The sequence below is a fragment of the Ixodes scapularis genome, unplaced genomic scaffold (assembly GCF_016920785.2).
Source record: "Ixodes scapularis isolate PalLabHiFi unplaced genomic scaffold, ASM1692078v2 PGA_scaffold2__306_contigs__length_199485367, whole genome shotgun sequence".
NCBI lineage: Eukaryota > Metazoa > Arthropoda > Arachnida > Ixodida > Ixodidae > Ixodes > Ixodes scapularis.
Genome location: NW_024609857.1, coordinates 195,002,248 through 195,113,974, shown reverse-complemented (window position 1 = coordinate 195,113,974; position 111,727 = coordinate 195,002,248). Strand labels below are relative to the sequence as shown.

Below are 111,727 nucleotides of genomic sequence, written 5' to 3'. Positions count from 1 at the left end.
AACTTCGACTCCAGATGAGGAAGCAACAAGAGAAACCCTGTGCGAATTTCTCTCAGCCCTCCAAGCATTAGCCGCGCTGGCGAACTTCGGCAGCGACACCGAGGTCGCCATTCGACGCCAGTTTAATGGTGGAGGCAGCATCAACAGATATCTAAAAACACCTGTTTCTAGATTCCGCGCTTCCGTTCAGCGCCGCCTTGCAGCGAGTGATCAATATGGAACGCGCGCGCCGTGAAGTTCGAGAATGGGCCAATGCGACCTCTGCCGCGCCGTCAATGGCGTCTGGAGAGGACGTGACCTGCCTCGTGACAGAGCGTGAAAGAGGAACATGGCGGTCGTCCGCATCGAGTCAACCAACGTGCCATCAACCTCCACCGATGACGTCATCCACGCACGAGCCGTGGCGCTCGCGCCGTGAGTCACCTGCGCTATCACCAACGCGGCTTTCCTCAGGCCGGTCAGGGAACGCACGCGCTCCGAGCTCGTCTGCCCAAAGAAGATCCGTAACCTGCGGTTGCAGCGGAGACGTCGGTTTCGACCGTAGCAATCACCAGCGCAGCTCTATATGTTCGGAATTTCGTCGTTCGGTGCGTTTCAAATCCCCCACGGTGGCAGCCAAATCCAGGGTGCAACGGCTACGGCAGAACCTGTGCCAACTGCGGTTACGATCTGGAACGCTGCAAGGGCTATGGTGTCTGCCCAGCCAGAGGTCGGCACTGCGCCAACTGTGGCCGTCGGGGGCATTTTTCACGCGTTTGTAGAGGTTTTAAACGATCTCTCGAACGCCGCCTGAATGATGAGGTTGAGGAGATTGTGATCCTTTGTCGATGCAGACACGGGTCATCCCTGACACCTCCGCAAACAAAGCTCTTGGCGATGCGATCTACGTCTGAGGTAGAGATCGATTCTGCTGCCCGTGGGCAAGACGAGCAAGCATACCACTGCGCCATCACGCTCGCTAACTCTTTTTCGAAGTAACTGCGAGAGCGAGTGCAACAGAGGCAACAGCTTAAAAAGGAGCCCGCCGACTGGCGTCGAGAGGCAAAGTCACCCCGATTTAGGGTTGGAGACTGGGTTATAGTGAAGAAACCCAGAAATGTATACCCGAAAGAAAGTCGACCCTTGGTCCACCTTTACGGATTGTGAAGCGTGTTGGTCGGTGCACATTCCGGTTGGAGAATGGTCGAGTGTGGAATGCCTGGAAACTCGAAGGTGCTCCCGAGGTACCTCCTGAAAGCCATCAACGGAGGATACCGGCTGCTGTTCAAAGGGACCAGCCCGTAAGCCACGCTGCTACTTAGGGTGACACGTTCCACAGGCATCATAATTGGTAGCCACAAGAGTCAAGTTCGGCCATGGAGCAGCTGCCTCGATCACGGACGCCTGAGTTCAGACCCGCCTTTTCAGTTCCCTGTGCAAGTGTTCCCTGTGCAAGTGTTTCCAAGGCGCACGGAGCGCAACCGTTTACCACGTGTGCTGTACGGAGACAATGTTGCACAAAGAACTCAGGACTATTTCTTTTTTCTTTTTCTGGCTAGTGGTGAACTATGTGGGTGTTTCTCTTTAAAGCGTACTAAATATGCCCTTTTTTCTGTTGTAACCGGGCGCATAATGTATAGTGTCCATGAACTCGTGATTTGACGGAAGTCCTAATTTTATTTTAAAAGCTTTGAATTTTCTTTGTCGGGATTGTTTATGTTAAAAAAAATTATTTGATGGGGTTCATGTCTACGGAAATGATGTAAAAACGCAGGGCGAAATGTTATGTTTGTCCTTCAATGGTTCAAACCACAACTGTTGGATGTACTCGCCGCGAACCAAAAAGGCCATATTACCATTTGAATCGGCGCATTCTAAATTAGTCAAAAGGGGTATCGCCAACCTATGCCTCCGCAGCGGGCTCCGCTCGGCCTTACAAAAGTCCTGTGCCCGCGCCGTACGCGAGAGCTTCGACCTTCAGATATATTGCCTGGAACTTTCGGTTTTCCCCCTTTTTCTGGTGAGAGAAGTTGCCAAATCTCTGCTTAAGAAGATGAAAAATCCTGACACGGCAACTAGGAAAAGGCCAAACAAGTTCGAAGTGCTACCCTACGTTCACAGGACCTCGCACAATCTGAAACGTGTAGGAGCAAATTTCAACGTCAACGTCGTCCTCACGGCACCCTGCAAATTTTTCAAACTCTGCGCAATGTCAAGCGGGACCGAACCTAGAAACGAGCCTTGTGACATGGGGCATGCCAAGCAGTTTGTGCCTTGTGTCAAGGAAGTCGCCTACAAGATCCATCTCAGCTGTCGTACAGTCTACTTGGGACAGACTGGTCGCTGCTTGAACGATAGGCTGCGTGAGCACGCGGCCTCGCTCGGCACTGGTCATGGTTCGCATCTACCTATACACTGCAGGGATTGTGGGTGTTCCACTGCGTTGGACAACACAAAGGTGGTGGGACGCATGAGGGGCAAGTTGGAGAGAGAGATCATGGAAGCGCGAACTCTCTCTCCAACTTGGAATATTGTGGGTGTTTCCCTGTGGACCAGATCACAGCATCAGTGTCACGTCAGTGCATCTGACAAACAGAGATCTCACCGTCCTTGGTATACTGTCACACGCGATCTGCAAAGGTATACTTTGTGTCCTGAACGCGGTGTGCATGTGGTGTGGACGTCAGTTGTACGCAGCGCATGATCTTATCGTTTTCTCGTGCCGCCGTCAGAATTTTTTATTATTTAGTTTGGTCACGCGCTTTGCAAGTGCCGCTGTAGGAGTTTCTTTTCCTTCTCTTCTCACATTTTTTTTTTAAGTTTCTTTCTTTATTAGCCTTTATCTCTTTTAAAAGAGAAAGAAGAGCATGTGCTTGCGCGTGCCACTGTGCCCGCGTGGAAGTTGTAGTAAACTTTTGGTTGTTAGCATATATCCTGTGTCCTTCTACTACTTTGTGTCCCGTCCTGTTTGCGCTGCTTGTCAATGCCTCTCCATTTCCAGTGGAGCGCTAACCAGGGGTTAGACGCCAGTAGAGCAAACGGGTTTTATCAGCCGCCACCAGTCTAACACCAACAAGCATGAAATGCTTGCATTTTAAGTTTATGATTAAATTGCAATTAAATGCAAAGGTGCGAGCGAGCCACTGGAAATGGAGAGGTCCCGGGTTCCATACCCGGACCAGGCGGATTATTTCGGTCGCGCACCTGTCACCTAGCTGTGTTTGGAGATTTGTGTTTGTCCTTTGTCCCTCCTGTTCCCCTTCTCCAGGGATTATTTTCGCCATTCCTGTCCAGCTCGCTCGCACCTTTGCATTGAATTGCAATGTAATCATAATTGCATAATAAGTCCTGTTTTACCCCACATAACAAATAAGATGCTCGAGTCCGACGATTTTGCCGATGAATTAAAGAAAGCTAAAGTAATCCCTGTGTGCAAAGGTAGGGGAGTAACCAAAATTAATAATTATGGGCCAATATCAGTCCTACCGGTATTCTCAAAGATTTTCAAGTGCATCGTCAATGATAGGCTAAGTATTTTTAGGTGCAGCTCTTAGGCGCCCGTTTCCGGCTCGAGCGGCGTCGCCGTCGCCGTCGCCGTCGGCGTAATTGCGCGGAGCGCTATGGGTAAATTTTCCCGAAGAAACCCGAGGTCCTCCCGAGGACCTCGGGTTCCTTCGGGAGGACCTCGGGTACCTTCTGTGACTCCGGGGAGGGGGGTCACGTGAACCCTCCGAAGTCACGTGACCCCCCCCTTCCCCGAGGTCACGTGACCCCCCCCCCCCCCGAGGTCACATGACCCCACCCTCAGTACCCTTCCCTTCTCCTTCTCAAGAGCTGCGCTCTAATTCGGCGTTACAGAGTTGTAAACAGCTTTCACTTTTTTTCAAAAGTACAATATCATAACTTATGCTCGATATGAATTTCAAAAGGGGAAGTCTGCAGAACTAGCACTAATCAACATAAAAGATAAAATTATTGAGAATATTGATAGAAAACTCATCACACTTGGTTTATCTTAGATCTCAGAAAAGCATTGGATACCGTACACCATGATACTTTACTTAAAAAGCTTGAAATAAACAGAGTACGCGGTGTAGCTTTACAATCTAGCTAGATGAAAATTCACCATGGCGTTTCCCAAGGTTTTGTTTTAGGACCCCTGCTATTTCCTGCTTTTTTCCGTTACATCATTTATATATACAAGTAAATATAAATGATGTAACGGAAATACCTGGCTGCCAGGAACTAACAATGTACGCCGACGACACAAATGTTTTCTTTTCTGGTGTGACAAAAAAAAAGTGTAGAGACACTATAATGAAGATCTGTTGAAGCTATTCAAATGATTAGAACTCAATCGCTTATATTATAGTACAAATAAAACAAAGTATTAATTTTTAAGCCGGTAAGTAAACGAGATGACAGCACTGCCCACATAACATTTCAAGGCACGGTACTGGAGCAAGTGACAGATCAAAAATGTTTGGGGTGTTTGGTTCGGTGAGGACCTTTCATGGAACACACCTATCAATAGACTCAAAGCTGACTGATCCCGAGTAACTGGGTGTATTTTTGAAATAGGAAATTTGCTGCCTGCTAGGCTTAAACATATTTTGTACAACACACTTTTCGACTCTAAAATGAGCTATGGCATTATGGTCTGGGGAACGACTGATACCACAATAAGTTGATCCTACTACAGAAGATATTACGTATATGCGAAAATTATAAAGGGAATAGAATGGATCTACGCCCACAGTCACTCGTTATCAAATATAACATGCTGAAGGCACACCAGATCTATTATTTCAAATTCTTGCAATGGATACAGATAAACAAACTTCACACCACACCAACAAATAGTTTGAATCCATACACATTACGAGATCCAAAGCGAAATATGCCAGCCATAAGGACGAATTACGGTCGCACAAGCCTTAACTTATCAGATAACTAGAGGGGGATCGGTGGCCGAGTGGAGAAAGAAGAAGACGCCGTTTCGAACGGTCGTGCTTTCATGTTCTCCGTTGAAAATCAACAATCGGCCTCAGGCCGAGGAAACCCATCTACCTCTGCTTCTTATACTGGTAACGAAAATCACAAGATGTACTTGGAGAACACTGCAGCGGCACCCGTGACCCCAAGAAACGTTCCTGTTCCGGCAACCGGCCAAGATGAGTATAAGATTATACTTCCACGTTTTCCACCTGGAGCCTTGTGCGTAAACTCGGTCTTCCTCCACGCTGACCTCACGGGTCGGCCCTACCGTGCTGTTGACTTTCGCGATGGACTCAGAGGAGTCGTCGATCTGAACGAAGTGGTATCTCTTGGACAGTTTCAGATGAGCCATGTGTGGATGGCGACGCTGGCTAGTCCAGAAGCCACAGAAAAGTTAAAAACCGCGAAAGAACTCAGCGTGAAAGGGAAAAAGTGTTTAATTATCGATCCGAACTCAAAGGATGTGAAGCTCAAGCTACTCTGGCTGCCGTCATACTTGGAAGAAAAAAAAATCGTCGACGCCTTAGCACCGTTCGGCACGGTTCGAAGCATCGCGCGAGAAAAGTGGCGCGTGCCAGGAATGGAGAACATGGAGACGCTGAATAGGGAGGTCTGCCTAACACTGCACGACACCGTGACGTCCGAAGACGTCCCTCACCTACTGAAGGTTTATGGCATACAATCCCTTCTGGTAATGTCAGGACGACCGCCCTTGTGCCTACGTTGTAAGAAGGTTGGTCATATTCGACGACAGTGCCGTACACCGAAATGCGCTCGTTGTAATAGATTTGGGCATGAAAGTGACGAGTGCTTTTCAAGTTATGCAACCGTACTACGAGGCTCTGGCAACGACCCTGACGCCAACCCGGAACTTTTGATGGACATCTCCGAGGTCGTGGACGCTAGCGGAGATGTTCTCTCCACTCAAGCGCAGCCCAGAGAGACACTGCCTCAGAGTTCCGGTGAGAGCAAAACACAAGATGAAAAGGAAGCTTCGGATATACTCCAAGACACAGCACCGACAGAAGCCGTGAAAGCAGCTCCCCAGGAAGAACCGATCAATGACATCTCTTCAACGCCGGAAACGGAAGTACCGAAACAGTCAGCGGTGCCTGCAGACGGACTTGCAACGTTCGACAACAAAAGTGACCCGTCAGCAATGGACTTGAGCCCTAGCACGTGCAAGGACAGTAGTGACACCAAGAGGAAAAAACACCCGCCTGACACCATCGCGAGTAAGCGAAAACCCTCCCCTGCACACTAGGGTATACATGAACAAACCCCACCCTACCCCCTCCCCTCGCCCTTCCTCCTCCCTCCCCTCTACCCTATCCTCATTCCTCTCCTCTTTCATTACCTTTAACTGATAGCCTTCGTATTGTTACCCTAAATGTAAGAGGATTTAACTCCCGAAAGAAGCAATATCATTTGAAACGTTTACTTGAAGACAAAGAGGTAGACTTTCTAGCCGTACAGGAAACAAAACTGTCAACGGTAGAACAGGTAGAACAGGCCATACAATATTTCCTGTCTGACTACGAGGTATGCGTTAGCCATGCTGTAGGTCTTTCCGCAGGATGTTTATTGTTTATTAGAAAGTCTTTTCATTTGTCTGATTTAGTAATCACGACAGACCTTTGCGGGCGCTTCATTATGTGCGACTTCCGAGTTTCCGACATAATGTGGAGAGTGTTATGCGTTTATGCGCCGAATGAGGTGAATGCCAGAGTAACTTTTTTTAATCAACTGCGACCTTATTTACTTTGCGATAGAATGGTAGTTCTGCTTGGAGACTTTAACTGCGTTTGCGACGGAGCAGACAGAGCACCATATAAATTTCGAATTGACAAAAGTGAACGACTGCTACAGGACATTGTGGACGAGTCGAATATTTTTGATGTTGCATCTTTTCAGCTAAAGGAAAAACACTTACCATATACCCATTTTCAAAACACATCACACGCAAGACTTGATAGAATTTACTGCTCAGTAGACCTTACTGACAATTTAAACGGTTATGCCGTAGATCCAGTTTTTTTCACAGACCATTGCATGGTATCAATAACAATTGGAAGGAAACGAAGAAAAAAGAGTATAAACTGGAAACTATGGAAACTTAATAACCAACTGTTAAAAGATGAAAACTTTGTCGCAACTGTAACCGATCTTTTTGAGCAAATAGGGAAAACAACTGAACATATATCTGTTAAATGGGAGCTTTTTAAACAAGAGTTATAACAAGCTGCAATTGAGAGAGCTAGTGTTATAAAATTCCAAAAGTCTGAGACCGAGAGGACGTTGATAATAATTTGCGAGCCTTAGTTCAACTTGAATGTCAAAACTCTGGACAGGGTTTGGAAGATATTATCCGCACAAAAGCTGAGCTCGATAAATTTTATCAAGAGCGTTATCAAGGCGCTGTTATACGTTCTCGTGCTGTAAAATATTTTTTGGGAGAACAGCCGACAAAAAATGGTTATGGGGGAGGAGAAAAGGTATGCGATGACTAAAGAAATTCAAGAGATAAAGCAAAACAACATGATTATTAGAGATAGCGACGCTATAGCCGAAGTCTTCTTTGAACATTACAAAAAAATATTCGGCACAAAGATTGCCGCCACAGATAAAGATCACCTAAAGGAACTTGTAACGTTGCTTCCCCAGTTAGAAAAAGATCAAACAAAAGAATTGGAAGAATCGATCAGTTTAGCTGAGGTAGAAAACGCTGTGGATGCACTTCCAACAAACAAAACCCCAGGACCGGATGGTATTACTTCAGAATTTTATAAACTTCGCAAAAACACCTTATGCCCTATCTTGCAGGAGATTTTTCAAGAGGCATACAAAAACAAAAGTCTACCGTCCTCCTTTCTGCATACACACACTATTCTTATTCCAAAGACAGATGACAAAAACAAACTTTCACAAGTGACTGGCTATCGACCAATCACATTATGCAACGTGGACTATAAAATATTTGCAAAAATACTGACTAATAGATTGCAGCGCGTCATTTGCGATTTAGTAGGGGATCACCAGACGTGTGGGATTCGTGGAAGGTCCATTCAGACAAATATTCATATTGCGAGGAGCGTATTAGAGTGTGTTACCAACAGCAGTTCTCAGGTAGCGATGCTTCAAGTTGATCTCGCAAAGGCATTCGACCGTGTAAGTCATAATGTTCTTTTTATGATTTTGTCGCACTTTGGCGTTGGTGATATTATACTCCATGGCGTTAAAATGTCATACACAAACTGTTGTACACGCTTAATCATAAATAACAAAGTTACAGGAAGCATCCCAATTTGTTCTTCAGTTCGACAGGGCTGTCCGTTATCTCCATTACTTTTCACTCTTTATCTAGAACCGTTGTGCCAAAGCATAATAAGAAGTAAAAAAATACAAGGCTTTATTTTGAGCAACACTGAAATTAAAGTCCTAGCATATGCCGACGATGTCGCATATTTTTGTAAAGACAAGAAAAGCGTTACCAATGCCATGGATCTCACTCGCAGCTTTTGTGAGGCCACTGGAGCCTCAGTAAATCTAGACAAGTGTCTAGGTTTCTGGCATGGAGCATGGGCGACGACGCCCAAGCAATACGAAAGCATAGATTGGAGCTGCACGCCATGTAACTACCTAGGAGTGTCATTGAAGCACTACCGAAACAGCACGTCCTACTGGTCCGGAGCTGCGACTGAATTGAAACGACGAGCCAACAACTGGTCACAAAAAAATTTGTCAGTGTTTGCACTTTCGACCATCTGTAATTTATTTTTGGCGGCTAAAGTATGGTATGTCTTGCAGGTACTGCCCTGTACACGGACAAGTATTCAAAAATTGCACAGGGTTTTTGCCGTTTTAGTATGGAAGTCCACTTGGGAACCCATGCGTCGCGACAATCTGTTCCGTCGTGTATCAGATGGTGGACTCGGCCTTCCCCATTTATTTATACGTCAGTTGGTTTCACGTTTTCTTTTCCTAAGAGACCAGGAGCACCCTTTCCTTCGTGAAGTCATTCAGAACAGACTGGCATGTTCTCTACCTGACTTTATCGTATCCTCCGTGGCAGACCAAACCTGTGTGTTAGTAGGGTATCTTAGAGAAGTAGTTGATGCTTTTCAGTTTTTATCAGTAAGGTTTTCAAAAGAATATTTAATGTCTGTTTCACGTAAAACGTTGACTAGATATCTTGTGAATATCCTATTTCCAATTCCAATTTACCGCTCAGTGTTCAGCGACGCGTCCCAACACGATATACTGCGCCGGGTAAAGAAGATGTGTGTCCCCCCTTCAGCGAAAACATTCTTTTTCAAATTACATTGTTCAGTGTTACCCACCAAAGTGTGGCTACGAGAAAAAGGAACATTCGTCCCGTGGTCAACACACTGTACATTATGTAAAACACCTGAAACAATTGAACATATTTTTATTCACTGTTGGGATGCCATTTTTTTCTGGGATGTTCTGCAGCGCACTCTAAAAAAGGATATTGATATTACACCCTATTCAATTCGTTTCCTACCTGTATCATCTAGAGATAACTTCCCGTATGACACTGTAATGCTCCTAGCATTGTATAGCATGTGGAAGTCCCGCCTCGACATAAGGAATGAGAATTTGCACCCTAAAACTGTACGCCTACATTTCATTGAGCTTGTAATCCGCGTCAAAAGCGTGTATGATATTCAAACAGTAGTTCCAGACTGGCTGCCTCTGTTTAACAGTCTCCAGAACATCAAAGAGTTTTAACGTGTCTACCATGATTGTGTAGAGTTGAACCTGAACGACCACGTTGTGAGCCTATCGTTTCTTCTTCCATGTAATTTCTCTGCAAGAGCTTGCACTCTTGCAGAGAAAAAGAAAAAAAAAAAGGATCGGTGGCCGAGTGGTCTAGCGTACACCAGCTCGGAGCACGTGGAGCGAAAGCTCGCGCTGCAGAACCCAGGGATCCTGGGTTTGAGCCCCACCCCTGCCCGTTTCGATCTGGATGAGCATCGTACCGGCGTGCGGTCGTGTATCACTACTGCGTGATGCACGTTAAAGACCCCAGGCTAGCGGTTGTACCGCACTGGCTAAATTGCTCATCTACAGCTGGGAGACTCGGCGCCCCTGTGAGGCAGACCAAGTTCTAGGCTGTATAAACACACACACAACCCAATTTTTTTTTCAGATAACTAGAACTTTAAACAGAACAGACAGAGACATAGATTTTGACCAAGGATTATATACTTTCAAAAAACATTGCAGAAAGATGCTGGTGTGAAATGACATTAATTTTCAATTGTATAATGTGCTATCCAGTTTAGGATGTGTCTACCACATAGCTTACTCGAACGAATGTCCTTTTCGTAAACTGTTCATTTTGGTCATTTCTTCTTTTTTTCTGGTAAAATATACCTTTTTTTTAAAGTGATGCCTAGAGAGCTTGATCGCAAAGATTTTGTGCATTTTGTTATATCTCGTAACAGTGGCGTGACTGGTGTTCTCTATGCGTGGTGGTGCTCCATATGTTTTATGGTTGTTCCAGAGCCATTTCATATGTGTTCGATAGTTGTTTTATATTTGTTCAATAGTTGTTCCTTATTTTGTAGACTGTATATGTGTTGATGAACTGTAAAGGGGGGGGGGGGGGGGGGGGGGGCGAGCAGAGGCTCCGTCAGGCATCATGCCTTTATCTCTGCCCCCCCCTCCCCCGTTTTACGCAGAAAAGATCCGAAAAAAAAAACTAAAGGAAAAGGAAAAAATCTATGACGGGTATTACGTAGCCACTGATGTGACCTATCTTGACTATAAAAAATGCCGTTTGGTTGGCGCGTGTGAGGTATCTATTTTGTCTGATAAAGATCTTCGTTTTCTTTCTTCCTTTTTTGTGTATTAAACTAGCGCTGTCCTGTCGTGTGCGTTTCTTTACCCTTGTCCAAGTTTTCTGCCGCTGCTCCCCCCTTCCCAAGATGTTCACTTCCAACCAGCTAACCCAATACGTCACATTACTGCTTATATTTAAAGCGCAAATGCCTATTGGGAGCGGCCAGTTACATAGTGTCGCCTCTTTATTTTTTTTTTTTCGTCTTGGTGTTATAGAAGAATGTCTATCTCACCCTACATACCAGCATTTAGAAGAGTTTGAGTATATGATATGCAATGCTTTCCTCTCAACTTTAGTGCCAAGCTCTGTTTATTATTTTTCGGGGCAACTACATTTTGCAGACCTATGCCTCGTGTTTTTTTTTTTTTGTTGTTTTTTTTTCTTGTGTTAATACTTTTTTTTTTTTTTTGTATAGCATAAATTAATGAAAGTGAGCTTTTCTTAACTCCTGCATTCTCAGCCAAAGCTTATTGACCAAGAAATGTCTGAATTGATTTCATGTAGTGAGCACGCATTCTATGAAAATAAACAAAAAGGCTGACAATATAAATGGAGAAACTTCAACTGGTGTCTTTATTGAAGAGCCATCCCACATCGAGAACTCTGATTCCTCTGACATGTCACACATTATTCTTAGACTTTATTTTTCTTTCTTCATCGGTTTTTTTTTTTTTTTTTTTTTTTCCTTGGAATCAAAAGATTCCGATTCGCGAATATAGAAGCGTCGCTCGGCGTCCGAAACAAGGTGTGTTTCTCTTTGCATGTGTTGTAGCCCACGTTGCACTCTTGCACAAAACAGCAGCGCGCCGTCTTTTTCTTTGCCATATTTGACATCGTTGTGCCCCTTGTCCTTTTGGAGCAGGTCTGGGAGCAGCAAAGATGCCGCTCTGGAGCAGTAAAAGTTCTGCTTTGGAGCAGCTCAGGAGCAACAAAAGTCGAGTTTCATAGCAATATGAGCAACTCTTGGAGCTGGTCACGCAGTAACAAAAAAGCACCTCCATGTGACGTTCCACAACCATTTTCAAAGATAACACAAACATGAACATGACCATGAGCTTATAGCATAAAACATATTTGAATGGCAGCTATTGAGAACTGTCCTGGCAGAGGGTTGTTTCCTCTCATGGATTTACAATAGATGGCATAGTCGAAAAAAAGAAGCACAACTTAAGCCTCATGAGACCACAACGTTGTGCCTATTTAACAACCTAAATCGCATGTTCCATAAGTTGAAAACAAAACCATTGATCCATAAGAAAAGGCGACTAAGCCTGCCTCTGGGAAGATCAGAGATACAATAGTAAGGGTGCAGGCGAGCTGGTGGATGTTAACCATGTTGAATATACCTGAGAATATACCTGTTTCTTCGACTTTTATGTTCTTTTCTACCCCAGTCTCAGGTATATTCAACATGGTTAAAACCATTGATAGATGCAATAGATAGATGTATGAAATATAGTCCAATAATGAATACAGCTTTCATTATTAGGAAATGCAAATACTTCAAGTCCCTGTTTACCAAGCAAAACTATTCCAATACACACATAATTTCACACCACCTATACCATCCCTGTTCATACATACACGCTTAATTCACCCTTACTAAAACAGGCATGACTGATCTAAAAAAGAAAGCTTGTCTCGGAGTTTAATAAAAAAAAAAAGTGACTGACAAAACTAGCAAGACCATAAAACGGAAGGTTTCCCTCACAAGTCAATGCGGAGCGCAAGTTCGTCTGCTTCTTGCACAAAGGTCGCGTGACGTCAGAACACCGAGCTCATGGGGGCTGATTGAAAAAAAAAAAAAATAGTGGGTAGACCTCAAGGCGCCTAACGTTGAGGTCTGCCCACTATCGTTTCAATCAAAGCGAATCAGAGCTCGGCGCCGTTCCGAACTCACCGCATCTCCTGTTTAAGAAGCAGACGACGTGCTCTCCGCATTGCTTGGCTGCGTTCTAGCTCAACGGTTTAGCATCTGCTTCGCTCAGCAGGGCATTCCCGCTGTTCCTTTCGTCCTTCCGCCGGCTTGCTCTTAATGTGCCAGCGCCTGCATTCGCCACGTACGTCATTTACAAGAAAGTCGACGGATGATCGAGGCGACCAATTATCGCTTTTATATGTTACGTTTACGACACGACTGAGGAGCGCGGAAGCGGTCTCAGCAAATGCACACACCCTAAGCACGCCAAAAAGAAAATATGCCAAGTGTTCGTTTACTTTTGTAGAGTAGTTATCGCTTTTCCCAGAGATTAGATGATAGGTAAACACATGCCAGCAGGCTCTTATGTACGTTTATATACCGTAAGGTTCTAAAAGAACGCCCACCCAAAATGAAATGGTAAATGGTGTGAGTGTGTCCGGGGGGGGGGGGGGGGGGGGGGGGGGGGGGGGGCACGGTGTATTAAAAGGTACGGGAAATGGGAACTCTACGATTTCAAAGTTTCCCCATTTTTCCCTCACCACAGTCTCGGGTTCTAAACATCATGATTAACTATCACCAGATCGCCTGCACACTCACTGTCTTTTCATTAACGATACGTATCGCAGACACGGCGAACTCGCGTGTGGGACAAGTAAGCGGGAATTCGCAAGGAACTCCACTGTTACGGGTATGACAGCAGAACGCGGACGCAGCGCATTCGCGCTTCACAGTGCGATATACATGCAAGAACCCGCCGCTACAAACTCGGGTGTCACGGGAACCAATATCGCGTGCTAAAATCAAAAACAAAAAATAAAAAAATAAAAATGTTGGGAACGAGTTAGGAATTTGCATGTTATGAGAAGGGATACTCCGGATATTGCGGATGCTGTAGATTCGCATGTCACGGTGCGATAAGCACGAAGGAACCGGGGGCTAGCACGTTTGTCACGTACCGATACCGCAGATCACGCGGTAATGCGATTAAAAAAACGGGATGTGCGATTTTCCAGAGGCGGGCGTTCGTACGAAACTTTACGGTATACGAGATTTAATGCCGTGTGTGTGGTATTTCGAATACACGCAGCCAGCCATCCTCGGTGTCAGTGTGCGAAAAAAAAAGTAAGCAAACAACGAAACGATGCCTCGAGGTATCGTTTCGTCATTTGCCAGAGAACTGATGAGTACTCTGACAAAGCGACTAGGCATGGGCGAATAGAGGATGTTGGGTCCGATTCGAATTCAAAGCGAGCGAATAGTGATTTTGGCCGAATAATTTCGAATCGAATAGCTGGAATGGTACAAGCAACAAATACCACAAGATATGTTTAAACTATAGTTTCATATCTGCCCTTATTTGGTATTAGAAGTACTGTAATTGTTAATTTTAAGTGTATGAATTCGGGAGCACGAAATGGTCAGAAATCAAAGCCAGAGTAAGTCAAACCCGTTTATATCGAACTCGCAAAAAAACGTCTACCAGTTCGATATAGCGGGTAATTCGATATAAAAGTTTTAATAAATTTGACTCTCAAGAATCCACTTTCTGCTGAAATATTACACAATGAAGTAGTCTTGCATCTTCTGCTGCCTTTTGTTCATTGCATCCGCGATAACGATATTTTTCTACGCTATCGACATTCTCCAAATCGCTGAGGCCGCTGCCTTCTATATTCGCGCATTAGCGCCGAACTGTGCCGAAAGCACGGAGTACGTCCGAGTAGGAGCACCTTCTCCTGCACATCGTCGTTTTGCTTTGTAAGTTGGCTTTTGGAACCAAGCTGGCTTCTTTCCTTTTTTTTTTTTTTCTTCTTTTTTTTTCGGGCCGCCGCGTCAACCGCTTGGAAGAAAAAATAATATTCTCTTTTGCGGACGGAGCGGGAAGAGGGAGCACGGAGCGCCCTCTCTCCGCTCACTTCGCAAGATATTTTTTTCCTCCAAAATAATCGACGCAACCGCCCAATAAAAAAAAAAAAAAAAAAAAAAAAAAAAAAAAGCTAGCGTGCTTTGCAAGCTGGCCTTCCCCCAATGCGGCCGCTCGCGTGGGGGGGAAAGCCAGCTTGCAGAGCAAAACGGCGCTCTTGGCAGTTCGATATATCGGTAGCGGTTCGATATAGTCGGGTTTTACGTATTTAGAAAGGCTGAATAATTCTATATTGTCGAATAGTTCAATAATGTTGAATAATTCGAGTAGAGTAGATTGTTAGGCTAATTGGTTTTGGAACTTGGAATTAGAGCTCAAAAAACAAGGACAAAGAGGCGAGAAACAGACAGCACAGTGCGCTACTAACAACTGATTTTATTACATGAAACGACACTTTCATACCATCCGAGTTTCTGATTTCGCTCCACCACTAGCCAACCCGATGCCAGGCCACGTCATTGAGGAACGCACGCTCCTTATCCAGTAGATCCATTGAGGCCACGCCCTCAAAAAATCATGCCACCATGTGATGTCAGAAGGCCTGGGCACGCAGTATAGGCGGTTGTTGGCAGCTGGCTTCCCGAAGAATGTAGTGGTGTCAGTTGCAGGGATCGTATTAAAAAGATTGCGTAGTGAAGATTGCCCTCGCCCAATGGTTCTCAGAGATAAACAAAAGGTCGCGGTGATACCGTACATTCACAAAACGGCGCATGGCTTGAAAAAGGTGGCCAATAGATCAAACGTGAAAGTAGTGTTTTCCGCACCAAACAAACTTAGTAGATTATGTAGGATGACAGATCTTTTTCGTAAGGCCCCTTCTGGCTGCGCAGTGAAACACAGGGATCCCTTCGTTGAATGTGCGGAGGGAGTAGTATATCAGATCCCCTTATCATGCGGAAACAAGTATATAGGTCAGACCGGTAGGTGTGTTAAAGATAGGCTGAGGGAACACAAACTTAAAGTAGGAAATTATCGGGACGGTCATCTGTCTGATCATTGTCAAAACTGCAAATGTGTGCCGTTGTTTTCCGAGAGCAAGATTCTGGCACGGCACAAGGAAAAAACTGTGAGGGAGATAGTCGAGGCAGATGAGATTAAGAAGAGTGGTGCAGCATGTGTCAGCGTGGCCTCAATGGATCTACTGGACAAGGAGCGTGCGTTCCTCAATGACGCGGCCAGGCATCGGGTTGGCCAGTGATGGGGCGAAATCAGAAACTCGGATGGTATAAAAGTGTCGTTTCATGAAATAAAATCAGTTGTTAGTAGCGCACTGTGCTGTCTGTTTCTCGCCTCTTTGTCCTTGTTGTTTGAGCGCTAAAATGTATTCCAAGAATAATTCGATATTGTCGAATACTTAAATTCGATTCGATGCAAACGCCGAATAGTACAGAATTCGATTGGCTATTCGTAATAACCAAAAATTCGCCCATCCCTAAAAGCGACCAATGCACGTCCCATTTTCCGAGATCAGACCCACACGCCGCGTTGACACGAACACGTCGGTATGGTCGTTTCATAACAATAGACCCATCTGGCTCCCTACGGACGCCAGAGTTGCGCGTTCATCCCCGTAACTCAGTCTTTCACGCACAGCATGTTGATCCTGCTCCTCCAACACCACCTGTTGGCTCCTCACGAGACTCAATTCGGCGAATAGCGGTGCCGCGCGTTCGAGGCGCGCTCAAAAGCAGGGGAACGTAAGCCGGGGCGCGTGCAACGTCTACTTTCCTGCATGACATCTGACCCTGCTCCTCATGTGATCGGATCTCGACGAATAGCGGTGCGGCGGCACGTGAAAAACAGACGCGCAGCTCTCCAAAAAACGCTCCTAGGCCGCCACCATGTTGCTGATGCTGATGCGGCTGGCATAGAGTAATATACACAAGGCCCGAGCGGCTTAGATAGACGAGTGACAAGACAAGTAGCGCTCCTAGCGGGCGGCATTAAAGGGACACTGACACCCCCGAAATTTTTGTTCCTTTTGTCGTGCGATTTATTATGGTGTCGGAATACTACCCAATTAATATTTTGCTACAGAGTCACGTATTTTTTTAATAAAGCCAAAAAACGCAACTGCTCGAAACCGAAAGTCCCGCCCCCCACGGAGAAGTGGAGAAGATAGAGTGGGAGTGGCCGAAGTCACGTAACTACATCCAACCGTGTGGGGTTTTTTGTTTTTTTTCTCCGCACGTAGCAGACGAATTGCGTTCGTTCGCCGTGCGATTCGTTTGCACTTATGTTTGTTCCTCTCACTGTTCTGTACGTGGTTTTGTACATTCAAGTGTTAGCAATTAGTATAGTGCCCGTGGGGAATTCCCGTGATCGGCTCCGAATAGAATACTTCCAACATGTTGCGTGAAGAGCTGCCTCAAATGTCCTGCATCTGCAAGTGGCATTGTACGGCAGAGTGCACAAATTTCCGAAAGATCAACGGGTCGGGACCAATGGCTGGCTGCAATTCCTGTAGAACAGTTACGCGAAGCTCGGAAAGCGACCGCCACCCGATTCATATGCTCCTTGCATTTTGTGGAAAGTTCCTACATCGAGTTCGCAGGTGACAAAAATGGAATCCCATACCATTTAGTTTAGCGACGTATAGTCCACAACAATTGTTGTTGTTTTTTTTTAGTGATAATTGTAAAAAAAGAAATGTAAACATCGAAAAATTGCCTGACAAAAAAAAAAAAAAAAAAGAGGGTACACCCACACCAGGGATGGAACTCGTGCCCTCTGGGTGTGAAGCGGACGTCTCTCCACTGAGCTGCTGAAGGAACTCTCCCATGTGTAGTAATGAAGCAGGTCGACTGCATGTTGGAAAGTTTGCTGCCGATTTCCCTCCGGTACCTGCACTCCCGGCTTGAAGTCGGCCAGCACCACGCATAGGCCACATTCGCACCTCGTAAAGAAACTGTATGCGTGCGTATTCAACCCGAAGTACGCAATTCGTGCTTGACGTTTGAGCGAGCGATGTCTTTAGCCACGAGACTCGGCGACGTCTTCGTGCAATCGGCTTGCTGGTTGGGCATGTCATACGGGATGAATATCAGTTCTTTTGATCGGTCCGAAATTTCTTTCGAAGGAAGACAGAATTCGCCGGTACCGTGAACGACAGTTCCGAAGTAGAGGTCCAACGTCCGTCGTCCGCTGCCATCCGCTAGTCCCACGATACGCGAAACGACGCCATGTTGAGCACAGAATGCTTCCGGTTGTCTGTGCTACCTTTTTTTTCCATCAACGTATTGCAGCTTTTTGGAAGCCACAAAAAAATTGGTTTCATATTTTGTTCTATTCTTAATATTGACTGTGTGCCTTCAATGACCCACGACTTTCCTTAAATTTGGTGGCCGCGTCGAAACCTTAGAAAACGACCCGTGACCAAGGAAAAGAGAGTGAGCGCGACTCAAACCGGCCAGTTCTCAATCGGCGGTTTTTGGGTGGAAAGAAACCGAATTTCGAGCCGCAAATACTGTTCTGGGTAGTTGCGCTCTCATATGTCACGTACAACTAAAAACCTCGGCGAGCATAAATAGCCTGTCCTTTAAGCATAATCTAGTTCTAGTTCTGGTTCCGGTTAAGTTAGTTTCGGTTTCGGTTTGGATGTTTCTGCTCCGGTTTTCCGGTACCCCTCTCCTTCTCTTTCCCCCCGTTTCCTTCTCGCGTCGCTCCTCGCTAGGCTCTCGGGAGCTCTTCAGCTATCGGAACCGCTGTTTTTCTTTTTTTTTTTTTTTGACGCAGTTTTATTTCAATTTTTACGATAGAATTCGTGCAAAATGTGTAAAAAAATTTTCTACTTTACAAAACAGATGCGTATATCTTGTTTGTTTTTTCTACTGTAAATCATTGAAGTTACACAATCTCCACATTGACTCCTGACTGGTGGAGCATTTTGGGGTCAACAGAAAGTGGTTCGAAAATATTTTATTGGGCCACATTCGTATATACATTATTAACTTCAGACGCTCTGTATGTTTTATAAGGAACAGATACTAATACTTACAAAAATAAATAAATATGAAGGAGTTCGGCATATCGTACACTTCGTAAGGTTCTTAGCAGAACCAAGTTAACAAACTTTTTCTACAGGGAACATGCTGAATAATCCATTCGCTTTCACGCCGACTCGAGCACGGGAAGTACAAGCAGAAATAAATAAGACATCGCTAACATTACCAGTCATAAGAGTATAATAAGAGTGCAAAGTACACAGCGAAGAGTGCAAATTCCCAATTTCCGGCTAATATAAAACATACGAATTGGCATAGCCTGAAACTCACTGCGGGCGAGCCCTCACCAAACAATGAGAACTATTCGGAATCTGACAAGATTCAACGTCCCTAAACATTCCTAGAAATACATTTGATCAGAACGAAAGTATGGCTTAAAGAACTATAGACAGTGGATACAAACGTGGATACATTTTCTTTCTAATAGGCATCGCATCTATACACTATTTTCTATAGAAATTCCGTAGAAAGTGGATAAATACTTTTGCAAAAGGGTTGTGATACGCATTCGTTGGAAATAAGGGAAACAAATGTTTGGAGTGCAAGCATCACCGCCCAATTAATAAGCACTTTCTGTTTCTGATTTGACAATCACCTCCGTTAATACACTATTAACAGTTAAACTTGTCTAGTTGCTTTACATCAACTGAAGAGTGCAACCAAACTTTGTCCAAGCTCCGGTTAAGAAATCGAACAAGCCAACACAAGCGCATTCTGCAAACCATTTTTAAAAACCATTTGTGGCACTCTGAGCAAAGCTAAAACTACCCAGACCTGAAAGTGTGTCATACAAGAGAGCACACACTCCTCGAGCATGCGCCACACTCTCTATTACGGCCAGAAAGTGATTTTCTAGTTGCTGAATGAAATTAAAGGCAGCCTGGGATGGTGTATTAGATTCCCGAAGAGTTTTCCAGGCACATATGTTTTAAGCACAAGAATGTACTGGTGAGGCCTGATCAAGCTGTCAGACTCTTCCCTCAGCAGCTGAGAACAACCACAGCTGTGGTTTTCAGTTCAAGGAAATGCTTGATCAAATAGCCCCCAACGCAATAAGTGAACGAGTCATCAAATATGTTAGACCTAATGTCTGATGTCAGCTCAGAAATATTCTCTAGTGGCGGGAAGTTATCAATTGGAAAACATTCCATATTGTCTGCGATTGAACTTTCATGGTGCAAAAATATTGGCAACTCCTTGAGGAGGTCAGCCTTGTCATCCTCTACGTTTCCATTGTTCGACAGTTTGAACAGTTCCTTTATCGCTACATTTTAGTCCTGAGGTGAACTGATACACTTTTGGGTTTGTATTGCAGCCCAGCATTTGTCATCTAGCTCCAAAAATGTTCTGAAGTGGGTCTTTCTGCAGGCGTCGTGTAAGTAAGAACTTACAGTCGTGGCTCTTTGAAAGCTCCTCCCAGAGGATGAGGACACCTTTTATAGTAACTTGCCACCCTATGATGGTTTGTGGTTGCCTCCTACTTTGGAACTTCTATGCTGAAATCCATCCTAGTTCCAGGTGAAGGAAATCGAGTTCCTTAAATTCTCCTTTCAGAATGGCATACAACGCAACTTCTGCCCCGTCTTCTTGAATTGTAAGCTAATTAGAAAGCTGTCCATTTTATTGTAGAAATAGGCTGTAGCCATGGCTGCTTCCGGAAGCCCCTTGGCATAAAAAAAGGAATTTGATTGCAACACAGACTGAGGATCTCATTACCTGTGCGGTACGCTTGGCTTTCATGTTACTGAAAAGGTTTTGAAAAACGTGTTTCTCAGTAAGTTTCGGAGCCAATCGCAACCTCATCTCATGGGTAGATACGATAAAGTTTAACAATATGGGACCCCTTAATGACCTCATTTCCAATGCAAAATTTGTGTGCTTGGAAATTGTTCCTGTTTGTTTTGATGAGGTCCGGAACATTAAAGATAAAGTAAACATATTCGTTGTCAGCTTCAAAAACTGGCTTACCCACAGACACACCAAGTTGGTGGGCCAAGCTTACGTTCGAAGGCCCCTGATCACAGAGCAAAGCCTTTACTGTGAAGCCAGCGGTCTTAAGCTCTTGCAATGGGAGAAATGAGGAGGCTGCGGATAACAGATGACGATATTGAAGTGTGTACAGCAGTGTAAGCAAGGGGCTGAGTCCACCTCCTGGAAATTCCAGAGAGCAAAACAACCAAAGCACTATCTGCAACACCGTTCAGCACCGTCATCTGTAAATCCATGGACAATCGTTCGCAGGGTCATAAGTCAAGTCCTCGTTCAAAAAAATCTCATCGAAAATCAAGGTGCACACAAGATTGCAGCCCGACAGCCCGACGGAAATCACAGCGCAAGAAGCTCAAGCCGCTCGGCTCCACAAACTCAGGCCGAGCATGCGAGCTCGCGGGCAGTCACGCATCATCTTGTTTGATGCAAAGCAGACCGAACACGCTGCAGCAGAAGGCAGACAGACGGCACGTCCGGACGGCGCGGACGAACGACGCACGGACGAGCAGGTGCCATGCAGAACGATGCATACCGTGGGCCTGCCCGCCTACTTGCTTGCACGCCGTCGCCTGAGCATCGTTCTGCATGGCACCTGCTCGTCCGTGCGTTGTTCGTCCGTGCCGTCCGTGCGTGCCGTCTACTAGAGCACTATATAGCTCCTACGGAGCAGAGTAGCGCAATCCTTTGAACCCCGTGTTTCGCCGACAACATGGCCGACAGAGCGGCTCGGCGCGAGTCACGTGGTACTCAGGGTTCCAGGAGGCGGCCCGCCCTATGGGAGAATACATGGAGATCGATACAACACGGCTGATTAAAAAATGAACGGCGAGTTCACACTTTTAAAAACTAGTCTGCCGTGAAGTTAGTAAAGCACTAAACACTTTATCAAAGTTTTAATAATATCGGATGCGTGTGCAAATTTTGAGAAGGCAATTTCCAAGGCAATGGCGTTTGAAGCAGACGATTTTTGCTCGCAGCGGAGATGGGCTTTTCGGGTTGGCCGGAGCGAGTCACGTGAATGGTGTGACGTCGCCGTGTCGTCTGCTGCATGATGCCGCTCAAGCAATTTTTAAAAAAAAGTAAGGTCCTTGCGGGGCACGAAACTTAGCGCAAATTATTCTAAAATGTTCCATTATTGTGTCAAAAACAATTGCCACTCCGTACACCCCCACAATACTGAAGAAACAGCGATTGTCTCACGTTCTCCATGCATTCCTGACCGCAGTTGGAACCTCCGGGCGTTCGCCGCTAGTCGCCGAGAGGCGGCGTTCTAGATTGCGCTACTCTGCTCCGAAGGAGCTATAGCAATACCACCTAGAACACAAGGCCTGCGCGTTTCCTCCTCTAAACGTCATCACTAGTAGATCCCCTCAGCGCCCCCTAGCTAGCCCGGATGAGCAACATCGTCTGCTACATCGTCTGCTCCATCGCCTGCTTCGGTGGTTTGTATAACAGATAATGAAACAGATGCTCACGAAGAGTGTCTCTTGGAAATAGCATACGATGAAGTTAGGCGTTCACGTGGAGCGTCAAATGCATGAGTGAAATTGCCTTACTGCTGCGCGAAGGGCTGAAAAGCCCTTCGTTGGATGCTGGACGCTGACACTGGACGCCATTTTCGAGGGCGCTGTTTATACCCCGGGTAGCTGCTTCGAAACGCTCTACCGCAGAACGAGCGCGCGCGCTAGAAATGCGCGTCTCAAAGCCAGGAGCTCGTGCTAGCTCGCGCTCCTGGCCGAGGGAGCGTTCGCGTGCACGTCGCAAATGCAATGGAAGCTCGCTATCAGCTCGCGCTCAGCAGTCACGCACACAGCTGCGGCCGCAAGTGAACGCGACGTAGTTGCGACGCGGCCCCTACTCTCGTCAAGCTTCGGGGTGTTCGCCGCTTGGGGCGGGTCGGGGATCTACTAACGAAACGTCATGCGCAGGCCTTGTCTTCTAGGTGGTATTGGCTATAGACCTTTGTCCGGAAGTGCTCTTTTTAGCCTCGACCGCAAGGAGCAAAAGCGAACAATAATCTCGAACCCAGACGCTCACGGGGAGGGGGGGCTGCGTCGGCCTGCGCCGCCGGTTCCCGTCGAAGGCTTCTTCGCTGGTGTGCCGACTGCCGTTTCGCCGGCATCGGTCCTGTTTACCGCGGTATGTGAGTATAGTGCCCGTAATGTGAGAGCCGTGTGTCCATACGCCACTTTGCCGTTGTTGGTTTTCATCTAGCCAAGCCAGAAAACGTCTCGCGACGAGTTGACCGCGCCGCGAGTGACGAAGAAGAAGCAAACATGGCGACGGTTTGTGCGACTGCTTTGGTGGCTCCGGTGTTGAGTGTCTTCAACGTCCTCGTGAGAGGGTTCCCCTGCCCTTCGAAGTTATTGCAAGCACCACGAAAGATGTGGAATCATCGTCTCAACTACAAATAAGCAGGCCTTCACGAGCAACAACGGTGCCGAGCAGGCGCTCGGCACATTTGTGTCAGGCTCACGCAGCCAGCGGCACAGTTGTGTTGGTTGTGTCGTCAGATGTTCAACAACGCCGAGGTATTTTCATTTATCATTTGGAATGGCTTCAAGAGTGGGAAATTAATCTATTTCGCGGATTGTTAACGCCGAGGCGAGTGCCCTCCGTTGCAGTGCCGTCGTCGCGCAAAGTGCAGAGAAAACCGGGTGGCGATGGCGGCGGTGCTCTTTGATCTTGCGCCGTCGGGTTCATGAAGTCCGGAGTAAACGTACGTACGTGCATCTGCTGGATCGGTGTTTTGGACTTCCTCAAAACTCTTTCTCACGCGCATTTTTCTTGTGAAGCTTAGTAGCTCATTACACCTCATCGTCGACTGCGCTCATTTGACTACGACGGACGAGCCTGCGTGATGTGAATTTCACTGCCTAAGATCCTTGGTGTGCTGTAACGAGGGCTAATAAAATATCACCGCGAACTTCTGAGCAAACGAGTCGAAGTTTCGTCTGCTATCATAACTGATCGCCTGTCACAATATTAATCAGTAGCGTTCCTAGATTCCGCCCCCACAGGCACCGTGCTTCGTTGCCCGATAGTAAGTGTCTCCTGGTACCTCGTAGAATTCCAGCTCCCACTTCAAGTAAGTACCATCCTTTAGAACTGGCAATTAATAATTTCGAACCCAGACGCTCGCAGTGTGTGTTTGTGTGTGTATGTGGGGGGGGACGCGTGCTAACATACTCGGAGCCCTCGTTTACGCCGCTTCGCAGCGGCAGACAAGGCGCCACATTACAAAAGAAAGCTAATTCGAGCTATCTATGTAACTAGACCCATTCGCTAGTCATTCGATGAAACGTCGTGGTCTCGTTTTCATTCGCTAAAACTGCGTTCGATCAAGTAACGCCTCCCACTTATTTCGGCTCGGCAGAGCCGCGCTGCCGCAGAAAGGCAAGCAGATCGCGAAAATCGGTCTCAAACGTGCCACGAATGTAATGTCGTATACAAGAAGCCAACAATCAAGCATTTGAAAGCTACAAGAAAGCGGTAGCGAAATATTTACTACGCAATGAACCCGGACTGAAACGCGGATGTCAAGGGTCAGCAGACACCGAGAACATCTAAGGCAAGAAAGGTTTTCCCTTATTTTCCTTGATCGAGATGGGTTCTCGAATGTTCACGACATCTTGCCTGTTGAAGAACGGGCCGCAGAGGCTTCTGGTGAAGACATCTTTCACGATGTGTCGGTGCATTCGGACAGCCTGCCGCATCCAGCTACCCAAAGCAACGCCGCCAACGCAGCCCCCCCTCCCTGCCTGCCAGTTCTTTCCGCGTGGTGGCGCGAGCGTAGATAAACATGATAACAAAAGGAAATATTCCAGATGAATGGAGGCTTAGTAGGATGAGTATGATATATAAGGGAAAGGGAGATAAGTCTGATATTAGAAATTATCGTCCTATAACCGTGACACCGGTTATTTACAGGTTGGTAATGCAGATTATAAAGAACAGACTGGAGGAATGGGTAGATTGCGAGGGCATACTGGGCGAGTTACAGAACGGGTTTCGAAAACAAAGAAGGTTGGAGGACAACTTATTTTCTCTAACACAGTGTATAGAAATAGCGCAAAAAGAAAACAGACAGCTCTGGCTGGCATTTCTGGATATCAAGGGTGCCTATGACAATGTGAACCAAAGAAACCTGTGGGACATAGTGGAGAACTTAAACCTAGATGAAGGACTAACAGCACTATTAAGGAACATTTACAAAGATAACAAGGTGATTATAACATGGGAAGGAAAGGCGACAGGAAAAATAGAGATAAGACGAGGCCTTAGGCAGGGGTGCCCGTTATCGCCTTTGCTCTTTATGTTGTATCTGAGAGGATTGGAGAATAGACTAGAGAAGAGTGGGCTTGGGTTCAACCTTTCTTACAGTAAGCTAGGCCAAAAAATTCAGCAATCCTTACCGGGATTGATGTATGCGGATGATATTGTACTAATGGCTAACAACAGGACAGAGTTGCAGGAATTAATGAGCATCTGTGGTAGGGAAGGAGAGGAATTAGGTTTAGAATTCAGTAGCGAAAAATCGGCAGTCATGATTTTTAACGAGGATGAAGTTGAGAGGCTGAATATACAGAATATTACAGTTGAGAGAGCTAGTAAATACAAGTATCTAGGAGTATGGATATGTGATGGTGCAGAATATCTCAGAGACCATGAAAAGTATATAATAGGTAAGGGCAACAGAAATGCAGCTGTAATGAAAAATAGAGCACTTTGGAATTACAACAGGTATGAGGTGGTGAGAGAGATTTGGAAAGGGGTCATGGTGCCTGGCTTGACTTTTGGAAACGCAGTGCTATGCATGAAATCCGAAGTGCATGCGAAACTAGAAATAAAACAGCGCGGAGTAGGTAGACTGGCTTTGGGGGCGCATTGCAAAACGCCAAACCAGGGAGTACAAGGAGACATGGGATGGGCATCATTTGAGAGCAGGGAAGCGGTGAGCAAGGTAGAATTTGAGGATAGGTTGAGGCTAATGGATGGGGAGCAATGGGCACGAAAGGTTTTCAGCTATTTATACATGAGGAGTGTAGACACAAAGTGGAGACAGCGCACTAGGAAATTAAGAGGAAAGTTTTTGGGCTATAGCAAAGATACGGAAGAGCAAATCTCAGTTAAGAAGAAAGTTAAGGCCACAGAAAGAGATCGGTGGCTAGAGGGAATGCAGACAAAGACTGCTCTGGAAAGCTATAGATTAAACAAAAGAGTTATTGCCAAAGAAAGCATTTATGACAATTCTAGGGGAAGCTCATTGCTGTTTGAGGCAAGAACGGGTGTTCTGCGAACCAGAACATACAGAGTGAAGTACCAGGAAATTGATACAGTGTGCATTGCTTGTGGAGAGGAGGACGAGACGGCTGAGCACTTGATACTCTACTGTAAAGGGCTTCACCCTATGCCTACCGAAGACAACATAGATTTAATAAAGTCATTGGGTTTTAGAGACAGCGAAGGGAGAGTGGATTTCAAGACTGTAGAGATTACCAAGCAAAGATTAAGTGAATGGTGGCAGAAATCGAGAGAAAACTAGGTATTTTCTTATTCACTGATGGCAAGCGGGTTTCATAGCCTCACTTTCTTTGCACTGCGGAGTGAATATAGATTTCACATTTAAATATTCTAAGCTTAAATGGTAAAACAAAATGGCTAGGTGGCGTAAGCTACCGCCCGATCCAAAGGGCTCAGCCGTATTCATCCATCCATCCATCCATCCATGGCGGCGCCCCGGAATCGGCGCGGACACTGGTCTATATAGTGCTCTACCGTCTACCACCCACGGCAGGCCATGGCAAGAGCCATTCCTCACGTGGTTTTTGTGATGTATTTGATTAAAACCATTTAGTCGTTTTAAGTACTTTAAATATTTCTACAGCATGACAATTTCAAAAATGAATACTTCTCATAGAAAGAGTTCTAATCTTAACCAAATTACAGAAAAGCGCCACGTAGCGGAGGACATTATAGCGAGTTCGTTTCACGGTACTCGTGCCCACGCGTGCCCACTCGCAGCGTGGAACGGGTTCGTTTCGGCCGGCACTCCACGAGTGGTTGCACTCTCCGAGTTCGTTTCAGCGCTGACACCCCACTCGTGCATGCACTCGCTGCACCGAGAAAATCGGGAGTGCGCCAAAATGCAATCCCGTCATGCCTCGCTCCGGCGGGGCCGGCGAGGAGCGGGAGTAGACGACGAGGGTTCGTCTGCTACGATGTGTCGCGGAACGGAAAAAAAGTAGATTTTCTGACAGAAATCGCGTCCCGCGGGCCACGAAATCAAACGCGAGCTTGAATTGTGAGCGTCTGCTATTCCCCAAAGGCAGCAATTGACAACCCGTGATTTATTTGCAGGTTTTAAATCGCTCTGTTGCCGTACAAACGCTGAAATATACCAGTGTGTAAAGGAATGCTCAGAACAAACGTAACAGCGGCCCCCGAGATATCTATCACCATCCGTGTGCGGGTGAAAAATTTAACATTTGTCGACAAAACTCCCCCAGCAGAAACCTCTGACTGCCCAATAAGCATCAAAGAAAGCTAAAGATGGTAACTTTACCCGAGGATTAGGCAACATCATCATGTTTAACATTTACCTACGTCAGCTAACTTGCCCCGTCGTATTTTGTTCAAAAATGCTCTCGTTCTCGACGCCCTCACCAAGGCTAATATCTGATCTACCTATAATGACGATCCAAATCGAAAGTCCCAGTTCTGCTGGATATTCCAACAGGCTAGTTTTAAGCCGCACCCTTTCAGTGGTTCACGCATAATACCATGCTCAAACGGATCATGCTTGTGCTCGGACAGCATCACAGTTTTCTTCAGTGTAAACGGTTTGTAGACAGCTGGTTGTGGAAATTTACGCCGTCTGTAGCTATCTCTACGGCAGCCGAGCTGCTTGAAGTCATCGCAACTATAAACTACAGGTTGCAGCGACCAACGTTTGTAGATAGACGTTGGTAGCGACTGCATTCTCGCATTCCCACGCATCACTCCGATCAGAAAGCCGCTAGTTTCGGTTTGAAGTCGGTACCTTTTGTACAACATAGATGGCGGCAGCATCAGTCTTCTGCGCTCGGTGCATTTGGCGAGTTCGTTTGAGTTAGAGCACTATATAGCTCCTACGGAGCAGAGTAGCGCAATCCTTTGATCCGCGCGTGTTTCGCCGACAACATGGCCGACAGAGCAGCTCGGCGCGAGTCACGTGGTACTCAGGGTTCCAGGAGGCGGCCCGCCCTATGGGAGAATACATACAGATCGACACAACACGGCTGATTAAAAAATGAACGGCGAGTTCACACTTTTCAAAACTAGTCTGTCGTGAAGTTAGTAAAGCACTAAACACTTTATCAAACTTTTAATAATATCGGATGCGTGTGCAAATTTTAAGAAGGCAATTTCCAAGGCAATGGCGTTTGAAGCAGACAATTTTTACTCGCAGCGGAGATGGGCTTTTCGGGTTGGCCGGAGCGGGTCACGTGAATGGTGTGACGTCGCCGTGTCGTCTGCTGCATGATGCCGCTCAGGCAATTTTTTTAAAAAAGTCAGGTCCTTGCGGGGCACAAAACTTAGCGCAAATTATTCTAAAGTGTTCGATTATTATGTCAAAAATGATTGCGATTCCGTACATTCCCACAATACTGGAGAAACAACGATTTTCTCACGTTCTCCATGCATTTCTGACCGCAGTTGGAACCTCCGGGAGTTCGCCGCTAGTCGCCGAGAGGCGGCGTTCTAGATTGCGCTACTCCCGCTACTCTGCTCCGAAGGAGCTATATAGTGCTCTAGTTTGAGTCCAGTTTTCCGTGCAACACTCTGAGAGTGCGATGCATTCTGGGAGAGAACTCCAACGGTGCCAGTGCGTGTGAAACGAACTCGCTAGGCAGTTTTCGTACACTGTTTTCGCCATTCCGCAACGCCCTCCGCAGCCCGCTACGATATCTGGAACTCATAGTCAAGGCTATCGGCGCGCAGGCGCAGTAGCAACTTTTTCGTTGCAGAGGGCTTAGCGGAGGGGAAACGCGGTCTACGAAAACTCCCTATTAAAGGCACTATCTGGGCCGCGAATCGGCTTCTGTGCCCCCTCTTTACGTTTACTATATTATAGCGAGTTCGTTTCACGCCACTCGTGCCCACGCGTGCCCATTCGCAGCGCAGAGCGAGTTCGTTTCGGCCGGCACTCCACGAGTTGTTGCACTCTCCGAGTTCGTTTCAGCGCCGACACCCCACTTTAACCCCACGCGTGCATTGCACTTTCTGCACTGCGAAAATCGAACGTGCGCCCAAATACAATCTCGTCATGCCCCGCTCCGGCGAGGAGTGGGAGCAGACGACAAGGGGTCGTCTGCTAGGATGTGTCATTCGTACAGCGGAACCGAAAGGAAAAAAAAGTAGATTTTCTGATAGAAATTGCGTCCCGCAGACAACAGAATCAAACGCGAGCTTGAATTGTGAGCGTCTGCTATTTCATGAAGGAAGGGATTGACAACCCATGCTTTATTTGCAGTGTTTAAATCGCTCTGTTGCACTGCAGACGCTGAAATATACCAGAGATGTTTATCACCATCCGTGTGCGGGTGAATAATTGAACATTTGTCGACAAAACTCCCCCAGCAGAAACCTGTGACTGCACAATGAGCATCAGAGAAAGCTAAACATAGTGACTTTACCCGGGCTTGGGCAGCATCATCAAGTTTAACAATTACCTACGTCAGCTAACTTGCCCCTAGTATTTTGTTCGAGAAAGCTCTCGTTCTCGAAGTCCCACGAAAAGTTTTGCTGGATATTCCAACAGACTATATGTCCGCTTCATACTTAATATGCAACGCTGCCAAAGCTACTGGCGCGAGCGCGTGGCTTTGTCTATGGGTTCGTTCGCGCAAGCACGCGTACAAATGATCAGCGATATCAAGCCTCATGCTTGCGCCAGTAGCTTTGACAGAGTACAGTTTTAAGCCGTACCCTTTCAGTGGCTCAAACGGATCAAGTTTTTGCTCGCAAATCACCATCAGTTTGAAAAATCGCAACCAGCTGCTTTGAGCTGCAGGTTGCAGAAATTTATGCCGTCTGTATCTATCTCTACGACAGCCGAGCCACAAATTCTGTTCTGGGTAGTTGGGCTCTCATATGTCACGTACGACTAACAACCTCCGTGAGCATAAGAACCCCGACGAATATGTACAGTGTCCCTTTAAGGTACAGTGGCCCAAGTTCTTAATATTATCAAGCAAGCGTCGACCACCGGGCCAGCCAGTGCCGTGCTGCGGCGATACGGGAGATTAGGCGCGTGCGCACAAAGGTCTTTCCAGTGCAAGCGTCGTCTGCAAGACTATTCCGTTGCACGCACACAACCCCTGCTCCTTATCTGCTGGCAGAGCTAGCCGCCTTTAAGCAAAGGTCTGAACAGCGCTTGCTAGCATGATACTGCTCAGGTGTAGCATAAACCACGCGTCATTGCGCCACTCTTTAAGCCGCGTAAGACAAGTATCACACCAGTGCATGCTCTGCAGAGATCTGTTGTACCAATTGATAAGAGAAGCAGAGAAAGAGAGAGGTGGTGGGCATTGGATAAACCATGTCAATCAGCGCCCTGTGCTCCTTCGCTACAAAGCAGGGTCCGTGTGCAATCAACGGAATAGCCTAACAGATGACGCTCGCACCGGAACGAGCTTTTTGCACACGCGCCTAATCTCTCTCGTATCGCTGGACGCCACCGCAGCACGGCGCTGGCCGGCCCGGCGGTCTAGAGTTGTACAGGAACTCTACGGCGGTCGACGCTCGCTTGATATTAAAAACTTGGGCCACTGTACATATTCGTAAATGTACTCTTTATTGGTTGACAGGCGCCGGTCGGGTGGGGATATTCAGCAGCATAGCAGCGCAGACGTTTGCCTGCTCCAGTGCAAGAACAGAACACGAGCCGGTCCCACCCAACTTGTCCCACCCAGTTTGGTGTTTTAATGCGACAGCATTAACTGTCCCATGGATTGAACCGGCATTCTCAGCTCTTGAAGCTGCGCGCCAAATGGGACCTAAATTCCAGTCCCAATGGGGCGAAGCCTGTAGTCTGCGACAGTGATGCGGCATAGTTTCAAGAAACGCCACTCCATGGTGCTGCGGGCTCCCGCCGACGGAAGGAACACGGTTAACACGATGGCGTGCTCTCCTTGTTTGACTCCTTGTATGCACGTTTGCAAGTCCGGCTTCAGGGCGCTGCCATCTTGCTCGGCTGAGGTGCACTTGGAGGTGTCATAATACGATTATAAAGCCTTGCTAAGGCATTGCGATCGGATTAAGGCCGTGCCCAAGCGCACCCCACTGAGCCAAATGACGGCGCCCCGAGAGCGGACTTGCAAACATGCATATAAAGGTACCTCAAATATCTCTATATACTCCGCCGACTGCTCTTTCGTGCAATGTGTAAGTTTATATTATGCATTGTTTTTCGTTGCTTTTGCTGGAGTCAACACACAAAACGAGAAATGGGCATTTGGAGCAGAAAGCGCAGCTTACCTCGACTGGATGTTATATTTTACACTTAAAATTTTTCGAGGTCGATAAAGCAAACTGGCCTCCAAAATAAATCTCAATTTTAGCCAAAATTGACACGCTCAACATCGACTCCATCGGGCCCTCCCAATAAAAATGTGCAAGACACCCATATTAACCCCCCTCCAGTAGACTCATTAATTCATAGTCAGAAATTCATCTAAATATGATACTAGACAACATTACGATGTTACATGGATAGTTACACATACAAAGCAGATTTGTGCATTTCCTCTACATAGGCCTAATTATAAGTACAGGCGTAACATATTAGTGAAAGAACTGTGACGTTAAGTTTATTCATCCGGCAAAAAAGTTGTCGATTGTGGACCGTTTCGTCAGCAGACGAGATCTCAAAACAAAATTTCCAATACCAGCCAACGCAAGTAGCTCTTTACTGGACTCTTCCTTTCCAGACAGAAACTTTTGGAGCTGAGCGATGTGCTCAAAAGCCTGTGGCTGTGACAGTCGGGTAGTGGGTCATCCGTTTCTTCATCGAAATCTTCACTCTCACTGGTGCACAGTGCTGGCATTACTTCCTGTACTATGTCCTCTAATGAGTCATCATGACAAACACACACATCGTCAAGATTAGCATATTCCGCCAGCTTGACGTTCACATTATGTGCTTCGAGGCCAGAAAGCAGCATGATGCCAGTGGGCTGTTCCTCATCCTCGATGTCGTCTTGGTGATCATTGCTAGGCTTGAAGGGCATAATGTGAACGCCGATTTCCGCTAATGTGTGCCTGCTCGAGCCCCGTTGAGTGCGCTTCTTTCCGAACACCGGTGCACAGCGGAGAAGCAACATTCGCAAAAGCAAGCTCCGCGGGTATTGCTTTTCTGCGGTGCACCGGTGCTCGGAAAGAAGCGCACTCAACGGGGCCGCGAAAGCAAAAAAGTATGAATTAAAGACCGGAAACCAGTTCACGCTTTCCACCCTTTTCCCTCTTCCTCCTCCCCCCTTCTACCCTGTCCACCGTTGCCTGTTTCCTCCTCTCCCATAGTGAGGAGGTTTTTCTGCCTTGCAGAATCTCGAATCTGACCGTCAGCCATTAAGTGAAAACAATGTTTGAATTAAGTGGCTTTAAATACATTAAAAACATGGCGGGACAACCAAAATTTTCAAAACTGTTTAAATTAACCGGCAGTATGAAGTATCCGAGTTTGAATTGCTGCGAGCCTACTGTAGGTACATTACCTTTTTACTTCGTAACTAAGCAAATCTGATCAAAGTAAGTTTTGTCTTAAACGAGAACAAAAGTTTTGAATCTGAGCACAGGCCAGTAACAGAGGACGTTCCATGACCAAGGGCGGCAAGTATGCCTGAACCCTCTATCCATCGGTCAGGTAACAATTGAGAGCAAAAGACACTGCATGATGAACTGTGGCTTTGCTTTTATTTCTACCAGTGAGGTAGAACTTAAACGGAGAAGCATCTTGGTTGTCTGTCACAGCACAAATTGAGCTGTTTCAAATAAGCACCAACACAACCGTTCAGGAACAGATCATAATTTTATTCCCCTCAAACACAAATTTGCCGCGATATTGACAACTTTTTCTCTCTAGGCTATCACTAATCGTAGAATAAAAGATTTCCTGCGCCAAAATACTCCACAGATATGAAAAGATGAAATTAAGGTGGGCGAGTTTCAAAGTGAAACTAACAAAGTGGTTCTAAAATGTTCGTAACTGAAGGTTTATGAAATTTAGTAGAATTGTTATCAATACTACAATATTCTTTTTTGCCTATGTACTTCCTCTGCACCATGCAGTTTTTTTATATAAATGTTTGAACAGTTGTATTTATAGCTCAAACTTGAATGGAACTACTCAATTGTCTATTTTGTTCAGTGGAATTTTATAGTGCTATAGTCTGTGACAAGAGTAAAGTGAAAGCTCCTCCCACCTCTTTCCACTTAAAGGCCAACCAACAAGCAGAAAGGAGGATACTTTCCCGCCATTCCTCTTTTCCATTCGAGCAAGAGCTCCCTCCTCCCTGCGAGAAGTAACTCAAACCCTTGTGTGGAGGAGGAGGAGTGCAAAAAAGGGAGAGAAGGAAACCGGGAGCCGTTTTCTGCCCGGCAGAAGAGGATTTTGTAGGTCGGCCTTTAGGCAGAGCGAATGCTCGAGAGGAGGCAACCTTCTCTCCAGCATTTGCTCTGCTAAAGTGGAAAGAGGTAGGAGGAACTTCCACTTTACACTTGACTTGTCACCGCCTATACACGTTTGCAAGTCCGGCTTCAGGGCACGCCATCTTGCTCGGATGGGGTACGCTTGGACGCGTCATAATCCTATTACAAAGCCTTACTAAGACGGCGTAATCATATTATGGCTGCGCCCAAGTGCACCCCACTGAGCAAGATGGTAGTGCCCACAGACCGGACCTGTAAAAAAAAGTCATAAATTATTTTATGAACTGTTTTAGTACCAGGAATGCAGATTAGGAAAAACACTGCCTAGCATAATTGACAACTCTGCAACGAGCTTTTAGGAAAATAATGGACGGAAAAAAAAATTTAAATACTTAAGATTTTTTATTTTCATGTATCTACCAATCCACCCTATTAGTGTTTGTTTTGCATCTTGTTAGATATGTTAGATATTCTGTAACACTTCGCTTACTTTTCTTGTAATGACTAAGTCTCCTACTATGATTAAATCGTTTTCTTTCTTTATTTTCCTTTTCATTGCTTTTGTGTGTTGCAGAAGAGGAAGAAAATGAATTTGTGAGCAAGCACTGTTTGTGTCTTTTGTCTACTTCTCCTTGCGTCTTTTTTACGCTGTTTTCTCCCATTACCACTCTATTAGTTTCCCTTTTAAACCCCCCTCCCTTTAATGTCCCAGTGCACATAGTACCCTTTATTTACAAGGGGGACAAAAACAATGACACAAAAGAGAAGTGAACCTGGACGCAACAGCCCCTCAAAAAAACGCAGTTGCTTCGCAACGTCAACAGACACGAGACTGTCAGCCCACCGTTCCGGTCCAGACACGCTCCGTCGAAAGCTAAACGAAGTCTAAGCCAGGAATGCGAGGTGGGTTTGCACCCCAGAGACTCCGCGTCTCCGGCATAGGGGAGCCTCCGTCTCGCCAGGGAGACCTCGGCCCTCCCGGAGCGGGGCCCCTGTCCCGGTCGTGCAGATCCGTTCCGTACGGCCTCTCGGGATGTCCCGTCAACTCGTCGCGTCCCCACGCGGGGGCGGCCCGTTCTCCCTGCCAGTCCGCAGGGGCGTTCTGGCCCCCGGAGTCGAAATCTCTCGAACACGCCCTCTCGGGAAACGCGACGGGAGTGCCAAGAAGGGGAATGGAGTTCTCGTTGCTCCAGGAAGAGTAACGCGACGTGCCTGTTGACCGTTCTTCTCCGTGTCGGAACAAACCGTCCCCGGCGGAAGCCGGTGGTTCAAGGTAACGAGCGGGACCGACCGGTCGCGCCGCGTCAGAAATCCGACTTTCGGTCCCGAATACGGGATTTTTCTCGACGATCCGCCGCTCGGGATGATTCTCCGGGGGCGCTTCGAGAAGCTGCTCCGAACGGCTCGACGGCCGACAGGAGCCGAACCTGAGAGGGACCGTCGAAATGGACATCCGTGCCCCACCGGAGACCTCCTGGAACCCGCGGTCTGGACATCCGTGCCGCGGGGGGGAATAGCCACCCCCCCTTTTCCCGCCGATTCGGAACCGCTCGTCCTCTTCCGAGTAACCGCCCCGAGAAGACGCACCTTCGTCGCTATTCCCAAAGTAGGTCTCGCGAACGGGCTCGCGCTCGCTCCAAACCCTACTGCCACCGCCCAAGTAATTATTTTCGATGGCGGTGCGGTCATCGTAAGCGTCACGAAAACCGCCGGCTTTGTCGCCAAACGGAACCTGTGGCGGCCCCTCGACAAACGAAACATCGCCCGCGCCGGGTCGATTACTTTCCCACCCTCTCCGGTCCCCGCTCCGACCCCGCAACCCGACTCGATCGACGGGAGAACCCCGGCCACCCTCCCAGTCGTCCGGCTTCGGCAACAGCGCCCTCCGCGCCCTCCCCCGATGCCAGGCGTCCATCTCAGAGCCTCCGAACTCCCCGCCCGCGGCCCCGCGCGGCCCAGTTTGATTGTCGTCGTAACCTTCCTCCACGTCCCGCGGAGGGCTGTGGTTCCAGAAACCAGTTCCGCGGTCGCTGCGCGGGCTCTCCCGCCGCGCGTGGCCCCTCGCCGCCTCCTGGCGCGCCTCCCTACGCTGCCTCTCCTCCAGCAGTTGGCGGCACTCGTCGATCATGCGCTTGAGCACCATCTTCTCTTCCTCCTCCTCGTGGCGCCTGCGCAGCTCCTCCACGAGCGCCCTCTGCTCTTCAATCTCCCGCTTGCGCTTGGCTAGCTCCGCCTGCAGCTCCTTGCGCTCCAGGGCCAGGGCGGCCAGCAGGGGGAGCTCCTCTCGTCCCTCCGGCCGCTGCTGCCTCCTTTTGTGTGGCCGCGGGTCGCCGTCCCAGTTCTCCTCCGGCATCCGCTTGACCCGCTGCTGCGGATGGAGTGGAGCCGCTCCCTGCTGCGCGGGCTCCCACCTGGAGTGCCTCGCTCCGGGCGCAGCCGGAGCCGGGCCCGGACCGGGCTGCTCGCTCCGGCCTCCGGGAGGCTGCAAGCATCGGCGTTCCAGTCACTCTCCGTGCTCTCAATCTCGGATACGAAAGCCCGTTTCTGCGGAAGCCCCCTTCACTCTCGCTTATTGGGCTATCTGAAGAGTACAAAGGGGGGATGCCCCATTTACATCCCCACAAGCTTCCGGCCAAATGCGAAGACAAACAATTCCCCCACCATAGTGGGGCTTCTAGCTTTCGTAAAGTATTTTTTTATCAGTTTTCCAGTCCCAGGAATTTTGACATGAATGGGTTCGGAAAGCCTGGCGAAACGGAGCGACCAGAACTCTCTAGGGAGTCAAGAGACAATTTGTGTTTGTAAACGAAAAGAGGGTCTACAAGACCGAAGCGGCGGTACTAGCGATGTTACGGCATCTCCTCGGAGAAAAACCAGCGTGTAACACCTCTACGACTGCGTACAAAGAGATAATCGCTAGGACAACCGAGGTCTAGACAACGGATTGTAGTGGAAAGCAAGAAGTAGTAATGCAGTTGGTCACACTTGACGGTGGATACCTGACCCTGCCCTAATCCTGGCAGGATCTGTGAATACCCAATTAAAAAATCACGAGAGCTAATGAAAGTTCTTGCCATAACTAGGGAAGATGCTGACTTCCAAAGATGCCCAGACAGAAAATTGTGGCACAAGTGGCCTTTCTATGCAAAATGCCAGGAAGCATAAGTAGAGCTAAGGACTGTATTTATCATCTACTAAAGGGAAAAAAGTCTCTCCTGAGAGAGAGTTGTAAGTTGGGGGAGTTGGTATGATGACATAGTGAACAGAACAGCTCACAAAAGAGACAAGGACAGAGAAAAGGAACAGTGCTTGTGTGTTCTGCATGTTCCTTCTCTCTGTCCTTGTCTTTTTGTGCACTGCTCCGTTGACTATGTCTCTTGAGGGAATTTACCCGACACCTCCAACACCCTGCGGTCGAAGTTCACTTGCCTTAAGTTCCACCAGAAACTTGTGCTTCTTGCTTTTGACATGCTGCAAATAAATAACCACAAAGTAAGCGACAGACTAATAATAGAGACACGTCATGGATGACGTCCCTTAAAGGGCACTGCAAAGAAATTATTTACACCATTATTAGACGCAATTTAGGTGGAGGTCACAGCCTGTTCTAAGCCCCCTCCACAGATCAGTGACCCCGCCCATTACTACTGGAATGAAAAGTCATCAAAGTCAAATATTTTACGTACTGCGAGCAAGTACGGTATGCTTTCTTAAAACTCATCCCACCAAAATTGTTAAGGTACTTCCCCAGCTTCCATCCGCTGCTCCTGTCGATGTAGTTATAATTCACCCACACCTATACAAAAGTGACAGCTAAACAAAAGAGTTGGCCTAAAAAAATAAACCTACAGAAGAGGGCATATAAATATTCTAGCAATACCGAAGTATCCTCGCTAAATCTCAAATTGGAAAAAGGTGCCACCAGCCAGGCTATTGCAGCCTATGATATCTATGAGCCGAAGTTGTATTCAAAAACTGTCGTGTCTCGCTCTGAAAGTCTGCTTTCCCCTTAGCACGTGGGTGCACCGTGGTGAAGAGAGACTCGCAAAATTGGGATGCCTACTCCGCGGTAGTCGTTTCTGTGCAGTACACTAGTGCATGGCGAGATTCCACGAAACCAACCCGCCAGAACAGACCATGAACATGAGAATGATTGCGAAACTTCACAGGTTCAGAGTACTGTCAGTCTTTGGTAAGAAATGCGATCAAATAGTACATCATTTAAGGCGATAATCAAAGGTTCCGAAAGCTCACACAAGCTTGTAAATATATGAGCTTGAACTTTCGAATTAAAGCTTGTGGCGGGTTAGTTTAAAAAACAATATTTTATAGGAATTCTTGGTAAATGCTTTGTATATTTTTGTATAAGTGTAAATATCGGGGATGATTTTTATTAGTGGAATAGGGTAATTTATATAATAGGTTTATCATGCTCTACTTGGGACTATAAATGAAGGAGCAAACGCGCAAGGAAGAAGTTTACACTAAAACATTGTTGGTAGTCAGCTGAGCGTCCTATCCTGTCCTTTCTTTCTTTGTGTTCTAGTTTAATTCTAAAGTTCAAGCTGATATATTTACAAGTATGTACCAACAAGCTCAACTCTTAACCGTTACTCAGACAAGCGTATTGTAACGATCTGGTGAGGTAGTGAGGCTCGAGCTATTATAGTTTCAGTATTATTAAAGTAAGTTTTGGCGCAATGTTGGTGCATATTTCTCTCATTTTGGTAAAATGTAGCAGAATGTAAGTACTTTGGCGTGATTTGGCACACACGGCACAGCAATCGCATCACTCCACTGCAGCTAACCTATAGAAAACTTGCGTTGTCCAAAAAAAAAAAAGTCCGAAGGAACACCCTTTTTAAACGCGGTTTAAAAAATGCATTTGAAATATTTCGCTGCAATACTTTGTGGTTTAATGAATAAGAGCAAATTACAATCCGCAGATAATTTTCTTTTCGTGACCCCATTAACGCACCACAGCTTGGAGCGTGTAGGCGGCGAAAGCCTGCACCGCAGAACCTGCTCACTTCCATCCACGTTAGAGATCCCAGGCTGGCGGATATACCGCCCCCCAAAAATTTCTCATTTCCAGCAGACGAGCGTTAGAGCCGAGTAACTTATCCTCAATTTCTCATCCACGGCGGACACCGAAGCGAGGAACTGAGGGCAGGCGAGATGCAACAGGGAACCGGGCTCCTTGCGGTTGCCCTAAATGCTGCACCTTGTTTTCGTATCGCACCCTGCCTCAATCGTTTTCCTTCTTTTCTAACGCTAACCACCCTCCTTTCTGTCGCTCGCCGAGTCATTGTTCCCAATCCCTCACCCTCATCTCTAGAGTAAGGTCGTTTTAAGACAGTTGAGCCGACTGGGAGACTTACTTCCGACATCATGCCCTCAGACTCCAGTTCTATCTGGCACACATCGCAGTAGGGTTTCACTGGAAAAAAAAACAAACATGCTCTCACATTTGACAAGACGCCAAAGTTTCTCGACGAACTAAAAGAATAAAAACGTCCCGTTCATAACTCACCTTTTGGGGCAGCAGCCTGCACATTCCCTGTTCGGCTCTCCGCCCGTGAACCCTAGGAGACAAGATTAAAGGCCGATGCAAATCAAATGTTGAAGAAACATATTGTGCCCTAAAGACTCATATGTGAAAAAAGGGCAGTGCACCGTAAACCCGCAGGAAACTGCCCACCTAAAGTAAACACAAGGTGAAAACTACTTAGGGTAATTAACCTCTTCCCAGTAAGCCTCCGCGCATGTGTGCACCTTCTCTCGACCCCCAATTCCCGCTGTCGACATTTTTGGCTGGCATCGTCCCATACAACCCCTACCTTTGGGCATATTTCGTCTTTTTTTCATCTTTTATTACGCATCTATGTACAATAAATTTTTATTGTTTTGCCTTATATTGCCTAATAAATGCTTAATAATAATGATAATGCAAAATTAATACTATAAATATTAATAAATAAATAAAATAAAAAATGATTAAAAATAATAATGTTCAATAAAAATTAATTTTTATTGAGCTTGCAACATACAACTGCATGTAGCATGAAAAGCAATGAAAACTACAACACGGTGCCAATGTGGTCCGACAAATCGAGAAACGTGCTGCCCTTTGTAGTCTGCAAAAAACAACCCAGATGGAGCTCCTTACTCGAGAAAAGTTCATAAGCTATCTTTCGATGCAAGACAGAAAAGCACTGGAACAAGTTAGCATTTATGAATGCACATAGCGTGATGCAACATGCAGAAGCCCTTATGTATAACGAATCATTGAAATGCGAAACCTACATTCTGCGGGGCAATTGCATGTTTCTCGGAGATTACTCGCAATTTATTGGATGGAACAATGCCCAAAATAACTCGGCATGCTTCTAAAAGAGCCACGATGTCATCCCTAGTAAAACTCTTTCCAAGCATTGCCCGTTTGGCCCAATTGTCTAGATCACAAAACTAAGAAAACCGGGTTGTCATCAAGATTAAGTAGGTACAGTATATAGTTGCCCCGCATAGACCTACCCAATTAATTTTCCACCTTCACTGTTTCACTTCACTTTTCAGTCAATGGGTGATGCTAGTTGCCACCCCAATTCAAAGCAACAAATGAATTATATTTAGGGTCCTCCATTTTCTAACACAATAAAATTAGAAAAACACTCGTCGATAAAATATCACAATTGAATTTATCCGAAAAACTCGGAAATTGAGGTCTGCCAACTGTAAAAACCTGATTGTTTGGTTTTCTTGGAATCCTAAGACAACTTTCACAATTTTCTTTCACTTTTGGAAACCTCTATTTCTACTTTTGTCTGTGCCACCATAGAATGTCCTTTGAATCCCAAAAAGAAGGCAAGCTCCCTACAGCTGCCTTTGCTCTTCCTCTTGAACAAATCTGTTCCCTAGACGTAATTTAGATTGAACCACCGTGCACACTCCCTTGCCTGCACCGACGACAGGGATTCGAGATTCGGTTTTTCAATGAGAGTGCGTGATGGGCAGAAAGCCAAAGCTCCCTGCTGATTAAGCCAAGAAATGCACTCCACTCGGATATCTCACGCATATCTTTTTACACAATTGTTTCAGCCCATATTGCCTGCAAGTAGGGTGTCGTGTTTTCGGAGTTTGTTTCTTGTGAGATTCAAAGAGTGTTTTTGGAGTTTATTTTTTGCCAAAAAAATCGGGGTTTATTAAGGTTTATTTTTGTTAGATTCCCAATTCTCTGACATTTAGTATATTTAACTGTGTTCCAAATTTTTATAATTAAAAAAAAACAAATAAAATTCGGGTACCATGACGCATTGTCCTGAGGAACTTGTCGAGTCAAAAGGGAAACCCCCCTTGTCAGTAGTTTTAAGATTTCAAAGGAAACTGAACTGGCATTTCCTCAGAACCACTGACCCTGTGCTTATATAAAGTTTATTTGTAAAACACCATCTTTTTCGTGAATTTTATTTGGTCATGGTGTTTTTAGGATAAATCTGAATCAATTGAAAATTTACTGGCGAGCATTTTTTGGGATATTTTCGGATTTATCCGAAAGCACAGAACCCTACCTGTAAGCTATGCTCCGCGCAAGTTTACCCAAAGAAAAAAGTTGCACTCTGCACTGCTAAGTACCGGAATTCGTACAGGATGTCTCTTTCTGGGTTGTACAGATTGGTTTTAAAAAAGTCATGAAAGCTACACAATGCGGTCTGTGCAGGTGAGCTAGATGCCCACGGGGACACACAATTGGTTGGACAATTAACTCAGATTTGTTCATTAGTGTTCTAGTTAATGAAAGTAAACACTTGGTTCCAATTAGAAACTTGCTGAGCGCCATCGACAGCCACTAAATTGGAGGTTTTTAGAAAGACCTCGAGCTCGCGGGAAGCGCAGTAGTGTGCTAAAGTAACCCCTCCTGCAACAGGCGCAAGGTTGGCGGTGAGGAAACGCAGTTGCTAAGGGACACAGTCTCATTGCCATGCCGGTGGCCCCGCTTCTGCTGCACCAGTAGTAATTAAGCCCTCTCCCACGCGCTCCTTGTTTCTAAAATTGACCCATTTGGTCGTTTTAAACGACGCTCAGCAAGTTTAATTGGAACCATATGTCAATCTTCACTAATTTATAGTCAATCAACATATTTTCGTTAATTCGCCAACTTATCGGGATGATTATTCCCCTACCTTATGTCACCCTGGCCGTATAACTCATCTGCACAAACTGGATTAGTGTAGCTTACGTGGCCTTTTTAAAGGAAATGTTACACTTAGAAGATACACTCAGTATGTCGGCACATACGGCTGAAAGGACCTAGTCTCCAGACAATTGAGCATATTAAATGGATTGTAGGCCCTTACTTTTAAAAAATATTAATTATTATCGTAGACCTCCGAATGTGTTGTTTATAAAAAAAAGTTTAAATATATTTGCCGACTTTTGTACCTACCTAGGCAAATGACACTCAACATAGCAAAAGCTCAAAATTTGGTAGACTTACCAACAACAGCTCCAAAAAAAATCAGAATTCAAGGTAGAAATTTAACTCCGAAATAACCAACGAATGAAAGCACCAATGAATGAAAGCATTCTATAAATAAAAGCATCCTTCGAAATTAAAAAAAAAAAAAAACATTAAATCTGGATTCTTATAATCCTATTGGCTACGCAAGCACCATCAAAGTGGTGCATGTAGGGATGTCATTGAATCGGGAATGGGAATTGCCAAAAAACGAGGGTAACTCGCTGGTGGTGCATTACTGCAATAGGCACTGACGATTTCTCAAACTGGCTTCCCCCAATAACCTCGCAAGTTATCCGAGCTCCCAAATTTCCTCGGCTGTCCTTGCCCCTAGCAAAGCAATGGTACAAGCACTACCTTAGCAGACAATCCAAAATTTTGTAGTATTTTCGTCTCGTTCCCTTTCACAGTCATCGCCATACTTGTACGAAGGCAACCAGACATTTGGTTGCCTTATTTGAACTATAAACGTTTTATTAACTATAAAATTAGCTATAAATGTTTTATTCATGCTGTATTTTGCTAGGGCTACACACAGTTTTGAAATTAGATGCTCTGCACACGTGTTACGCACGTGGTGGTCACTTTGCGTGCCAACCACTTCGGTGGTAGTAACAACTGAAGCGCCTGCTCTCACAGATTCAGACATTTCACGATTCTCAGAACTGAATTTAAAAGATGAGCGCTCATAGGCCGCTAGAGGAACTCTGCAAAGCACCTCCCGTTTGGAATCGGACAGCACCGAAATACGGCGGAAGCGGGCACACCAGAAATGAAACTAAAGAGGAGAAAGGCGACATTTTGCCCCCCATATTTCCATTTTATGCTTCCCAAACTGAACAGCCTGCAAGCACTGTACATGCTACTGCTCGATAATTTTAAAAAAAGAAGCTGGCCATTGACCTTTCTTTGAGTTATACATTCAGAAACAAAATGCAACCACTGAGAACTACCTTTGGGAAGAAAACGTGGCGGTGAAAGGGATAACGGCCCGTGTCCCTCACTCTATGCTTTAGATGCCAAACTTGAATGTACCTCAAACTATCCAACTGGTCATGGGTCCGTCTGCTCTTTCAGTGACAAGTATGTGCCTTCCGAACTAATATGTAACTACAAGCCCGACATTCCCTAGTGTGTGTGGTGTTGTTTACAAGGCCGCTTCTACAATGCTTCGTTGCACCAACGTTGAAACTGGAAGGGCTTCCTCGGCTTTCAGACATCAAATATGGGTTGACCAAAAAATTAGATCCCCGACAGACCAATAAGAGCGGCGCAAATAGGAAGAGAGTGCACCAATGCCAAAGACATGAAGTGCACCGGAAGCCCAAAATAGCCAAGCAATAACAAAAAAAGGGAGGACGTTAACAAATTTCTGTAATGCAAAATTAGAGCGCAGCTCTTGAGGGGAGGGTACAGAGAGGAGCGTTATGCCCCTCCTCCTCCGTATTCTCTCCTCCTCCTGTGTACCTTACCCTCCTCCCAGTTTCCCCATTCAATTTAGCTGAAAAATCGACGCCACGTGACCTCAACACCAATTCAGTTTCCCCACTAAATTTAGCGAGAAAAATGACGCCACATGACTTTGTGTCACGTCACCTACGAACAAATTCAATTTCTCGCGGAAAAATTGATGTCACTTGAGCTCAAACACCAATTCAATTCCCCGCTAAATCGTTGAGGTCACGTAACAAATTTTCTCGCTAAATTTAGCACGGCGACGGCGACGCCACGAAACAGGCACCCAAGAGCTGCGCTCTAAAACAGTGGCAAGTAGACGAGAGCACACACAGCACAACCAAGGGATGCTGGTACTCTTGCATGTTGAAATATCCGGCGCTTTACCCGAAATCTATGACAAGAGCATACGTGGCGAGTTCAATATTCTTATATCTAGTGATCCATTAATTTAGCAGTTGGTTTGTTAGCGGCTCGTGCCACTACCAAATCGACAAGCATCACCAGCTCTTCCGCTCTTCGGTGTGCCACAGTTGCCCATAATTTTGCTATATAATGTTTGTTTTTTTAAATTTTTTTTAGAGGAAATGCAGACACAGTTTCATTTTCAGAGGATAGAAGATGCCAAAGTATACGACTTCAGCACTGCCACCAAAGTTGTGTCTGATTGAGAAAGCTGAGAAGTTCACATGGTCAAAGACTGAACTTGCTGGACCTCAATCTTTTTGGCGAGTTTAGGTCTTTCAGGGTCACTAACCCGACATAGCAATAACTGCATATTTGCGCCATATTCTTAATTAACTGGCTTTGAACTTGCGAAACAAAATTTAGAGCTTCACTAATCATTTTCTTTTGTTTGCTAATTTACAAACCTACCTAATGAGAATATTTCATACAGTACAACAGACTTTCAGCCAGCGAGGTTATATTGTGACTATATACGTAAATTGGATAAAACCGAGCTCCATCTCTGAGCAACTGGATGCAATGATGTAACCAAAAAAAATTAAGATAAAGCCCTTTTCCCGTAAAAAGTTAGGTCATGTTTGTGAATTTCACGCTCTTGGTCGTTAAATATTGGCACCATAACCCAACGACCACAATGTTGAAAAGCGGAACTCCCACAACATAGGTTTTGATTAACACACACTACAGCACACTAGTGCAAAAGTACACTCACACTGTGCACTCACTCCTTACACATGAAAAGAAAGGAAATCAAACGAACCGCACTGACTCGCAACTCATTTTTATATACTTTGTCTTCTTCTATGCCTGGAACTATCAAACTTACCGAAAGACACGCACCTATTTCCTAGATGCCATAATAGAATAATAATTATTATTATTATTATTATTATTATTAATAGAATAATAAGAATAATAGAAGACAAAGTAATATTACTATTAAAGTAATAATAGAAGACAAAGCAATAATAAAAGAAAAAGACAAAGTACATAAAAATGAGTTGTGAGTCAGCGCGGTTCAATTTTTCCTTTCTTTTTCGTGCGTAAGGAGCGGGTGCAACGTGCGAGTGTACTTTTGCAGTAATGCGCTGTAGTGTGTGTTAATATGAGCGACCAACCAACTCGCCTAAGCTGCTACCTTAACAAGATAGATTCTGAATTATCACCCGAAGTACCAATCATCCTCAAGCTTTCATTCTAGAACGTGCACATAAAAATGCTACGTTTTGTAGGAAAGACCAACGAGCATTTCCATCAGAACTTACTGCGTAACCAACTCTCCAGCTGCCACAATGCTTACCTTCTTCAACTCTGCAAGAAACTTGTGTTTCTTGCTGTCCCGATGCTGCAGCAAAAAGGTAAGAAACCAAAGATTAGAAAATGATGCTACATTTTTTTCACACTTGTCCACACTACTGCAGCTTCCACAGATGAATATGATTTCAGTGGCGCTTTATGTCACTAAAACTGTAAGCAAAGATGAGGCCAGTCATTGCCCCATGTACCTCACCTCTTTCAGCATTTTTTCAGATTCAAGCATCAGCTGGCAGACTTCGCAGAAGAGTTCCGCTGAGAAGGCAAAAGATTACGAGGCATCAGACCCAACTGAACGTATAGCCACTGTGTGCTAAAGGCGTAGGCGGGGGGGGGGGGGGTCAAAAACTTTTTCCCCAAAATCATTGCATTTTTCTTTTGTTTTAGAGAAGACGAATATTGAATGATTACTGAATTGTTTCAGTTGACCGGGGGGTTGGGGACAGAGGATGAATTGTACAGTACATCGACTACTACATGCAAAAAAGGGGACAAAGCCCCTCCCCCGTCATGAAAGCCACAAACCGCCCCCCAAAACAAAAGAAATTCCTCGCTGCGCCACTGCTGGGTGCACAAACTACCGAAAAACTAACGTTTACCCTTGGAGGTTCAAAGCAGGAGCATGCACATCCCAAACAAATACAGGTGCTATCACTACCTTAACTCATTAAAGGGGTGCTAAACCACTTCCTGGAATAGTCTATTCATAATCATAACTCCATCTATGGGCTCAAGGCATCCCCTTTGGTGTCTGCGATAATTCCGAGATAATCCATATTTGATACCAATTTTAATTTAAAAAAAATTGGCCATGAATGAATGTTTGATTTTCTAGGATGCTCAGAGGCCACAGCCCGAGTTATGATCAGAAATACCGTAGAATACCGTGCATCCGCCCATTCCCAAAAATGGAAGATTGGAGAAAATAGGCACAGTACATTTATATGTAAAATTTATGGGTGAACAAGCACCCATCCCCAACTTTTCCACGATTATCTCTCAAGTTTAAGAGGGCAATAAGGGTTTACCCCAGTCAACTAGTTTGCAGGTATTCAGATCCTTGGATACAATGTACTCAGCACGGGTATGAAATACAGATGTGAAATTCTTAGTGGTAGCAACACCACGTGATGAACACGGACAAAAGGACAGGACACAGAGAAATAACAGTGACTATCAACTCCTTTATTCTTCTTTGTACGAAGTAGGACCAAGGTAGCTCTTTGTATGTAGTAGAACAAAGGCAAAGTAGTCACTGTAATGAAAGAAGATTTTCAGGGTATTTTTTCCGTTCTCTTTACGCCTAGGTCCTACTTCATTCAAAGAAGTAGAAGCGGGTTGATGGTCAGCACTGTGGCTGTCTTTCCACGTGTCTTCTCCTTTTGTCCGTGTTTATTACGCACAGTTGCTGCTAATATAAACTCTCCCCAACTCACCCAAGCTGCTACCTTAACGAGTGAAATCCTTATCAGGCACGAGGGTGCATGATGCTGCAGGAGAGCAGGTATCAGTGCCAACAAAGATGAACACCTCATTTGCGTTGCCTAAGCTATTTCAACAAGTACCAAGCAATCAGGTCTCGAGGGGCTTTTTTTTTCCATTGACACGAGTCTACACCGACGAAAGACTGTGCAGTCTTCGGCACCTTTATTTTGCGCATCGTGCAATTTGGCGCAAAATAAAGGCATGCGACGTGTAGCCTTAGGCAGAGTCTGTCCTAGGCAATAACACAAGTGGCAAAGATGATGTCAAGGCGTAATACTCGGAACGTAAATTCAGTGTCACGAGACATTCAAAGACTGTAGGCCAATTATGGCACTAATGCAATTTGAAAGTAAATATTAATTAGTGGAAACTCGTTGAACGCAGAAAAAAGATGGGCAGAGAGGAATCTGATGTGGGTAGAAGTGCAGCAGACAAAGATGCAATGAAAAGCAAAAACATACTAAAAGTTTACAATCGGTCATACAGTTGAAACTCGAGACTACAAAACCCAATTTTACAAAATTCCCGATTTAATGAACAAATTCTAATTTCCTGCAGATTTCCACGCTCCATGCTTTTATGAACACGAAATACTGAAATAATATTGACCGTCAACCCGATCTAACGAAGCGTGCCCGTAAAACATTAGGCAAAAAGAGGTCATTTTAAGCACTTTTTGCTTATAATGCCTTCAAGTTTGTTGCTGGCATGCCAGCAATAAGCTTGGGCAACCCTAACCAACTTTTTACGGTAAAACAAACTCGGACCTACGGGCTTTTGGTTGACTGTACCAGGTAGCGCTAGCTGTTTCATGGCTTTCCATTCATGTCACACGTGACAGATGGCACTGATGGAGTTTGCCAGCCATTCCATTTCAGTTGCATTCGGTAGTCACCTGCCTTCTTCAGTTAGGCCTAACGACGGACGCGGCGAATACGAATGGCAGAGCATCGCCAAGAGGTTTCCGGTCGTTGCACGTCCAGCATGTGTCTCATGATCTTCGAGCATGCAAGCCCAACAGCGCACGACGACGCAAGTGTATGCTGGATGCCAGGTGTCGGAAAGAAACAAAGACGCCATACTATCGGTGACTTCTGCGTCGCGGTGAAATGAAGCCCCAAAAGAAAAGGAGTGTTTGCCCTCGACAAAAATGCAGAAATCATGCGTGCTTCGATCGAAAACGAGAACTCCATCCGAGTCTCTCTGGTGAGGCATGCAATCTTTGACGCAAGCCCCAGCTGGCTCTCGCGGATTGCAGATGAAACCTGAATTTGTTTTCTTGAGCGGGTAATCTCCAGACTAAATTTACACAGATGTAAATCACATTTTCGGTGTGTGAGCATTATGGGAATGGAGCATCGCGGTAGCTCCCTGCATGCTGTTACAATAAAACTAGGTTTATCAAATTTATTGCCCCAAAAATGATGTTTTCTAATTAGTTGGGTTCTTAATTTAATGAAATAATTTGCAGCTCCCATCAGGTTTGTTTGAACTTTAACTGTATAAAAAGGTCTGAGAATGCTAGAATATACGAATGCCAAAGGGAAATGCACTCAGCTTGTAAGAGGATTGTTCGGTTTAATTGCGACATGGACACGACACAAATTCCTTTCTTTTTGAACCTCCAAGAGTGCACGTCCCCAGTGAGAACCCCAAAAAACAAATTTGCAAAGTATGTTATGAGGCAGACGTACGCTTCTTGCTCGAGTTCTTCTCATCCGTGCTTCCAGAAGCCTAACAAAAACAGATGGTCAATTCAGCAATGCTAAAAAAAATACTTAAACCTCTCCAGGCTTCATTGCAACTCACACTGTTGTCATTGCAAGCATATTCGGCAGCTTGCTTCTTGCCGGAAATAAAATTGCGCATGTTTGTCTTGTGGTCGTCGCTGTTGAGATGCTATCGATGAAGCAAAAAAAAAAAAAGAATTAAAAAAGGCACTCCAGAAAGAAACAGAAGCAGGGCCGAAATCTGCCACTCACCTCATTCAGCTCAAAAGCTGATTTCATAAACTCCTGGCAAATGTCGCACATGTAGGGCACAGGCTTCAGCTTTGGAGCTGATTGCATCCGTCCCCAGGTCGTCCATACAGAAGAAAAACGGGGCCAGGTGAGTCAAGTTTGCAACAAACGCCCCACCACAGAGCAATGCTAGCACTTGCTAAGCTTTAAAGCACCTTTAAAAACTTACAATCGCTCACTCATTTTGTTTAAGCTCCTATGTGTTAAAGCGAAGGTTCCATAAAGTCCTCCCCATCTGAACAAAATATTTCAGTAATTCTTACAACAAAAAATGTGTGGTCGGAGTAACATTACCTCTACCAAAATAGCAAAGCTCAAAACACATTACACCAAAACCCTTTGCTCCTTTGGTTAGTGTGCAAGCAGCAGCACAAAAAGAGAACCAACTCTAAATGAAGCAATGGTGAGGGTGCAGGCGAGCTGGTGTAAATTGAGCATAGTTGTAAACCCGAGACTGGGGATACGGACAAGGGACAAACACAGAATGACATGGACATGTCGTTCTGTGTTTGTCCCTTGTCCGTACCCCCTTCTCGGGTTTACAACTATGCTCAACTCTAACTGTTCGTGCAAAGCAAAACAAGTTGCATAAAACCATTTTTTTTTTGCCTGGTGAGGGATTTGAAACACAATGGACTGTCAGAGAGAAACAGCCTACTGTAAAATCCCATATGAATGCCATTCCCCAAGAGATCACCCATCCCATTTTTCTAACAGAATATCCGTAACAAAAATTCCAAAACATAACCCCCCCCCCCCATTCCCGCCACACCAACTTGTTTAGGGATGGGAATCACATCAACCGCGCAATTTGCGGCACCGGTACGTGTAACAAGTGAGTTCATGGTGGCTTCCTGCATGTTTATCGTACCGTGACGTGCGAATTTGCTGCATCCGTCATCTGCGGTACCCTTTCCTGTGACGTGCAAGTTAGTAGCGGGTCACCGCCTTTTATAGCTGCGATCTGCGCGTGCAAGAACGGTTGTGCATGATACGTGAGTTTGTAGCTATTTCCCGCGTATTCACTGCACTATGAATCAAGACTTTGCTGCATCCACAATCTGTGGCATACGTTCCAGTGACATGGGAGGTTTTGTCAGCAATTTGTGCGAGTGCTATCAGTTTCCAGGACTCCCAAGATTGCAGCGCGTTCTGTCATGTTTATCGTACCGGGAGACACTAATTTGCTGTGTCCGCGATCTGCGGTTCCGTTCCCATTTCACGTGGCTTGTAGTGGCTGCATTGCTGTTTCACTCACTTTTTTTAAACTTTTTCTGTCACTTTCTCAAAGATTGCCCAACCCATGTTTTTCACCATTTATCTTCCTTTTGTGTGGGCATACATATGGGATTTTACGGTACTCAAAGTTCACAAAGCATTACCACAGAACAAAGGCTGTAACGATTCATGTTTGCAAAGCTATGTAATTCCTTCTGCTGCCCAGTTATCAAGCTCACACTCCATGCCAAAACTAGAGACTGCATACCAAAGATGAAGAAACTGCCCATAGAGGGACAATCATAAACTCCATCAATGTAGCAAAGCTACAATCAACCTTGCCACATCTAGGCAAAGAAGTATATTCTGCTCTTGAAGGCTGCCACTGCCTAAAATGTCTACGATCTGATCTGTATGTTCTTCATTCGGTGAAATGACAGCTATCGTAAAATCCCGAACAACCGCTCAGTCCTCACCCATTGGCCATCTCGTCTGTCTGACTAAATATTTGTGGCATCAAACAGCCAAAACGTCCCCGCCCCAAGATATTTCCACAACGTCCGAACAGACTTGCTCCAGTGGTCGCGCTACCAGTAGAAATAGAATCTCCCAGGGTTCTGAACAACTTTAATGAGATAAAAATCCTGGCCATGCCTTCAAGGAGAATAAACATACGCCATATTTTCCCATCCACTGGGTGACCCAAGGAGCAGCCAGGCCCTTTAAATCGACCACAAAATTCGGTTTCTTAACCTATCGCGCTACGACTTTGTGCAGCGTTGCCCACAGATAGTGCATTTTGTTTGTAAAATTTGCAAAGAGCAAACTTACCTGAGGAAAAAGTAAAAAAAAGAAAAAGGCTTAGCTCCTATGTAAACGCAGCGAAGCCACCAGTCTTCAAACAATATGGCACCGCTTCGCACAGGAGACGAGAGGTGGCGCAAGCGGCCGCGATGCCAACTGCCGCCAACGGACGAGCATAAGCGCCGAGAGCCGGCGTCCTTAGCAGACAATATTTTAGATTCAAAAGCGGCGCGAGCTTTTCTGATATCAGTTGCCGATGCATTATTTTATCATCCTTCCTAATAAAGCATACTGAATGAACACATAATCAATTAAAAAGACGGTTTTTTGGGATTTTTTTACTGTTTTTTTTTAAGGTACTGATGTTGTCTGCTTTGCAGTTCCTTGTTGTTACCGCGCCTGTTGTTGTTTCTGCGACTGTCACCGCCTGCGGAACGTGCGCCGCTTTTGAGTCGAAAAGATTGTCTGCAAACGACGCCGGCTCTCGGCGCTGTATGCTTGTTCATTGGCGGCAGTTGGCATCGCGACCGCTTGCGCCATCTCTTGTCTCCCGTGTGAAGCGGTGCCGTATTGTTTGAAGACTGGTGGCTTCACTGCGTTTCCATAGGAGCTAAGCCTTTTTCTTTTTTTACTTTTTGCTCAGGTAAGTTTGCTCTTTGCAAATTTTACAAATGAAATGCACCATCTGTGGGGAAACGCTGTACAAAGTCGCAGCGCGATAAGTTAAGAAACCTAATTTTGTGGTCAATTTAAAGAGCCTGGCCGCTCCTTGGGTCACCCAGTATAAGTTGCACCTTCGTATAAGTTGAACTCCTTCGTACGGTCAGCGTGGAGCGCCGGCCATCGGCGGGTCTACCGTCAAGAAAACTTTGACGACCGAGGCACTCGATCGAGTTGCGCGATCAATCTGAAACCATGCGGCCGGTCACCATGTATTTGAGTTACATCCGTACGTACAAAAGTGTTTACGAAAAAATCTCTCAATACAGACGGGTGATGCACATACAGTATAGACCACTTACAACGTAACCGCTTATAGTGCAGGACCGGGTATAACGCGGTTTTTTTAAACCACCGGTTCGCCTCCCATAGAACTCCATGTAATTACATACCGCTTAAAACGCAGGCGCGCGAAGGGAAATACCGGTTAGAGTGCGGTTTCTGGCACAGCCCGCCGACCGCGCCGACGACCGGAGCAGCGAGCACGCTTCCCTGTGCGACACTAGATAACGGCGCTGACGGCGCGAGCCGCAAGCGTTGCGCAAGCGGCACTCGCGGGGCAAGGAGGTTGCTCGAAGCACTCGTGGCTCGAAGAAGCGGGAGAAGCGAAGAGAGAGGCCTCAGTTGCCCTAGCGACGGAGGGACGCACGCACGTGTCGTTCACGTGCGTGCGTCCCTCCGCTTCCTTGAAAACATCCGAAACAACCGCAACGACAGACCAATCGCAGATCGAGAAGTGTTCGCGCGCGTCGCATGCCGGTCGCGGGCCGGCTGCTTCTCCGCAAACATGGCATTGGTTGTGATCAACGTTGTGATCGTCGTCTTAGACGGCGTTCATCTCATCGTTCCGCGTAAAAGCGCTATCCTTGAATGTGAATTTTCGCTGTGTGTCGCTATGATAACCCAGCACGTACTAGAAGGGAAGGTCCACCTACTCGAGCGGCGATGTCGTGGCGGCGCCCTCAAGACGGCAGAAACGCCCGTGTCGTCGTGTTTACTTCGACTACAGTGGTGATTTCTAAGCCTTTGTGTGCTCGAACATCGCCCGGATTTCTTATTTGGCGCATTTCATGCGTGTGCTCAAGTTGAAGGTATTACTGGCGCGTACCGTGTGAAGCATGCGAATTTTCACGCGTTTTCATCTCCGGAGAAAAGTGATTAGGGTTAGCAATCCTGAACGCTCGCAACGTCCGTCCGCAACCCGCGACGCCGTTAAAAGGCTGCGCCAGGCAAAAGCCGCTAATTTCTTTTACAATGTGTGACACACTTGAGACATAACTGTACTAGTCTATTGAAATAAAGACTTTCCTCAAACTAAGCTTATTTTTTCATCTAAGATAAAATAAATTCTTTTACAAAGGTAAGTTGTCTCATGGCATGTATTTTGGCCTGAAAAATTGATGTTTTGGTTATAACGCGGTACCGCTTATAGTGCGGATTTTCGCGACTCCCGCGACATACGTTATATGCGGTCTACACTGTATAGCTTCTTCTCAAATGATGCGTGATATACTCCAGTAACCACGGTTAGTCTCAACTAGAGCTACTAAATAAGCCACACTCGAGAGTAACTACACTTCAGCCATCTTGGTGCTGACAATCATTGTTGCCAGTTGTCCGAAGCCTTACTCGAACTTGCAGCAAACGGTTTTTCGTCCTTCGAAAATGTTAAGTTAGCGGCAGGGGTTCGGACACTGTATCTGAAGCTCCGTAAGCCACATTTTTTAATTATAATGATCGCCAATCACGCCGCACCAGGCACCAAAAGAACGATGCTCAGAGAGTGCCGACATTGAGTATAGCTTCTTTAGTGGCTCCATGGTCTGTTGCGAGTTAAGAATAGCGGAACAAGCCCCTCCCACAAAGCTCTCAGTACGACTGGTGCTTTCCTCCTGCGTTCACTCCGCTAGAGTGGTAAGAGGACCTCGTGGCCGGAGCTTGTCCCACTGCGCTCAACATGCAACGGACCGCAGTCTCGACGAAATGTGGCCAAGGGCCCCAACCAAAAGAAAACCGGGCAAAAGGGAACAGAGAGAACTCCACGCACGTTTCTTGACCTTGTTCTTCCTCGAGAACTTCATCTCGTTCCGAGCGGACGGCATGTTGTGGAGGTCGTCCAGCACGTCCAGTTCGTACTTCTGTCGCATCTGCAACACGGAGCCACCCACAGACGTTCACTGCCCGCGTTCCCGGGGAGTGCTGGCCGGCACCGCACTTCGACGGGCCGCCGCACGTGCTCATTTCAGCGACTGCGCAAGTCGTCACGCGGGCTCGGATGGACTCTGGAGGCCTCTTCTCGGACAATGACTGAGGTCTGCCAAATGCAAAGGGTGATGACACGGGCTGGAGGGGGCATCTCACTCTCCCAGGAATGTATCTGTCCTAAGCTCAAACTGCAACAAGCCAGAGTATTTCTTGAATCTTAAGAGAATGCTCAGCTCTCCCCCCCTCTCTCTCTCTCTCCCTCCCCCCCTCCACTCTTCCCCCCCATTCCGAAAGAAAAATTTTAACTTTCTGGATAGGACACGTATATATCGCAAATCTAACTTTCCTCTGAATAAAAAAATTTCTAGGACAATATTTACTTCCCAAGACTCATTTCGTCTTAGGAGCAATTCCAACGCTTTTATTTTCTGACAGCAGCACCAAGATTAAACCATGTTTCGAAATAAGACAAAATAGGTCTCGCGGTGTAACTATTGCACTACATTCTTCTTTCTTTCTGGGGAAAGTTTACTGTGTCACATCCAGGTACTCTTATAAAAGAAAGAAAACAGGGGAAGTTCAGTGTTTCTTTTAGGGCACTCTCGACATGGCATGATGCAATCACGTAATAAACTGTACACTGCACCGAGTCGCAGATGTAAGCATATTTGATAAAGAAAAATGCCTACGCAGCAGGAACACACGCAGTGAAAGTTGCAGCAGGACATGTTGCTAGATGCAGTCATTTAATTATTCGTGGCCCCACCCAAGAACATAACACCGTAGCAAAGGTTACCTGTGAGAGCTATCCCCCAACTTCTGATCAGCAACTTTTTATGGACACAAGAAGGGATCTCGACACAATTTGAGGTTGGAAGACCCTACACCACAAATCATAGTATACAACTAATGCTGCTTCTGACCAAACGCTACCTTATAACTCCACAATTAGAGAAAGAAAATCTCATCACAGCTGTCATCTTTGATCACTATTAAAAGCTGAATAAACATTTTCCTCCGATATAGTTCAGAGTCACAATGAAGCCCCAGAGTTCCCAGTAAATCTTGTTGTCATAATTTTTCTTTTTTCATATTTGGGCTATTTTCGTGGTTCTACAGAGAGTAACCAACAATGAGGAACCAGTTCCATTTTCATGAGCTCCAGAAAGGGGTCTTTTGAAATACCACCTTTGGAGTAAAGAAGGAATAAACCGAGAGTGGTAAAAAGTCCTTTTGGCCTTAAATCTTCATCGAGAGCATCTCAAATTTTACCGAGATGTCTTCAAAAAAAATTTCAATGCATGAGTGCTGAAACCGTGTCTATTATTAAATGCTTGGTAAATGCTAAGGGTTTATCCTAAGCATAACCGAGACAAAGTGGTAAATTCCGTTCCCTATCCGTCTAAAGATTGCACGCAATCCATCAGAAGAGTTGCTGAGCACAAGCTGAAGGAGATTCATAATTTCAAAGTTCTGAAATGACACAAATCTGGCCCCTTGTACCTGCAAACTTGCGCGTCACACCGAAGTCAACAATTATCGACAATCAACCACGAGACTCAAACATCACAAGAATGCAAGTGTGTTAATGCTAACATTGTCTACATCAATACAAGTCTACACCCTCATCTGGATAATCCAGCTCCCCTAACAAAACCGCCGAATAAACAGGGACCAAGTAGTAGAAAGAGACGAAGCCCTCCTTACGTCTTGGTCCCTGTTCATTCGGCGCTTTTCTTCCAAGAGAATCACCAACTAGCTCATCTTCCTATCTTAAAGGGCAACTCCAGTCAATATTCTGGAATTTGGGATTACGACTGTTTTCAGCTCAGTCAGAGTCCCTGAATTACAGGGACTCTGACTGTACGGACGCGACGTCACAAGGGTGATACAGTACGAGTCGCCCAGTGTTCCATGACTAAAAGCTAAACCGCTCGCCACTTGCTAAAGAGCAGCTGGTCGCATCTTTAAAATCGGTTCTAGTGAAGTATGCACCTTCACTTTGACGTAGTATTTTGACCGTGATCACATTTCTAGCCACTAAAGCGATACCGGTCATTTAATTTCGTTTTGTTTCCGACGGGTGTTGCCCTTCTATACAGCTTCTCTCGCGTGAATGAAGGCTCAGCTAGGGCACTGAATCGGGATAAAAAAAGGACTTAATCAATGCTGCAAGTTAGCAGAAACTTCAGCAAAGTGTGTACCTTGTTGACACTCCAAGTGAGAATTCTAACAACTGAAAAAGCTCCATCCGAACACTAAAAAGCATAGGACTTTAGTCAACTAGTCCCAGGAGTAAATAATGATACAATCTATTATTCTTAATTTAAATGAAATATGACAGTCATAACACTATTTCTGTGGTCTCAACTTTTAGGAACATTAACATGTTAAGCACACAGACATCAACAAATCACCTACTTTCCACTCGCATAAAAAACAATAATGCCCGTGAATATCGATGTTAGCAGACAGGGGCTTAGAGAAACTAGAGGGTTTACAATATGCGATAGAGTAGACCATTGTTGATACGTTTTTCGGGGGACTGCAATAAAAAAGTAAGATCTGGGAAACGATCAATAACACTCTTCGGGATCTACGGTTGAGACAGGAAGCAGCTATGACACGGCGATTCCTTTCATATGGATTTTCATGGCTGCGGAGGATTACCATACTTACTTAAATACCGGTAAACATTTTTTTTCAGAATTGCAATTTAGATTAAGGGGCAACTCCAACTTTAACCAAAAATTGTCGACTGTATGAAAAATTTCGTAGCCCATTTAAGCTAACCCAATACAACCCCTCGTGAGCTGCTGTGGCTAACACGCCGGTGTAAAGCGGTAAAACACGAGTGCACACCGTGCGCGTGCCATGCGCCGTGCACTATCATGGGCTCCCAACTTCACGCAAACTAGCGAAACAGCTAGTTTCATTTTGTATGGAGTCTTGCCGGGTGTTACGTTCTGCGAAATATGTAACAGTTGGAAAGACAATATGGATGTCCCTGTGGGCACTCAATGAGGCCAGCCTTTGTGAACAGCCAAGAAAATGCATAAACCGAGAACATGTCAACGAGATTCTACAGTATCTGGAGTGTCAACACCCCAAAGTATAGAGAAAAGTTCGGAGGCTCCCACTCCCCATGAGAGTTTTCAAAGTCGCGGCAAAGAAACTGAACCGCTAGGCAGCGCCGTTCACTTTAATACAGTTAAAAACTAGGAGACTCACCACACACTGAGCTACATTGAGCAGTCTGCCATAACAAGCCTGGAAGCGAGAGTGAGTGATTCATCGGACATGAATCACCATCGAACAGGCGCCCTTTCGGAGCGTTACACATTCCAAAGACCCGAAAACTGCGAGTGGCAGAGGCTGGGGCTTGAAATGCCGAGCTCCCGGACAAACAGTCGCGGTCAACCTGCGAGAACTCTCGCAGTGCGCGCTGCAGATTTCCTGGATTAGAGGCAGCAACCGTCCTCCGACAATCCCAAAGTTTCCGTGGCCTTGCAAGGACGACCGCTCGGCAACTGGCGATTCTCCGGCTCGCAAGAGCGACGGATGTGCCTCCCTTCGGCGCAACATCTCATTCGGCAGCTTTTGCTCGGAGGTGCGGGCACGCCGAAAAAATTCGGGATCCGGGGGCGACCGCCGCATCCTGCAAGCAGGTCGATCGTCAATACTGCTTCATTGCCGAGGGATACGTAGGCAACATCAATTGCGGCCTATTGTTCTCGCTCACGCTGAACAGCTTCTGAAATCAATGAATCAATTTTCGCCGCACTCCGTTTCACTTTACGACGCCCCGCAACGGACGGCACGGGCCAAAGGAGCCGAGTCAAAGGTGGGAACGTGTCACGAGACCTTCTGGTCGGACGGAGCAATGCGACACTCCACGCACGCTACTAAGGCTGGGAGCCTTAGTAGCGTGCGTGGAGTGCCAAATTGGCCGACACGGCTCGTGGCCACGATGTAACGTATTTGCACCAATATAATGCAAGTATTTTTTCACAATTACGTGCTCCAAAACACACCTTGCGTTATATTCGGAATCGAGTTCAGCCACGAGGCGCCCGAGTCTGGAGAAAGCCAGAGGACAAAGCCATCCCTTCAGCTCAATGCAGGAGGTCGGGTGGGAAAAGAAGTGGGGGAGGTGGGGAGGGAATTTATTAGCTACTGGGCCACGTGAAGCGGCACGTGAAGCGGCGAATAGAAAACATAAAAAGCATTTTTATTGCTTTTGTCTTTGTACAAAGCGTGCCACAGAAACGCAACACGCATGCCAGTGCCATGCGGGAATGCGGGCACTGGCCAATTCAAGCCAAGCCAGGCCAAGTCAAGTCGACAAAAGCCAAGACCACCAACCGCGTTTACACAATCGTGCTTCAAATGTGCAACGCGAGGTGTTTGTTTATGCGGAAGCACCAGAACAAGAAGTGTGATTGTGTATTGGGTTCAGCAGTTTTTATTCTGCCTGCGCATCTTTTCCGTTTCTGCTCTAGGGTGGTCTGGTGTTTGTGCATTGGTGCTTCTGCTTCGTGCCTTGCTTTGCTTGCGGGCTGCCGAGGAGCTCATGCCGAAGAAAAAGGAACTACCGGACAAAAGGAGCCGTGCTAATGCTTATCTGAACAGTGGCCAAGTGGACTGTAAACGGAAGGACCTGAGCAGTGAGGATGAGTGCAGTCAAAACATAAACTGACATTTCTTCTATTTCCCTTGCCTTTTCACTTTTGCTGTGCCCCTGATTGCGGGAAATCGACACGACCTCGGCTCGCGTTATAACTGTATAGTAACATTTTTTATTCTTTTTGAGGGCATCAAAATTCTCTCGCATTATATTCGTGGTCGCGTTATATTCGTGCAAATACAACAATATGCTCTTTTGGGCGAGGACACATGTCGAGGCAAACGCCGCGACACGATGGAGCAGATAAAGTTTTATCGGCGCTCACCCGGGTAGCCCGTGCCAACAGCATCTCTACCGACCGTGTGGGGAAACTAAAGAAAAAAAATTGACCGCATCTCCACGTGGTGATTGATGTTGATTGGGGGGTTGGGGCAAAGCTCTGGTGGTGCTTGTCTGCGTAGACGCTGAGCCACAGCATGCCGAGCCTTTCGTTCGTTTTCATCCATTTCAGAAAGAGAATGGGTGGTATGGAACGTGGTTATATACGCATTTGAGCATTTGACTCCAGCGCCCTCTCGTCTATAAACGTTGAGCCAATGCATGCAAAGTTTAACGCGATTATATACGCATTTGACCACAGCGCCCTCTCCTGTATAGACGTTGAGCGGCTACATGCAATGTTTCATCCACGACATCCCCAGCTCTTGAGTTACTACCACATCTCGGAGCCCCCTATTCGTCCCGCAGTCGTGGCTGAGTGGCTAAGGAGATGGACCAGAAATCCATTGGGGTCTCCCCGCGCAGGTTCGAATCCTGTTGACTTTGTTTTTTTTCCCTACAGGAGCATGTGAGCACGGACGCCGGACGGACAAAACTAGACCCTAAGGAGCTTTGCCCCTAAAAAAGAAGTTTGTCGTTAAAACATCCTGACGCATGTGCTTTCTGCTCGGTGCGTCTGATCCGACCTCGATGGACGCTGGCTCGAACACGACGCCCGGGATCTTCCCGCTTCCATGCGTTTGTAAAATTGTTCCTGCCACAGTCGAGGCACACAACTAGGGTTGACGATGAAGTTGCGTCTAAGAAAAACATCCAGAAAAGGACTTTAAAAAGAAGCGCGCCTCCCAAAGAGATGACACCGGTCCCATGACAGGCTGCCACCAGCTGCTTATCAAAGAATCACCCGGTGACGCTGCTGGCAACCGAGGCAAGGAGAAGGCTTTATCTAGCAGCTGCGACACACGCGATGTCCACACCTTAGAAAGTGCACGTGGCGTCCGTTGCGGTACGTGGTAACATGAAACGGAGCAGGGTCCATTGCAGAGAACCGCAGCTTCCCAAGCTACCAGAGCCCCTTCAGACAATGGTGCAATGCCCGCAGAATGGACGAGAAACTGACCTCTAGTCTTCTTTGGGCGTCTTCCGGCAACAAGACGTCGCAGCAGCTCGTAGGATGCTCCAGTGCGACATCCAACTGCATCTCGGCAGCACCTCCCAACTTACCTCCGCACTCTGCGTCATCTCACGGGCTTTTCATTTTGCACCTCAGAGAAAACCTCCGGACAAGGCATGGGGGGTTCGAACCTCCGGTGCGAGAATCGCACCGCCGTCGAGGCAAGGAGCGGCTCTGCTTTGGGGACCGAGCGTCCCCAAAGCCCCCTCGGCAGTGGCGTGGACTCAATCCCAATACCTTGGCCTTCTTGGGATCCACTTCCTCTGCCTTGTCTGCTTCTGCATCCGCCTTGTCCGACGAAGGTTTCTCCTTCTCAGCATCTGAGGGCCACCGGCCGGGAAAAAAAAACAACAAGGCCAACGAAATGAGGCCCCGCTTCAAGAGCCATAAGGACACCTAGACCTTCGGAAGCACCTGCCTATTTCTGTTCCGCCAAAAGAACTAGCTTCCAAACAGGCAAACAGCTACCATTCGTATGAAGGGTTTCCCAAGTAGAGCGGAACGTGGAACTAATTAGGCGCATTGTGCCGCTCAAGCTGCCATCGGCTACATGCTGGGCAAGTACCACATTTGTGCGGAACAGGCCCACTCGCTTACGATGAAGGCTTACGGCTTGACATTGTTCCAAAGAATAAGAGGAGCCAGAATTGCAGAAACCCAGTGCAAGTTGATTTTAAAGGGGCACTGACAGGTCATAATAATTTTTTTTTCTTTATTATCCGAAACGATTGAAAACGATGCATGGACATTACCCTCAAAATTCGAAACTTGGGAACTTTGTGAAGTAAAAAAACAATTCCCAAAAAGCCAAATTTAAAATTCCCGCGCGTTTCACACCAGGGCAGTTACATCAAAGATTGAGTTGTTGTGCAACTCGAGTTTCTTTCAAGCCTCCGAACCGCCACGACCCAAACTGTCGTGTGCGTGCTATCGCTCCGTGTGTGCTACCTATCGCTGTGAGCAGGCGACGCTTCACTCTCGAGTTTGAAGTTCTTCTAGGGCCCTTTCGGCCATCTCAACTTCTTTGAAATGGCGCGAGGTTGAAGAGAACGCACGGTGGATTTTTGTGAGCAACGTGAGGGGCCACATCACGCCGGTTCTGCGTGAAAAACTGCCCCGGCAGAGTCACAAATTAAAACTTTAATACACAGACACCAAACCCAGTTGTTTTGACTGTTTGACAATTTCCTTTTCAAACTAGAGGACTCAAAAAAGTGCAAAAAGAAAACACGGACGAAGAAGAGATATATATAACACGGAAGGGTGCTAACTTTTGACTGATTTAATCCAGGCAAACCACCCAGCACACATGCGTAAACACTCTTTCCCATCTTGCCAACCCCATGTGATAAAAGCAACCCATAAACACAAACAACAGATGACAATGACTTCAAACATTCATATCATTTCAACGTGACTACACAAAACCATCTAGAAAAGAAACTTCCTCGTCATTTAGTAAAATCGAAAATGTGCTGGCAAAGTTGTCATCTGAGGCAAAGTTGTCACCTGTCACCTCTCAGTCTTCTTAGTTGCTCTTTTAATTAAATCTGTTAATTCTAACAGGGGATCACACCCGCACTGCACGCAGTGTACTGCAAGGTGTCCCCCCGCTTTCTTACAAAGTCCTCCCGCTTTGTTATGAAGTCCTAATGTGAGATCTGCACGAACACGCCTTCGATTTTACTAAATGAAGAGGAAGTTTCTTTTCTACATGGCTTTGTGTAGACACGCTGAATTGATTTACAAATGTAAATTGAATTTGAACCCTCACTTTATAATAAGAACTTTGTTTTTGTCCGTAGACAATTCTGTTCCTTTCATAATCACCATTTTTAGTGTTTGCACGGAGCGAATTGCCAAAATACCCTAATTTCTTAAAACTAAATTTTAAAAAACATCCAAATTTCTTTTATAATTCAACACCGGAAATTATGCAATGTACACATATGCAGGTTTGCCTGTACTTAGTTTATGCCGTACATATAGAAGACTTGTATCCGAAACAAATAAACTTAGATGAGAATGCAACTTCGTCTAAAAGCGAACAACAATCCTTACGACAAAGTGTAAGTTTGCGGCATTCTGAAATGAAAACTTGTAGTTACCCTCATTGTCGTCTTTCTTCTCATCCTTAGACCACTTCTTGTAAAATTTCTGTGCAAGAAAAGGGAAAAAGAATGCTCATAAATGACCAGTGTTGCGCAAAAAGTTTGGCTTGTGGTTTCCACAATGTGTAAGTGCAAGGCAGAAAGCCACAAAACACCATGCACCCCAGTAGCCAGTACACAGCAGGTGTCGAGCTGAATGTGCCCAGACAAGCCCCGTTTCCGAAGGCACAATGTTGATTCAATCGAAGAGCACCCACTAGTGGGCCACCCATGCAGCAGCCCTCGTTCCCACAGCACTCAAACTGACGCTCTGAAGAGCAATTTCAGAAAATAATTCTTTGCCAGAGCCAGCGATGACTGCATAGTGGAGCAGGTGAACTATTTGAGAGCTTGACGTTCGTTGCATCTGCTTGTACGAAGCCTCGATCCATATGTGTCGTGACAGAGGGGTGGGTCACCCGTCATTTCCCTCGAGTGCACCGTGACACCCCGACGAGTCACCCGCCAGAACTGGACTTGCTCACCATCGAGAGATGGCACAAGCGGCATTGCAGTTGGTGCTGTGCCAAGCACTTTCAGACGTGCCGAGCGCAGCACTCGCTCGTGGCATGTTTGCGCAACAATCGTCGTCAATACTCGAAAGCGGCGTAAACTGCAAATTTTTTCGAGGGATTTTGGGCCTACCTTGCTTGCCTTCTTCATCTTCTTCTCCGGGTTCAAGACCTTGCCCTCCATGCGAAGCTTGTGGTTCTTGCTCTTCATGTGCTGCCACAGAAAAGAGGGTATGCGACAATGCAACAGACTGCGGCAGAAAGCTACCAGCTCCATCACATTCTACTTTAACTGGTAGCATGGCAACTGGAAAGAATCACACTAAAAAAGTTAAGATCCGTAAAAAAAAGGGGTCGAAATTGCCGCCACTGTTACGCCTTTCTCGAAGAAATGCGCGAGCATTCCACGCAACAGTTACATATAAGGAAGCACGGCTAATGTTGCCTCTCAGCACTTTTCTGCGGGGTGAACATCTCCGAAGCAACTCTTCTCCCCGGTGCAGGCAGATTGGGTCACTTAGTGCGAGCACAAAGGACGTGCGTGCAATGCGCTGAAAATGAGAGCCATTTCATCGTTGCACGTACAGGGAAGACGACACGTTGCGCTTGTGGCCCGGTGACACAATAAGACGACTGCGCGTCAAGAATGGCGTGGCAGGTCAAAGAACGGAACCGCAGCCCGCGCGTCCATGGGTCTCCAAAGCCAACGGCGGAAACTTTTAAAGCTTCTAAAGTGTGCACCCTCGCACCGGCTGCGCCGGCCGCAAGACGCAATCGGCGGAGGGGGGTTGACACGCGCCCTGGCGACACGCCCGATGTCCCCCATCCAACGACGATCTGCAGCCGCTAGGGTCGCGACGCTGTCCCGTAGCCACGTCGCAAGCTCTAAAACGTGCCCTCCGACGACGTCCGAGGTCGGTGCACATATAAGGGCGCAACCGCTAACGTATTAATAAAGTATTAAGGGGGCACACCACCTTGAAAATTCAGATTTTTAACCAGTCACTTGATTTTTATGAAATTTGGTGGATGTCTTCACTTCTATGCCTTGTTGCATTGTACCAAATTCGACCTCCATGGGACAATTCTTTGAGGAGCTAGACGAAAAAATGTCTGCTCCTGGTTGACAGTCACCACCGTCTTTTAGGAAATCTATCATGCCAGATTGGTGCACCATATTTAGCATATCTAAGCTTGAGCCTCAATTGGAACATATGGAGCAGGGGGCTATCTATTTTTAATATTGAATACTTGACTTTTTGATAAAAAAATCTCAATTTTAAAACTATTTTGCATTTAGTTGAACTTCCGGCTTGCCAAAAACTTGTTTTATTGCCAGAAAGACTTGAACTAAACAAAAAAATAAGTAGATAGCCCCATTCCTCATTAAATTTGAGTTCAGAAACATCCTCAATGATGCACAAATCTGGTAGTGCATTAAAATGATAGATTTCCTAAAATGAAGTTTGTGTTAAAAAAGTGAAAATGAGAAAAAGCAATTTCAAGTTTCCACACCCCTGCACTTTATTGTGCTGGAGAAGGTGGCAACTAGAAGGCGCCAGGAGCGTAGGTGGTGCCTTCCACTACCAGATCCTGCTGTGCCTTGGTGATGGCCTCCATCTTCCTGCGCTTCTGGGCCTGTTTGGAGGACTGCTGTGCATTCAGTTGTGCCTTGCTGATCTTGGCGCGAGCGGCCTCGGAGGAGTGCTGCTCTTGGTGGCTCCCGGGCTTGATGTTCAGCTCTGCGAGAACCTTCTCGAAGCCCTTGGGCCCCAGGTTAAATTCCAGCACCGCCAATGCAACTGAAGTCTCCACTGTCCTTTGAGACGCAAACTCAGTTTTCGGACAGCGCTTCCAAATCAATCCATTGAAGGATTCATTTGCATTTTGCGTTTTCATTCTAGAACACCTTAGCAGCAGGTCCTTGTGTGCAAGCCGGTTGTAGACAGGCACAAGTTGCTTGGCCACCTCTCTTGAGAAGGCTGGACGGTGAGGCTTTGGCTGAGATGGCTTCCCCGCCGCCGTCAGAGCCAGGTGGCGGTTGAAGTGGCACCACGACTGCTGCCCCTTTGGGCATGCTAGATGCCTTGGTTCTTCGTCGGTCGAGTATGAGTGCATGAGGGTTGCCATCACTCCTCGTTGCATACACCGGACGTCTGGAGCATTGTCCTTGAGTGCACATGCATAGTAGTTCGTAAGTCTTTTCATAACGACGTTGGTGAGTTTGCCCCTGCCTCCCAGCCCTTTTGTTGACTTCTTTAGGGTATCCAGGGCAGAGTACATACGTTTGGCCACGTGATTCACACAATCTTCCTTCTCGATCTGTCTGTCATAAAGGTTCAGGGCAGCAACACTGGCATATGACTTGCTGTCACCGTCGCAGAGCATTTGTGTGTACTGCAGGCTGTGATGAGCGATGGAGCGACTGAAGATTTTGATTGCAGCTTGGACCTCCATGGCGTTCGCTGAGCCCCCAAAGTTTTTCTGGCATGTCAGCTGATGTTTTTCATGCCACGCCTCGTACTCGTCAGAGTCCTCTTTTGGGCCGAGGGAACAACCGTGGCAGTAATTGCTGATTACAGCGAAGTCCAGCACAAGGCCTGTCTCAAGGTCGATCACCACGCCGACACCGAAATGCGACGTATGCCCGCGCTTGTGCCATGTTCCGTCAAAGGTGACGCAAACATCTAGCAAATCTTCACTATACGCCTCGCAAGTGGGCTCATTTTCGTCTTCTGCGCATGAGAAAGGAAGTAGCGGTGACGTCAGAACGCCGAGCCCTGATTGGCTGATCGTGACCCCCTATCTCAGCGTCGTCTGCTCCTTTGCAACGTCGTCTGCTCGCAACATCGTCTGCGTTTGTCTCACCTTTCCTGCGACTTTCAGAAGTGCAGGTCTTTACATGCGAGCTCGACTTCGCCTTTCACAGAGGGCAGACGAAATAACTCGAGCGGTACGTTGTTTTTGTCTAACAACTAGCAGACGCACATCAAGGAGGGAATTCAGAGGACTCACTGGCGAGGTGTCCCGAGGCGCCGAGGTTTGTTTACTAAGAACCGGGAGGTGAGCGTGCAAGTTCCCTCCCAAATACTTTGTCCCTCCTTTCGTGTGCGGCGATACCCCCCATTCTTTAGCAGCTTCGGCGGGTTGGCGCAGTTGACGTCGTCTGCTCTACGTCTGCTAGTCAAAGCGATGGCTGCTTTACCTTTCCTGCGTCTGTCGGAGATTCACCGCTTTTTCACCGGCGAGAGTCGCCGTTGCCTCGGGAAACAAGGAGATAACAAGAGGAAGAAATTGACCTCTTAATCCAAAAGTGAGGTCAGCGATCAAAGTATAATACGGGAAGGGTTCACAAGGGTCGCGCGGGCATATTCCATTCAGCACGCCAGCCGGTCGTGGGCAGACGGTCGCCGAGTCCGGGAGTGCCTGCTAGGCCTAACTGCCGTGCTCGCTTGGTCGCGTTCGGTGGAATCATGGCCATTGGAGCTTTTCTCGGGTGTTTGTGGATCCAGCGTTCTTGTTCGTTGTGGTCTGTTTCAAGTACTTTTTACTTTTTTCTTGCTGCTTGAAGTCGGGACGCGTGAGAAGCGCACATAGAAAAATAAACGTCCGTGGGTCGTCGCGACCGCGACGCTGTCGGCCATGCTGATTGTAAGAAGTGCGTACGACAGCTTCAAAGCTGTCCTAGAATTTCGTCGTAACCTGCGCAAAACTTGCGAAAATTTCGTTTCGTGAATACAAATTTGTTCTTAAGTTATGGCTTACGCATATTTTTGGCGTAAGATTGTTTCCTGCGACTTACGAAAGTCGCAGGAAAGGTAAGACAGACGCAGACGACGTTGCGAGCCGACGACGTTGCAAAGGAGCAGACGACGCTCGGATAGGGGGGCGCGATCAGCCAATCAGGGCTCGGCGTTCTGACGTCACCGCTACCCCCTGCGCAAGAAGCAGACGAACTTGCCCTCCGCATTGGCTGCGCCGGAAGTGGTCCGCACCACTTGAGCTGCTTGCTTCATACAGGCCGTCGCCGCCAACATCGACGCGTCATGAACTTTGACGGCAAGCTCTTGATATGACTTGAGGTGCATCGGTCGCGGGATATTCATCTGCGCGAAAAAGTTAGTCAGTTTTGTGTGGCCGATACCACAATCCCGGGAACTCAGGACGATGCGTGCAGCAAGCTCGTTTTGTTTGGAGTCCTCGATCGTTGACGAGTGTGGCGAGTCCGCGATGTCCCCGCAACGCGGGCAGACCACAACGAACCGGAGGCGCACTCCCTTGTTTCGCTCCACAAGCTTGAGGTCTGCTTTGAAGCATGTTGGGCACAGAAGACTGCATATCAAGTTTTTGATCGCACACACATCGACCAAGCGATACCCATCTAGAGGATCCACAGTGACGGCAGCGTCTGCCTCCTCTCTTGCGACATCGTCGGGGTTCGTTTCCGTGAGCAGCGCGATCTTTCGCTCGATCGCCGTGAGCTCGTTTGCTTCTTCCCGAAGTTCTTCTTTCGAGGCCAAAGGTCTAGGCTCCGTCAGTGAAGATGACCGATCGGAAAGCGACGAGCCAAGTGACGGCGGCGGCGATCCACTTTGCACTGAAGAGGCCTCAGACGACGGCGCGGCTTGGGTAGCTTCGCGCGAGCGGCGTCCACCCGATCTGCCTCGCGGCTTTGCAGAGCGAGAGCGGGCTCCAAATGCCTCCGTCGATTTCCGTTTCGTTGTCGGCATGTTGACATCGGTCGCAAAACAAGCGAGAAATATGGCGCACTTTCGCTACTGGAGCAAGCATCGGGCAGTGGCGAGCGCAGCGATAAACAAGGCAAACGAACCCACGTGACTCGCCGTACGCCAATCCCCTTGCGAGTTTCGGTTTTCTGCCCAATCAGCGCGGCTAATGAGATTTCTGTGCACGTGAAAAGCTGGATTTCTACGGGGTTATTGCCCGTGTAGCGTTTCATCCCGAACGGAGGTACTTGCCGTTTCGGAACCGCGAAGAAATGCCCTTTACAGCGACGGTATGTCGATCGTTCTAGGCCTAACTGGCGCGGAACTCTGGCGATTTGAAAATGATGAACATCGGGTTCTCACGTTCGCGAAACGTCCGATTTGGCACCGTCGCCTGGTCGAAAATGTTTTATTTCTCCGTAAATATTGCAGATATAGCTATAAAACTCTAGGAGATGGCGCATTATTACTTGCTCAACCGAAATATTAAAAAATTAAAAAATCAGTTTTTTGCCAAAAAATTGCGATTTCACGCCCGTGTCCCCCCTTAAGGGGAGACACCCCCTGGGAGGGTCAATTTTTGAACCCTTGGCTTAAAATTAATGAAATTTACAGGGTAGGCTGGTGGTCATGCTAGAGGGTGCATAACAAAATTTTAGGTCTGTCGGTTAATTGGGAAGGAAATTAGGGCAGCTTCTATCAGCAACACCCCTACACTGTTTAGTTAATCTATCGTCAGAAAACTATCACAATACTAAAGATTTTTATTCGCTAGGTATGTATCAGAATGCCTAAAGGGTGCGCCTATGGAAAGGTTTTTGTAAAATGTAATTGATTTCTATCAATTTTCTCTTCTGCGAAATTGGTCAACTTTTTGGTCTTCTGTGACTCCGACAAAATGTCAACATTTTTTATAAAAGACATCCATAAAGTGAAAAACAAGCTCCATAGGCGCATTCCTTATTAAATTTCAGTCAGGAAAAGTGAAGAATGAGCCTTGCTTGTATTTCCATTCTCAAACGATAGATTGACTAAAATGGAATTTATACAAAAAAGTGGAATGGAGAAAAATGTGTTCAAAGTGCTTCAAACCCTACCTTTCCTTTAGCTTTGGAGGACAGAAAATAATTTATAAAAAATTAACTATGCAGTGTAAACTAGTGAAAATTTCTGGGAATACTCTCTGGGTGTAGATGGATGTAAATATGTAATTTTTCAAAATCAATGTTCTTTTAAGAATCTTTTTTTCTCCGGGTAGTGTCCCCCCTTAAATAAATATACCGCTAGGACCCATCGCAAATTCTTATAGTTTGCTATACAGTCACCGACCGAATTTTCATACTCGGTGGGGACCCCGAAATAGTCCGAATAACCAAGCGGTCCGAAAAATCGATTTCAGTCAAAATATCAATTTCCAAGCATATTGGCTACTTTCCAGTTGCTCGTTGTCAATTTTAATTTCTCGTGCAACTTTCGCTTTATGTTATTCACTTTTGCCTTGTTTGTTGATATGTTTCATCAGGGTGCAGCGCTTTGCCGGTGCCTTCATTGGCACAAACAGCGAAGTTGAAGTTGGTGCCATTTGCCACAATTTGACACTGTTTAGTCCACCAAGCTTGCTTCAATACTAAGCCTATGGGCAAAAACCCTTTGCGCTCGAGGACCACAAGAACGGCAGACGGCCGCTCTTCTCGAGGTCGCACTCGAAAAACACGGACCTCGAGAAGAACTGGAACAGCCACAAGAATAAGCAGGCGGCAGCCATGTTGGCTATAGCAGAACCGGAAAACCCAACTTTAGCCTCGACCCAGCTTGCTTATTGCGTAGAACGTGATACCGTGGCTACAGGGCAAAATCAAAACAACCAAAATGGCGGTGACTAAGCTTGCGGCACTATTGCGGCAACTGTTTTGTGGCTGTAAACTGAGTAAACCACACACATTATGTCCGAAATTTCGAGCAACAAGCTTTATGGCGTCCCCAATTTCGGTCACTGTTGTACGCTAACACTATGGGGTGAGTGAAGGTTCGATTAAAACGTCCAAATAATCGGAGGTGACCAAAAAATTGGTGCCCGAAAAATCGCTCGGTGACTGTATTTGTTTTGTAAATGGCGCAATAGTTTTGCGGATAAATTGATTTATGCGTGAGACCCTCAAATACAGCTCGTTCGAGAAGGCCGCCGCATTTGTTTGGTCGGCGATGTCATTGGCCCAACATGCGGCGTCCTCTCGCAAGCACTCGCGGACTTTGCTCCCTCGGTGTCTGGCGCTTCAGCTTCCTTGTTGTTTACCGTGTTGAGCTACAACATAGCTCGCTTTGATCGCAGCAGCGATGAGGGTCAATGTTATCGACCGATGTTGGGAGGACCAGCTGCTGAGACGATATGGTTGCAGGCGATCTCGCACGAGCATGCAGGGAGGAATGTCGGGGGGGGGGGGGGGGGGAGAGCGAGAGTAGCGTTGGAGTAGCCGAGTACCGCGAGACTATGTGTTTGTACCGTGGCAAGGCGAGCTTGAGGGCGCCTAGAATGAGAGGGTTTGACTAAATACGATCACGTGGTTTATGGGCACCATGGTGCTGTAACCTGGGCAGTGTTGCCTGGTCGTCGGACGAAAAGGACCAACGTTCGTAAATTACTAGTACTGTTATTAGAGCTAAAAAAATCGGTAAACTTGGTGTATATACTAAGTAGCCTATGAGCATTCCATTTCAGCAATAATCTAGCCTAACCCCTTTAAAGAACAACTCCGCTTCATTATTGTTTTTGAAAAACAAAAGTGCCATCCTCTTTAGTATCAGCGAGGAAGACTGCGCGTCAAATAGTACAATATAGACCACCTACAATGTAACCGCTTATAGTGCAGGACCGTGTATAACGCGGCTTTCTCAACCACCGGTTCGCCTCCCATGCAACTCCATGTATTTACCGTATTTACTCGCAGAATGAACACACTTTTTTTCCCGAAAAATCGATGCAAAGTTAGGGGGGGCGTTCATTACGCAAAGTAAAATTTTTGTGTCCGTATTTACTTGCATCATGACGGACCTTTTATCCTAAAAAATCGAAGTAACTTCTTATGTCTTTGCGCGCGGCGCCCGACCCCGTAACCAAACTAAACTAAAAAAAAAAAACAAAAAAAAACTCTTGTTTTCTTTTTCTTTTAGTCGGCAGCGCCGACTAAGAGAAAAAGTCGCAGTCGCAGTCGGCAGCGCCAACAAAAAACGCGACTGGCTGGTGGACGCGTGTCTTCAAGGCAAACACCTAAGTTTCAAAGTTGACACAGGGTCACAAGCTAACGGGTTACCACTATCAGTGTTCCGCAAGTTCAAGACCGTGACGCTGAAACCCAGCGGCGCTGTTCTGAGATCCTACGGTGGCAACGTCATCAAGCACGTCGGTACATTTTTATCGCCCGTGACGGTAGGCGACCGCCAGATATGCACCGAATTTTTCGTAATAAAGAACGGCCACAGCGCTATCTTGGGCTTGGCAGCTAGCGAGAAGCTAGGCATCGTCAATTGCGCTGTTGAAGGCGTGTCGACGAGCAACACCGAAGCAGTCTTCGAGGAATTCCCGCAGCTTTTCCACGGAACCGGGCGTACCCCGAAAGAATACAAGATGGTGCTACGCAAGGACGCCGTGCCAATCGTTCAGCCAGCTCGAAGGGTTCCCCTGTCGCTGCGAGAGCCTCTTCGTGCAGAACTGGACCGAATGGAACGCGAAGGCATCATTCAGAAGGTCAGCAGCCCGACGGACTGGGTAAGCCCGTTAGTCATTGTACTAAAAAAAGACAGCAAGTTGCGGGTATGCATGGATCCCAGAAGGATTAATGAAAACCTGAAAAGAGAACACTACCAAATGCCTCGTAGAGAAGATATTGAAGCGGACTTGGCAGGCGCGAAGTTTTTCTCGTGTCTAGACGCAAACGCAGGGTTTCACCAAATCTTACTGGACGAGCAATCATCCAAGATATGCACGTTTGCCACGCCGTTCGGCCGTTATCGCTTTCTACGCCTTCCATTCGGCATAGCGTCAGCTAGTGAGGTGTTTCAAAAAGCCCTCAACGAAGTGTTTGAGGGCCTTCCTGGCATACGTGTATACGTGGACGATGTGCTGACCTGGGGTGCGACTAGGGCGGAGCATGACCAGAGGCTGCACGATGCACTAAAGGCAGCTGAAGCAGCGGGCCTAAATTTTAATGCAGCCAAATGCCAATTCGGCGTTCAAGAAATTTTGTTCCTGGGCGACATCATTAGCCACAAAGGCATTAGCCCCAATCCCGCCCTTGTGGACGGTCTTCTCAAAATGCCAAAGCCACAAGACAAATTGGCAGTACAAAGGTTGCTCGGGGTTGTTAACTATTTTAGCAAGTATCTACCGTCACTTTCACAGCGCACTTCGACTCTGCGTTCCCTGATCAAACAAGACGTCATTTTTGAATGGACACCTAATCATGAAAACGAGTGGCAAGCCATATGTCAGGAGCTAAGCGAGGCACCGCTGCTTGCTATTTTTGACCTAGGTTTGGAGACGAGGATAACTTCAGACGCATCTCAAAGTGGCATTGGCTCTGCACTCCTACAACGTCATGGGGACTGCTGGAAACCGGTCGCTTACGCGTCGAGAGCGCTGAGTGAATCGGAACAGAGATATTCGCAAATTGAAAAAGAGGCTTTGGCGTTGGTTTTCGGTTGCGAAAAGTTTAACCATTTTGTGTATGGTTGCCCACTCATACTCGAGAGCGACCACAGCCCGCTGATAAACATATCTAGGAAAGGCATAGCCGATATGCCGCCAAGAGTGCAACGTTTTTTCCTACGATTGCTCAAATACGATTACATGTTGATATTTGTTCCTGGCAAGCAGATGGCCCTGGCTGATATGCTTTCTCGATCTCCTGCTCCTGGGAACAAGGGGGCCGCCGACACGGGCGACGTAGAAATTCCCGCCGTCACAGTCGTATCAGCACTCGTAAGTGAAAAAACGGCTGCGAAACTTGCACACGAAACCGCTACTGATCCGTATCTTAGCGTAGTACTACGAAAGCTCGGGAGGGGAGACGAAGTGGAAGGGGCGCTGAAATCAGTTGCCGCCGAACTTTCAGTAGTAGACGGCATACTTTTGAAAGGAACGAAAGTAGTAATTCCCACGAGCATGCGCAGAGAGATGTTAAAGAGGATTCACGCAGGCCACCTTGGCACGGTAAAGTGCAAAGCTAGGGCTAGGCAATTAGTCTACTGGCCGAACATAAACTCTGATGTCGAGTCGTTGATCCAAAGCTGTCCGACCTGCAGAACATATGCTTATAAGCAACCATCAGAGCCTCTGATTCTACAACCAACGCCCACTCAACCATGGTACCGTGTCGGTGTCGATCTCTTTCAGTATTCCGGAAGACACTATCTGTGTGTTTACGATTCAATGTCCAATTTCCCAGAGGTGGAGCTCCTACCCGACACAACAGCCACCTCGGTTATTGATAGACTCAGTGCTATATTTTCAAGATACGGCATCCTAACGGAGGTATGCTCAGATAACGGCCCACAGTTTAGCAGCCACGAGTTCGCGCTGTTTGCAAAGCATTACGATTTCAAACATGTGAAATTCAGCCCGCAATACCCCCAATCTAACGGGCTCGCGGAAAAGGGTGTACAAATAATCAAACGCATCTTAAAGAAAACGAAAGCTGCAAACGAATGCTTTTGGCTTGGCATATTAAATTACAGGGCATGTCCTGTCGAAGATGGTCGGTCTCCTGGCGAGCTGCTGCAAGGAAGGCGGCTGCGCACACCCGTGCCGGACTTCGATCCCCTTCCTGCGATACGGGTCAAGAAACACCGACAGACAGGCCACAACGAGCGGGTGCTGCCCCGCCTTAAAAACGACGACGTGGTACGCCTGAATGGAGCGTCATGGGCGCGGAAAGCCAAGGTAGTTGGATCAGCTGGGCCGCGGTCCTTTTACGTGCGTACGGAGAATAATACCGTACTTCGGCGCAACCGTCGACACCTTTTAGCGACGAAGGAAGAATGCGAGGTCGACTTGTCAGACGACGAAGATTCGGACAACGACCGGGCCTCATCACACGGAATGACATCCACAGCGCCAACCATCACGACGGCTCTACAAACGGCAACTACGACGACTCTACAAACGGCAGCTCAGCAGCCAACGGTTCAGCCACCACGAAGGACAACACGACAGAAGCGGCCTCCGGAGCGATTGGGTTATGACGAGCGCTTCCAGCAAACGAGCCAGAGGTGTTGATCTCAGCGGTGAACGACCGTTGGGAAGGAGGATGTATCGTATCAGATCAAGGCGGACAAGCTATCTGTATGCTCCATTGCCACGTGCCTTTCCCTTGCCCTCTACTACACTAACCCCTTTCCACCTTCGGCTATATAAGTAACAACACGGAATAAACCAAAGCATTGTTATCCTGATACCCAAGTTGTCTATTCTTACCAGCCCACACAAGAACGATACAGTTCCTTTTTTTTTTTTTTTGCCGCCTTTCGCAAGCTGTTTTATTTGCTTGGCGTTGCTTAGGCGAAGGCTCTCCGCTTATATTTCTTATCTCCTTGCGCGCAACGCACGACCCCCGTAACCAAACTGAGCTGTGCAAAAAAAAAAAAAGCTCCTTTTTTTCTTCTGTTTTTTTCTCAGTTCCGTGGGTTTTTCTTTTTTTTTTTTTTCTTTTTGTCGCCTTTTGCAAGTCGTTTCGTTTGCTTAGGGGGCTTCTCCGCTCCTCTTTCTTACCTCCTTGCGGGCGGCGCGCGATCCCCCGTAACCAAACTGCGCTGTGCAAAAAAAGCTTTGTTTTTGTTTTTTCTTAGTTCTGTGGGTTTTTTTTTTTCTTTTTGCCGCCTTTCGCAAGCTGTTTCGTTCGCTTCGAGCGCTTCTCCGCTTCTCTTTCTTACCTCCTTGCGCGCGGCGGCGCGCGAACCCAAAATCAAAACTGCGCTGTGCAAAAAAAAAAAAAAAAAAAGCTCCTCTTTATGTTTTTTTTCTTGCTTCCGTTGGATCTTTGCGAATTTTTTTTAACACCTTTTCCAAGGCGTTTTGTTCGCCCACGCTGCCCATGCATTCGGGACCTCGCTGCACCAGGATAGAAAAGTGCGTTCATTTCGCGCGCGTAGGGGGAGGGGGTCAAAATTTTGACGTCCGAGTTGGGGGTGCGTTTCTTACGCGAGTGAAAAAAAAAGTCGAAATTTTGAGAGCCGACTTGAGGGGTGCGTTCATTACGCGAGTGCGTTCATTCTGCGAGTAAATACGGTACATACCGCTTAAAATGCAGGTGCGCGAAAGGAAATACCGGTTATAATGCAGTTTCTGGAACAGCCAGCCGACCCGACCGGCCGACCGGCACAGCGAGCATACTTCCCTGTGCGACACAGGGAAGCGTGCTTGCTGCTTTTGATTATTCTCTCAGAATTTCGTCCACACTACGGACACCACGTGCACAGACATATGACGCAGCTGTGCAGACGTCGTCGAATGTCATAGACATCAAAACGTGACGTAGAGTGCGGTGCAGAGGACACTTGCGCCTGGCACACACCCGCCTCAATCCAACCTGTAGAGGATCACATGACATTTCGTATCACGTGATAGCCATGTTCTTGGCTGCCCGAGGCCAATGTTGCCGGACAGAGCCAAAATTTGCGTTTCGATTTCTCCTCGTGTTTAAAATTAGATATAAAATATACATTCCATTTTTCGCGAAGGAAATGACATAGTGTCTTTTGCTAGGGCTTTATAATGCAAAATCACTAATTATCCCAAAATCTTGGAAGTGAGAAAGTGAGAAGCGAGTTTAAAATATTAAGCGGAGTTGCCACTTAAAGGGATACTTCAACGAAATTTGAAATATTCCCATCTTGTTCAAAAATAGGTTGAATATGATCCACAATTTCCGTAAATGACAATCGCACGTTTGTATTTTGATCCTGGTGGCTGTATTTTTCGTTATAAACGGCCCACTCTGGCAAGCGCTCGGAGAAGGCCCAGCTTAGAGCACGTGACATCCAACGCAATCGTGACGTAGGTCGTCTCAAGACGAGCAAAGCTATGGCGAGGCTTACGTAGAGAGGATGGCCTAGTCGTTCCAGCCACCAAAGCGGCTGCTTTTGTACGAATTTTGAGTGACGGGTTAATCTTCTATAATCTTCTAGGGGGACAATAGCGACTTCTGCGACAGACAAAAGGGATTCTCGGGAAGAGGGGAGTTCCTCCTTCCCCCCTTCTCTCGTCGTGGCCGAAGACGAGACAACCTCCGTCACTAGCTGTCAAGGTTCCTAGACGAGCATTACAAACGAGGCGTTAGCGACATCCACCAGGTGCTCTTTGCTAATCGTTTAATTCGTTTTAAAATTCCTTTTCGAGACTTTTTTAACAAGATATTTGTATGTTCCATGTGATACTGCTCTTTTGAACACATATAGACCAAAAAAATGAGCGCCGAAATTTCGTAGTATCCCTTTAAAGGGAACCTTCACTTGATATTTTTTAATTCGGAATTACGACTGCGTTTATCTAAAGCAGTGTACTTAAATTATGAGGAATATATTTTTTTTCTCTATGTTGCGCATAGTTTTATAAACATCACTGCTCAAAGTTTGGTTTCGAAGGTTCACGGCAAAACCAAAACTGTCTGCTATAGAGAGAGCAACGCTGATCATCAGTTGTACGGCTGCACCGCGATGTCACAAGTTTGCTGTGACATATACGTCTAGCCAACCTCCGGCTGCGTAGACGTATCCGACTAAAGGTGAACCCATTTGCCACCTGCTAAAGAGCGGCTGGTCTCGTCTTTAAAATCGGTTTTAGTGGAGTAGGCGGCTTCACTTTGCTGTAATATTTCGGCCGTAATCATATTTCGACCACTAAAGTGATGCCAGTGATTTATTTTGGCTTCGTTTTGGGCCGAAGTTGCCCTTTCAATATTGCATAAAGTCGACGCAACAGGCAAGGTTTCGGCAGTTTCCCGTCACAGGTATTAAGCCAGAAAGAGAGAACGGGCAATCTTTCGTTCGGGATTTTCATTTCATTTAGTCCGGGCAGTGACAAAAGAGAGGTAGCTGACAAAGCATCAACCAGATGTTTTCAAATCCCGAGAAAAACCCTTGTATCGTTCAAACGTGAAAAAAAAATATTAAGACCTTCAGGTCGGTTATTTTAAGCAACCCTACCCTCTCTTGCACCCCTTTGGAATGGCGCATGTTTGTGAAGGGGATATTTCCCGCAACAACATCGCAACGATGAACTAATGACTTGGGCACGCACCTCTTCGTACTGGTTCATGGAGTTGAGTTCCACCTGGCAGTACTTGCAGCGCAGCTTCATGCCCACCACTGCCAAAGGGAGACACTGGTTGGGCACCACCCAGGACAAACACTTCTCTCCAGAAACCCAGAGTCGTAAGAAAAACAAATTACACCAACGTTACAGAAACAATTGATGCACGATTCGCAGCTCCACAGCATCATTTCTGCTGTTGACACGAGGCATTACCACTTTTGGGTCATTCCATGCCGACCAGGCCTAGGTTCAACCCTCGTGGATTCAGTCTATAAAAATTATATGTGTTACTGCTGATGCGGAAGTAGTGATTGAAAAATATTTTTGCTATTTTTATTTCTTGACGACACCTTGAATTTTCCAGAAAACTAGAGCCATAGAGTAAAAAAACAAACACCTTCTTCCAGAAAGGTTCAAGATGAGACTGTGAAACAAACGTTTTTTAGTATGTCAATATATTCTTCTAAATTATGCAATAGGTATTGTAGCACATTTCTGTGTATTTTTTAAGGGTGCAGGCATGTTAAAAATGTTTTATAAACTGATATTCCCCTTTTATTTCCAAAAACAAGCAACCATATGAATACTTAAAACTTGCATTTGTTAGTAATAAGAGAAACAAAAAAGACCTGCAAAAATATTTTTATAAATAATTTGTTATTGTTTACTAAAATAAATTGACAATAAGAACATTAGCAAAATACTCAGTTTTCAAAAAAAAATAAAAGTTCATAAAGGTAGTTGGTTTAAAAATATATGCTCAATGGATATAGGTAATGTAAAATTAACGCAACGAACGAGCAAAGTTAGAAACAAATATTATTGTCTTTAAGCAAAAAAATAATTTTTGATTTTGTTCTATTGCGAGTATTGAACACATTGCAAAATATTCAGTTTTCAATGCAAAAACCAAAAGGTGTTCAGTCTAAAAATACATAACCTACGGTTATATGTAGCTAATAACCAAAAAACAAACAAATTTGACAAAAAGTATTATTTGTTAAAAGCAACACTTTTTTTTGTCTATTGTCAGCACTGAACAAATTGCAAAATGCTCAGTTAGAAAACAAACAAAGAAACTACAAAGAATATTTCGGTCTAAATATGCATAGTTAACGGCTGTACAAAGTCTAGAATTCAAACAAAACAAACAAATCTTGAAAAGAAATTTATAAAATATTTTTATTACTTTTGGTTTACTTTTATTAAAATAAAACAGTTTTTGAGTTGAAAGTGCAAAAAGAAAACCTCTACAAAATCAATGCCGAATTTTGTTGTTGGAATGTTTTTAGTAAACATATTTTTTGTTCCAGAAGACCATCTTGAGTTGTGCTGCTTGGGACTCGAAGGAGACTCTCGCAGCAATGGAGTTGCATTGGGTCTCTCCTTTGTTGTCTGAGTTACAGGCTACATAGAGAAGTATGTGGTTTTAGACCAAACACCATTCGGTTTTCGCCTTGAAAATTGATAATTTTGAAAGATTTTCAATACTGGCAATAGACCAAATTCAAGAATTATCTTTTCTGTTTTAAGAATGTAATACCTTTTTCAAACTTAGGTCGTTTGTTGTGTGAATTTTTTTTTTTTTTTTTAAAGCTCAGCTTTTAGGCGCTCGTTTCCGGCTTGAGCAGCGTCGCCGTCGGCGTAACTGCAAGGTGCATTATGGGACGTTTCCCATGACGACGTCACCCGTAACGTCATGTGTGACGTCACGAGGGTCACCAGTGACGTCATGGATGACGTCACCGCCCGTTGCATTATGGGTAAATTTCCCCGCTAAATTTAGCGGAAAAATTTCCTCACTAAATTTAGCGGAAAACTTTCCCCGCTAAGCGGGAAAAAATTTCCCCACAAAATTAAATAATACGTTATGAAGCCGCTGAAAACCAAAATCTTCTTGGTGCGACCGGTAATCAAACTCTGGGTCTCCAAACTAGTGGCCAGGCTAGCTGACCATTGCAACACAAAAAAAAGGGTTTGATTGCTGGAACTTTGCCCATACTATCGTGTCTAAGGTAGTGGTACTAACGCAAAATATGTCTTGTGTCTCCGAAAATCAACCGAAGACTGAGTTATGGGTTTAAACTTGTCACTCACAACCTTGCTTCTTTTTTGTTCAGCGTCGAATTTAAAATGAAAGGGTACCAGTTCAATCCCAAACAAGAAATTCCTCTTTTTTTGTGCGTGTGTGTGTGTGTGAATTTTTGAGTGACATAGTCTTCTGTCTTTTAAAAGTGACAGAGTGTCTTTTACTAGGGCTTTTTAATGCGAAATCACTCATTATCCCAAAAGCAGAATTGAGCAGAGTTACCCTTCAGGGAGAGCACGGCCTAGAAATCCTACCTTCCTGCGTTGTTGCGTGATATAATACATATTTATCTGACCCTCTTTTTGGGACCAGAAAAGAATCCAGCAAAGCATTCAATGTTGCAAACGCTTCAGTCGGGTGTTTCTCAAGGCACTCAACAACTTTCCAATTGACACTTGGACCCTTAAATCATTATTTAAAAACTAATCCATTTAGTCCACATTTATTAATTATCTAGGTGCAATTAAAAAAATACTAGCACTTCTGCAAGCAAGATGCATTGCTGAATGCTCATGCTCGATGCTACAAATGTAAATTATTCTAGACGGCTTATGGCCAGCAGGGCAGAATGTCCCTGGCCACTTGCCAAGGAAGGCGATGGTAGTGCATCGGACGGAGTTGGCTCATCAAAACGTCCCGTGCAAACGCCCCGATTCGCTAGCAAAAGTGCATTGAATCGAACCTGCCAGAAGGAAGTGGTTAGAGATTTACGAGCTGAACCGAGATCTCCGCATAAGCGCCGGCAAACCTAATCAAGCGCTTGTGCGAAACTATCGCAAGGTCGTCGCGTCGTGCCGGGAGCAGATGCCTAGCAACCGGCGGCGTCGATTTCGGCTTCGAGGGAGGCCCCTAAAAAGTCGAGGGAGAGTGAGCGCGGCAGCGCCGACGGCCATTTTCACTCCGTTGTAAACCCGCAAAGAGCTTCGAAATTCGAAAGTGTGCGACTTCTGGCCCGGAACGATCCACGGGCGACGAGGACTGCATCATAATCGTTCGACGAGAAGTGTCGTTACCGATCTATGCGAATCCACGTAAATGCCGTGGTTAAAATTGATTCGGGATGTGACGTCCCATCCATGTACCATCGTCTTCAAATGAAATGTGAACACGGAAGTTCAAGCCTGCTACCGGCGCAGTTTCCAAGCTTAGGTTGTGCTTGGCAAGGTTCAAACACGTCGGAGTAGAGCGCCTGCGAGGTTGTGCGTCCTACTCCGATGTGTCTGAACCTCGCCAAGCAGAGCCCAAGCTCGGAAGCTGCACCTGTAGTGGGCTCAAAGTTCCATCAACGTTCACGTTTCATTTGAACTTGAAGGTGTTTTTTCATTGTGCCAATAGCTTTTTTTTTTTTTCTTTTTTTTTTTAGAGATTTTTTTGGTGCCATTATATACAACGCCTCAACTTACAAGCACTTTTATTAAATGTAAGTATCTGTCACAGTCGCCCTTGCCTGGGGGTTAGAGGCACGATTCGCCCTTAACGGTTCGCCCGCCGGCCGTCTACGGCGACTGTGAACGACATTTATTTTTGTTAAGGCCAGTCAGGCCACGAGGTTGGCGCGTGTCTCCAATTCGGGGAAGAACACAATATGTTCGAACAGAAAACAATATATTTACTTGGGAAAAGAAAATATAGATTTTAAAGTTTGGCGCATAAGCAAACAATACACAACAAAAAGAAAACCCCAAAGTTCCAAACGGAACTCCACTCAATATTAAGATCAGAAGAAACAATAAAGGAAGCAGCCGGCGTCTTGTCCCTTTGACGCCCCAAAAAGCTCTCCCCAAGAACTATCGGCTCCCTCGAAAACCGTCCCTCTCCACGGCGGTGTATTTCCCGGCTTTGGCGGCGCCCAAGGCACTCCAAGGGAAAGAAAAGGGAAGAGAAAAACAAAACCGGGTTTTGTCTTCCCGTTTAGGGTCGCAAAGTGGGGCAGCCCACTCAAAAGGCCAACTGGCGGAGGGGCACGGCCAGCAGCCCAGAGGCACAAAGAAAAAGCTCGTGGGAGAGTTGGCCGGTGCCAGTTTGTGACAGTATGTTACCTGAACTGCGCGAGACGTAGGCTGAATCAACATCTACGTCAAAGACGAATGGCATGGCACTCTTCGGGCAGTCCAAAGACGGTCCAAAATGCGGTGGCAAAGGTCGGCTGCTGCGGCGACTCCGCGTGCCACGTTTCGCGGTGCTCCACAATTGCGTACGAAGGAGCGCGACATATGCACCGACCGTTTTGTGAAGACGGACGTCCATAGGGAGGTGCAACTCGTAGCACTAGCCGACCTATGGTCTGAAGCATAGGGCAACTGTAGCCCCCCCGAGCAACTCACGCTTGGTGTCCTCCAGGGTGTGGGTGTCCTTGCTGGTCACTTCCAGGGAAGTGATGGGCACGTTGAACTTGAAGCACAGGTTCTTGTGCCGGAGGCCTCCCAGGTGCTCCGCCAGCTGCTTGGCGCTGTTGGTGTACACATTGCACACCCGACAGTGCACTATCTTGGAGCCGTAGTCCCCGGACGACGAGCCCGCACCTGCGGCACCGGAACGCCACAGTTTCTGTACTTTCGGTAAATACCGCTTAAAGTTATTTCCCGACATTCGTAACCTACGAATTCCACTTCTGTTTTTTCATTCACGCAAAGGTGCTTGTGGAAAATATTTTAGAAAACGAACGGCATTCCTCCCATCAACTTGTGGCCAGAACAAGCGGGAACGGATGTACTTCTCATTCGAGCCCCTTTCCGTCAATGCCTACGAAGTGGCTCCTATTTTAATGACACTACGGTGTTGGGAAAAAATAATTAATATCAAAGTTAGCCTAACTAAAGCGGAAGTTTTTATTTTTATTCAACGTGCCTCGCAAAGTGTCACGAGTAAAAAGAAATCAAAAATATACATTCTGTATTTTACTCTTCTAAAAAGAAATCCTGCAAGTTCTAAAAGCCTTCGTACAAAACTTCTCGCTCTGCAGAAACAATAATTACAGGAGGACACATAAGACTGCTTACGTGAAGGAATGAGAAAGCATTCCTACAAGCAGCGCACCATGTCTTCCTTTTTCACACTGCGCTCTGGCAGTGACATCACGCTCCCCCCACGGCGCAGGCACGGCGAACCCCGCCGGCTCCCCGGCTTACATGACGATGCATCTGGGTTGCTGCGCTTTTCTTTGTGTTTTATTACCAAGACACGTCTGCTGTGACCTTCAGCAACCCCGCCGTCTTCTGTGGCGATGCATCTGCGTTGCTGTGCTTTTCTTTCTGTTTTATCTCTGAACGCGCGTCCACTTTGACCTCGAGCGGCCTCATCAGCTTCTGTGACGAAGCATCTGATATGATGCGTAGCAGCCAATAAGACTTTAGATACCGTCTCACTCAGCCAATGGGAAAATGAAAATTTAGGTGCCGTTTTGTGCTGCTACAGTACTGTCGGCTTCGCTCCATGCGACAGTTGATGCTTTCCCATTGTAAGTTAGCCCCCCCCGAAGACTGTACCACCCCCCGAAGCCCCGAACGACGCGTTATGTGCCACTTAGTGGCATCGTGCCAAAGTCGGGACCGAGCCGCCTTTTAAAAAAAAAACTACACTCCTTGTGCTGCTAACGGTATAGAATAGTGTCTATATAAGGTCTACATCCTGTGGATGAAACATAATGTGTGCGGAAGAAGCCCCGTGCGTCCCCGGAAGCTTAGAGGGGCAATAAATGCGGCACACAAAAATAAAAACATAGCGACGAGCATCTGGGGATAATCCCGATTGGTCTGACCTGCTGCCACGATTGAAACTATAAGCCAACGAATCAATGTCATCCGCTGACTCACTGCTCACACTCTCGTCCACAAAACTTATTGCATATGCACCAGAATCGCGAGTCGGACGATGCTTTTGAAGAGCGTCGACGCGCAACGAGGACGGCGTGTTCAATGCAATCGCTCACAATCTTCAGCTTTAAAGTCGCACCAAAAATTGTCACTCCGCGGAAAGGCGAAACTTAAAGGGACACTGACACCCCCCAAAAATTTTTTTTTTGTTTTTTGCCTGGCGATTTATTATAGTGTCGGAATACTATCCAATTAATATTTTGCTACAGAGTCACATATTTTTTTAATGAAGCCAAAAAAACGCAACTGCTCGAAACTGAAACCGAAACCCACGCACCGCACGGAGATGTGGAGAGGAGAGAGTGAGTGCCGAACGTTACGTGGCTACACACAACCGTGCGATTTTCTTTTCTTTTTTTTTTTTCTTCTGCATACAGCAGACGAATAGCGTTCGGGATTTGTTTGCCATGCGATTCCTTTGCAGTTATGTTTGTTCTGCTCGCTGTTCTGTACTTCAAGATGAGTTGTTTTGTACATTTAAGTGTTGGCAATTAGTAGTGAGTGTCCGTGATCAATTCCCGTGATCGGCTCCGAAAAGAATAACTCCCAAGATGTTGCGTGAAGAGCTGCCTCACATGTCCTGCATCTGAAAGTGGCATTGTGCGGCAGAGGTGCCAAAAAATGGAATTCCATACTATTTAGTTCAGCGATGTATCATCCACAACAACTGTTGTTTTTTTTTCAATGATAATTGTAAAAAAAAAAGACATGTAAGCACTGCAAAATGTTTAAAAGAAATAGTACGCCCAAACTAGGGATTGAATCCATGCCCACAGCTTGTGAAGCGGACGTCTTTCCACTGAGCTACAGTATAGACCGCATATAATGTATGTCGCGGGAGTCGCGAAAATCCGCACTATAAGCGGTACGGCGCTATAACCAAAACATCAATTTTTCAGGCCAAAATACATGCCATCAGACAACTTACCTTTGTAAAAGAATTTATTTTATGTTAATGAAAAATAAAGCTTAGTTCGAGGAAAGTCTTTATTTCACCAGACTAATACACTTGTCTCTCAAGTGTGTCACACATTTTGAAAGAAATGAGCGACTTTTGCCTGGCGCAGCCTTTTAACGGCGTCGCGGGTTGCAGACGGACGTTGCGAGCGTTCCGGATTCTAACCTTAATCGCTTTTCTCCGGCGATGAAAACGAGCGAAAATTTGCATCATTTCTACGGTATGCGCCAGTAATACCTTCACTTGAACACAGGCATGAAATGCTCCAGATAAAAAATCCGGGCTATGTTCGAAAACACAAGCACCACTGTGGTCGAAGTAAACAAACACCACAACACGGACGTTTCTGCCGTCTTGAGAGTGGCGCCACAACATCGCCGCACAAGTAGGTGAATCTTCCCTTCTAGTACATGCTGAATTATCATAGCAACACACAACGAAAATTCACAGTCAAGGATAGCGCTTTTAAGCGGAACGATGAGCTTCCACCATGCCGTCTACGTCGACAATCACAACCGACGCCATGTTTGCGGATAGAAGCAGCCGGCCCGCGACCGGCATGCAACGCGCGCGAACCCTTCTCCTCGACCTGCGATTGGTCTGTCATTGCGGTTGTTTGTTTCCAACGCAGCGGAGGGACGCACGCTCGTGAACAACACGTGCGTGTGTCCCTCCGTCGCTATGGCCCCAACTGAAGCGCCTCTCTTCGCTTCTCCCCGCTTCTTCGAGCCATCTCCATGCCCCGCTAGCGCCGCTTGCGGCTCGTGCCGTTATCTAGTGTCGCACAGGGAAGCGTGCTCGCTGCGCCGGTCAGTCGACGCGCTGTTCCAAAAACCGCACTATAACCGGCATTTCCCTTCGCGCGCCTGCATTTTAAGCAGTACGTAATTACATGGAGTTCTATGGGAGGCGAACCGGTGGTTTAAAAAAGTTTCGTTATACCCGGTCCTGCACTATAAGCGGTTACGTTGTAAGTGGTCTATACTGTACTGAAGGAACTCTTTCGTTCGTAGTAATGCATCTGGTCGACTGTGTGTTGGAAAGCTTGCTGCCGATTTCCCTCCGGTACATGCACTCTTGGCTTGAAGTCGGGCAGCACCACGCATCGGTCACATTCGCAGTTCGTAAAAAAACCGTACGCGTGCGTGTTCAAGTCGAGGTACGCACTTCATGCTTGACGTTTGAGCGAGCGATGTCTTCAGCCACGAGAAGGGACGACGGCTCGGCGACGTCTTCGTGCAATCGGCTTGCTGGTTGGGCGTGTCGTACGGGATGAATACCAATTCTTTTGATCGGTCCAAAATTTCTCTTTAGAAGGAAGACAGAATTCGCCGGTACCGTGACAAACAGTTCTGAAGTAAAGTCCCACGGCCATCGTCCGCTGCCACCCGCAAGTCCAACGAAACGCAAAACGACGCCACATTGACAATTATGCAGTGAACGCACAGAATGCTTCTAATTGTCTGTGCAACCTCTTTTTTTTTTTTTTTTTTCAATGAATGTATTTGCAGCTTTTTGGAAGCCACAAAAACTGTGTTTCATATTTTTTTCTACTTTTAGTATTGACTGAGTGCCTCAATGACCCACGACTTTGATTAAAGTTGGTGGTCGTGTCGAAACCTGAGAAAACGGCCCGTGACCATAGAAAAGAGAGTGAGCGCGACTCAAACCGGCCATTTCTCGATCGGCGGTTTTCGGGCGGAAAAAAAACGAATTTCGAGCTGCAAATTGTGTTCTGGGTAGTTGGGCTCCCATATGTCACGTACAACTAAAAACTTCGGCAAGCATAAATATCCTGTCAGCGTCCCTTTAAAAGTAGAGCTCCTCCATAGCATCCTAGGCGGTGCCATGTTTCTCAAAAAGGCACTGAACGCGCTAAAATAGAGGTTTGAAATCCATCTATCAAATTGACTGATATGCCCAGTAAGGAAAGAGTTAAGAAACACGGGGCACGGCAAGCGCATCTCATAGTCGCTCCGCAGACTATGAGATTGCTGCACTGGCTGCTAAGAGTTGCCCAAAATTTGGCCGTTTGCCGGCGTCCTGAAGGCAGTGGGGAAAAAGAATGGGACGTATTAGAAGCTGTGTACGCACGTGAAGACTGGATGGCGGAAAGCGATCAGCAGGTAAAAAACCACAGAGAAGCAGCCATTTTGGATTGTATATTGGCTGCACATGAATTGGCTTGGTTTGGCAGCGCTATATAAATACTGGTAAGTCATGCTAGGTGATGCTTTTCGGTTGTTTGTTTTTTTTTTTCTCCAGCTGCACGTCATTATCATCATCATTATTGTTCCCATTATGCTTTGTTCAGTCGCCATTGCAGTCACGAACTTGCCGTATCTCCTCTCGATCTCGTCTCGGTGAATCGTGTTTTCGGACTATGGTGGCTTGGACGTCACTGCCCCCTCTTTTCTTCCGCCGCCGCGATCCGTCGCTAAGAAGCGCAGAAAGTACTCAACCATAACGCCAGAAAAGAAGGCGGCGATTCTCAAGCTAAAAGAGAGTTGCTGAACACAAACGGGGGCGTAACCTGAAGCAAGGCAGCATTTACAGCTTTTTTAGCCCGCTTAGATGTAATAAAGGCAAGATTTTCTATCTACCGATTTTTCGAACTGCTTCGTTATTTTGATGTTTTTTCGGTCCCTGCGAAGTCCAAAACATTGGTCGGCGACTGTAGGAGGTCACGCTCCACATTGGAAACGCACCGTCCGCTGCACCAGCCCGCCCCTTACCGCGGAAGGGCCAAGAGGGGGCAAGGGGGCTGCGGGGTGGCGGGTTGTCCCTCCTGGCTCCTTCGGGGACGTCCGCAGAAACCACAAAGAAACGGGGAAGGGAACAAAGGAGGGGAGGGATTCATTAAGGGCACCTCCCCCGGCAGAATCGCGGACTGCACTGGGGTAGGCACCGGCGAGGAACAGCAGAGCGCGGCAGACCGTACGTGCCGAAGGTCACCGACGGGGCGAAAATGGTGCGGAGGTCCTTCGGTCGTCCCGCCTTCGGTGCGAGCACTTTCGATCGCGCTCGGGCACCCGAGAGCTTCCGGCGTGCATGCGCGGCCCGAGCACGGCTAAAGGCGGTGAGCACGTATCGGAAGCCGGGTGTCCGAGGAAGACGCCGTCCTCGTCCCGTCGGTGCCCCCGGGTATCCACCGTGCGGCCGACGTTTTTGCCGCTTCCCCGCGTTTGTTAAAGCTTTGCAGGCCGGACGGGACCACCGACAGTTGTCAGCCTCCGAGCCCCGCCATTCCGAGGACGTCGAAATGTGCGACGAGAAGGCGGACGTTCTACTCTCCAACTCTGCAGGGTCAACGCTGTGAGAAGGGTGCCACACTCGCGGCTAGCTAAGGATAAATTAATTTTGGAGAGAGGGTATAAAATAATGAAATACGTCTTTCCACGGAAACGACGGGGCAGGCGTCATGTGCCATTTTATTGGTGAAATTTACGCGAGTCCTCCAATTAGCTCACTTCCGACAGCCACAGTCGACGTGTCGTAAGTGATACTTCCCCGTAGATAGTGCGTAGATTTGATGTCAAAAATAGCAAAAAGACCTTCGGTCTAGTTTGGGAGTGGAAGCATTTTAAATGCTGCGTGCACAGACGTTTCAAATTCATGCAACATGTCGTAGTGGAATGTAAGAAGTCCCAACGCAGTCGGTCACATTTGAACGACGACGCCCGGACCAGCCTTTAGGGTCCTCGAAGTTGCTCCGGGTCTCGCCAAAGCAAAGCCCGAGGGGAGCCACAGTCTATGTCAGACGCACTCACCCGCAGAGATCTTGCCAACCTTGCGCTTGCGGTGCTCGTAGGTCTGAATGTGCACGTTGTACTGCGACACTGTGAAGAACTTGCAGTCGCACAGGAGACACTCATACTCACGCTGAAAAACACGAGAGGCACGCAGTCGCTCAGTGCTGGCCATGAGCCCCCACCGAGCACGCAAAGAAAATTGACACAGTGCAGCTTTTAGGATTTCGAGACAGAATATTCGAGCAAGATGCGAGAAAATCATCCAGTGTGAAAATCAACTAGGAAGATTCTTTACATTCTAGTCCATACTTCTAAAAACACACAAACTCCCAAATTTTTTTTTTTTTTTTTCGTTGTTTAAGTTTTAAGATTGGGCATGAAAGCCACAAAAATATCTTTCCACCTAAAAAAAAAAAAAAAGAAGTTATTAGTGCAGCATTTATGTTGCAGCGCATGGCTTTGCATTATACTCCCTCACTGAGCACAAGTACCCAAGGAACCAAACAGAACCAGGCTTTCAGGTTGGCAGAGTCCTAAGAGCGAATCAACTACTCATGTTCGGCCACAGCACCACTTGAAGTTCTAACTACGATGGCACACTTCATGTTTCCAGAACTGGTTGTTTCATAGAGGCTTAAAACTGGGTTGTGCAACACCATTAGACGTCTTCATTAGCTCGCACAAACCCAGTTCTCCGCAAACTAGAATGGCTCGTAAAGTGTGCTAAAAGTACGACCATAGTGTCAGCAAAAGTGCCCGAGCCCGAGAAGAACCGACCAATGCACAAAAGGAGCCACGCCACCAGTGCAGTTACTGTAGAAGTGCCCAGAAACATAAGTTTGACGGGAATGAAACATACGTGTCTACGCAAAAAGGCAGAGGCAGGTTAAGGGAGAATAAATGTTTGAGAGACGTAACGCGGCATGCGGCCCTCGTCAAAAGACTCGCACGAAAAACAAGCTTGTCCGAAATAAGACCCACAATTTCTCGGCGAAGACCAACAAAAAAAATGCCCAGACTACTGGACTTGGAATGCCGAAAGCGCCAGAGAACAACTAGAGAAGAGGTCAAAATAGGGCGTATGTGTCCTTTCCAGTCCTTGTTCCCCGTTGCTTCGAGCATTCTTGCAACGTACCAACTATGGTCTGTTGTTAGTTAAAGACAGCAGGACAAAGTCCTCCCACCAAAGCCCTTCGCCCTTTCCGCTTTAGCAAGGCCAGAGAGGAGGCGAGCGGAGGAAAGAACCAATGACGGTGGGCAGAGAACTTATTGGGGGGGGGGTCGTCCCGGCCGCTCTAAACCTGCAACAGATTGCGGCTCTCGGCGACGGCCTTTCATGGCGCGTGCTCACCCCCTCCTCGTTGTCCTTGAACCTGCGGCGCTTCAGGCGCTCTTCCTTCTTGCGCACCTTCTCATCTTCGTCCGTCAGCGATGACGCGTCCTGCTCCGGCTGCTTACCTGCGGGGAAGAAACGTGCGGCCCCGTCAGAACCTCGAACACCACTCCACCGCGGCGCCTGGAACCTCGGCTCCGACCAATCCGTTTAGCGCCCCGCACTGCCCACGCGTTGAAGCCGGTCCCCGAGAGGTAACACACGACATCGCAAAAATCGGAGTGCCATGTCGTCGGATGTTGCGATCCCGCAGAGAAGTTCCCGCAAAAAGTACAAGTGAATGCGAGCGTCACCATCATAGCGACGTCTCGACTCCCGGCAGCAAAAGCTTCCACGGACCGTCGAGCGAAACGGCATCCTACACGAAACAAGCATCTGCCCACATCCACCGCGGGTGCTGCGCCACCTCCAGGGTCCAACAGGACCTCGATGCAACACGTTGGAGGGTGGAAAATGAAAGACCACATACGAGTACGCGGCAAACGCACTTCGGGCACCCTAGTTTCACCGCGTGTCTTTGAGGGCTAATCTATCTCAAAATAAATTGTGACGCTCGTCGGACAGGCGCGTCAACGTTTTGCTCGCCAGAAATATTGCCAATATTGGTAGTAGGCCTAAGGCGTTATTGATTACTGTAAAATCCCGAGAGATGCCCCACTCCCAAAAGGTGGCCCACCCCTACGTTTTGCTTGATTTTATATTTTTTTAAACCCCGAAAGATAGCCCACTTCTAGTAATAGTAGTGCTGGGATCCATGATGGCCTCGGCGCGTAAATGCGGCTAGTTAGCTGCGGCGGGATATACCCAATCATTGATGACTGGGAAGCAGTCGCATTTTCTTCGTTGCCCCTCGCCACAATAACAAGCTTGGAAGGGAAGCATGACCTAAAAATATAATGGTTTCAACTTTTCTTGATTGTACACTGAAAGTTGGCCCACCACACATTTCCACCCGATTTTTTTCTTGATTTTAGGTGGGCTATCTCTCGGGATTTTACGGTAGTAACATCATTGTTCTAAAGTCCTTCTGCTAGCGATTCAGCAAAATAATGAACCTTTTGCACAATGTTTTTGTCCCTCGTTGAGCTCCAGGGATCACCGTGGCACCGTTTGGTCGTGCAATTTTCTCGTGAAATCCTCGTCGGTCAAAATCGCAATTGCGACCCTGAACTGTCATCTTTGGCTCTCGTCGGCTCTCGTTGACCCGCGATAATAAACGGGCGAACAAGCGGCATTCGTAAGTCAAATTGCAATTTGCTACAAGACATAAATGGATCATCGCAAATGAAAATACTGTGTTCTGAATATGCAAGTAGACTGATATTCACGTCCAGTACTTCCAAGAATAGAATGCGATCTGTCACGGTGCATGATGCTAAACAGCAGCAGGTCACCGACACCACACGGCGCAACTTTGTTACGTGTACCACAACTAGACAGATGTAATCAAACTTTTCATGTACCCAGTGATAATGAAAGCTATCTCTTTTCCCATTTAACAGCCCCTTGACAACTGCGACTATGTGGACTTTCATGAAATGGGAACAGCAACACACCTATTAGCACTAGCAGATGTTGCCTAGCGTCTACCACCACATGCACATTAATGGAACACTGAGACCCCCAAAACATATTTTTTATTTTTTGCCAGGCGAATCATTATGGTGTCAGAAGACTACTCCATCAATATTTTGCAACAGCGTCACATATATTTTTAATAAAGTAAAAAAAACGCAACTGTTCGGAACCGAAACTGGACTGGGGAGGAAGAAGAAATATAGAGGAGGAGAGAGGTGGCGGAAGTCGTGTGGCCTTGACACTTTTTTTCCCCCCAAACAAAGCATTTGCAGCTTTTTAGAAGCCACAGAAAATGGGTATCCTATTTCTTTTCTATGTTTAATATTGTTTGCGTGCCATCTATGACCTACGACTTTGATTGAATTTGGTGGTTGTGTCTAAACCTTAGGAAAAGGCCCGTGACCACGGAAAAGAGAGTGAGTGCGACTCAAAGCGGCCAGTTCTCGATCGGCGGTTTTCGGGCGGAGAGAAACCGAATTCTGTTCTGCGTAGTTGGGCTCTCATGGGCCATGTACAAATAAAAACCTTGGCAAGCATAAACAGCCTGTCAGTGCCCCTTTAAGTGATGATTACCAGCACAGAGGAGCCCTTGAAAGTGAGTGAGCCCTGCTTTCTGCATGGATGCGACGTCTCATACAAGTCACAACAGGTAAGGGGCACATGAAGGCGCTCTGGTATTAGCAACTCCTGCGAAATCGACGGCACCTATTGGCCAGAACCGAAAGCTGCCACGGCAGGTCATGGCCTCAGAGATTCTTGATGCGCAAAGCTCACTTCCGGGCCTTGCATTTGCTGGGAAAGACCGACATAAAAAAATAAATAGCTCGCTGCAACTTCTACTACGCAGTGGCGCTAGGTAAAGAGCAACAGCAACAAATCATCATAATGGGGCTTGCAGAGAATCGGCTTCTCTGCTTTTTGCTCGGCGTTTCTTCCGTCTCCGAAAATAAACCTCCAAAACAATTACAAACTAAAAAATTGTCAAGGTGCAAGAGAGCTGGTGTATGTTGATCATGATGCAAAATCCCGAGACTGGGAATGAAATTCGAAAGAAATAGTGTAAGAAGAAAGAAAAAAGGGGACAGGACAACGTCTCAAACTCAGCTGAGTTAAGTTTGAGACGTTATTCCTGAGCTGAGTTTTCAGCCGAGTTGAATTTGAGATGTTGTCCTGAGCTGAATTTGAGACGTTTTCCTGTCCCCTTTTTTCTGTCTTCTTACACTTTTTTTTTATAATTTCATTCCCAGTCTCAGGATTTTGCATCATGTACAAACTAAACTTACTATATGGCAGCGTCACTCGGGCGGCGTTCGATCGGATTACTACCAGCGTGCAAGGGGGTAGGGGGGGGGGGGGGGGGGGGGGGGGGGCAGTTTCCCAGATCACTTTAAGGTTTTTCTTAGCCTCAACCACCTGCCTGCCCCTTGCCGTTTCAAACTGGATGAGTATCGTTAAACAGTGCGTTCGTAGGATCACTACTTCGTGATGCACGTTAATGACCACCCCAGGCTGGCGGTCACAATTACTGATCTGCACACGTCACTCTGCACTGGCAAATAATCCAGCACATCCAGGACCCTTGTCGTCTCATTTAATTGCCTGACCAACTTCGCGCAATCTGAATATCACACCCGAACATTTCTAAACCTGATTTCGTGAAAACCAGAGAGGCATGAAAACGTTATTTGAAACTGAAACTGTGGCGGAACATGAAAACCGGACTTCGAACTTTGCGCACTTGGACTTTAAAGAAATTCGAAACCTAAGTTTCTTTTTCGAATTTAGCGCTAAAAGAGAATCGAAACCTTCAAACTTTTCTAACTTTATGTAGAAAGAAATTCTAAATCTTCGAATTTATCAAACTTCATGTCTATTCACCCCATTCGGTGGGCGTTGATACCACGAGGGCGCCACAGTATTTGGTGCCCCAGTAGACTTCCGGTAGTGTATTTATTTATTCTTCAGCAACGCACAGCGGTCGTGTAAGAAGAGTTTTTTTTAGAAAAGTTTCTGTAGTATGTTTGTAAGAACATTAATGCATTGTAGAAAGTAGTGCAAATAACAAATGGACAAAAGACAAATGGAAAAGAAGAGGAAAACCGGAAGCGCGCAGGGGTCCGCCAATAGGGGGTGGTAGTGAGCTTGTTTGCAAACAAACATCGGTGAATAAGAATTCTAAACGTTCGAATTTTTCGAATTTCAGATCCATAGAAATTTGAAACATTTGAATCTTTCGAATTTCAAGTTAGGAAAGTTCGAAATCTTCGAATTTCTCGAACCTCAAGTAAAAAAATATTCGAAATAATCGAACCCGAACTTTTAGAAACCGTGAAAGCTTCGAACTTTTCGAATTCGAAACTCCATGATTTTTGAAAGTTGCGAATTTTTCGAATTCGAATCTCCGTACGGTCGAAAATATCGAAACCTTTTGAATTCGAACATCAGCTCGGTCCGAAAATATTGAAATCGAACCTAGGGTGGTTCGCGGCATTCCTACCCTTTACGCACACACCGCCCTCACGCACTCCTACCCCTCACACACTCACGGTCCTCACAGCCCTCACGGTACTCACTGACCCTCATCTCACCTGTGAAGATGAGGGTGCGTGAGGGCCCTCATGAGTGAGGTTTATCGAGGTATGATTGACTGGTGGAAAGCCTATGTGATCGACGCTGATTGGCTGATTCCGGTGAGTATGAGAGGTTCTGGAAAACCGCCAGGTAACTCAATGTTTCATGTGTAATTTTCATCCACGAGACTGGACAGAAAAATGCCATGCTCATTATCCTCATGCAAATTGCATCACTGGGTAGAAGGTAAGGCGGTTCTTTCGTCTCACTCTTTTGGGACTTCAAGGTACATTGTCCCTTTCGCGATATCTTCGAGATTGTTTAATTTCCCCCACGATTTCTGTTGTGTCATTTATCGCTTTTCTCTCAACTTTTCAGGGCCAGCTTGCTAGAAGCCACTTCTTAGTAAGGAATGGGTGAAAGAAAGCACTGCCACAGCCAGCGCACGAGCCGAGTGGCACTTGAATCGTGTCTCAACATGGGCACGCTCCCCAGCTCCATGCCACATATTTGACCACTGAGGTCCTGATGCTGCCTCAATACGAACACCGCCTTGCATAGCTCTAGAGAAGCTGCACTATAGACTTCTTCTGTTGGCCAGCCGAGCATTTGGAAAGGTGGGAGGAAAGCTTTGTGTGCCAAGCATCTCGGAGGTTATGGGCAGGTTCTTCCACCAGCTTATAAAAGCGGATGAAGTATTAACAGCGCCTGGCAGTCTAAACAGGGAGCAGCGAAAATAGGTTTGAAAACATGCAATGAAGATCGCCAATAAGCTAGCAGATAAACGCCGGCAGTGGTGCATAGCTTTGCTAGTCACCTCCTTTGGCTGCAACTGAAACGTTAGCTGAGAGCAAGCGTGCTGCAAGCACAACTGTCCCAGCATTTCCTGTCGTGAAAGGCGACGCGCTGGCACCTTGCTGGTGAGCGATCGGCACAAGGCAAGCAGAGAGACACCGTCTGCATCCACCCACTGGCAGCTCCTGAACAGGCCTTCAGCCGTGCTCCAAATGTTGTCGAGTGGATCCAACTTACTTTGACCGATCGTGTGAGGCGACAAGGTAGAGCTGTGATAGAATGCTCCAAGCATGCCGCCAGGTTAAGGCAACAAACAAAATTATTGTATTTTCCAGTGCAGAAATCTTTTTTTTTTTTTTTTTGTTTGCTCTATACAACAATGCAACTTATATACAAGTTTTTTCAACAAAATTTCGTAGTGCGATGCTTCTTTTTTAAATGTGCCACTCGCCATCTTTTGGAGAGCACCACAACTACATGACTCAAAAAGCGAGGAATGCGACGGTTTTCCCGAAGTAACATAAAGAGCCCCTGAAAATAAAAAAAAAATAAAAGTTCTTTTTATAGTGGTTGGGACATGCGTGGAGGTCCCGGGTTCAATACCCAGACCAGGTGGATTTTTTCGGCTGCGCACCAGTCACCTAGCTGTGTTTGTCCTTTGTCCCCTTTTGTTCCCCTTCTCCAGGGATTATTTTCGACATTCTTGTCCAGCTCGCTTGCACCTTTGCATCTAATTGCATTATAATAACCTTAAAAAATGCAAGCCTTTCACCCTTCTTGGTGTTAATCTGGATGCAGCTGATAAAACCTGTTTGCTCTACTGACGTCTAACTCTTGATAAACACAATTCGTAGAGCGCTCCACAAAAAAAAAATTAATTTTACAAAAAAAGAAAAAACAAATTTAGAGCAATATTATGGCGCTAGACGCGATTTAGTCGGTAGTCACTTTTTTTCACTTGTTTTCTCTCTCGGCATTTCGGGCGCATGAGGAAAGGTGATCGGCTGCTCCTTCACGTAGAGGCGGAAAAGGCAAATGACCATCTCGTTGAGTGAATGACCATTCCGTGACGTCATGGACTTAACGCGCAGAATTTCAAATATATCTCTCACCTTCAATATTGCTCTAAAGAATTTTTATTTTTCGCAAAACATTTATTTTTTGACACACGTGTCCCAACCAGACTGTTTAAAAGAAAGATTTTTTTTTTTCAGGGGCCCTTCAATGTGGATAGGCAAGGCAGTGAGAATAAAGCTTTTACAACATGTTATCAGTAACACTGAAAGGTAGGTGGGCTGGTAAACACGCATTGCAGAAAAGTTTCTCGCATCTTTCTTAGTTTCCATTTGAGAAGCTGTTTTTTTTTCTGCGATGCTCCAGTTATGTTGCTACATGTAAAAGAAAGGATTGCAGCTAGCCAATCTTTAAGCGGCGCCAAAAGAAGTGTGCCAAGGTCCATCCATCTGCCTGTGCGTTGATGCTCGTGTCGTCTCCGTGACTTGGCCGTAGCTAGGCCTAGAGGTGCAAAGCTTGATTCACGAGCCTTCTCATGCCGTTCGCTCGGCATGAGAAGGCTCGAATAAAGCCGACTACCTTCTCATTTCGCACATTTGACTTTTTTTGCTGCGAAACACTCTATTGCCTCTGCCAAACAGTGCTGTACTTGGAACATTTCTCACAAGTCGAAACGTCAAAGTGGTTGCGCGTCCAACGATAGGCGAGAACTCGCCGATTGTGCTAAACTTCAATTTCGCTATACCGATGTGCGTAATAAGGAAATACTCATCTTGTGAACCATGTTAATAGGTGTGCCTTTGAATAACTTCTACACCATATCGTCCACAAAGACGACTCAATATATGAAAGTGGAACTTATACGTGATGAAAGATGCGCACAAAAAGACAAGGACTGAGAAAGAAACACGTACGTAGACAACAGACAAGCGCACTTGTCCCTTGACTGCGTGTTTCTCTTCTCAGTCTTTGTTTTGCGCGCCTCTGTAACAATGTTTAATCAGTACCAACCCGGCCAACTGACCACCCCACTACGTGCGACTTGCAGCCCGGAAAATACGGTCAGCTCTTCGAGTGGGTTGGGACGCTCGCCGACGTGCAAGCGCGCGCTGACCGCGGTTTTACTCGCGATTCCGTATTTGCACCGTCGCTCGTGCATCAAGAAGAGGGGTGGAAATTGCGGTGCCTGACGTCACACGAGCAAAATGGCACCATGCAAATCGGACATTAAGGTTGACATTTAAGGTGGATGGGGTTTGTACGTCAAGCTCCTCAGAGCAAGTCATTCCAGACACCCGACTAGTGCAACGGGACGCGATCCAGCCAACGTCATCAGCTCAACTTCGGTGCCAGCCGCGCATGCTGCTTCTATCATGGACGAACATACACTAGGGCTGTCACGATAGTCTGCCGCACAAGAGAGCGCTCCTTCGGTACATGGGGCACTTCAGAGTGCTCCACGAAAAGCCGATGGCACGGACGGACGCAACTTCTTTCTTCGCACGAAGAAGGTAACGTTTTTGTGTTTCGTTTTTTCGAGTGCGAGGCGGGTTTGCGCGCACTGCGCCGGGGTCGTAGACGGACACCCTTCAGAGGGGCTACTACTACAAGCAAGCGGACATTTTAGTGCGCATCCGACACATACCTTCGGTAGCCATAGCGCCGCAAAACACTACAGTAGTGTGCACGTTCTGAAAAGAAATTAGAAATCGACAGTCCTGAACACAAGTTTCACAAGGACAGGCACGGACGGCCGAAAGAACGGAAGCCCGGAAGCTATGGAACAACCGGAACATAGCCGGAACAAGGAGACTGGTGGTGGACCCTGGCGAGTATTTGTAAATCACCGATGATTATAAATGAAGCTCCTAAAAGCTGCTTTTTTAATCAAGCTCACAAAAATTTGTTTTATATAACATTTTTGTACTACACATTTTGTTTTTGTTTTTCGACATTGGAAATTAGAAAACGTGCAGTCAGCGTCCCAGGCCAAGCTGGTCTAGCAACGCTCGCAGGCAAAAACCGGAAGCTGACTGTTGACTTCTCGACCAGTGTTGCCAGGTCTACTGATTTATCAGTAGATCTACTGATTTCGTTCCGGGTTTACTGATTCACTGAAAAACAAGAAAATCTACTGACTTTTTTTTAGTAAACATATTAAAAATTTATTATATGGCCCCTTCAGTTCCCAGTGTCGCCCATCAAAGGAAACTCATAATGTCCCAGAATTAAAAACGAAGCTCTGGCTAGATGGCCCAGAAGCCCGTCCTATTCGAGTGACGTAGCCGTATATTCATCCATCTATTCACCCAGAGCAGGTTCGTCAGGTTGGGCAGGTTCGACGGTGACATCCGGGCCAGAGCCATATATTGAGAGAGTTTGGCTAGCTTATGATCTCGCCGTAACGTCCCTCTCCCGAGTGAGCCAATCAGGCCGCGGCACAGAGCGAGAGGTGTTTGCGCATGCGCCTGAACTCTCGGCTGCTCCTATGCAATCTACTAGAATAGCTTTGAGTTGAGCGGAGAGAGCCGCAATTTTCATGCATTCGTTCGGCGGAATGCATGGGATCGACATCCAAATTTCAGTTATTTTTTTTTTATTTGGCAGGTTCTGGCAAGAAAATGATATAATCCTATTCCTCGGTGGCTTAAAAAGCTAACGAATGAAGTTTCTCCGCGTTTGAACGCAAACTTTGGCTCAGGCGAAAAAGAAATAAGCCCGTAGCAGATGACGCGTAGCCTCAACAGTGCTCAGGACAACAGCGTTGCTTCAAAAACCTTCCACAGCCCAGTAAGGAAAGATGGCAGCATGCAGAGGACCTCCAATGGACATGTTCGCGCGCACTTGCCGGAGCGCCTTGTTTCGGTTTCGTTTCAATAACAGCGACAGGTGAACGTCGCACTGTCGCCTTCATCTGTGATCCCAAAAGTGCCCTCAGTCTCGATTTCAAAGAATAATCCTCAAAACAGTCAATAATGACTAAAACAAAAACATTTATGGAGCCATTTTAATTTGTCCTTCATATAAAGTTACTCGAGAACTGGTCTTGTGTTTTTCTTTCATTTTTATTTGTCTTTATTACCATGTTATTTGTTACTCTATACTATTTCTTCGAAGTGTGTATTAATGGAGATAGCAAAACATGGCAAAACACATATTTCGTGGAATCTACTGATTTTTGTGCAAATCTACTGACTTTTTGGGGATCAATCTGCTGACTTTTTTTTTCTCCATCTGGCAACACTGTTCTCGACTAGTTCCTCTTTCTTTCCGATTCCATTGCGGCAGGAAGGTGTATCGTTCTCCGAGGGGGCTAAGGCTGAATCCAGCAGCGTACACCGTTAATTTTTGCCATCCACCACTACTCATCGCAGTAACAAGTCATAATGCCATCCAACGACGAGCTCGCGTGCGTTTATGGCGCCCTTATCCTCCAGGACGACGAGATTGCAGTCACCGTAAGTAGCGTGCGCGTCCCCGCTGTCGCGATGCTCGCGATGGCTGCGACGTGCTCCTAGCTTGGTAGCTAATTTTCACCTCCCTTCCCATTGACAGGCTGAGAAGATCAGCACGATCCTCAAGGCTGCTGGTGTCGAGGTTGAGCCTTACTGGCCCGGTACGTGGGAGGCCCCAGCGCTCGGCGGAGGCGCCCAGGACCCGTTGGCGGAGACGTCAATGATCTCTGCGTTCTCTCTCCAGGTCTGTTCGCCAAGGCGCTCGAGGGACTCGATTTGAAGGCGCTCATCTCGAACGTGGGTTCGGGTGTCGGGTCCGGACCCGCCGCGGCCGCAGCTCCCGCCGCCGGGGCGGCTGCCGCGGCACCGACCGGAGGCAAGGACGGTGAGTGACCGGGGTTCTGCTCGTTTGTTTCGGAACAAGTTGGGGAGCGTGGTAATCTTCTCTGTAGAAGACGGTAGTGTGATCGGAGGATGCCGTTGAAGCCATGCTTGATGTGCCGGCGAGCACGTGTTTGGTGACGTGCCGCTCTTCAGCGCTCACGAGTCGGGACTGGAGTCCAGTTGTGATGGAACGCTACTCTGCTGTGATCTGCCAAGTTTCAAGCGCATTCTTCATTCCGCGCGTTTGCCTGGTCAGCCGACAGATACACCTCGGCTAGTCTCGATTTGCCTGCACAGGTGCAGGTAAATGGAAGGAGCAGAATATCTCCTAGCAGGTCTTGTCAGCTTGCTCAAACCTGTCTTTCGGAAAAAATCACTGGCCAAGGTTATCACTCCAGCCAACGTTATGGTCACTGCTTTGTTCCGTTGGAAAGCGGTAGTTAGTGCAAACTTGCCTTGGTGGTCAAAGGATGTGGAGGTACAAAGCTGCCTTGACATTGGGAACGAACTGGTGTTGCAAGCAGGGGGGAGGGTTTGTGACAATAGGTGTGTTGTGCACTTGCAGCCCCCAAGAAAGAGGAGAAGAAGGAAGAGTCCGAGGAGGAGGACGACGACATGGGATTCGGTGAGTTGGACGAAAGGCAGTTAGAGCCGTCTCCCAGAGAAACACTTATAACCTCGCCCCGCTACCCATAGCCACACGCAAGGTTCACTCGGTCGTTGCTCCCAGCAAGCAATGTTTGGAACGCCACCTTTAACCGAGCAAGTTAGATTAGACTGCTTGGGTGCATGCCTCGAACCTCGCTTGGTGGTTACGTTTCGTAAGCCTGTGGGGTAGCTCTACCCGATTTACACAAGTCCCAGAGATCTATACACGAACTCCATTCTGTCCCAGACGACGCTAAGCAGACGCGCCAGGTTAGGAGCAGCAGGCCTCTCCCATACCTTAGGACCCCATTCGGTTGTTTGCCTCTAGCCGTCATGAAAGAGGTTGCATTCAGAAGCGAGGAAGCAATATATTTTGCTCTGTTGCTCAACTGTCCCATCACGGTTGAGGTACTAAGGGTGCAATATGACCAACAGCACCGGTGCCGTCTCTGTGAGCCAGTTGGTTTGCACAGGGCCTTGGAAGCCTTGAATTTGCAAAGGGCATTTTCCATACCTTCAATACCCTAAAGTTCCCCAAAAATAACTTTTTTTTTTTTGCATTATTGGAAGAAGAAAAAATTAATACTACAATGTAGTTTCTTTTTATATGCGTATGTTAACACAAATTTCAATTAGAAAGTTTTTGTATGGTACATTCAGCGCATCCCTGTAAAGCACCTGGCCACAATGGTAGCGGTTTCGGATCCGGTCTCTCCGTGTCCTGCCATCTTGCCCCGCAATCTGTCGCATACCGTTTGCTAGCTACTCCCGGTTTGTTTGTCACGCGTATGTTTTACGCTACACCAAGTGTATGTAGTTTAAACTGCGCGCGGTGCCTAGTAAGTGCCACTTTTGGCGGTCGTGTTTGGGTCACAACCGCAACGGATGACGTCGCCTCAGATTTGAAAACAACTACAGTTGTTTCCATATCTCTGAGGTTTTGCCAATCAAAAGTATTGCTAAAGAGGTAGGACAGGGTAATAGACAGCACGTTAACATATTCTGGTGAGTGAGGGCCAGACTGTCAGTCGCAATTTGTAAACTTTGCTCAGCTGTGCACCCATCTAACAAATTGCTTTGGGTTACAGTCAACGAAAAATGACTTCTTCTGTAACGGTAAAAGTTTGAATGCAAACCCTATATGCTCGCAAGAAACTTGGAAATAATGGCATTTTCATCTTTTGTAATGAAGCCAGCTGTTTCATCGGCAAACGGAGAGCGTTTGACAAAATCGAAGGAAACTACTCCTGGTGAACGATTTTTCAACCACGAACGCTGGCCACTGTCATCTTGTAGTAGCAACATGTTTCCAGCAAGACCTCACGCAGAGGCGTACAAAAATGCAGGGTAGGGGATTCCCGTTGTTACCACGCATGCAGTGGTGGGCGTCCTCTCGAACTATTAAATGTCAAGTCGGAAAAGATGGTTGCCCAACGGCAAATTGCTTTCCAACAGTTGCTGTTGCTGCAGTGTGGCAGGGTCACTAAAAACATAGTTCCCTTACATTTACAAACAAGGTTTTCGGACAGTCTCTTTAATCTGGGTTCCTTTCAATGAATTCACTATGCTTTATTTCAACGAGAGTGGATCTGTGAAAACAAGTGGCCCACCATTCATTGAATCCATTGAGCTAGATTGTCCAACTGAAGATAGAAGTGCATAGTGTCCTACAGAAAAATAGAAGCCACTCCCTGCTTCATTCAACACGCTTGACTGCATCCTGCTGCAATGACGTCCTGCCTCTGGTGTTCTGCGGACTAGGAGCATACAATAGTGATTCACAATTGATTTAATTGTGCCGCATATACTGGTCACTTTGAGGTAGGCGGATATGTTCACCTTCTCTAGAGACTCGCCCAGTAGCCGAAAGCTCTTGGCCGCCTGCTTCCAGCCCGTTTACTGCAAAATGGTGCCCTTGCAGGAGGTTTTTCGTTTCACCCAACGGTTGATAACCAGTGAAAGTCAGGCCATACCCTGCGCGACCAGCTGGTCCTAGGACGTGCCAAAAAGACAACCCGATCAGATGCCGACCAATCACTGCGTCGCGTGGATGCACGCAACCCAGCGATTGACCGGCGCCCGATTGGGTTAAGCAGTCTTTTTGACACGCCGTACAAGCAGTCGGACGTCTGGTTGCACGTGGGTATGGCCTAGTCGGGACCCCAGTGTTTATGCCCGTTGGGTAGCACGAAAAAATCCCCGTGAGGACGCCATATTGCGGTCATTGATAATCTGGTAGCGGCGACCACGGAGAGGCTGCCACATGTTTGGTGCAAGGGATTCGGCTACAGGGGGAGGGGAGTTTGTCGATGTGGACACCTCAGTGACCGGTATATGCAGCAGAAAAAATAATTGTAATCCCTTGTAAAAAGCTTTAATGGCAACTACGGTGAAAGAAATACATTTAGGTGATGACTCTGTCTCGCGCGGCGACTTCATCATGTTCGGCGCACTGAGCACGCTTCTCTCGCACGGGGATAGATGGCACCCACGTATTGGGCAGGAGATCGAACTATAGGGGGCGCTTTGACCCGTTTGTTTTCCCCACGCTCGGTGTTTACTCAACACAAGGCCTGTGCACATGCCAACAGGCCTTATGGGCATGGCCATGTCATCTTCTACAATAGAGCGCGGGGCACAGTTTAATGTAAAAAATACTAACAATCGACGAAGCGACGTTAAGTGCCGGATCTATCTTCTGAGAATGCGAGCTTGACCCACTTCGGCTTTTGTGCTAAGCTGGGATCCTGCATGCTGCATTGTTCATGCAGGCCGTCCTGGAAACAAAAGAGCCCATCCTCTCCCTCGCCGGAGAACACGAACTCCAGTCGAACGCTGACGCCGCGTTCGGTTATGTCGGCCGAGCGCTGCGTCATTGTATTTGTTGTCCCCATCCGTGTAGTTGATAAGTTAACCGCTTGGGGCGTAACGGTTAACTTATCAACTACACGGCGTAGACTAGAGGAGAGTGGGCTTGGGTTCAACCTTTCTTACAGTAAGCTAGGCCAAAAAATTCAGCAATCCTTACCGGGATTGATGTATGCGGATGATATTGTACTAATGGCTAACAACAGGACAGAGTTGCAGGAATTAATGAGCATCTGTGGTAGGGAAGGAGAGGAATTAGGTTTAGAATTCAGTAGCGAAAAATCGGCAGTCATGATTTTTAACGAGGATGAAGTTGAGAGGCTGAAGATACAGAATATTACAGTTGAGAGAGCTAGTAAATACAAGTATCTAGGAGTATGGATATGTGATGGTGCAGAATATCTCAGAGACCATGAAAAGTATATAATAGGTAAGGGCAACAGAAATGCAGCTGTAATGAAAAATAGAGCACTTTGGAATTACAACAGGTATGAGGTGGTGAGAGAGATTTGGAAAGGGGTCATGGTGCCTGGCTTGACTTTTGGAAACGCAGTGCTATGCATGAAATCCGAAGTGCATGCGAAACTAGAAATAAAACAGCGCGGAGTAGGTAGACTGGCTTTGGGGGCACATTGCAAAACGCCAAACCAGGGAGTACAAGGAGACATGGGATGGGCATCATTTGAGAGCAGGGAAGCGGTGAGCAAGGTAGAATTTGAGGATAGGTTGAGGCTAATGGACGGGGAGCAATGGGCACGAAAGGTTTTCAGCTATTTATACATGAGGAGTGTAGACACCAAGTGGAGACAGCGCACTAGGAAATTAAGAGGAAAGTTTTTGGGCTATAGCGAAGATACGGAAGAGCAAGTCTCAGTTAAGAAGAAAGTTAAGGCCACAGAAAGAGATCGGTGGCTAGAGGGAATGCAGACAAAGACGGCTCTGGAAAGCTATAGATTAAACAAAAGAGTTATTGCCAAAGAAAGCATTTATGACAATTCTAGGGGAAGCTCATTGCTGTTTGAGGCAAGAACGGGTGTTCTGCGAACCAGAACATACAGAGTGAAGTACCAGGAAATTGATACAGTGTGCACTGCTTGTGGAGAGAACGAGACGGCTGAGCACTTGATACTCTACTGTAAAGGGCTTCACCCTATGCCTACTGAAGACAACATAGATTTAATAAAGTCATTGGGTTTTAGAGACAGCGAAGGGAGAGTGGATTTCAAGACTGTAGAGATTACCAAGCAAAGATTAAGTGAATGGTGGCAGAAATCGAGAGAAAACTAGGTATTTTCTTATTCACTGATGGCAAGGGGGTTTCATAGCCTCACTTTCTTTGCACTGCGAAGTGAATATAGATTTCACATTTAAATATTCTAAGCTTAAATGGTAAAACAAAATGGCTAGGTGGCGTAAGCTACCGCCCGATCCAAAGGGCTCAGCCGTATTCATCCATCCATCCATCCTCCCCAATAGAGGGGCTAGAGTAACTGTATAGGCTCTGCTTGCAGAGCCAGAGTATCGCGTTCCTTTTCCTTTCGCCGCCATCTCCGTATTGGTGGAGGAGTGGTCACGTGGGCAGAACTGGATCCGAACTTCGTGCGGGAAAGCGGCCTTCCAGAACGCCGAGTTTCGGGGGAACACATTTTCCGCTTTGAGTTCGCCAAATATAGATCCTAGACTAAAATCGAACGAACCGAAAGCTTCCTAAGTCATTGAACATTATGTGCGTCAACTGGGTACAATACAATCCTGTTTTTTTTATAACGCGAGCGATGTTTTATGACATCCGTTTCAAAGTTATGGGAAGCAGACGACACGGACGACGATCGCGTTACTCGCGTCTGCGGCTCTCGCGGAGCGATACGCGATACGCGACCGGCACATCCGGCCATCTTGGCGAGCTCTCGAGCGAAAGCGAGGGGACGGCGTTTTCGTCAGCCGCTGCCTCGTTTACCGCAATGAATTGATGACTTCACTTCACACGCGACCCGCAGGATCTGTGGGTGCGATTTTTGCAATCGAGAGGGAAACGGGAACCGACGGGACAACGATGACGGCGCCGGCGCGGCTCGTCGCCGCACGCCGCCTCGCGTCTGCGCCTTCGCGTCCCCTGCAAAAAGCGACCGTGGCTTCCCGCAGTGCTTGGCTCCAGAATGGCACCATTGCGGTACTCTGCTCCGCAAGCGGAGCATATACAGTTACTCTAAGAGGGGCTTGTGAAGGAAATTATGCACTCTTTACTCGGTCCCTGTGTACTGTGTAGTGAAATGATAGATTTATGTTGGCGCACTGGCAGTGATTGCCTTTTCCCCCCCGTGTGATTCCTGTTGTTTTGTTGTTGTTGTTTTTTTAACGAGAACATTCCGATAATGACTCAGCGTGACAAAAATACTCGTATAAATATAAAACTTCCCAACATAATCTACTGGGCCTTCAATAATTTAGAGTAAACACCTGGGTCGTGTTCGCACGTTTGGTAACAGTTCCGTAAATTGTTTACACACATTGCGTGGCTTTATATGAGGTCGGGTGATTGTTTTCACCCTGATCCTGCCTTATTCACAAAACTAAATTCTAATAATGTTACATAGTGGGGCCTAAATAATTCTTTACATGCGCATAAAAGTTTTAGCATTACAAATGGTTTATACATACAATGTCAAATTGTACTGTGGAACATACAAACTTTGTGAGCAAAAAAAAACTGAAACGATGACCCAGTATGATGACATTCTTACACAGTGACTGAAAGTCTAACAATAGTAGCAGTTATATAATATAAATCAATTTTCATCTGGCACATTAATATGGTGTCACCCCATCTTGCAAATAAAAAAATACCTGACAAGTATTTTTTGCTTTAATATGTACATAAAAGCTGAATTCACTGCATACTACCAAAGAACGCCATCTTCTACATCCTGTGTTGTGAACTGCGCTTCGTTTCACCTTATGTTGTAGTGCAGCGAAGGCTAGAAGCGCGAGCTCATGGCGTTGGCAGCTGCTCCCAAGTCACGAGAGCTTGTGCCGCCGGGATGTGCCCCAGAGCAAGGAGCTCGCGGTTGTAGCCTTTCCTGCGGTACATCATGAGGTGAAACAGAGTATGCTCCTTGTTCGAGGCTAGCTCCGAACACGAACTGGTCGCTCGCTTCCCGCGGGAAGAGCGGCCAGAGTCGCCACCTACATGTATTTCTTCCACCGTGATGGCAACCAGTGTAGGGAAATGTTAAATTGGTGTCTATTGGATTATCTGCCAAGTATGAGGGTGTTTTGTAATTGGACAATGTGTTCTCTGTGCAGGTCTCTTCGACTGAGGAGGGGAACGTAACGCGTGTGAATAAAACCACTGTGAAACAGCCTGTGTGTCCCATTCCTTACCGTACCATTTACGAGCACCATTTGCCTTCTCTGGGAGTGGCTGCTTTGCAGGGCTCGAATAGACCCATTGCTATATTCCCCAAGCACCAAGGAGAATGCAGGGAATGGTGTTCCACGCGCCGCACGCGCTGGCCTTAGCAGTAGTAACTTTTCTAAAGCAAATACCTAAAACAAATGGCAACTTGCACGTGCGTTCGTCAATGCTTTATTTTGGTTATTTACTTCTAATATTTTATACGAGAAAGGCATGTGGAACACCAATCCCTGCATTCTCCTTGATACTTGGGTAATATAGCAATGGGTCTAGTGATGAATGGAAGCATGTTGCGCCGTATTCGCAATCGCGTCTCCAGCTTGACGCTCGCCCTCCCGCGGCGGAAACGGGAAGCGCTCTAGCGAGGGTCCCCCGATTCTCCTGCTCAGCGGGCACGGCGGAACTGCTCGCGATCATATCTCGCGAAGTGTCATTTCCGAATGCAAACAACACTCCTTCACAGTCCCAACCACTGATCTCTATGACAATTGCTGGATCGCGCTTCCCCGCTTGTTCGCTGCAGCGCAAGTGAAGCCACCGGACTTCACTCGCTTGGGATACGATTTGCCGTCTTTGCTAGCCTTTGCTGCGGTTTTCCAGCGTGCTGTGGACACGTTTTCTACTCGTTCGTCTTCATTCGCCGAAGAAGTTTTTTGAAGCCTCTGTATTGTTGAGACTTGCCGTTGTGAACACGTGGAAAATTTTACGAAAGTGCAGTGTCGCAGGAAAAAGGCACAACGCGTCGAAAGGAAGGGCTGGCGGCGTGTTCAAAGCTTCCTTGGCACGCCGAAGTGCCGTGTGTCTGTGCCTTCGCGCGCTTGGATACTGACCAAGAACCGACGCCGTGTGTATTTGTTTAGCGAATGCAATGTGCGTGAAGCTGTTCGTGCCTCTGGATCAGCGTCTTTTCCCCTCGCGGTTTAGGAACGAGCTTAATCCGGCGTCCACTAGCAACGGAAGATTGGGTGAAGGTACGTCTTTTTTTCGTCCTTAGACGATTTACACAATACCGTGCACAACAGCTCCTCATCACTGATCAGTGCTGGCTTATTATCAACCTACTTAATTGCACTTGACGTTTGAGCGCGGCTCGCCTAATTGTAATTGGTCAACAGATTGCACACGACCATATCGGCCGCGCTTCAAAGATTTTCATTCTCGCAGTCTTGTACTTTTGCTTTCGAAAACCCCCCTGGCTCCACAACGTTGTCCTATTCGTGCTCCCACGGAATCTATTAGAGTAGATTTGGGACATAGCCATGGTTAATATAGTACATAAGAACACGTACAGATCTCCCCCTTTTATTGATAGCAACTCACCGGAACAGCTGGACGATCCAGAACTCCGTGGCCGATATATATACATGATCTAAAGGCTTCTACGCGCGACACACGTTCATAACTTTGGCGCGGCGTCAATTCTTGACCGGTATCCAAGCGTGCGAAGGCACAAAGATGCATCACTCGGCGTGCCAAGGAAGCTTTGATCACGCCGCGACACCGGCGACACTTGTTTTCGACGAGTTGTACCTTTTGATACGGCTTCACGCACATTGCACTCGCAAAACACATCCACACGGCGTCGATTCTTGGTCGGTATCCAAGCGTGCGAAGGCACAGAGACACGGCACTTCGGCGTGCCAAGGAAGCTTTGAAGACGCCGCCAGCCCTTCCTTTCGACACGTTGTGCCTTTTTCCTGCGACACTGCACTTTCGTAAAATTTTCCACGTGTTCACGACGGCAAGTCTCAACAATACACAGAGTCTTCAAAAAGCTTCTTCGGCGAATGACGACGAACGAGTAGAAAACGTGTCTACAGCACGCTGAAAAACCGTGGCAAAGGCTAGCAAAAACGGCAAATCGTATCCCAAGCGAGTGAAGTCCGGTGGCTTCACTTGCGGGAGCGGCAAGCGCGATCCAGCAATTGTCATTGAGATCAGTGGTCCCAACGTAGTGCTGCAGCCGGTATGCACTTATTGAAGAGTTTTAGTATTGCGCATAGAAGCAAACGCAAGCGGTGTGCGTTTGCGTTAAAGTTGCGTGCCCCACGTTCTGCGTGCGCCTCATCGCCATGCGCCAATTCAAGACCGCAATTTCATGCTCCGCGCACGCGCAGTGTGGAACACGCAAAGCTAACGCTTTTACACGGTGCTTGCGTTCGCTCGTATACGCAATATTAAAACTCACTACTTTTTCACCGGCTTCCAACGCCAACGAAACGTGCTGCAGTGAGCGGACCTGCAAGCAAGTAGGCGTTCCTTTGAACTGGAAAGGCTGAGATTGGCAAAACGACGGAGCGTAAAAATGAAAGTAACTAAATGTTATAAAAAATAATAATTAAAAAAATATTTTTTGGCCATTTCGCCTGGAAGGATATTGGCGGCGACTTACGTCGTGCCGATTGTCAAAAGTCGCAACTTTGATAGAAAAATATACATTAACCAGAATTAATGTAATTTTACCTGGATTTCTCACATTAGCTAAAATGTTTTCATTGACTTTGGACTATTTTTATTTTATTACTTGGTAATTAAAAATGCTGCGATTGGCACCAGTGATGATATTTAGCACACTTTTGGTTGCCATATTTGTTCGCGCGTTCGAAATCAGATCATACGCAGCGCTCGAAAAAATTACGTGTTAAGATATCTGAATTATAATATTATTATTAATACCAATCGCGGCAATGTATGCCCACAATTAACGATAAGATCACGAAAATACGCCATTTAACCACAATAGTTTTTCCAGAAAGGTATAATTTTGTTTTCTTTTTAGCATATGACAAACTCTGACCTCGTTTTTAAAATAGACAAACAGTCAAACACTGGATGTAATATAAAGTCCTATGCGTCACGCGCTGCCTATAAAACACACACACACACACTTCAGCTCTCTGACTCGGAGTCCGTCTTTGAGTTGTTGCAGTGAGAACAGCGTTTATTAATTTTTACGGTTTGTGGACATATTGTAAAAATTGGAATTACTCTCTTATTCTTGCGCTTGGAATTATGTTAAACCTATTAATAATCTCAATACCCAAAAACTTATTAAAAGGCTCAGAGTTCATTATTTCCCATGGTAATTATCTGAGCAAGAAAAGGCAGCTACAACGCACAAATATCAGCACTGATTTTTTCAACAACTACAAATATCAGCCTGGATTAAAACATGTATGTCACAAAATAAAGTCTCGGCGAACAACTTCTTTAACTAAATAATTACGATGTGAGACTTGAGGTATGAAAGAATCCGAAATTAAAATCTATACCGAGAAATTAAATCCAAAATAGAGATTAGTTTCGGTTTCGCTCAAGGATTAAAACGCACATCCTTGCGTAAATATTACGCTAAACACCGTTCTTGTTTTCAGGATAAAGAGGTGACCTGCGCCCATAACACCCTAGCTTCCTCGTATCCCCAGAAATAATTTGTGTCGCTCAGTAAAGCCAGCACACCAGACAGGCTCAATAGCGGCACGCATCTCCGACCCTCACTATAACCACCATTTTGGAAAATGAGTGGCGCCACCTATAGTTAGTTGGAGTCGCGGGTAGTTCCAAGATGGCGGAAGAGACGGGGATAGATTCTCCAGGTTATACCGTGCGCCTGCTCGCTGACGCTGTTCAGCGCGCTAACAATGATTTATTTGTCTACAAATGCGAAGCGGTTAGGGAGGGATCATATAACAGGTGACGGGGATGCTGATGTGCGTTAGGAAAACGAGCATGCTGCTATTTAAAAGTTGCAGAAACCTCAAAGTGCGAAACTTTGTGGTGGGCGAGCGCGTTTTATGCACCGGCCACGTTACTGTTCGTGGCGGAATATTTTTGAGGGTGATGAAGATATGTTTGCGCTTTGCCTGCCCATTAGTGCTCTAAAAAAGAGACGCGAACGGTGACCGCCAAGCTTCGGAAGATCAGCAAATCACAGTATTGGAGTCTTCGCGTCACAGCCTCTCAAATCGCTGCTCGCCGTCTCGGTTTTAGTGTATTGCAACACGTAATCAAATTTAGCTGTTGTATGGTTATTGATAAAAAGTTTATTACCGCAGGCTACCGTGCGGTGTAACATTACAATCGCAAGCTCGCGCTGCGCCCTTGAAGCACAATCTTCAGTGCGCGCCAGGAATGTTACCGTAATCATCACTCTAAAAAAAAAAAAAAAAAAAAAAAAATGTTGTAGTTCTTGCATTCCTTGTCACATCTACGATACTCCAAAACTTCAGTTCTCTGTGCAGCCCATGACATCAGACTGACGGCCCCAATTTTTACGAGAGGTTTGATGACGGCGCAATATAAGATATTAAACAGCTAAAGTACGCATCAAAGAGCACCGAAAAACAAAACAAAGAACGCCGAGGTTTTGCAGTAGGGCCAAGAAAACCCCGATTACTTTTTTTTCTAGTCATTTACACTTACTTAAGCTATTTTAATAAGTTGCACAACTCGGCTATCAAGCCGCTCGTGAAAGTTGGTAGCGCCGGTTGAACGTCAGTGCGCTGTACGTCCGACGGAAGTTTAGAGGTGTCGTACGCTATGCAAAAACTGCCTCTTAACATAATCGGCGTGTTTAGGCGTTTTATTTATTGCTCTATCAAAAAATATTTTAATATACCGTACATATCTTGTACCGTGTTGTTTCCACATTGCGGTCCCTCTGGCCAAAACTGCGCGTTCTGAGCTCTCGTCACAAACGGCTGGCTAACACAGACGCGCTTAAAATGCTTCGAGCATTTCTTTATTTGCTTTGTAATTAGCTGAAAGCAAGTACGGGTATTTTGTCGTTTTAAAGTGCTTGAAATAAATAGTCATGTTTTTTGTAAGGGCCTTAAAACGCGAACCCCTTCCCGATTTGTATTGCTCGACATACCCGTTGCGCGACGAGTTTTCTCCTACTCATGGCAAAGAATCGACTTTCCGTAGACCGAACTATAGAGTTCCTCATTATTAGCGGGAGCGTTTTTCGTCACGTTGAGCACAGATTGAGCTAGCGGCCATGCACAAGACCAGAAATCCGCAGCGTGTGCGATACACGAAAAGTCCCTAATGAAATTTGACCTCCCGGTCCTTTGTGCAAGGCTGTTTCAAGGCGGACAGTCTCTGCCACCGTTCCGCGCTGCCGTCGCCGCTGCCGTCCCCGCTCCTCTGGTTCTCTGTTCGTCCGTGGGAGGGCGAGCGGCGCGCTGGAGTTGCGAATACTGCTTTGCGAAAAATTGCACCACGCCTGTGCTAAAGTGAGCTCGAGCGATGCAAAAAAAAAAAAAAAAAAAAAATGAAAAAGGACATCTTGTAGATCCCATCTCGGGGTCTACAAGATGTCGATTCATTACCAGCTTTCCTGCACTCTATCAATGTTTAAACAGGTTTTACAAGAGTGCACGATACTGCGACTAACCTAAAATAAATTGAGCAGGCGTGTGTTATGTGGCGCAAGCAGCCACCTGACACCAAAGTACCGTCTTGCATGGTTTTCGCGCTCTCGTCTAATGGGTCTCTGGGTGTTTTTTTTTTTTTTTGGGGGGGGGGGGGGGGGGGGGGGGGGTTTTTTCAGCGATAGGCTTGGATGTGTGCAGACGCTCCGACGCTAGCGTGCCGGGTACCAGCCATGCCGTCATGCTGTGAAACTAAGGGTTCTTTATTTTTTGTGCGCTTAGCTTGTACCTTGTTTGCCGGCCTGGCAAGCACGCGCCACTGGACTGTTTTTGTCGCATGCTCGAAAGTTACATTTTGTGTACAATTTTTGGGAAAAGTTAGCGACGGAGCTGAGGGGCATGGTTTCGATTTCGATCGGACAACCGTTGTCTGCGCTCGTGCGCCGAAGCATGCCCAACAGCAAGCCTGCTGAAGTTGGCCTCACGTGCATGCAAACATGATTGCGTGACTGAGGCACCAGCTGGGACACTTGCAATTCATTGCTTTACGTTTGCTTGCTTTTGACGAAAATCTGGCATGTCGGGAACCAGTAAAATGGTAGCAAGCGGTTTTTCGAAATTGCTTGGCAATGCCTACAGCACTGTACACTTGTGGGATGTCTGAGCAGTAAAAACAGAAGAAGCGAGTTCCGTCACAACACGTCTCATCAGAACACAAGGTGCCTTTCGTTTGTACAGTACTTAAATATTTTTATTTTCCTAAGAATCTCTGCTCCAAAATCCACTTTCGCTGCTCCGAAACACTGTCTTGGCTCCTCCATAAGCTGCTTTTGCTGCTCCAAAGGCCACATTTGCTGCTCCAAAACACTGTTTTGGTTGCTCCGAAACATGCACTAAAATGGCTTAGGCCAATCACATCGCTGCTGTACACCTGTCCATGTGCTGTGCTCTGCATTGGCATGCTAGGAGTTACTGCTGATGCCCTCTAGTAATATGGATGGCTAAAACTTAGATTCTAGTAGGTATGATAGTTACCCTAGTTCCCAAGCATAGTAACATGCAATGTTTGTTGCACAGTACATATCCCAGTTCTTACCCTTTTTCGGTGGTTCTTTCAGTATTGGGTGAATGTATTTCCATCAATTGACACTTTGGACAATGGGCTGGTTATTGCTGCGATTTCACGTGATATCAATGCAAAGGGAAAG

At 46.7% G+C, this 111,727-nt stretch overlaps 2 protein-coding genes and 1 pseudogene across 2 annotated transcripts; 2 read left to right on the top strand and 1 right to left on the bottom strand.

Annotated features, from left to right (window-relative positions):
• Positions 1-1,379, top strand: part of LOC115317137 — a 5,042-nt pseudogene extending 3,663 nt beyond the window's left edge.
• Positions 1,380-32,735: 31,356 nt separating this feature from the next.
• Positions 32,736-96,182, bottom strand: LOC8053156 (axoneme-associated protein mst101(2)). Its single transcript, XM_029976691.3, has 18 exons — positions 96,020-96,182; positions 88,375-88,481; positions 87,042-87,153; positions 80,766-80,963; positions 76,338-76,405; positions 62,455-62,535; positions 61,768-61,816; positions 59,897-59,979; positions 53,422-53,521; positions 48,594-48,670; positions 48,421-48,510; positions 48,306-48,345; positions 45,323-45,381; positions 45,113-45,157; positions 38,908-38,959; positions 38,756-38,814; positions 36,804-36,845; positions 32,736-35,856 (listed from the first exon to the last, which is right to left on the bottom strand). Exons 1-18 carry the CDS (start codon positions 96,168-96,170, stop codon positions 34,249-34,251), a joined length of 3,021 nt encoding a protein of 1,006 aa, XP_029832551.2. The 5' UTR covers positions 96,171-96,182; the 3' UTR covers positions 32,736-34,248.
• A 1,444-nt stretch (positions 96,183-97,626) lies between these two features.
• LOC8053161 (60S acidic ribosomal protein P1) lies at positions 97,627-105,091 on the top strand. The gene is made up of 5 exons (XM_002435922.3): positions 97,627-97,832; positions 97,930-97,990; positions 98,074-98,214; positions 98,779-98,838; positions 105,033-105,091. Exons 1-5 carry the CDS (start codon positions 97,761-97,763, stop codon positions 105,044-105,046), a joined length of 348 nt encoding a protein of 115 aa, XP_002435967.2. The 5' UTR covers positions 97,627-97,760; the 3' UTR covers positions 105,047-105,091.
• Positions 105,092-111,727: the final 6,636 nt, after the last annotated feature.

Coding starts and splice junctions, on each gene's coding strand:
- LOC8053156 (XM_029976691.3), bottom strand. CDS start 96,170: ATGTTCCGGTTGTTCCATAGCTTCCGGGCTTCCGTTCTTTCGGCCGTC. Junction 80,964..87,041: donor GGTTGGCAAGATCTCTGCGG/GTGAGTGCGTCT, acceptor CCGGTGCCGCAG/GTGCGGGCTCGTCGTCCGGG. Junction 48,671..53,421: donor GAAGAACAAGGTCAAGAAAC/GTGCGTGGAGTT, acceptor GGATGCAATCAG/CTCCAAAGCTGAAGCCTGTG.
- LOC8053161 (XM_002435922.3), top strand. CDS start 97,761: ATGCCATCCAACGACGAGCTCGCGTGCGTTTATGGCGCCCTTATCCTC. Junction 97,991..98,073: donor GGTTGAGCCTTACTGGCCCG/GTACGTGGGAGG, acceptor TTCTCTCTCCAG/GTCTGTTCGCCAAGGCGCTC. Junction 98,215..98,778: donor ACCGACCGGAGGCAAGGACG/GTGAGTGACCGG, acceptor GTGCACTTGCAG/CCCCCAAGAAAGAGGAGAAG.